This window comes from Erythrolamprus reginae, chromosome 3, assembly GCF_031021105.1.
Source record: "Erythrolamprus reginae isolate rEryReg1 chromosome 3, rEryReg1.hap1, whole genome shotgun sequence".
NCBI lineage: Eukaryota > Metazoa > Chordata > Lepidosauria > Squamata > Dipsadidae > Erythrolamprus > Erythrolamprus reginae.
Window position 1 is genome coordinate 254,157,718 of NC_091952.1, and position 144,179 is coordinate 254,301,896.

Consider the following 144,179-nt stretch of genomic DNA (forward strand, 5'->3'; position numbering starts at 1 on the left):
TTTTCTATTCCATGCATGATTTTATACACTTCAATCAAGTCAGCCCTTAAACGCCATCTTTCAAGGCTGAAGAGACCAAGGTTTCATAAGGGAGGGGCTCCATTCTCTTAATCATACTTGTTGCTCTTTTTTGCACCTTTTCCAGTTCCTTTGGATGGATGGTCGCACTGGCCAATGGTGTCATGTGCAGTGGGTAGAGCTTAGAGAAGAGAGGGCGAGGTCCAGGTCCAAGCAGCCAATGGCAGCCAATGGTGTGGAGCGGTGGGGTCAGACAGCAAGAAAGAAACAAGGGTAGCAGAGGCGCAGGTCGGGGGCACGGAGGTTGGTCTCATGGGCAGCGCCGGGCAAGGGTAGCCTGAGTGAGAGCAGCGGAGGGGGTGGGATGAGAACCCATACAGGGAGGGGGGCGGCATAGGTCTCACGCCCATATGGACCAAATTTTTTAATAAAAAAACTCATCCCTCCCCGGTCAATTATGTCCCGTTTATTATTAAAATCTGGTCACCTTACTGGTGGACTGTTTTTTCACCATCTCAGGCTTCAGCAAGGACAGGGATAGGGGTGGTTGTGCATTTGTGTGTTTGTGTGTGCGCACGCGCATGTGGGGAGGTAATGGGGATGGAATAGGATGCTTGGCTGCATAGCTAGAGGTATAACAAGCAGGAAGAGGGAGATTGTGATCCCGCTGTATAGAGCGCTGGTGAGACCCCATTTGGAATAATACTGTGTCCACTTCTGGAGACCTCACCTACAAAAAGATATTGACAAAATTGAACGGGTCCAAAGACGGGCTACAAGAATGGTGGAAGGTCTTAAGCATAAAACGTATCAGGAAAGACTTCATGAACTCAATCTGTATAGTCTGGAGGACAGAAGGAAAAGGGGGGACATGATCGAAACATTTAAATATGTTAAAGGGTTAAATAGGGTCCAGGAGGGAAGTGTTTTTAATAGGAAAGTGAACACAAGAACAAGGGGACACAATCTGAAGTTAGTTGGGGGAAAGATCAAAAGCAACGTGAGAAAATATTATTTTACTGAAAGAGTAGTAGATGCTTGGAACAAACTTCCAGCAGATGTGGTTGATAAATTCACAGTCACTGAATTTAAACATGCCTGGGATAAACATAGATCCATTTTAAGATAAAATACAGGAAATAGTATAAGGGCAGACTAGATGGACCATGAGGTCTTTTTCTGCCGTCAGACTTCAATGTTTCTATGTTTCTATGGGTGTGGGCACATGAATGCGCATTAAAATGTACACCGGCCCCCTTTTGGCACGCGAACTAAAAAAGTGTTCACGTGCCAAAGGATCTCCTGCTTGAGCAGGGGGCTGGACTAGGAGACCTCTAAGGTCCCTTCCAGTTCTATTCTGATTGACCGAATCCAAATCCCTGTTCTCTTCAATCCTTTATTTAACTTTTTCTGGGTCAGTCTTTTTTCTTCTTCTTCTTTTCATGGCGATACGCCCCATTTTTTTGCTGATTTTCTGGGGCAACGCCGATGCTACGACGGATAACTCCATTCTGAAATTAAACTTCTTCTTTTCTCTATCCAGCTTTCGTTCAGCCTTGACTGCAAAATATTTTTTTTTTTAAAAAAAGGCTCCCGCTACTGGAGGCAAGTAATCCCTTTATGCAATGTTTTATCATGGATCTTCGCGAGACAACTATTAATCTTAAATCATACTTTTATAAAGTGTTTATTTTCACTCCCTCCCAGGTTTCTCCCCCACCCCCGGGCGCTTTGGTGGCTATCAATATCGCGCCTGTCACTCGGAGTTATGAACCGCATCTCAGCGTCGGCTCTGAAGCAAAATTGAGAGAGAGCCAGGTGGAATCCAAAGAAATCAATCCTATTTTTATATAGATATAGATATGCCAGCCCAGGCAAGGAGCTCTCTCAAACAGGCGTGATTGGAGTCCAGTCACACTCTTAAATTCTCATTTAACTTCTCTTTAACTATATGTTGTTTTTTTTCATAAAAGTACTAACTACTGGTATGACAACACAGATAATCTCCAGGTGGCCTCAAGGACCCTCTAAAAGGATGCAAATGACCAGCTCTCTGCAAGGAGAATCAATTCTTTTATTCCCCACCATCCAGACAGAACTGAAACAGCTTCTTAGTGGAGAAAACCAAGAAAGTTCACTTGCTTCTTGGAAAAAGCACTTTTGGGGTAACTACTGGTATGTTTTCAGAGAATTATCCTGTTCTGGACCCATTATGCAAAGATCTCATTTTCTGGAGAAAGCTCCAGTGCTGAGGTAGGTGGGGTGAAAGACAAGAAGAGGACAACAGGAGACAAGATCTCTCTCTCTCTCTCTCTCTCTCTCTCTCTCTCTTGCTATCACTATCGCTATCTATCCATCCATCCATCCATCCATCCTTCCTTCCTTCCTTCCATCCATCCATCCATCCATCCATCCATCCATCCATCCATATCTGTCTGTCTGTCTGTCTGTCTGTCTATCTATCTATCTATCTATCTATCTATCTATCTATCTATCTATCATCTATCTATCTATCTATCTATCTATCTATCTATCTATCTATCTATCTATCTATCTATCTATCTATCTATCTATCTATCTATCTAGATATCTATCTAGATATCTATCTAGATATCTAGCTATTCAGCTATCTAGCTATCTAGCTATCTAGCTATCTATGAAGTGGACAAGGCCATTGGAGTTGTGAGTTCCACCACCTGCTTACTGGATCCGTGTCCTTCTTGGTTGGTTTCGGCCAGCCTAGAGGTGACATGGAGCTGGTCCCAGGAGATTGTCAATGCTTCTTTGGGGAGGGGGTTTTTCCTGGCTCCTTACAAGGAAGCACTTGTGCACCCCCTCCTCAAGAAGCCTTCCCTGAACCCAGTCATGCTTAATAACTAACAGTGGGGAAGGTTGTTGAGAAGGTGGTGGCACTCCAAATGCAGCGGTCCTTGGAAAAAGCCGATTATCTAGGCCCTCAACAGTCAGGATTCAGGCCCGGCTACAGCATGGAAACTGCTCTGGTTGTGCTGATGGATGATCTCTGGCGGGCCCAGGACAGGAGCTTGTCCTCTGTCCTGGTGCTTCTTGACCTCTCAGCGGATTTCAATACAATTGACCATGGTATCCTTCTGCGCCGGCTGGAGGGGTTGGGAGTGGGAGGCACTGTCCTTCAGTGGTTCTCCTCCTACACCTCCGGCTGGTCGCAGTCAGTTTTAGTGGTGGGTCAGAGGTCGACCTCTAGGTCTCTCCCTTGTGGGATGTCTCAGGGGTCGGTCCTCTCCCCCCTGCTATTTAATATCTACATGAAACCACTGGGCGAGATAATCCAGGGGCATGGGGTGAGGTATCATCAGTACGCTGTACATGTTTATTTTTACGTGAAAGGACTGCCCTTTGCTTGCAGTGCCGCTGCGGTGTCCTTTTTCGTAAAAATAACAATGTTTATTTTTATGTGAAGACCTCCCTTTGAAAGAGCTGGGGAATCCCTCCCACTAAGAGATTCCGGGAGCGGAGCTTTGATGTCACCGGCAGGTTGCTCAGGATGCCAAGGTGATCACTTCCTGGATTCCATGGAATCCAAGAAGTGATCACCTTGGTGTCCTTAGCAACCTGCCGGTGACGTCAAAGCTCCGCCCCTGGAATCTCTTCGTGGGAGGGATTCCCCATTCAGGTTCGGTTCGGGTTCGGCCGAATTTTGCGTAAAGTTCATCCGATCTTGCCGAACCCGAACACTGTTGGGTTCGCCTATCACTACCCGTCACTATTGATGAAGGGTTGAAAATCTTCATGCTTACTGGCCAGGTGGAAGAATACCTTCAGAAAACAAGTTTATTAAAATGGAGACCAGTTTCAGCAGACCCTGGACCACCAGGCTGGCCTGGCAAGAGATGCTAGAGACCATTAAACCAGACACCAACGTTCTCCAAATGTTTAATTGCCTCCCCGAATCACTCCGCTCAGCTCTTTCCCAGAGGAATCTTTATTACCTCGACATCCATTACAGGGAAACAGTGCCGGAAGAATAAACAAGTGCAAAAGAAATCATAGTTTAACGATCAAGGCATGACAAAATAGAGAGGAGTATGATTCAAAAACGCCGTCAGGTACTGTATATATGTATTTTCTTCCTCTCTCATTTTGACCCGAGTCCTTTCTGAGCTCTTGATGGATCTGCAATAAAACGGGATGCGTTAATCAAAAGCAATTCATGGGTTTCCCGGCGCAACTTTTGAAGTGTGTACCACATTTTGAAATCTCTGCTCCAGGAATCTTGGTTTGCATCCTTTTTTTATAGTGCCACTCAAGAAAAGAAAACCCTCTCAAGACGCAGGGTGAATCAGGAAGCCATAAAACGGCCATTGTATTAGTGTGACTCTTCGAGAAATTACAGCAAAAGGAAGCACAGGCTGAAAAATAGAGACATGACAGGAGGAGCCATTAATATATAAACAGAGAGCAAAGCCCACTCCCTTCTAGCACTGATGATGTTACCAAGCTGGTAACATCATCAGCAAGAAAATAGCCAGGCCCAGAGGGCATGAAGGATTTCACAGTCCTCCTCCTCCTCCTCCTCATACTTCTCCTTCTCCACCTCCTTCTCTTTCTCCTCCTCCACCTCCTTCTCTTTCTCCTCCTCCTCCTCCTTCCACTTTCTTTTTCTCCTCCTCGTACTTCTCCTTCTCCACCTCCTCCTCTTTCTCCTCCTCCTCTGTCAGGCTTAGCAATCCTGAGTGATACTTCACTGTAGTACCATATAAAGTAAAAGGTAGAATGTAGGCATGCTAATGCTGAGTCATTGGGTGTGAACTGCAACCTGATTGGACCAGGACATTATAAGATGCAAATCAACTTCACAATTTCCTTGTGCTTGTTTGCTATTGATGGTGGTTGTTAGTTGGCTGGCTGAAGCAGTTTGAGCGTGAGTTAGATATTGAGTAGAACTGAGATAGTGATACAAAGAAACCTGGTTTGGTATCTACTAGAAACCTGGATTGGTTTGGTATCTCCTTGTAACCTCGATTGGGTGAATATCAACTTGTAAGTAGGCTGAATATAGCTGATGTAAAGTTCCTGTATATAGAAGACTGAAGGTATTTTTCACTGAAGAGTAAACTACTGTTTTATACAAACGTGTCTTTGTCATTTATCTGGTTCATTAAATTGCCACAGTATATTCTGATATCTTATCTAGCCCTCCTGTGTTACTCTGCATAAATATATATATATATATATATGCAGAGAATATATATATATGTGATACATACAGAATATAGTTATCAACTATGAATAAATTAACTGCCTTCAAATGGCCCTGGGTTGGGCCTAGAAGCAAAAAGAAGCTGTGACGTTCCTTCAATATACCAGGGTAATCCGACATAAAAAACATATAGCCCCTCCCTGGAACAGAGTTGAAGGGATCAGGTCTGCTGGCCTAGAGGTTAATTCTCTGCCCTACAAGGCTGCCTGATCAAATCCCAGTAAGGGTGTGGCTATCTGATGAGGCCAGAACAAGGCCGAAATGGTGCCATCCTAGTCTCCCTTAATTTTAAATTTTCAGCAAAAAACATGTGATATATGTGACATCACATGTTCACATGTGATCACATGTTTATTTGTTTTCGTAGATTTTCACAGGTACAGGTGTGAAGGTCTTGGCATATTCGGGTTTCTTCCCATGTAGGATTTAGAGATTTCTGGCGACGTTTCGATGAGGTCCCATTCGCCATCTTCAGCCCAAGAACAAGGACAGAAGTGGGACCTCGTTGAAACGTCGCCAGAAATCTCTAAATCCTAAATGGGAAGAAACCCGAATATGCCAAGACCTATATATATATCCGGACCTCCTCCTCCTCCCCCTCCTCTTCCTCCTCCTCCTCCTTCTTTGCTCCTCCTCCCCCATTCTGCAAAGTCCTCTCCCTTCTACTAGCATTGTTTAATGTTAACTAGTTCAGCTAGGTATAAACATTCTTTCCTATCAACATCTGCTTCCATTATATATTATAGATTGTTTTACAGACTCCTAAGGGGGAGGGAATGATGATGAAGAGAATTTCTGGGCGAACATAAACATTTTCAGTGGGGGAAAAAAACCCCTGCTTTTTTCCCCCATTCATCTTTCTGTCTCGACAAGAACTGTTACCTCTATTTCATCTATTATTCCTAGCCACTGCCAATCATCCGTTTTATTTACAAGAGTGTAGCAAGCATCAATTCTGGATAAATAAGTTATTTACATTTTTAAGAGGGAGGGAAATCCCCTCGGCCTTCAAGCCTTCACCTTTGCAAAGAGCAAAAGTTTATTTTATTATTTATTACTTAGATTTGTATGCCGCCCCTCTCCGAAGACTCGTGGGCTGTATTGTGGTTTTTTTTAAATTCCTTGAGTGTATTTTTCTCCAAACCTCTCTCTGTGTGAAATGATAGAAGAAGAAGAAGAAAGATTTCTCCAACTCCATTAAGTGCTGCCTGGACATGTTCCCTTTGATCCAGACATATCAAGAGCTTCTGAAAACACCAGAGAGACAAGAATCTAAACAGAGAGATCAATTCTTCAACACTTCTCCCCTTGTCTATTTCTTGTGACTGACTGGGGCATTATTGAACAATGCAACGCAACCACAGGAGTTGGCTTGAAGAAGAAAAATTGAAAAAAATAAAAGAAAAGTAACTCATCTTTTCTTTTCTTTTTTCCTCCCAAAGAACATAAGAACATTTGGGTTTCTTTTTGAAACTTGGCTTTTTCCAGCTTTCTTTTCCACGTGAAAGGGTTTGAAAGAGTAACAGAATTGAGGGGGAAAAAATTTGTGGTTTTTTTATGGTCCTATTTGCCGATGACTCTAAAGTGTGCAATAGGGTTGATGTTCCTGGAGGCGTCTGTAATATGGCAAATGATTTAGCTTTACTAGATAAATGGTCAAAGCAATGGAAACTGCAGCTTAATGTTTCCAAATGTAAAATAATGCACTTGGGCAAAAGGAATCCTCAATCTGAGTATTGTATTGGCAGTTCTGTGCTAGCAAAAACTTCAGAAGAGAAGGATTTAGGGGTAATGATTTCTGACAGTCTCAAAATGGGTGAACAGTGCAGTCAGGCGGTAGGGAAAGCAAGTAGAATGCTTGGCTGCATAGCTAGAAGTATAACAAGCAGGAAGAGGGAGATTGTGAACCCGCTGTATAGAGCGCTGGTGAGACCCCATTTGGAATACTGTGTTCAGTTCTGGAGACCTCATCTACAAAAAGATATTGACAAAATTGAAAGGGTCCAAAGACGGGCTACAAAAATGGTGGAAGGTCTTAAGCATAAAACGTATCAGGAAAGACTTCATGAACTCAATCTGTATAGTCTGGAGGACAGAAGGAAAAGGGGGGACATGATGAAAACATTTAAATATGTTAAAGGGTTAAATAAGGTTCAGGAGAAAAGTGTTTTTAAAAGGAAAGTGAACACAAGAACAAGGAGGCACAATCTCAGGTTAGTTGGGGGAAAGATTAGAAGTAATGTGAGAAAATATTATGTTACTGAAAGAGGAGAAGATGGTAGGAATAAACTTCCAGCAGACGTGGTTGGTAAATCCACAGTAACTGAATTTAAACATGCCTGGGATAAACATATATCCATCCTAAGATAAAATAAAAGAAATAGTATAAGGGCAGACTAGCTGGACAGTGATGTCTATTTCGGCCATCAATCTTCCATGTTTCTATGTCCTTGGGGTGAATCCTGGCACCTACTGACTGTTGGAACAAGTTCCTTTGATTTTATTGGCAATATGTTTAATAGAGGGTAAAACAAACAAAGAACCCATCCTCGAATACAGCTCATCTGTTTGGAACCCATATCGCATCTCAGACATTAACACTCTTAGAAATGTCCAAAGATATTTCACCAGAAGAGCCCTTTACTCCTCCACTTGAAACAGAATACCCGACGAGACTAGACTTTCAATCCTGGGCCTAGAAAGCCTAGAACTAAGATGCCTTAAACATGATGGGGTTTTTTAAATCTTCAAATATTTTAAATTTAGTCGGATTATTTATGATTTGTTCCACTTGTTCTGAGCCGCCCCGAGTCTTCGTAGAGGGGCAGCATACAAATCCAAATAAATAAATAAATAAATGAATGAATGAATGAATGAATGAATGAATGAATGAATGAATAAATAAATAAATAAATAAATAAATAAATAAATGATCTAAGTATTGCCCACAAGATCATATGCTGCAACGTCCTACCTGTCGGCGACTACTTCAGCTTCAACCATAACAACACAAGAGCACACTACAGATTTAAACTTAATATTAACTGCTCCAAACTTGACTGTAAATAATACACTTTACCCTTGGATTATCCACGGTTGACCTATCCAGATTCCTAAGAGGTCAGTAAGGGACGAGTACAAGTACACTAGAGTGCCTTCCGTCCCCTGTCCTATTGCTCTCCTATATCCCCTATACCTTTCTTCTATTCCTATATCTCTTCTTCTATTCTTTCATTGATATGTTCTATTACTATATCTTCTTTTCTATTATTCTTAGATATATTTTACTATGAGTATCTCCTCTATAACCTTCATCATGTATTTTACTATGTGTATACCCACTAAAACCGTCATTGTGTATTGGACAAAATCAATAAACAATAATTTATTTATTTATTAGATTTGTATGCCGCCCCTCTCCATAGACTCACAAACAAACGTCTACAGGCAGTAATGGGCTGCCAAATTTTTTACTGCCATACTGTGGGTGTGGCTTATTTTGTGGGTGTGGCTTGATGGTCATGTGACTGGGTGGGAGTGGCTTACCGATCAAGATAAGTTTTCAAATAGGTGCTTGGGCTCTTTTTCAGTTGATTAAGTCGCATTATTTGAATAGCCACAACGACAAATGATAGACAGCATGATTTGTTGGGGAGCACAGTAATATTTTAAGGTTTGGTACTGAACTCACAAGGTTCAGTATGATAACAGATTAAGCAAGTAGCTCATTTCTTTTGAATTGCTATAAAAGTTCGGTTCTAGACAATGATTAAAATGATTGAAGAGTTTATGGGTAAAAACATACTATTTAATTATTTCCTATTTTAAAAGTAATTAAGGATCATAAGAACATAAGAAGAGCCATGCTGAATCAGGTCAAAGCCCATTGAGTCCAGCATTCTGTGCCCACCAATTGTCCAGGGGGGATCTTGAGCAGAAAGAGAAGGCAAAACCCTCCCTTTCCCCTGACCCCCAACAAATGGGACCCAAGGGAATCCTGCCTGCTTCAACCAACATAGAGGCGGCACTTGGACATCCGTTTCAATAATCACCGATACACTTGGCATCCATGAATCTGACTAATCCTGCCTTGAAGCTATCCAATAAAAAATAACAATAACAATGATAATGATAATGATAATAATAATAATAATAATAATAATAATAATAATAATAATAATGGCTGACAGCTGTCACAACCTCTTCTGGAAGGGAATTCCATAAACCAATGACCCTCTGGGTGAAGGTAATAGAAAAGGGAGGACAATAAATAAACTAATAAGTATTCAATAAATAGTGCATAAACTTTCTAATCCCATTGCGTTCTCCCCTTCCCTATGGGGGCAGCAGCCCATTACTGGTTACAGGAACTGGGCATGGTAAGTCTAGTGAAGAGAAGGACCAGGGGAGATATAATAGCAATTTTCCAATATTTGAGGGGCTGCCACCAAGAGGCACCTGAAGGCCAGACAAGCACCTGAAGGCCAGACAAGGAATAATGGATGGAAACTGAATAAGGAGAGATTCAACCTGGAAACTCTTGTGGTTCAGCCTGAGCCAGATCAAAGACCAGCTGCGTCTCTGCTGGCTCCATGCCCGGGGGAGTCTGAGAGCGGAGGGGAGAGTTCTTTGCAGCCAGACAGTGGAGACAGCAGTCAAGAAAGTGACGATGAAGCAAGGCCTGGGAGCCCTGGGGAAGGGGTATCTCAAGCAAGTACCTTGGATTCCCTGGAGTCCCTGGATGACGAAGCACAAGCTATCATTAGTATGCGACAGAGATGCATAGATCAAAGGAGAACTCAACTGCGTAGATATTATCAGCGCTGAATGAGGAGCACCTGGGGGTTGGGTGTGGTCCTCATTAGCAGGGAAGGGTTTATAAGGCATGTGAACCCTTTCGGCAGCGTGGAGTGTTATCAAAGTGGAGTTGGAGTTATCTGCATTGTCTCTCAGCGTTTTTGATCCTGGCTCATGGCCCAGCAGCCTTGAAGACCGGTGGGAAGTTTGTGTCTGTTAGCTCAACAGCCTCGTTTGGCATCAAGGATCCTGTTTTTCTGTATGAACAATTGCTTTCGTGTTTCTTTGGGAGTTCCAGTGCATTCCTGACCTGTAAGGACATTTTTTGTTGGCTTCTTTTCTCTTTATCATTATAAAACTGTGTTTGGATTCAACCGGTGTGTCTGGCTTATCTTTTTGGGTTGGTCATAGCTTCCGGAGTGACCCAGACAGAACAGAAACAAGGATACATTTTCTGATAGTGAGAAGAGTCAGCCAATGGAGTAGAAGTTGCCTTCAGAAGTTATGGAAGCTTCATCAATGGAGGCTTTCAACAAGAGACTGAAATGCCATGTGTCAGATATGGTGTAGGGCAGGGGTCTCAAAGCCGGGCCACTTTAAGACTTGTGGACCTCAACTCCCAGAATTCCTCAGCCAGCAAAGCTCAACACCTCACCTCAGCAAAGGTGGCTGAGGAATTCTGGGGGTTGAAGTCCACAAGTCTTAAAGTGGCCCGGGTTTGAGACCTCTGGTGTAGGGTCTAGATGATCTACAAAGTCCCTTCCAACTCTGTTATATATACTGCTCCAAAAATAAATAAATAAAGGGAACACTTAAACAACACAATACAACTCCAAGTAAATCAAACTTCTGTGAAATCAAACTGTCCACTTAGGAAGCAACACTGACTGACAATCAATTTCACATGTTGTCAGCACATTCAACTTTGTACAGAGCAAAGTATTCAATGAGAATATTTCATTTATTCAGATCTAGGATGGGTTCTTTGAGGGTTCCCTTTATTTTTTTTTTGAGCAGTGTAGTTATTCATATACAGTGATACCTTGTCTTACAAACTTAATTGGTTCCAGGACGAGGTTCTTAAGGTGAAAAGTTTGTAAGACAAAACAATGTTTTCTATAGGAATCAATGGAAAAGCGATTAATGCGTGCAAGCCCAAAATTCAACCCTTTTGCCAGCTGAAGCGCCCGTTTTTGCGCTGCTGGGATTTCCCTGAGGCTCCCCTCCATGGGAAACCCCACCTCTGGACTTCTGTGTTTTTGCGATGCTGCAGGGGAATCCCAACAGGGGAATCCCAGCATCGCAGAAACGAGTGCTTCGCTGGCAACGGAAGTCCGAAGGTGGGGTTTCCCATGGAGGGGAGCCTCAGGGGAATCCCAGCAGCGCAAAACCGGGTGCCTCGCTGGCAACGGAAGTCCGGAAGTGGGGCATCCCAGTGGCGGTGATGGGTTTGTAAGGTGAAAATAGTTTGTAAGAAGAGGCAAAAAAATCTTAAACCCTGGGTTTGTATCTTGAAAAGTTTGTATGATGAGGCGTTTGTAAGATGAGGTATCACTGTATTTTCATTTAGGTGGGTTGTCAGTGTCCTCTTCCAAGAGTTGAGAAAGAATGATTGGCCCCAAGTCCTTCAAGGACATTCCATTAATGAGGATGGACATAGAATTACAGGGCTTGAAAAGTGCTCAGAGGTCTTTAGTCCAATCTGTTCAAGGCAGAAGTCCTCATACCATCCCAATCAAAGCCTTGTCCAGTCTATTTTTTGGAAAGCTACAGTGATGGAGTATCTGCAACTTGGAGGCAAGCTGTTCTGTTGACTAATGTTCTCACTGTCAGAAAAGTTCCCCTTTTATGCTGAACCTCTATTTGATGAACTTCTACCCATAACACGTCCTACCCTTCTTGGTCTGGCGATCAAGTCAATTCCTCTTCTCTGTAACATCCCTTCAAATTCCAGAAGACACTTATCATCACCCTTCTAATCCGAGTCTTTGATAAACTAGGCATACCTAGTGCCCTCAATCGTTCATCCTACAATTTAACTTCTAGACCATTTATGATCTTTGTTGCCCTTTTGTGAACATTTCTAAGGTTTCAGCATCTTTTTTGTATCAAGGTGAACAGAAATGGGTATAATATTCCAAGTGTGGTACCTTGCTCAACAGTAGTAACTGTGAGAGGGATCTTGGAGTCCTAGTGGACAACCATTTAAACATAAGCCAGCAGTGTTTTATTTTATTTATTTATTTTATTTATTCATTTGTCCAATACATATGGGAGAGAATAGACATAAAGTAATATATATAAAGATAATATGTAAAAATAGAGGAGGAGATATATGAAAGGAAGAAAATATATATGATATATGAGATAAAGGAAAGACAATTGGACAGGGGACGAAAGGCACACCGGTGCACTTATGTATGCCCCTTACTGACCTCTTAGGAACCTGGAGAGGTCAATTGTGGATAGTCTAAGGGAGAAATTTTGGGGGTTAGGAGTTGACACTACTGAGTCCAGTAGTGAGTTCCACGCTTCGACAACTCGATTGTTAAACTCATATTTTTTACAGTCAGGTTTGGAGTGGTTAATATTAAGTTTGAATCTGTTGCGTGCTCTTGTGTTGTTGCAGTTGAAGCTGAAGTAGTCATTGACCGGTAGGACATTGCAGCATATGATCTTGTGGGCAATACATAAATCGTGTTTTAGGCGCCATAGTTCTAAGCTTTCTAGACCCAGGATTGTTAGTCTATTTTCATAGGGGATTCTGTTTCGAGTGGAGGAGTGAAGGGCTCTTCTGGTGAAATATCTTTGGACGTTTTCAAGGGTGTTGATGTCTGAGATGTGGTATGGGTTCCAGACAGATGAGCTGTATTCAAGGATGGGTCTGGCAAAAGTTTTGTAGGCTCTTGTGAGTAGTGTGAGATTGCTGGAGCAGAAGCTACGTAGGATCAGGTTAACAACTCTAGAAGCCTTTTTGGCGATATTGTTGCAGTGGGCTTTAGCACTTAGGTCATTTGATGTTAGTTTGGATTCTTTTTGCCGATGTGGAGGGTAGAGCATTTGTTGGTTGATAGTTGAAGGTGTTTGACCAATCTAAGACAAAGTCGAGGTCTTTTTGGAGAGTAAATGTGTTGTCAGTGGTGTTGAAAAGTTTTCCATTGTCGGCAAAAAGAACACAGTTGCTTGTGATATGATCGCAGAGGTCATTGATGTAGAGAATGAAAAGAGTAGGACCTAGTACGCAGCCCTGGGAACACCACTTTTGTGTGCAGCAATGCCAAAAAAGCCAACACAGTTCTAGGCTGCATCAACAGAGGGATAGAATCAATATCATTCTGTAAAAGACCTTGGAATACTAATATCGAATGACCTAAGTGCTAAAGCCCACTGCAACAATATCGCCAAAAAGTCCTCTAGATTTGTTAACCTGATCCTACGCAGCTTCTGCTCAGGCAATCTCACACTACCCACAAGAGCCTACAAAACTTTTGCCAGACCCATCCTCGACTACTGCTCATCTGTCTGGAACCCATACCACATCTTAGACATCAACACCCTTGAAAATGTCCAAAGATATTTCACCAGAAGAGCCCTTCACTCCTCCACTCGAAACAGAATATCCTACGATAATAGACTAACAATCCTGGGCCTAGAAAGCCTTGAAGTACAGCGCCTAAAACACGATTTGAGTATTGCCCATAAGATCATATGCTGCAATGTCCTACCGGTCAATGACTACTTCAGCTTCAACTGCAATAACACAAGAGCACGCAACAGATTCAAACTTAATACGAACTGCTCCAAACTTGACTGTAAAAAATATGATTTCAACAATCGAGTTGTCGAGGCGTGGAACTCATTGCCGGACTCAATTGTGTCAACCCCTAACCCCCAACACTTCTCCCTTAGACTCTCCACGATTGACCTCTCCAGGTTCCTAAGAGGTCAGTAAGGGGCGTACATAAGTGCACTGGTGTGCCTTTCGTCCCCTGTCCAATTGTCTTTCCTTTCTTTCACCTATCTTATGTATTCTCTTTCTTTCATATATCCTCTCCTCTAAGCTCACTTTCACCCTCTTTTATATTATCATATGTCTATTTTCTTCCTATGTATTTGTGTATTGGACAAATGAATTTTTTTAAAAAAGATAGATAGACAGACAGACAGATAGACAGACAGGCAGGCAGGCAGGCAGGCAGGCAGGCAGACAGACAGACAGACAGACAGACAGACAGACAGACAGACAGACAAATTCATAAAGTCCCATATGCCTTGATCATAAGTTTCCTTTTCTCCAACCAGAAATGGCCCATTCACACCAGAGGAAACTATCTATAGCTCCTTATTATTGCAAAAGGCTGAGATTCACGGAATAGCTTCTCCAGGGGTGTCCTAGAGCCAAATTATTCTGTACCATGTATAGTGAGATTAATGTTTGTAGCAAAGAAGTGGTACAAGACAGAGGGGAATTATTAAGATTAAACACGGGGAGGGGGAATGCGGCTAAGGACAGGTTATCAAATATTATAAAAGTGGTATATGATTAAAGTAAACCGTACATGGAACAAATGGGATGCTTGGTGGATGACATTTCAGGAGATAAGAAAGGGTGAGCAATCATCTCTTGATTTATAGGTAAATATATATGGAATGCTTACAGTGACATTAAGGATATGGTGACTTGGAAAGCGAAGGGGGTTTTGTGTGTGATTTTTGCATGCAGAAGATGCAACATTGTTAGCTAAGGAACAGAATAATTTGCAGTGAATGTTAAAATAGAATGTATGATGCAACCAGGCATAAGGATCTTAAAAAAAATATATGCAACCAAGGTGGTTTAACCGGGAACATAAAAATGGATTGAACAATTTTAAGTTATACATAAATTGCAAAGGTGGGGTGGGGAAAAACAGCAAGTAAATGCATTTGTGGGCTTCAGTAGAGTGTTTAGTAAAGCTGGGGAGAATGGATGGAGGTAGCTTAAAATCTGCCATGGGTAATAATAAAGTAGTAGGTAGAATACAATTGCTGGTGAGAAATTGATGTTTCTGAAAGAAATGGCCATGTACCGAAGCATGCTCCTAACCTCTTTCTATTATACCGAAGTGAAAAACAGTTCTGCCAAAAGAAACATTAAAATACATGGACTATGGTAGGAGTTTGTTACTTAAGAACAGACAGTGTGCAGCATGCAGCCAAAAAGCCAATACAATCCTAAATTGCATTAACAGAGGGTTGCAATCAAGATCAAAGGGAGATACTAATACCACTCCATAAAGCCATAGTAAGACCACATTTAGAGTAGTGCATCCAGTTTTGGTCACCACACTATAAAAATGTATTGAGACTCTAGTAAAAATGCAGAGAACAACAACCAGGATGATTAGGGGACTGGAGGATAAAACATACAATGAATAGTTGCAGGAACTGGGCATAACTAGTCTAGGGAGAAGAAGGACCAGGGGAGACATTTATTTATTTTATTTATTTATTTTGTCCAATACACAATGAGGGTTTACAACAACACGAAGCTTGGAACTTCAGCCTGATGATGGTGAATGTGATTTCACCGAAACGTCGCATAGACTCCCATATATATATATGTGTGTGTGTGTGTGTGTGTGTGTGTGTGTGTATGTGTATGTATTATGTGTGTGTGTGTGTGTGTGATGGTCTTGGTATATTCGGGTTTCTTCCCGTGTAGGATTTAGAAATTTCTGGCGACGTTTCGATGAGGTCCCACACGTCATCTTCAGGCTGGTGTTTCTGTCCTTGTTCTAGGGCGAACACAGCGAGACCTGAGCTGCCTTCCTTGTATAAATACTGGTGGCTGGGTGTGGTTTGATGGCTCAGCAATTGCCTGCTGTGTAGAAACTTCCTGGTGAGTCAGTGGGGTAACACCTGGGGTCGTTGATGTAACTGAGGTATGCTGATTAGTTAATGGTTGTAGATTAGGCGTGATATCCTGAGTAGTTGGAGCTTGCAGGCTACTTGATTGTTTTGCAATGTATGTTCTGAGTCTGGTTTCAGTTTCTATAGCTGGGATACGTTTGAGGGCTGGTTTCCAGATGTCTGGTAGGCGGGAGGTATCATCCCGCTTGTTCATATTTTGGGGATGTTTTTCTATCTCGATGGCTTCCATGATTATTCTTTTGCTGTAGTGTTCTGTTTTGGAAATTAATTTAGTACTGTCAAAATCAATTTCATGTCCTGTAGTTTTGAAGTGTTGGAAAAGGGAGGAGGTTTTTTCTTTTTTCCTTAATGAATTCTTATCTTCTGCAACACGTGCATTTACTCTCGAATTACTAGTTCGAGTAAACCAGTCTAAACCGATAGCATTTTACCCATGTCTTCTCCTCTCTGGACCAGATATTGTGGGGGGGAGATGGGACAAAGCCACCTACAGCATCCTGACAGCCAAAACAAGGTGCGGTGTGGGAGCTCATGCAGATTTTCCATGCCCCATTTTGGCCAGCTGAGTGCTGCAGGAGGCCCTCTAGGCCCCAAATTGGGGCACTTGTGGCTCTCCATTTTGGCTGGCAGAAAGCTGCAAGAAGACATCCAGGCTGAAAATGGGTTGCGGAGGGGGGGTGCCCTGTGTCCCATTTTGGCTTCCAGAGGCACCACAGGTCGGTCCTTTGCTATTTCCAAGCCATTTCCTGCCATTCAAATTAAAGCACACTCCCCAGGCCAGATCCAGCCTACAGGTCTTAATTTTGACACCCCCAGCTGTAGATCAATAAAGTGTGTTGTAAACACTGATGGGCTACCAATTTTTTTACTGCCACACTGTGGGTGTGGCTTATGCATTTTGTTTCAACATCTTTCAGTGCAAATTGGGTGTTCTGGGGTGGAGCTCCATTTTCGCAACCCCACAGCATTCCCTCCTGTCCGGGCAGTAGCCCACCCCTGATTATCTACTATATAAAGTATATGTACACACACGCATGCACAGCTCTTCTAAAATAACACACATTCAACCTCATTTGCTGTGATAGGAAAAACATACCCAGAGCCCAGAAGGGGCAAAAAAGAGGGGGGGGGAATCGAAATTTTGCTACCAGTACTGTGTACCAGACCATACTGTGAAATAGTATAGTAGTAGTGATATAAATGGCTAAGACAAAAAAAATATTTACCAACATTACAAAGCACAAATCAATCTTCATTGAAAGATAAAATATAAACAAATACAAAAATTGGTGACAAATAACTCATAAAACTTACATACAACGTTAAAGACCAGAATCGATGACCCTCAATACAAAACAGAAATAAACTCTTTAAGATAATATCCCAAATACACCATTAAAACAGACGTTGTAACCAAATGACAAGACAGTCTCTCTCATTCCAATCTCCCCCCCTTTCCCTTTAATCCTTTATGCTTTCAATCATCCCTTTTCTCATTCTCTCCTTTTCTATTGCCTACTCTATCTTTCTTCTCTTCTTTCTTTCCATTTTTTTCTTTTCTTTCCCCCCCTCCTTTTTCTTTCTTCAGTAATATCAATATAACTATGATGTTATGTGATATGAACGTTAATCACTATGTACTATTGATTCCCCTTTGTCCTTGTTTTTTGTCTTATTCTTAATAAAACTCAATAAAGCTTTTTCTTTAAAAAAAAAGAAGTCTAATGATGGTGAACCTGTTTTTCCTCAGGTGCCAAACAGTGTAGATGTGCACTATGTGCCCACACCCATAATTCAATACCTGTGGTGTGCGAAAAAAGCTTCTCCCACCCACCAGAGGCCCTCTGGAAGTTGGAAACGGCTTGTTTCCCAACTTCTGGTGGGCCCAGTAGGCTTGTGTTTCACCCTTCAAAGGCTTTGTTTCGCCCTTCAAAGGCTTTGTTTCGCCCTTCAAAGGCTTTGTTTTGCCCTTCAAAGGCTTTGTTTCGCCCTTCAAAGGCTTTGTTTTGCCCTTCAAAGGCTTTGTTTCACCCTTCAAAGGCTTTGTTTCGCCCTTCAAAGGCTTTGTTTCGCCCTTCAAAGGCTTTGTTTCGCCCTTCAAAGGCTTTGTTTCGCCCTTCAAAGGCTTTGTTTCACCCTTCAAAGGCTTTGTTTCGCCCTTCAAAGGCTTTGTTTCGCCCTTCAAAGGCTTTGTTTCGCCCTTCAAAGGCTTTGTTTCGCCCTTCAAAGGCTTTGTTTCGCCCTTCAAAGGCTTTGTTTCACCCTTCAAAGGCTTTGTTTCACCCTTCAAATGCTTCCCTGGAGCCGAGGGAGGGTAAAAACACCCTCCCCCATCCCTCCGGAGGCTCTCTGGAGGCCAAAAAGACCCTCCCAGAGCCTCTGTGTGAGCCAAAAACCAGCTGGCTGGTATACATATGCACATTAGAGCTGAGCTAGGGCAACGGCTTGTGTACCAGCAGATATGGCTCCACGTGCCACCAGTGGCACCCATGCCATAAGTTCACCATCCTTGGTCTAAGTGCTGTTGCTGTAAAAGTTCAATAAATAAACTAGTCCTCTGCAACTCCAAAAGAGTTAATAATACAGATCTTTGTTACGTGGGGATGACAATTAAACTGGCTGCTCAGAACAAGGAGGGGCTCTCCAAACAACTACCAGTGGAGCCATTGTGAGTGATGTGCATCTTTGTGTTTGCCGAATGGCTGCTCTTACGACGGCCAAGGGATGGATTGCGCAAACCAGCCGAGGACTTTCTCCAACCCAAATAGGTCCATTGAGCAATTAGCAGAAGCCTCATCAAGCATTTCTAATTTCTAATGAAGTCGAGTTTTTTCTAATTTGACGGTGGCATGATGGATTGGTTTGCTGGGGCAAAGCAAAGAAGAAATTGAACTGGGTCTGTGCATTAAGGAGGAGAAAACAGGCTGAAGTTCTTCAGGAAAATCGAGACCAGTGGCTCATACGAGGTCTGGAGGAATAACATTGAAATGTAAAGAAACTCTCCATTTTTGTTTAAGGCATGTACCATATTTTTTTGGAGTACAATACACACCGTTTTCCTCCCTAAAAGAGGCTAAAAATTTGGGTGTGTCTTATATTCTGAATGTACTTTTTTAAAGCTTTTTTTCAGCCCTAACTGGGTGCTAATGATCTTCCCAGCTCTTGCCTTGCAAGCTGTTTCATCGTTACTCTCTGCAAAGAATGTTTTCCAATCCCTAAGTTGGTGCAGGCTTTTTTTTCATTGCTTACTGTTGTGGTTAGCTCTGGCCCTGCCCCTGCCCCAAGGACTGTGGATGTGGGGGAGACATCCACATGCTGCAGGCCTGTTTTGCCCCCCAGTGGAATCTGCTGATATAGGCTCCTCTGACCAAGAAGACATGTGTGACAGGGAGGAGGAGAGTGGGGCAGACAGCTCAGAAGGAGATCAATTATCTGTCTCCTCCTTGGATTCGGAACAAGAGTTAATGATCCAGCCACACATGCGGAGAGCGATGCATAGGCAGCAACAACTGAGAGATTATTATCAAAGAAAATGAGGCCACCTGTGGTTGGGTGGGGCTGTGGTCATTAGTGAGGCTGCTATAAAGAGCAGCCTGTGGGTTTGACCATTGTGGAGGATTATCTGATTGTTGTGTTTCGTGCCTGCCTTGCTGACTTTGATCTTTTGTGTGCTGATTTTTCCCCGCTTTGAAACTAAACCAGAGCAAAGTGTGTTTCACTTTGTGAAAGAAGAAGGACTGTGAATTACCTCACAGCTGCAAGCTAAGTATCACAGAACTGATAAGGGACTTGTACAAATTACCAGTTTGTTTTTAGATGAGTGCTCTTTGCTATACCAAAAGAGGGCTTGGTTTAAGTGAATTTTCATTATAAAGAACATTGTTTTGAATTTTCATATGTGTGTGTGTCTGAAATTTGTACCTGTGAATTTTTGGGAGGAGTCTACCAGAGAGCCCGATAGAACACTTACTTGTTCCTAATGTTTCTTTCCAGCCCTAACCAGGTGCTAACGATGTTCCTAGCTCTTACTCACTTGCAGGTTCTTTCATTGTTACTCTCTGCAAATAAGGTTTAGGGGACTGGAGCCTAATCGTATGAAGAAGAAGGACCAGAGGGGACATGATAGCAGTGTTCCAATATCTCAGGGGTTGCCACAAAGAAGAAGGAGTCAACCTATTCTCCAAAGCACCTGAGGGTAGATAAAGAAGCAATAGGTGGAAACTGGTCAAGAAGAGAAGCAACTTAGAACTAAGGAGAAATTTCCTAACAGTGAGAACAATTAATCAGTGGAACAGCTTGACTCCAGAAGTTGTAAATGCTCCAACACTGGAAGTTTTTAAGAAGATGTTGGATAACCATCTGTCTGAAGTGATGTAGGGTTTCCTGCCTAACCAGGGGGATGGACTAGATGACCTCCAAGGTCCCTTCTAACTCTGTTGTTATTATTGATTGATTTGATTGATTGATTGATTGATTGATTGGATTTGTATGCCGCCCCTCTCCGGAGACTCGGGGCGGCTAACAACAATAATAAAACAGTATACAAAATAATCCAATAGTAAAACCGATTAAAAACCCATTAATATAAAAACCAAACATACAGACAGACATACCATGCATAAAATTGTAAAGGCCTAGGGGGGAAGAGCATCTCAATTCCCCCATGCCTGACGGCAGAGGTGGGTTTTAAGTAGCTTATGAAAGGCAAGGAGGGTGGAGGCAATTCTAATCCCTGGGGGGAGTTGGTTCCAGAGGGCCGGGGCCACCACAGAGAAGGCTCTTCCCCTGGGTCCCATCAAGCGGCATTGTTTAGTTGACGGGATCCGGAGAGGACCCACTCTGTGGGACCTGACTGGTCGCTGGGATTCGTGCAGCAGAAGGTGGTCCCTGACATAATCTGGTCTGGTGCCATGCAGGGCTTTATAGGTCATAACCAACACTTTGAATTTTGACTGGAAACTGATCGGCAACCAATGCTGAACTTATTGTAAGTTCTCTTCTACTTGCTTTCCATTTGGCAAAGTAGTGTCAAAACCAACACTTTGTATTCAGGCCAGAAACGGTCCAGACCTCCATGAAGTTCTCTAAGAGTCAAGTCCTCATCAACTGGTTCTATGCATACAACCAACTCAAGTAGAGCGATCAAAGGTTGAGGTGGGGCAGAGGGCCATCTGTGGGCCTCCTGACATTTTAGTTGGCTGCAGAAATAGCTTTGGTGACATTCTGATGGACACCTGGAGGTCGCAGCTTCTCTGCCCCTGATTAAGTTTCCAGAGATAGGACAGCTCTGTCTTTTAACACCTTATATTATCGAGTCCAGCTGTTATTAAGCTCAGCAAGACACCAACCGCCACCTAATTCCATTTCTTTTCATCTGGAACGTGGCCAGGATGTTAAAATCTGGGCTCAGATAGAGCGAACGCTTCACAGTTGACCGGTCTAAAACAAAGATGATGTCGAGGCTGAACTCTTAATAGATTTTTGCTCAGAGCATCGAACAAACCTGTGGCGCCGACGGAGGAAGGGATGAAGAGAATTAAAACGGCCCCTGGAAGAAAGAGAAAAAGACAAGGAGAGACTTCCTTTGAGCAAAGTTGCAAACTTGAAATCAATTTGCAGGAGGCATCCTGCACTAACCAGGACGAAATTGAGTTTTCTCCTCTGGATGCAGGAATTCCATTAGAAAGGTCATCTTCTGTTTGAACAGTGATGGGCTCCTACGGGCAGGCAAATACGCAAAACCTCCTGGGCTCTGGGTATTTTATTTATTTTATTTATTTGTTTATTTTGTCCAATACACAATGAGGGTTTTAGTGGGTAAATATCTATATACACATAGTAAAATGCATGTTGAAGGTTAGAGAGGAGATACTCATAGTAAAATATATATAAGAAAGAATAGAAAAGAAGGTATAGGAATAGAACATATCAATGAAAGAATAGAGGAAGAGATATAGGAATAGGAGAAAGGTATAGGAGATATAGGAGAGCAATAGGACAGGGGATGGAAGGCATTCTAGTGCACTTGTACTCGCCCCTTACTGACCTCTTAGGAATCTAGATAGGTCAACCGTAGATAATCTAAGGGTAAAGTGTTGGGGGTTTGGGGATGACACTATGGAGTCCGGTAATGAGTTCCACGCTTCGACAACTCGGTTACTGAAGTCATATTTTTTACAGTCAATTTTGGAGTGGTTAATATTAAGTTTAAATCTGTTGTGTGCTCTTGTGTTGTTGTGATTGAAGCTGAAGTAGTCACCGACAGGCAGGACATTGCAGCATATGATCTTGTGGGCAATACTTAGATCTTGTTTAAGGCCTCTTAGTTCTAAACTTTCTAGGCCCAGGATTGAAAGTCTAGTCTCGTAGGGTATTCTGTTTCAAGTGGAGGAGTGAAGGGCTCTTCTGGTGAAGTATCTTTGGACATTTTCAAGGGTGTTGATGTCTGAGATGCGATATGGGTTCCAAACAGATGAGCTGTATTCGAGGATGGGTCTGGCGAAAGTTTTGTAAGCTCTGGTAAGTAGTGTGAGATTTTCCTATCGCAGTAAATGAGGTTGAATGTGTATAATTTTAGAAGAGCTGTGCATGTGTGTGTGTGTGTGTGTATACATACAATTTATACAGTAGATAATATATATTTTTGAGTGCCTGTGTGTAGTATGTATGCACACATAGGGCATGTACAGGGAGTGGACAAAGAAATGGAAACACTTGCAGCTCTTCTGTGGAATCCAGATTTGTGAAGCTCCCTTCGAACAGTTTTCGTGGAAACTGGGTTCTGTACATGTCTATTGAGCTCTGCAGTGATTTTAGGAGCTGTGGTCTTGCAATTCGTTCTAACAATTTGCTTTAGAGTCCGATGGTCTCTCTCAGACAACTTCGACTTTTGACCAGACCTGTGCTTGGCTGAGGACGTTTTCCCTTCTCTTTCAAAAGCAGTCATTACTTTTGAGACATGACCTCTTGAAACGCCAAACATTTGGGCACTTTCTGTTACATTAGTGCCTGCCGTTTGAGCACCAACAATTTGGTCTGCAGTTTCTAGAAGGTTATAACCAATTTCCTTTAATTTCTGTTAAAAAAAAAGTAGTTTAAAAAATCATATCAAATGACAGAATTAAAAAACCACCATTAAAATTATTATTATTATTATCCATTAGATTTGTATTCTGCCCCTCTCCATAGACTTGGGGCGGCTATCAAGTTTTGATTGATCTGAAAATGTTCAAATATTATGATGCCAAAAAGTCAATTGTTTCCATTTTTCTGTCCACCCCCTGTATACCTCAAGTTAAATAGTATATTTTGGATGTTCAGTAATAGCAAATAGGGAAATTGTATCTCTTTGAGGCGACGAGAGGCCAGGCACCCTAACCCTACCCTAACCCAAACCCTTGACGTGAATGACGTCAAGTTGGCCACCTTTAAGCCAGTCACATGACCCTCCAGTCACATGATAGTCAAGCCACTCCCACCTGGCCACATGGCTGACAAGCCACACCCACAAAATAAGCCACACCCACAATATTTTCCAGCCCTTCACTGACTTGGAAGCTGCTGGCAGCACCAGTAAGATGAGAACGGTTTTCATGATCAACATCAGACTATGCCCTTGTCACTCATAGCTGTAGCTGAGCCGCCATATTCTATAATTTAGGTCTCAGTTAAAGCGATGAACAGTAATCATCTGTTCACTTAAGCAAGGCTTAAATCAAACTCTTCCACTCCCTGATTATGAGACTGGTTTCTTCAGTTTCAACTGAAGTCTTAGCACTTAGACTTATATACTGCTTCCTAGTGCTTTTACAGCCCTCTCTAAGCAGTTTACAGAGTCAGCATATTTATTTATTTGTTTATTTATTCATTCATTTGTCCAATACACAAATACATAGGAAGAAAAATAGACATGTGTTGATATAAATGAGGGTAAAAGTGAACTTAGAGGAGAGGATATATGAAAGGAAGAGAATATATATAATAGGTGAAAGAAAGGAAAGGCAATTGGACAGGGGACGAAAGGCACACCAGTGCATTTATGTTCGCCCCTTACTGGCCTCTTAGGAACCTGGAGAGGTCAATCATGGATAGTCTAAGGGAGAAATGTTGGGGGTTAGGGGTTGACACAATTGAGTCCGGTAATGAGTTCCAAGCTTCGATAACTCAATTGTTGAAATTATATTTTTTACAGTCAAGTTTGGAGCGGTTCATATTAAGTTTGAATCTGTTGCGTGCTCTTGTGTTGTTGCGGTTGAAGCTGAAGTAGTCATTGACCGGTAGGACGTTGCAGCATATGATCTTGTGGGCAATACTCAAATCGTGTTTTAGGCGCCGTAGTTCTAGGCTTTCTAGGTCCAGGATTGTTAGTCTGTTTTCGTAGGATGTTCTGTTTCGAGTGGAGGAGTGAAGGGCTCTTCTGGTGAAATATCTTTGGACATTTTCAAGGGTGTTGATGTCTGAGATGTGGTATGGGTTCCAGACAGATGAGCAGTAGTCTAGGATGGGTCTGGCAAAAGTTTTGTAGGCTCTTGTGAGTAGTGTGAGATTGCCTGAGCAGAAGCTGCGTAGGATCAGGTTAACAACTCTAGAAGCTTTTTTGGCGATATTGTTGCAGTGGGCTTTAGCACTTAGGTCATTCAATATTAGTATTCCAAGGTCTTTTACTGAGTGTGGGTTAGCAGTGAGAGATTGTTTATTCATTTCGTATGTGCGGTTTGGATTCTTTTTGCCAATGTGGAGGGTAGAGCATTTGTTGGTTGATATTTGAAGTTGCCAGGTGTTAGACCAGTCTTAGGCAAAGTCCAGGTCTTTTTGGAGAGTGAGTGTGTTATCAGTGGTGTTGAAAAGTTTTACATTGACGGCAAAAAGAACACAGTTGCTTTCGATATGGTCACAGAGGTCATTGATGTAGAGGATGAAGAGAGTAGGACCAAGTACGCTTCCCTCAAAAATCTGGGTCCTCATTTGACCCACCTCGGAAGGATGGGAGGCTGAGTCATCCTTGAGCCTGGTGAGATTTGAACTTAGAAATATAGAAACACAGAAGATTGACGGGAGAAAAAGACCTCTCTTGGTTATCGACTCCATTGCTTAGCTGCAATGCTCCTATTGTTATAACGCAGGCAGTTATTGGCATAGACTTTATCATCTTCCAAGGAACATCCTTTCATATGGCTCAATAAATAAATAAAAAATAAATAAAGGGAACGTCTAACTGTAGTTTCTTCCATGACTCCATCAATTCTTCTAATTTGGCTTCCAGCGAAAATTACTCTTTGTGCCTTTGTAAATGTGCGCATGATAGATTCCATTCTGATTTATTCCTCCTTTCTTTCTGCTTCCTTCTTTACTCCCAATGCTGTGAATCACTTCTACTTGAAATGCAACATGTTGGGTTGAAAAGAAAGGAATCTGAGAGCTCTTAGATTTTTATTTTTTTAAAAAAAGTGGGTTCGGGGATAAGCAGCTAGCAGCAAATCTTTTTCAAGGGAACCATCTTATTTTGCTTTCAGATAATTAATTGCTATTAAGGCAATCCATTCAACTTAGCAGAAATCGGTGACTTTATGGACCAATAAATGCCGCATGATTCACGAAGAGCAATCAAGCACTGTCAATTGTTTATGAACTATTCATCTTGGTAATTGCCTGAGCATAAGCAACAACAAGAAAAAAAAATTTTTTCCTGAGATTCCTTGAAAATATCCATCAATACGAGTTAAAAACTTGGGTAGAGATGTGCTCAGAAATCACTCGACGGAGAGTGTTTTTCTCTTTTGTGATAAGAAACTGAAAAGGAAGAAAATAGGTTTCCCAGGATGCTACTTGGAGTAATGCCATGCAATGCATTAGATGAGTAGTTCTTATTCCACTTCCCCTTTGTTCTCTTTCTCCTTCTCCTCTACCTTCTCCCCCTCCCCTTCTCTTTCTCCCCTTTTTACTCCCTCTCCTTCCTTTCACTGTCTCTCCCCCCTCCCTTTCTCATTCCCCTTCTCCTTCTCTTCTACCTTCTCCCCCTTCCCTTTCAACTTTCTTTCTTTCTTTCTTTCTTCCTTCCTTCCCTCCCTCCTTCCTTCCTTCCCACAGTCCCTTTCTTTCTTTCTTTCTTTCTTTCTTTCTTTCTTTCTTTCTTCCTCCCTTTCTTCCTTCCCCACTTCCTTCCTCCCCACAGTCCCTTTCTTTCTTTCTTTCTTTCTTTCTATCTTTCTTTCTATCTTTCCTTCTTTCTTTCTTTCTTTCTTCCTCCCTTCCTTCATTCCCTCCCTCCCTCCTTCCTTCCTTCCCACAGTCCCCTTCTTTCTTTCTTTCTTTCTTTATTTATTTATTTCTCCCTTCCTTCCTTCCTTCCCTTCCTCCCTCCTTCCTTCCCAGTCCCCTTCTTTCTTTCTTTCTTTCTTTCTTTCTCCCTTTCTTCCTTCCTTCCCTCCCTCCCTCCTTCCTTCCTCCCCACAGTCCCTTTCTTTCTTTCTTTCTTTCTTTCTTTCTTTTTTCCTCTTTCTTTCTTTCTCTATTTAATTAATTGGGTGGCATAGATATCTAATTAATTAATTAATTTGATGTCTATGCCACCCAATCATTTCATTTTAGTTTGAGTTTATGTTCATTGTTAAAATTTCATTTGGAATGCTGGATTTTAATTTACACACCTTTATATACATGCATGTTCATTTTATAGTCAAAAAGACTTAACTAATTAACTTAACTAATTTTATATCTGTTGTAAGCCACCCTGAGTCCTTTGGAATCGGGCGGCATATATATCTAATTAATTAATTAATTAATTAATTAATTAATTAATTAGTTTAGTTTAGTTTAGTTTAATCAGATTTGTATGCCGCCCCTCTCCGCAGACTCGGGGCGGCTCACAGCAACAGCAATACAAGACAAATCCAATATTAAATTAATTTTAAGAACACCACAAGTTAAAAACCAATCATACACACTAGCATACCATACACAAATTTTATAAGCCTAGGGGGAAGGAACATGTCAATTCCCCCATGCCTGACGACAGAGGTGGGTTTTAAGGAGCTTACGAAAGGCTAGGAGGGTGGGGGCAACTCTGATATCTGGGGGGAGTTGATTCCAAAGGGTCGGGGCCGCCACAGAGAAGGCTCTTCCCCTGGGTCCCGCCAAACGACATTGTTTAGTTGACGGGACCCGGAGAAGGCCAACTCTGTGGGACCTAACTGGTCGCTGGGATTCGTGCGGCAGAAGGCGGTCCCGGAGATATTCTGGTCCGGTGCCATGAAGGGCTTTATAGGTCATAACCAACACTTTGAATTGTGACCGGAAACTGATCGGCAACCAATGCAGACTGCGGAGTGTTGGTGTGACATGGGCAAATTTAGGAAAGCCCATGATAGCTCTCGCAGCTGCATTCATTAATTTGATGTCTATGCCGCCCAATCCCAAAGGACTCAGGGCGGCTTACCACAACATAAAATTACATATAGAATTACAAAACAATAATAAAGAGGTCAACAAATCTAAAACCTTAGTTAAAACTCCCCGTCCTCCTCCTTTCTATGAGGTCTGTAAGGAGCGTGCATAAGTGCACCATTGTGCCTCCTGTCCCTGTCCTATTGTCTTCTATCGCTTCTTTTTTTCATTACTTATCTAATGTTTTATTTGTACAAATTACCACTCTATAATTGTTTGACAAAATAAATAAATAAAATAACTTCTTCAGTGACTCCATCCAGCCACCTCATTCTCTGTCATCCCCTTCCTAAATGATTCCTATTTATTGATTGATTGATTGATTGATTGATTAATTGATTGATTGATTGATTGATTGATTGATTGTTAGAGTTGAAAGGGACCATGAAGGCCATCGAGTTCAACCCCCTGCCCAAGCAGGAACCCTATAGCACACCAGTCAAGTGGCAGTTCAATCTTCTCTTAAAAATGTCCAGAGTGTTGGAGTTCACAACGTCCACTGGTATGTTGTTCCATTGGTTGATCGCTCTGACTGTCAGGAAGTTCCTCCTTATCTCCATGTTGAATCTCTCCTTGGTCAGCTTCCAGCCGTTGTTCCTCGTCCGGCCCTCTGGTGCCCTGAAGAATAAAGTGATCCCCTCCTCTCTGTAACATATATAACATATAATGGTTGTTGATTGGGCGTGATATCTTGAGTAGTTGGAACTTGCAGGCTACTTGATTCCTATATATTCTATTCCTATATCTTCTTTTCTATTATTTCTTAGATATATTTTACTATGAGTAACTCCTCTATAACCTTCATCATGTATTTTACTATGTGTATATTGATATATACTCACTAAAACCCTCATTGTGTATTGGACAAAATAAATAAATAAATAAAAATAAATAAATAACATCCCCTCGTATACTTGTAGACTGCTATCATGTCCGCTTTCCTTTTGTTTTAAGAGATCCCTCACCAAAGTTCAGGATGGGTTGGGTTGGTCATTTGGTTTTTCAAGTAAGGTGGGCAAACATCTAGGTGCAACTTTTAAATAAAAGAAATTTTCACTTTAGGTTGACATTTGTGTTAATGCGTGATGGCAGGTGAATTAGGCAGAGGAGTTAATTAAAATCCTAGAGTTAATTAATGAGATCCACTCTACATTAAAATCATTACTTCATTCAAATGAGAGTGATTAGGGAGAAGTTTTATTCTCCCGAGTGTTCCCGGTGGCACATCACATAAGTCTTTCAATGTGAAGCAAATAAATGCTGTGGCCCTTCTATTTATTCTGACTTTGCCACAATTGTGTCAACAGAGGAGAGTGGGAGGGAAAACCTTGTGGATGGCTTTCAAGGTACAAGGTGGAAAAAATGGAGTTGTTGAAAGGATCCCTTCGCTCCACAAAATCAGAGCTAAAAATTGGAGAGTACGTCCAATGGCTGGAACCAGTTTTTGGGCAGATGAAATATTAATTCACTATCTTAGGACTCATTCGAGACAATGATGGTGTTCACCCTAGAGCAAGGACAGAAGCACCAGCCTGAAGATGACGAGTGGGACCTCATCGAAACGTCGCCAGAAATTTCTAAATCCTACACGGGAAGAAACCTTTGGAAATTTCTGGCGACGTTTCGATGAGGTCCCACTCGTCATCTTCAGGCTGGTGTTTCTGTCCTTGTTCTAAGGCAAACACTGCGAGACCTAAGCTGCCTTCCTTCTATAAATACTGGTGGCTGGGTGTGGTTTAATTGCTCAGCAATTGCCTGCTGTGTAGAAACTTCCTGGTGAGTCAGTGGGGTAACATCTGGGGTAGCTGAAGTATGCTGATTAGTTAATGGTTGTTGATTGGGCGTGATATCTTCAGTAGTTGGAACTTGCAGGCTACTTGATTGTTTTACAATGTGTGTTCTGAGTCTGGTTTCTATAGCTGGGATACGTTTGAGGGCTGGTTTCCAGATGTCTGGTAAGCGAGAGGTATCATCCCGCTTGTTCATATTTTGGGGATGTTTTTCTATCTCGTTGGCTTCCATGATTATTCTTTTGCTGTAGTGTTCTGTTTTGGAAATTAATTTGGTACTGTCAAAATCAATTTCATGTCCTGTAGTTTTGAAGTGTTGGAAAAGGGAGGAGGTTTTTTCTTTTTTATTTAATGCATTCTTATGTTCTGCAACACGTGCATTTACTCTCCTGTTCGTTTGTCCAATATATGTGGCTGGGTAGATTTTACACGGTATTTGATAAACTCCCTGGTTTTCTAGTTGGATATTGTCTTTTGGGTTTCTTAGGATGTTGGCTATTTTTTTATCTGTACCAAAGGCTGTCTTGATGTTGTGTTTGCGGAGAATTTTACTGATTTTATCTGTGGTGCCTTTGATGTAAGGGAGGAGGGCGATGCCATTGTCCTGTTCTGTGTCTTGGTTCTTGGGGGGTGTCTCTTTTTGGATTATGTTGTTGATTGCCTCTCTTTGGAATCCATTAGAAATTAATACATTTGTGAGACTGTGTAATTCAAGTTCCAGGTGGTCTTTGTCGGCTAGGCGTTTGGTTCTGGAAATGAGGGTCTTGGCTATGGAATTGATCTGTGCGGGGTGGTGGTGGGATTTTGCGTTCAAGTAGCGGTTGGTGTGTGTCTTCTTCTGGTAGACGGTGTGTCCTAGGGAGCCATCGGGTTTTTTGTAGATTAGGACATCCAGGAAGGGAAGTTTGTTGTTGGTTTCTATTTCCATGGTGAATTGTATTTTGGGGTGTAGGCTGTTGAGATGTGTGAGAAAGCTGTCCAGTTTTTCTTTCCCATGTGGCCAAATTACGAAGGTGTCATCTACATATCTAAGCCAGAGTTTGGGTTTGTATTCAGATTTGTCCAAGGCATTGGTTTCAAAATATTCCATGTATAAGTTTGCGATGACGGGTGACAGGGGTGATCCCATGGGGGCTCCTTCTATCTGTTTGTATCTTTGTCCATTGTGGATGAAGTATGTATTCATCAGGCAGTGGTTGGTCAGATCTAAGATGTGCTTCGGGGGGTTGTATTTGTTTTGGATGGCTGTCAGGGCTTCTTTGATAGGCACTTGGGTGAAGAGAGATATGACATTGAAGCTTACGAGAAGGTCACTGGGTTGTAGGTTTTGTTCCTTTATGATTTCTATGAAGTGGAATGAGTTTTGTACATGAGACATGATGGATTCTGCATAGGGCTGGAGTTGTTTGGCGAGAAATTTGGCAAGATTCTGTAGGGGTGAGCCTATGGAGCTGACTATGGGTCTGAGTGGTTTTCCTTCTTTGTGTATCTTGGGGAGGCCATAGAGCTTGGGGCATCTGGATGATTTTTCTCTGGGGATGATTCTCTGGGGTTTCTACAGTCTCTGGTTGATCCTCAGTCCCTACCTCTTCCTCACATGGCAAGAACACTAGCCTGCAATGCCAGTACTCATCCTTCTCCTGGTCCTCGAAATCCATGACCAGCTGAGCCAGACATGGACCACTCACAACAGGTATTATTATTATTATTATTATTATTATTATTATTATTATTATTATTATTATTTAGATTTGTATGATGTCCCTCTCTGTAGACTCGGGGCGGCTCACAACAATAACAAAGACAATATAAGAACAAATCTAATAGGAGGAAGAAGTAAAGGGATCCATGATAGCATGGAGTCAAAATTTCGGCTACACAATAAAGTTACAGGAATGGGAAAAATTATGGACATCCAACTATAAAATAATGCTATCAGTCCCCTACAGAGAAAACATTTACAAAATGTTCTATAGGTGGCATCTGCCTCCAGCACAATTAACAAAGATGTACCCAAAACTTTCCCCAACTTGTTGGAAGTGTCGAAAGAAAACGGGTACTTACTACCACATGTGGTGGACGTGCTCAATGGTTAAAAAAAATTGGAAAAAAATTAAAAACATGATGGAGGAAATTATAGGAGGAAAAATATCTCTGAAACCAGAACTCTTCCTCCTCGGAATAATTAGACAGAAACTTACAAAAAATGATAGACATTTAATATTACACATAACGACAGCAGCAAGAATAATATACGCGCAAGCTTGGAAACAGGAATCCATCCCAACAATGTTTAATCTAATAGCTAAAAAATTATGAAGTCGTAGAAATGACTAAACTCACATATGAATTACAGGACAAGGATATGGAGGACTTTCACAAAACTTGGGACAGATGGTACACCTGGATTGCAAAAACAAATTAAAAGAAAAGAAAAATGGGAAATAAAAAACTAAATTTAGAGAGAAAAATCAAAATGATACTAAGAGGAAATATTATTAATACAAAGCATTTCTATACCATTGAGAAAATGAAAACCAATAAGATGTATATATATGTAACTATTAAAAGGAATATATTCTTTTTTACTATGTATGAGCTGCAAACCAATTACACCATCATTTAGGTGGTGTCGATACTAAGCTATGATACCAAATATTCCATGTATAAAGAAAGATGCTTTATTTTTTTGTTGTATGTTATATGTATATATTGTTGTTTTGTTTTCTCTTTGTTTTCTTTCTGTTTTAATGTACATATTTAATAAAGTATTTTTTTTTAAAAAAAAAAATCTAATAATTTAAAAAACACTAAAAAACCCATTATGGAAATGTTGCTTGCCAAACACCCTTCCCCATCAGCCTGTCCTTATATACTACCAAGGTGTGGCCAAAAGTCCCATAGATCTTGACCTTGTGAAGAATGGTCATAGGTCCATTTTTAGTGGTGTTCGAACCGTCACTAAATGAATGGTTGAAAGTTGAAGACTACTTCGAATTGAATCGAACCAACATCTAATCATAATTTCCTTACTCATTTTTGATATTATGAAAGTTAAACATCCACATCGACTGAGCTAATGTTCTAAGGATCTCCTGCTTGAGCAGGGGGCTGGACTAGAAGACCTCCAGGGTCCCTTCTAGCTCTATTCTGATTGATTCTCAGTTTCTCTTATCCATTTTGCATCTTTATTACATTTCTTGGGATTTTCTAGTACAGTACTGCAAAATTTAATGGGTTGTTTCTTTTCTGTTTTTATCAGGACAAGGATCTATGTTACTACAAACTTTCTAGCCAGTACATTATTAAACAAACTCTGGTTTGTTCAAATGCTTATTTTGCTAAAGTTTATTCCATCTACTTATCGTTTAATTTTCTTTCAAATAGCCATGACACACTATTTTAATTCTTCTGAAATGTTTTTAATCACTTTATGCCAAGATTACATCTTTGCAATAAACTTTCCTTGATCTTTATTATTTTACCATTTCAGTTCCTTGATATTCTTTAGAGATTGCTGATATCGCCTCTTAATTTACTGATCTTTCTTTCCGATGGAATTTTCCATTTGGGTGACTGATTTTGGAGGCTTTTGTTTCTACATCATGGTAATCAAACTCTAATGCTATCAATTTAAAAAATGTGAAGTCTCACAGTAGGTAGAGATATGGAATCACATGGCATGGCCTCATCCTCATTTTCAACTTTTTCAAACAATTTAAAAATATAATTGAAAATAAGATAGTCAACAGTATAGCTGATGGTGTATTTTTCTTTTTCTTTCTCTTTTTTTTTCTTTTTCCCTCTTACCACTTTTCTTTTTTCTCCTTTCTCCTTATCCTCTCATGTTCACCTTTCCTTTTTATGATATTCAATTTTGTTATTGCATCGGATATGGTTTTCATTTCCTCTTCTGTTTTTTCTTGCTTTATTTAAAACCAATAAAGATATTTAATATATCTTTATATAAAAAAATATGTTATACATTTATCACTTTATATATATATATATATATATATATATATATATATATATATATATATATATATATATAAAGATATTTAATACAGTATATCTTTATATATATCCTTATATATAAAAATATGTTATATATTTATCACTTTATATATACAAATATGAAAGCGAGGACAAATAAAGGGGAATATTTCTTCATCTAGAGGGTCCTTGGTTGATATCATCTGTCTGCAACCCATACCACATCTCAGACATCAGCACCCTAGAAAATGTCCAAAGATACTTCACCAGAAGAGCCCTTCACTCCTCCACTCGAAACAGAATGCCCTACGTAAGCAGACTATCAATCCTAGGTCTTGAAAGCTTAGAACTACGATGCCTAAAACACGATCTAAGTATTGCCCACAAGATCATATGCTGCAATGTCCTGCCTGTCAATGACTACTTCAGCTTCAACCGCAACAACACAAGAGCACACAACAGATTTAAACTTAATATTAATTGCTCCAAGCTTGACTGTAAAAAATATGACTTTAGCAATCGAGTTGTTGAAGCGTGGAACTCAATACCAGACTCAATAGTGTCAACCCCTAACCCCCAACATTTCTCCCTTTGACTATCCACGATTGACCTCTCCAGGTTCCTAAGAGGTCAGTAAGGGGCGTACATAAGTGCACCAGTGTGCCTTTCGTCCCCTGTCCAATTGTCTCTCCTTATCTCATATATCATATATCTTTTCTTCCTTTCATATATCTTCTCCTCTACTTTTATATCATAGAAACATAGAAACATAGAAGACTGACGGCAGAAAAAGACCTCTTGGTCCATCTAGTCTGCCCTTTTACTATTTCCTGTATTTTATCTTAGGATGGATATATGTTTATCCCAGGCATGTTTAAATTCAGTTCCTGTGGATTTCCCAACCACGTCTGCTGGAAGTTTGTTCCAAGGATCTACTACTCTTTCAGTAAAATAATATTTTCTCATGTTGCCTTTGATCTTTCCCCCAACTAACTTCAGATTGTGTCCCCTTGTTCTTGTGTTCACTTTCCTGTTAAAAACACTTCCCTCCTGAACCCTATTTAACCCTTTAACATATTTAAATGTTTCGATCATGTCCCCCCTTTTCCTTCTGTCTTCCAGACTATACAGATTGAGTTCATTCAGTCTTTCCTGATACGTTTTATACTTAAGACCTTCCACCATTCTTGTAGCCCGTCTTTGGACCCGTTCAATTTTCTCAATATCTTTTTGTAGGTGAGGTCTCCTTTATATATAATACCTCATGTCTATCCCCTTCAATATTGTGTATTGGACAAAATAAATAAATAAAATAAATAAATAAAATAAAATAAATAAATAAATTCCCTTCCACAAGAGGTCGTGAGAGCTGTCAGCCTGGATAGCTTCAAGGCAGGATTAGACAGATTCACAGTGCTCTTGTGTTGTTGTGGTTGCAGCTGAAGTAGTCATTGACAGGCAGGACATTGCAGCATATGATCTTGTGGGCAATACTTAAATCGTGTTTTAGGCGCCGTAGTTCTAAGCTTTCTAGACGCAAGGATTGTTAGTCTATTTTCGTAGGGTATTCGTAGGGTATTTCATAGGGTATATAAATGTTATTACATAATTGACAAAACAAACGAACAAATAAATAAATTAAAAAGCCCATCAAAAACATTAGAGATTGCAGCGGGAAGTCAACCTAGATAAATTTCTCTCCCTTTTTCCAGAAACACATATAATTTCCCTGAGTGCTTTTTTGTCTCACACATTTCTGCATAAGGGAACATTTTAATGACCACTGGACCTATAGAGAGAGCATCTTTCTTCCTTCGTGTCAACAGAGCCTGCCATTAAAGCGAGTTATAATGGCAGAAATTCGGCATCGCAGGAGCGAACGGCTTTCCCAACCCCAAACTGTGCAAAATATCAGTCAGAGGCCTACAAATGGCGAGGCAGTCATTAGCAATCCTCAGGTGCCATGTTAAGTTGCCCATTTAGCATCAAATTATGTTGATTCTTCTGTTCTGTAGGACATACTCATGCATAGCGGAGGAGCTGTTCAAATGTTTATGCATTATAATGTTTGGAGGAGAACGAGCCAAGCCCTTATTAAAGTTCTCGTGCCGAGTTCCTTATCAAGTCAATTCCTTAAGGGGAAAAGAAAGTAGAAAGAAGAAGGAGGGGCTGGGGGAAAGGAGGAAGATGAAAAGGAAGAGGAAGAGGAGTGGGAGGAGGAGGAGGAGAAAACAAAGAAAAAGAGACAGAGAGAGAGAGAGAGAGAGAAAGAAAGGAAGGAAGGAAGGAAGGAAGGAAAGAAAGAAAGAAAGAAAGAAAGAAAGAAAGAAAGAAAGAAAGAAAGAAAGAAAGAAAGAAAGAAAGAAAGAAAGAAAGAAAGTTGAATGTGCATAACAGCATGTGAAATTGACTGTCAATCAACATTGCTTCCTAAGTGGACAGTTTGATTTTATTTATTTATTTATTTTATTTATTGATTTTGTCCAATACACAATGAGGGTTTTAGTGGGTATACACATAGTAAAATACATGATGAAGTTTATAGAGGAGATACTCATAGTAAAATATATCTAAGAAAGAAGAGAAGAGAATATATAGAAATAAAACATATCAATGAAAGAATAGAAGAAGAGATACAGGAATAGAAGAAAGGTATAGGAGATATAGGAGAGCAATAGGATGGGACGGAAGGCACTCCAGTGCATTTGTACTCACAGAGGTTTGATTGACTTGGAGACCACATTTGGAATACTGTGTTCAGTTCTGGAGACCTCACCTACAAAAAGATATTGACAACATTGAACGGGTCCAAAGACGGGCTACAAGAATGGTGGAAGTTCTTAAGCATAAAACGTATCAGGAAAGACTTCATGAACTCAATCTGTATAGTCTGGAGGACAGAAGAAAAAGGGGGGACATGATCTAAACATTTTAATATGTTAAAGGGTTAAATAAGGTTCAGGAGGGAAGTGTTTTTAATAGGAAAGTGAACACAAGAACAAGGGGACACAATCTGAAGTTAGTTGGGGGAAAGATCAAAAGCAACATGAGAAAATATTATTTTACTGAAAGAGTAGTAGATCCTTGGAACAAACTTCCAGCAGACATGGTAGATAAATCCACACTAACTGAATTTAAACATGCCTGGGATAAACATATATCCATTCTAAGATAAAATACAGAAAATAGTATAAGGGCAGACTAGATGGATCATGAGGTCTTTTTCTGCCGTCAGTCTTCTATGTTTCTATGTTTCTATATTGTGTTGTTTAAGTGTTCCCTTTATTTTTTTGAGCAATGTACAATGAAGTCTGTTACGCGTAGGAAATTAATTACACATCACCAATGTCTCCTTGACTGCAACCATTTGATGAACCAATGCCTCCCCCCCCAAAAGTCCCTTCTCTCAGCAAATTTCACCGGCGACCTTCTCCAAAAGCTCATTCTCAAGGGCCGTAAGTTGACCCAAGCTGGTGTTTCGTTTCGATAGATCTTTTAAAAAAACACAACATGACTTCGTGTTGGAAACTGATACAGGCTTTGTCTGTGATCTCTCCTCCTCTGAAATCAAAGCCCTACCGGTTGCGCTTCGAGAGCAAACCTCCTTAGTTACAAAGGGTTGGTTGCTGCCTGTGCACTTTTGATTAAAGATGAAAGTAACAGAAGGAGCAAACACAAAAAACGCAAGACCAGAGAAGAACGATAGAAGAAACTTCAAGAGGAACAAGGAATGAGACAGCAGGTAAATGCCTCCTTGGCTTCAACACACACACACACACCAGTCCAATTATTATGACTTAGCCAACTAAACTTCCTGACAATGGTATGGACTTTAATCCTAGAAAGAATGAATGGAATTGCACGGATCAGACTCGCTGAATGGCATCGCTTCCCTCTTCCCTCCGAGGAGGAAATAATTGCATAGAGAAAAAAAAATGCTATTCTAAAATCGTTACCCCACTGTGCATTTGGGGCCTAAAGTATTCATTCATTCATTCATTCATTCATTCATTCATTCATTCATTCATTCATTCATTCATAGAATCGTAGAATCGTAGAATCGTAGAATCGTAGAATCGTAGAATCGTAGAATCGTAGAATCGTAGAATCGTAGAATCGTAGAATCGTAGAATCGTAGAATCGTAGAATCGTAGAATCGTAGAATCGTAGAATCGTAGAATCGTAGAATCGTAGAATCGTAGAATCGTAGAATCGTAGAATCGTAGAATCGTAGAATCGTAGAATCGTAGAATCGTAGAATCGTAGAATCGTAAAATCATAGAATCATAGAATCATAGAATCATAGAATCATAGAATCATAGAATCATAGAATCATAGAATCATAGAATCATAGAATCATAGAATCATAGAATCATAGAATCAGAATTGTAGAATCGTAGAATCGTAGAATCGTAGAATCATAGAATCATAGAATCATAGAATCATAGAATCATAGAATCATAGAACTGTTGGACAATATTACTTGGTTTGTTGTGTAGATGGTTGAGTGATTTAGGGTGGGGAATTTGTAGTGGGTGGGACATTTTATTCTATTTTTTTAATTCTATTTTTAATTCTATTTTTAAATTTACCTATTCTAATTTTATGTATGGTGGGACTGGTCTCTGGGTGTCACACGACTTTTGTTGCCAATGGCAATTTGTTGTTTTGACAATGACAATAAATTTATTATTATTATTATTATTATTATTATTATTATTATTATCATCATCATCATCATCATCACAGAATCCTAGAATCCTAGAATCCTAGAATCCTAGAATCCTAGAATCCTAGAATCCTAGAAGCATAGAAGCATAGAAGCATAGAAGCATAGAAGCATAGAAGCATAGAAGCATAGAAGCATAGAAGCATAGAAGCATAGAATTGGAAGGGACCTCCAGGGCCATCGGGTCCAACCCCCTGCTCAATGCAGGATTCACTAAACCACCCCAGAAAGACGACTGTCCAGTCTCTGTTTGAAGACCTCCAATGAAGGTGAGCTCATCACCTCCTATGGCAAACTGTTCCACCAGTTTATCACCCTTATTGTTATAAAGTTTTTTCTGATATTTTTCTGATATTTTCTGATATCTAATTTAAATCTACTCCCTTGCAGTTTCATTCCATTGTTTCTAGTCCTTCCATGTGCTAATGAGAACAATGCTGATCCCTCTGCTCTGTGACAGCCTTTCAGATATTTGTAGACAGCTATCAAGTCTCTTCTCAGTCTTATTTTATTTATTTATTTATTTATTGTTAGAGTTGAAAGGGACCATGCAGGTCATCAAGTCCAACCCCATGCCTGAGCAGGAATCCTAAAGCACCCCAGCCAAGTGGCAGTCCAATCTCCTCTTGAAAGTGTCCAGAGTTGGGGAGTTCACAACCTCTGCAGGCAGGTTGTTCCAATCGTTGATCGCTCTGACCATCAGGAAGTTCTTCCTTACTTCTAGGTTGAATCTTTCGTTGGTCAGCTTCCAGCCATTGTTCCTTGTTCGGCCCTCTGTTGCTCTGGAGAATAGAGTGGCCCCCTCCTCTCTGTGGCAACCCCTCACAAACCTGTATACAGCTATCATGTCCCCTCTGGCCCTCATTTTCTCTAGGCTATCCAGGCCCAGTTCCTGCAGTCTCTCTTCGTAAGTCTTGGTTTCAAGTCCCCTAATCATTTTGGTTGCTCTTTTCTGCACCTTCTCCAGAGTTTCAATGTCTCTTTTGAAGTGTGGTGATCAGAACTGGATGCAATACTCCAGATGTGGTCTGACCAGGGTGTAGTAGAGTGGTATTAATACTTCCCTAGTCTTGGAGTGTATCCCTCTGTTGATGCAGCTTAGGATGGTGTTGGCTTTTTTGGCTGCTGCTGCACATTGCTGGCTCATGTTTAGTTGATTATCCACCAAGACTCCAAGATCTCTTTCGCAGTTACTGCTGCTAAGTGGGGTTTCTCCCAGGCTGTATGCGTGTCTAGGGTTTTTTTTTTTTTACCAAGGTGAAGGACTTTGCTCTTGTCGACGTTGAACATCATGTTGTTAGTTTGGGCCCATAGTGTTAGTCTGTCCAGATCTTTCTGTATTTCTCCTAGATCCTTTAACCGTTCTTCATAGGACATGGTTTCCAGACCACTCACCATCCTTGTAACTCTCCTTTGAACTTGCACTAGTTTATCTATGTCCTTTTTAAATTGGGCCCCCCAGAACTGAACACTGTATTCCAAGTACTGTAGAGAGAAATAATTGTTTCACGTGAGCGAGATTCTGTGCTCCTCTTGATAAATCCCAGGATTGTATTTGCCCTTTTTGCAGCTGCTCCATACTGTTGACTCGTGTTTAACCTGTGATCTACCAATACACCCAGGTTCCTTCTCACCGTTCAATTTTATCCATATCTTTTTGTAGGTGAGGTCTCCACAACTGAACAGAGTACAGTGGTACCTCATGATACGAACTTAATTGGTTCCAGGAGGAGGTTCGTAAGGTGAAAAGTTCGTAAGACGAAACAATGTTTCCCATAGGAATCAATGTAAAAGCAAATAATGAGTGCAAATCCTTCAGGAAAATCCCAAACTTTAGAAGGGAGGCGAACAGAGGACAGGGAGGAGCAGCTAAAGGGGGCGGGTGGAAGAAGCAAGGCTAGGCTAAAGGGTGAGTGGGAAGGAAGAAAGGCAAGGGGGGCACCCCTCCCTTTTCTTTCTTCAAAAGACACCCTTTCAGTGCCTGTGCAAGCACGCTGTTCTCCTACTTTTTAAAATGCAAACTCTTTCCCCCTCCAAGCCGCCCCTCCCTTTTCTTTCTTCAAAAAAGGGGAAAAAAAGAAACCCCTTCATCCCAGCAGCAGCGGCTTGGGTTGGTAAGGTGAAAATAGTTCAGAAGAAGAGGCAAAAAAATCTTAAACACCGGGTTTGTACCTCGAAAAGTTCATTAGAAGAGGCGTTCGTAAGATGAGGTACCACTGTATTCCAATTTTGGACCACCGAAATTTTCTCATGGACTACCAGTGGCCCAGGGACTACCAGTTGGTGACCGCTGGACTAGAAGACCTCCAAGGTCCCTTTCAACTCTGTTATTCTGCTATCTGTCAAGATGAGGTAATGGGCAGGACAACTTCATCTCGAGGCTTCCAATTCTAAGCCATTATTTCATTTTGTTTTCCACCCAAAAAATGACAGAAAATCGTTGTCATGGCTTTATTGTTGGATAATCACCGCAAATCGACAAGCTGCAGAAAATTGCTCGGAGACTCTATGCAGCCTTTAGACGATAGGCTCCCTACACTTAACTTAAAAACACTTCCTGCAGGAATATATTTCAACAACAACCTTATCAATCAATGCCTGCCCAGCTGGTGCGAAAGGAAGGACTCCTGGAGAAAGTATTCTTTCCTTGGGCAATTCATTCAATGTCTAAAAACCACCCACCTCTTTTCAAATCTGCCTTTTAGAGATAGGAGAAAATTGTCCGAACATATTGAGAAACTGAAGATAACACAAATACTAGGAGCTCTTAAAAGGCCATGATTTCTCCTCTTCCTCCTTCTCTCCTCCTCTTCTTCCTCCTCCTCCTCTTTGTTTTTCTCTTCTTTCTTTCACTTCCCTCTCTACTCTCCTTCCTCCCTCTCTTTCTCTTCCTCCTCCCCTCTCCTCCTCTTCACCTTCCTCTTCCTCTTCTACTTTTTCTTCTTCCTTTCTTTTTTCATTCCACTCACCTCCCACCCGCTCCTCTTCCTCCTCCTCTCTCCTCTCTCCTCCTCTTCATCTTCCTCTTCTACTTTTTCTTCTTCTTTTCTTTTTCCATTCCACTCTCCTTCCTCCCTCTCCTTCTCTTCCTCCTCTTCCCTCCTCCTCCTCCTCTTCACTTTCCTTTTCCTCTTCTACTTTTTCTTTTTCCTTTCTTTTTCCATTTCACTCTCCTTCCTCCCTCTCCTTATCCTCCTCCTCCTCTCTCCTCCTCTTCATCTTCCTCTTTCTCTTCTACTTTTTCTTCTTCCTTTCTTTTCCCATTCCACTCTCCTTCCTCCCTCTCCTTCTCTTCGTCTCTCCTCTTCATCTTCCTCTTTTTCTTCTTTCTTTCTCTTCCCATTCCGCTCTCCTTCTATTCCTCCTCCTCTCTCTTCCTTCTTCTCTTCCACCTCTTTATCCCCCTCTCCATCTCTTCCTCCTCCTGCTCTATCTTCTTTCTCTTCTTCTTTTTCTTTCTCTTTCTCCCCTTCTCCTCCTTCCCCTCCTCATCTCCTTGTCTTCCTCCTCCTGGTCTCTCTCCTCCTTCTTCTCTTTTACCTCTTTCTCCCCCTCTCCTCCTTTTCTTCCTCCTGCTGTGTCCTCTTCCTCTTCCTCTCCTTCTCCTCCTTTCCTTCCCCCTCTCCTTCTCTTCCTAATCCTGGTCTTTCTTCTTCTTCATCCTCCTCTTACTCACTTCATCTTCTTTTTTCTATTTATCCCCCTCTCTTCCCCCTCTCCTTCTCTTCCTCCTTTTCCCCCTTCCTTCACTCTCTCCCCTTTCCTCTTCCTTTCCTCTCTCTCTCTTCCTTTACTCCTCCTCCATATTTACTTATTCTTCTCTTTCTCCCCCTCTTCCTTATCTCTTCCTTTCTTTTCCCTTCCCCTTTCTCTTCCCCTTGTTTTTATTTCTACCCCTCCTCTTCCTCCACCTCTACCATTTCTTTCCCTTCCATCCTCCTTCTGTCTCCTCTCTTCTTCTTCTAACTCTTCCATCCATCCACCCATCCATCCATCCATTTATCAATCCATCCATCCATCCGAATAGAACTGGAAGGGACCTTAGAGGTCTTCTAGTCCAGCCCCCTGCTCAAGCAGGAAACCCCTATACCATTTCAGACAAGTGACTGCCCAGCCTCTTCTTGAAAGCCTCCAGTGATGAAGCACCCACAACATCTGGTGGCAAGCTGTTCCACTGGTGAATTGTCCTCGCTGTTAGGAAGTTTCTCCTTAATTCTCTCCTTGATTAATTCCCATCCATTGTTTCTGTCCCCCTGCTCTATGGTCTCCAATCTTGCCTACTTTTGTGCTGCATCCCATTATTATTTTTCAAAACTTCTATTGCATTCTGCATTCGCCACAGCTTGCCGCCACCGAGTTTAATATACAGCCTCTTGCATTTTGTCGCCAAGATATGGGATTTTTTTGCTTTTATCTTCACAGGTTCTCACTTCCTGATGGCAATGTCAATATCTCCAGGCTCGGGTGGATTTATGGGACAAGCTGCAGATAGCAAGATTTTCTTGGCAATTAATACACCTGCCTCCTTCCTTTGACCTCAATTCCCGGAGGCCCAGGCTAATAGTACGTGATGTAGCTGAATTCTTGGGCAGCTTAAGAAGACACTCTGGCGTTTAAGGACTCTTTGTACAAGTTATTAGCCTCTTCCTTTCCTTTCGCAGCCGCTGAAGCTATTTCTGCAGCCCCGAAATATGCAGAGCTTAAACGGAAGGCTGTGGAGTTCTCATCCATATTTATACAAACCACGGTCGTTCAAGGGATGGCAAAACACACAATGACTAAAGGAAATCACAAGCGATGGAATGAAGAATTAACTGGGTAATTGTTTAGAACGTCCGTAACACATTGGAGGTCAGTGAAATAATCAGGAACTTGGGAAAAGATTGCAGGGACACTCCCACAAGAGGGCCTACATGACCCTGAGAGAAGTATGTATCTATGTATGTATGAATGTATGTATGTATGTATCACATGTTTTTGCTGAATTTTTAAAATTAAGGGAGACTAGGATAGCGCTATTTTGGCCTTGTTCTGGCCTCATCAGCTAGCCACATCCTTACTGGGATTTGATCCTGGGGCTTCTGCCTTGTAAGGCAGAGAATTAACCTCTAGGCCACAGGATCTGATCCCTTCAACTTTGCACCAGGGAGGGGCTATATGTTTTTTCTGCTGGACCACCCTGGTTTCTAATACAAGCTGTTCTGTTGGGCTCTCTGGTAGAATCCTCCCAAAAATGCACAGGTACAAATTTCAGACACACACACATTTGAAAATTCAAAACAATGTTCTTTATAATGAAAATTCACTTAAACCAAGCCCTCTTTTGGTATAGCAAAGAGCACTTGTCTCCAAACAAACTGGTAATTGGTACAAGTCCCTTATCAGTTCTCAGATACTTAGCTTGCAGCTGTGAGGCAATTCACAGTCCTTCTTCTTTCACAAAGTGAAACACACTTTGCTCTGGTTTAGTTTCAAAGCGGGGAAAAATCAGCACACAAAAGGTCAAAGTCAGCAAAGCAGGCATGAAACACAAGGATCAGATAATCCTCCACAATGGCCAAACCCACAGGCTGCTATTTATAGCAGTCTCACTAATGACCACAGCCCCACCCAACCACAGGTGGCCTCATTTTCTTTGATAATAATCCCTCAGTTGTTGTTGCCTATGCATCACTCTCCGCATGCGTGGCTGTATCATTAACTCTTGTTCTGAATCCAAGGAGGAGCTAGATAATTGATCTCCTTCTGAGCTGTCTGCCACACTCTCCTCCTCCCTGTCACTCGTGTCTTCTTGGTCAGAGGAGCCTTCATCAGCAGATTCCACCGGGGGCAAAACAGGCCTGCACCATGTGGCTGTCTCCCCCACATCCACAGTCCTTGGGGCAGGAGCTGTGCCAGAGCTAACCACAACACCATACAGTTTATGAAGACTCAAACCCAAACCTACTTCCTGGTCCTTCTTTCCATAGCCTTGGTTCTCAAAATTATTCATTTTTTCCCCCTACCAATCCTGAGTGTGCAATCAGGGAAGGGAGTGTATTTCATCAATCCCAAACAGCCCCAGTGGCATTAAAAATAAATTAGATATAGAGAAGGAACAGCCCCTGAGAGATTAAGCCCAAAACCAAGTTTTGGAGCACAATAATTCATCGCAAAGTACTTTCCTATTGGGAGGGATGTTATCTATGAATAATAAAAGGGGCCGTTTTGGTATTCATTATAAAAATCCTTCATGATTAAACGGTGGTGACTCACAATGTTGTGTGTGTGTGTCTGTATGTGTGTGTATGTGACAAAAAGTGCTGACACTCTAAATCAGAGTCTTCTACCCCTCCCACGTTCTTCCCAAAAAAGGAAGATTAATATTTTGCACCCAGAAAGGAGATTTTTCACCCTAGATGGGACGGGAAAACTCTTTTCTGATAAAATTCTTCTGATTTTACAGATAGCGGAAGAGATGGACTGGCTAAGCAGGAAACAAAATGGGTTAGACTCTTGCAGTCCTTTCTCAGCCATGGGGGCACATGAATCTTATGGTGGGTGCACTTAGAATAGCACTGATTAGAATGGAATCGATTGGACTGGACTGGACTGGAGTGGCATGGAATGGAATGGAATGGAATGGAAAGGACTGGACTGGACTGGACTGGACTGGAGTGAAGTGGAGTGGAGTGGAGTGGAATGGAATGGAGTGGAGTGGAGTGGGGTAAAGCTGGGTATTATCAGCATACTGATGATACCTCACCCCATGCCCTTTGGACTCATGCTGCCATCCGTCCGTCTGTGTCCCCCTCCCCTCACCAGAATGGTGTCCTGCTTTACCGATGTAATAATCTAGTCACTTTACCCTACTACAAAAAAACAGAAGAAGAAGAAGATGCTGAGACTTTGCAAAAGAACCAGAGAAGAGCAATTAAAATGATCAAAAGCCTGGAGACTAAAACATATGAAGAACGGCTGCAGGATTAGTCTAAAGAAAAGAAGAATTAGGGGTGACATGATAGCAGCATTCCAGTATTTCAGGGGCTGGCACAAAGAAGAGGGGGTCAAATTATTCTACAAAGTGTGAGAGGGCAGGATAAGAAACTATTCAAGCAGAGAACTAACCTAGAATTAAGGAGAAACTTCCTAACATTAAAGATAATTAACCAGTGGAACAGCTTTCCTCTAGAAGTTGCGAGATCTCCATCACTGAATGTTTTAAGAAGAGTCTACACAGTCACTTATCTGAAATGTGTTCTGTTGGGCTCTCTGGTAGGAGCCTCCCGAAAATTCAAGGGTACAAATTTCAGACACACACACGTTTGAAAATTCAAAACAATGTCCTTTATCACAAAATTCAAAATAAACTAAGCACTCTTTTTGCATTGCAAAGAGCATTCATCCCAAAACAACCAGGTAGTCTGTACAATTTCCCTTAAGCAGTCATTAAGTACTTAGCTAGCAGCTGTGAAGAAACTTCACACCCCTTCTTCTTCCAATGAGGTGACACACACACACATGTTGCTCTGCTTTGGTTTCAAAGGTGTGAAAAATCAACAAAGTCCAGAAACCAGGATTCCTGACGAATGCGATCAGATACTCTTCCACAACAGCCAAACTCATATGCTGCTATTTATAGCAGCAGTCCTAATTACTGGAGCCCCACCCAGGTGGCCGCTCTTATCTCCTGTAATATGTCCTTACTTGGTCTCTTCTACGCATAATTCTGCGCTTGTGTGGATCCAAAACGTCTTCATCCAAATCAATGGAAGATAAGGGAGATTGACTGCCTGGGCTGTGTGCCAAGCCTCCCTCTGCCGAGTCACTCCCACCTTCTTCTTCGTCTGAGGTGACTGTTGGCAATAAAACAGGCCTGTGACATGTTGAGGTTTACCCTGCATCCACCTCCACATTCCCTGGGGCAGGAGCTGGGCCAGAGCCAACCACAACAGAAATAGTATAGGTTTTCCTGCTTGAGCAGGGGGTTGGACTAGAAGACCTCCAAGGTCCCTTCCAGCTCATTCATTCTATTCTACTTTAAATATACCCAATCTTACAAAGGACGACTTTTATCTAAGAGGATGGATAAATGGCACCTCTTTCATCCAAAAACATCTTCTCTAGAACTTTCAGAAAACATGGCAACTTGACAAAGACATCTACAATTTTTTTTTACATTTCTTTATTGAATTTACAGAAAGCAAAAATAGAAAAGTTGCTTAAAGATAGGTCAGCACTCATTTGATTATAAATCAATACATTAGTTACCTTTACCATTGCATTCTCATAATACAGTGGTACCTCGGTATTCGACCATAATCCGTTCCAAAAGTGTGGTCGAGAACCGATTTGGTCGAGTACCGAATTAATTTATCCCATAGGAAATAATGGAAATGGGTTTAATTGGTTTCCAGCCCCTATTTCCTTTATTTCCTATGGGATAAAGATATGAGGTCTAAGCACTCCAAGCTGTAGTTAGGGTGGGGGCAGTTTCGGGGGGGGGGGGGGGCTCCTTTCCTCAGTGGTTCGTCTTCCCTTTAAGCAGTTACACCAACTTTCTCTTTCCCGAGAGTAGCGATGGCAGCAGAGGCTTTCCTTAGAGCAGCAGCAGCGCCGGGAACGTGAGATGAGAAAGGGAAGCCTCTGACGTTCCCGGCGCTGCTGCTGCTCTAAGGAAAGCCTCTGCTGCCATCGCTACTCTCGGGAAAGAGAAAGTTGGTGTAACTGCTTAAAGGAAAGGAGCCCCCCCGAATCTGCCGGTATTGCAGCCGCCCCCCCACTCCCTACAGCTTGGAGCACGACTGGGAGGCTGTTTAGTGGGCGGCCAGAATGGGCGTGTCGGATTCCGACTCCCATTCCTTCTCCTCATTTCGGATAATAAACAAAATTTTCTGTGGCTGTTCGGTATCCGAATTTTTGTTCAGATACCGAGGCAAATTTTTGCTGAAAATTTTGTTCGGTATCTGAAATGTACGAGAAAGGAAGCGTTCAAGTACCGAGGTACCACTGCATTAGAAAATCTTCAGAACATAGAAAAGAAAAAGAAAAGAAGAAGTGGGAAGAAAGAGAACGGAGGATAAGAGAAATATGGTAGAGAGAAAGTAGAAAAAGAGAGAATAGATATAGAATGGGGAGGAACCAGCAAAAGGCATCTACAATTTTTAAATATTTATTTATTTTATTTTTTATTTATTTATTTTATTTTAGTTATTTATTTTGTCCAATACACAATAAGGGTTTTAGTGGGTATATATCTATATATACATAGTAAAATACATGATGAAGGTTATAGAGGAGATACTCATAGTAAAATATATCTAAGAAACAATAGAAAAGAAGGTATAGTAATAGAACTTATCAATGGAAGAATAGAAGAAGAGATATAGGAATAGAAGAACGGTATAGGAGATATAGGAGAGCAATAGGACAGGGGATGGAAGGCACTCTAGTGTACTCGCCCCTTACTGACCTCTTAGGAATCTGGATAGGTCAACCATGGATAATCTAAGGGTAAAGTGTTGGGGGTTTGGGGGTGACACTATGGAGTCCGGTAATGAGTTCCACGCTTCGACAACTCAGTTACTGAAGTCATATTTTTTACAGTCAAGTTTGGAGCGGTTAATATTGAGTTTAAATCTGTTGTGTGCTCTTGTGTTGTTGTGGTTGAAGCTGAAGTAGTATAATAATATATTGGAAAGCAAGCAAGCACACTTGCAGGACATTTGAATGAACCCACAGACAGCAGACTGATGTCCTCTTGTGGTGCTTTTATTTAGCTGTATTCACAAGTAGTTGGTAATTGTTGCTTTTTTTTCCCTGCAGTGCCAAATAACGAGAAATAGAGAACACGGTTAATGATAGTTGTGTTGAAAAATAGCATGATATGGATTCATCAGCTTTTCATTTATACTGGGGCAGTGTCATCTCCCAATCACTACAACAACAACAACAACAACAACAAAAAGACATTGAGACTTTAGACAAAGTGCACAGGAGAACAACCAGGGTGAAAAGAGGACTGGAAACTTTAACAAATGAAGAGCGGTTGCAGGAACGGTTCCAGTCTGGCAAAATGTACCAGGGGTGGCATGATAGCATGTTCGAATACTTGAGGGGCTGCAACAGAGAGGAGGGGGCCCTGTTGTTTTCCAAGGCACCTGAAGGCCAAACAATGATGGATGGAAGCTGACCAAGGAGAGATTTAACTTGGAAATAAGGAGGAATGTTTTGACAGTGAGAGGCTTCTGGGCATGCACAGAGGGTCATTTGCGCAACATGATGGGTAGTAAATTCTCAGCTCCATCCATAGAAACATAGAAGACTGACGGCAGAAAAAGACCTCATGGTCCATCTTGTCTGCGCATATATTATTTCCTGTATTTTATCTTACAATGGATATATGTTTATCCCAGGCATGTTTAAATTCAGTTACTGTGGATTTACCAACCACGTCTGCTGGAAGTTTGTTCCAAGGATCTACCACTCTTTCAGTAAAATAATATTTTCTCATATTGCTTTTGATCTTTTCCCCAACTAACTTCAGATTGTGTCCCCTTGTTCTTGTGTTCACCCCAATTCTACCCTGAAATTAAGGCCTTACAAGATCATAAAAATGTAGGGTGTTTTATGGTCCCTTACAGCCAACTGTTATTCCTGGTAAATGTTGGAAGAATCTTGTGTTTTCATGCAAATTGGTCTTTTTTGCAAGTTTTCATTATGCTCAGACCATCTGAGAGCCGACAAAACAAGTCCTCGAAACTTTGCTGCTGCATTGTTAAAAGTGTAATGAGAACATGTGGGAAATTTGCATTTAACAACTTAGAACTGGGACTTATGTTCACACATTTAAGAATTGTCTTTTCCATAATAGCTAAATAAACACGGATAATAGGGGGGGGGGGGGTTGTTGTTAAAAAAAAGTGCTTATATTTTGTTTTTGTTTTCATGGCTTAATTGTTTCATATTGTATTTTAATATTTTATTTGCTTTGTGAACTGCCCAAAGAACTTGCCTTATAGGACAGCCAAGCGATATTAACCAGCTATGTAAGCAGCCTAAATAAATGAATAGATGCATAAACAATTTTGCCAAGCCATACTACAAAAAGATGTTGAGATTTTGGAAATAGTGCAGAGAAGAGCAACTAATATGATTAAATGCCTGGAGATTAAAACATATCAAGAACAGTTGGAGGATTTTGGTTTGCCTAGCCTAAAGAACAACTAGACACAAGAATAGATTTTTCCTGAATGCCATCACTCTGCTAAACAAATATTTCCCTCAACACTGTCAAACTGCATTGTCTAACTATGCACCACGATTAATGCAGGGATCTTGGAGTCTTAGTGGACAACCATTTAAATATGACCCAGCAGTGTGCATCAGCTGCCAAAAAAACCAACACAGGTATAGGCTGCATTAACAGAGGGATAGAATCAAGATCACATGGATCTTTAGAGGCTTTAGAAGGCCTTGGTAAGGCCACACTTGGAATACTGCATTCAGTTTTGGCAGCCACAATGCAAAAAGGATGTTGAGACTCTAGAAAAAGTGCAGAGAAGAGCGACAAAGATGATTAGGAGACTGGAGGCTAAAACATATGAAGAACGTTTGCAAGAACTGGGCATGGCTAGTTTAATGAAAAGAAAGACCAGGGGAGACATGATAGCAGCCTTCCAATATCTCAGGGGTTGCCACAAAGAAGAGGGAGTCAACCTATTCTCCAAAGCACTTGAGGGTAGAACAAGAAGCAATGCGTGGAAGCTAAACAAGGATAGAATCAACTTAGAACTAAGGAAAAAATTCCTGACAGTTAGACCTTCAAGGCCCCTTCCAACATTATTATTGTTGTTTTTTTCTGTTGTGTTAATAACAATAACAATAATCTTATCATTCCCGTCACTCACCTCCTTCCACCAGACTATATGACTGTAACTTTGTTGTTTGTATCCTTACAATTTATATTGACTGGTTCCTAATATGATTTGATTGCTTATTTGTACCTGGACTATCATTACGTGTGGTACCTTATGATTCTTGATGAACTTATTTTTTCTTTTATGTACACTGAGAGCATATGCACCAAGACAAATTTCTTGTGTGTCCAATTACACGTGGCCAATGAAAATTCTATTCTATTCTGTCCTGTCCTATCCTAATTCCATTGCATTCCATTCTAATTCTACTCTAATTCTATTCTTACTCTTACTCTTACTCTTATTCTACTCTATTCTATTCTAAATCCATAAATAAAATGGTCTATTGGACAAGCAAAAATAGACCGCTGTGAACCAGAGGTTTTTTCCCCCAAGCCTATAATTGGGTTCCTACAGATGGGTGGGACCAGGGAAAGTGAACTTTAATGTTAACTAAATTAAACGGAGCAAGTTGGGCTGTTTCCCAAGTCTTTGTTGATTTTCCCCACCGGCACAGTGAAAAGAGCAACATTGCCAAGACTTTTTTGAACAACACGGGGCACCCCACTCAAGGGGTATATTAAGAAGAGACGGTGCCAGCATTAAGAGCCAAACTGGGTTCTCCAAGATGTTCTCTAAGTTATGATTCTTGTTGGGCTTTTCTTTTATGTATGTTAAAAGACATGTATGTGATACATTTTCTTTTGTGCATGTTAAAAGAGTGTGCAGAACCCTTAAGTTATCAAGCATAGTGGAAAACATGGGATTCCAGCAGATATCCAGGAGATAGGAGTAATTATTCAGTCATACAATACAGATACAAAATAGTGTTTACTTTAGTAATAGCACAGTCAAGTTAAACAGTCCGGTCATATAAATTCAAATCAGTCAATATCTCTCAATCTATATAATAAAAATGTAAATGTCCGTTTGTTCATGACCTCAAATCTTCGAAGGTTCTTCACTGATTCCTTTGAAATTTTGATGCAGTGTTGCATTCAATTACAGGGCTTTTTATATACCCAAATTATATAAATGTCACACCTGTGACAGGTAAAATCTAGTGGAAAACATAGGAGCCCCATTTTGATTGGTTGGTGAAAATCATGGCAGCCCCATTCTCATTGGATGGTGAAAAAGATAGGAGGCACTGGTGATAATTTGAACCAAAGGGAATGATCTGTTTATATGGAGAAACAGGGAGTTGCTTGGCATGGAGATTGGTGACAAACATAGGAGGTGCATTTTGACTGGCTGCTGAAAAAGATAGCAGCGTTTTCATTGGTTGCTGATAATTTCAAAGAATGAGAATGGTCTGTTTAGGGGAAGATGAAAGAAATTTTGAGTAGTTTGGAGAACTGGTAAACACCACCTATGACTGGCCCTGCCCCATCTATACTCTGCCTCCTGAGTCCCAGCTGATTGGGAGGAAATGTGGATTTTGCAATATCCCTTCCTTACCACGCTCACCAATCCACGCCTGCCAAGCCATACCACGCCCACCAACCCATGTCCACAGTAGTAAAAAAATGTTGAATACCACCACTGTCAACAAAAGTCCAGAAATAATAGCCAGAAATAACAACAGATCTTATTTGAACTTTGATCAAATAAACCAATTTTATATTTCCTCTTTTTACTTTAAGCAATCTTAATCTTTAGGGCATTTAAATATATCTGTAGGGTTTTATTTCTGTTCATTTTTTTCTTTGTCCCATCTTACAGAGTTCTTTAAGGCTTTAACAAGCCTTCTTTTATGAATCCAGAAGAGTAGACCTACTCAGGTCATTCTCCTGCTTTGTTATTTGTATTTCTCTTTTAAATTTCCCAGCCAGTTTCTTTTGTAGATCGGTTGAAACATCCTTTTCTAAATTATTCTCTTGACCTGTCAATTGTAAATCCACTTTGAACATCATCTCCATCTTATCAGATAAAATTTGTTCTACCTTTGACATTTCTTCAATAACATCTTTTGAACATAGTCTATACATAGAAGAAGACCTCATTACTGGCATTATAGATATTATGGCTGCTATTTTACAATTCCATTTCAAATGTTCTCACTACTTTTATTGCTATAATTTTATGACATCTCATAGACCTATATATTTTTTAATCTATTAAAATCTTTAATTTCCTCGACTGACCAGTTTTTGAAATCATAACAATAACAATAACAACAGAGTTGGAAGGTCTTCTAGTCCAACCACCTGCTTAGGCAGGAAACCCTACACTATTTCAGAAAGACAGTTATCCAACAACTTAAAAACTTCCAGTGTTGGAGCATTCAAAACTTCTGGAGGCAAGCTGTTCCACTGATTAATTGTTCTAACTGTCAGGAAATTTCTCCTTAGTTCTAAGTTGCTTTTCTCCTTGTTTAGTTTCCACCCATTGCTTCTTATCCTGCCCTCCAGTATTTTGGAGAATAGGTTGACTCCTTCTTTGTGGCAACACCTGAGATATTGGAACAATGCTGTCATATCTCCCGTGGTCTTTCTTTTCATTAAACTAGGCATACCCAGTTCTTGCAACCCAATTCTTCATGTTTTAGCCTCTAGTCCACTAATCATCTTTGTCGCTCTTCTCACCTACAAAAAGATATTGACAAAATTGAACGGGTCCAAAGACGGGCTACAAGGATGGTGGAAGGTCTTAAGCATAAAACGTATCAGGAAAGACTTCATGAACTCAATCTGTATAGTCTGGAGGACAGAAGGAAAAGGGGGGACACGATCGAAACATTTCAATATGTTAAAGGGTTTAATAAGGTCCAGGAGGGAAGTGTTTTTAATAGGAAAGTGAACACAAGAACAAGGGGACACAATCTGAGGTTAGTTGGGGGAAAGATCAGAAGCAACGTGAGAAAATATTATTTTACTGAAAGAGTAGTAGATCCTTGGAACAAACTTCCAGCAGACGTGGTTGATAAATCCACAGTAACTGAATTTAAACATGCCTGGGATAAACATATATCCATTGTAAGATAAAATATAGGAAATAGTATAAGGGCAGACTAGATGGACCATGAGGTCTTTTTCTGCCATCAGTCTTCTATGTTTCTATGGGGTTTTTTTTCAGCCCTAACCAGGGGATAAATTAATGTGCTGAAGTTGACCAGACTAAAGATGCTAGCCAGGTGAATACCTGGTGGGTTTTTCTCCCATTATTTTCCTCCCCCAAAATTAAGATGTGTCTTATACTCCGGAAAATACAATAGCCTCCGTGTTCTATTTAACATTCCTTTGAAGGAAAAGAGAAATGTAAATATGACAGAAGCGGCCATGGGAACAATGAGAAATTGATGAGGAACTGGTCACACTGAGTCCCAGCGCAAGATTTATGTAGCTTTAAAATAGCAACACAACACCCAGCTCCAAGTCAATTCCTTTCTCTCTCGCAGGGCTGTATTGTCCTGGTTTCCTTTTCTTTCGGAGAAGTGATTCAGGTGAAAGAACAAAAGAGGCATCCATCTTCGTACCCCTGACAAAGCCCCCGTTTGGAAGGGAAGGATGATTTGTAACCGCTTTGCTGTAAAGTATGACCCCCGGCAAACGGAAGAATGGCATAATATTAAACTGTCACAGGCAAAGTTTATGAACTACCTGGCAGGCATTCGAACTGAGGAAAGGATCAGGTGGAGAAAGACACACACACACACCCCGTGGCAAAGCTCGGATTCCTCTCGAGGAATTCCCATTTATTCATGATAAATATTGAGAACTTGCAAGTGATTAAACCATGGGGAGAGCAGGGGAAGGGGAGGGGGTGTCTTTGCCCCTTTATGGAAATGGGTGATTTGGAGTCTGTCATTCTATATACGAATGCATGAATGATTTTGGAAAACTAAATACCTTTCTTTATGCTTTCTCAATTGTTGTGGTTCAGCCTGAGGCTGCTCAGGGACCGGCTGTGTCTCTACTGGCTCCATGCCCAGAGGAGGATGACAGCGAAGAGGAGGGGGCTGAACAGTCGGACGGGGGAGAGGAAAGTCAGGAATGGGACGAAGGAGAACAGCATGAGAGCCCCAGGGGGGGGGGGGCCCTCTCCCCAGCCAGTAACTTGGAGTCATTAGGTGATGAAGCACAAGCCGTCATTGACATGCGACAGAGACGGTCAGATCAAAGAAAGGAGCAATTAAGGAAGTATTATCAGCACTGAATTAGGAACAGCAGGGTTTAAAAGGCAGGCAAGCCCTTGAAGCCATGTGGAGTGTTATCAGTTGGAGTTACAGTGTCCTGCTTTGTTCTCGACGTCTCTGTTCCTTGCTTGTGGCCCAGCAGTTTGGAAGACCCGTGGGAGGTGTAGGTCTGCTATCTACAGCCTTGTCTTGGCAGCAAGAATCCTGTATTGCTGCATGGACTTTTGTCTTCATGGATATATTTGAAGATACAGCGTTTTCCTGTTTGTAAGGACATTTTCTGTTACCTGTGTTTTTATTGAATTTTATAAACTGCCTTTGCCTTTTATCGGTGTGTCTGGCTTCTCTTTTTGGGTTGATATTGGCTCCCGGAGTGACCCAGACAGAACACTCAATATTCTCTCTCTCTGTCTCTCTCTCTCTCTGTCTGTCTCTCTGTCTCTGCCTCTTGCTGTCCCACTCCCCCCGCTGTGTCTGTCTCTGTTTTTTTTCCCCTCTCTCTTTCTGCTACCAACTTCTGGCATGGTCTCTTAGTACAAACTGACAAGGGACAGACCTGCGCTCTTCATTCTCTACATCAATGACCTTTGCAATCTCATTACAAGCAACTGTGTCCTCTTCACCGATGATGTAAAGCTCTTCAACACCACTGATAGCACAACTACTCTCAAAAAAGATCTAGATTCTGTTTCTGATTGGTCTAACACATGGCAACTCCAAATCTCAACCAGCAAATGGACTGTCCTGCACATCGGCAAAAAGAATCAAAACTCTAAATACAAACTGAATAATCCAATTATCACAGATAATCCTCACTCGGTTAAGGACCTCGGAGTACTAATTTCAAAAGACCTAAGTGCCAAAGCCCACTGCAACAATATCGCCAAGAAGGCTTCAAGAGTTGTTAATCTAATCCTACGTAGCTTCTGCTCTGGCAATCTCACACTACTCACCAGAGCGTACAAAACATTTGCCAGACCCATCCCAGAATACAGCTCATCTGTTTGGAACCCATACCGCATCTCAGACGTTAACCGCTGGGTGAGATCATCCAAGGACATGGGGTGAGGTATCATCAATATGCCGATGATACCCAGCTTTACATCTCCACCCCATGTCCAGTCAACGAAGCGGTGGAAGTGATGTGCCGGTGCCTGGAGGCTGTTGGGACCTGGATGGGTGTCAACAGACTCAAACTCAACCCGGATAAGACGGAGTGGCTGTGGGATCTGCCTCCCAAGGACAATCCCATCTGTCCGTCCATCACCCTGGGGGGGGGAATCATTGGCCCCCTCAGAGAGGGTCCGCAACTTGGGCGTCCTCCTCGATCCACAGCTCACATTAGAAAACCATCTCTCAGCTGTGGTGAGGGGGGCGTTTGCCCAGGTTCGCCTGGTGCACCAGTTGCGGCCCTATCTGGACCGGGACTCATTGCTCACAGTCACTCATGCCCTCATCACCTCGAGGTTCGACTACTGTAATGCTCTCTACATGGGGCTACCTCTGAAAAGTGTTCGGAAACTTCAGATCGTGCAGAATGCAGCTGCGAGAGCAGTCATGGGCTTACCTAGGTATGCCCATGTTTCACCATCACTCCGCAGTCTGCATTGGCTGCCGATCAATTTCCGGTCACAATTCAAAATGTTGGTTATGACCTTTAAAGCCCTTCATGGCATCGGACCAGAATACCTCCAAGACCGCCTCCTGCCGCACGAATCCCAGCGACCGATTAGGTCCCACAGAGTGGGCCTTCTCCGGGTCCCGTCAACTAAACAATGTCGGTTGGCGGGCCCCAGGGAGAGAGCCTTCTCTGTGGCGGCACCGGCTCTCTGGAACCAACTCCCCCCGGAGATTAGAACTGCCCCTACTCTACCTGCCTTCCGTAAACCCACCTTTGCCATCAGGCATGGGGGAACTAAGACATCTCCCCCTGGGCATGTTTAAATTGTGTATGGTATGCTTGTGAGTGTGTATGTATTATATGGGGCTTTCTTTTTAAATCTTAAATGTTTTAAATGTATTCAGATTATTTATGATTTGTTTTTCTCTGCTGTGAGCCGCCCCGAGTCTTCGGAGAGGGGCGGCATACAAATCTAAATAATAAATAAATAAATAAATAAATAAACACCCTCAAAAATGTCCAGAGATAATTTATTTTATTTTTATTTATTGATTGATTTTGTCTAATACACAATGAGGGTTTTAGTGGGTATACACATAGTGAAATACATGATGAAGGTTATAGAGGAGATACTCATAGTAAAATGTATCTAAGAAAGAAGAGAAGAGAAGATATAGGAATAAAACATATCAATGAAAGAATAGAAGAAGAGATATATAAAGTCTTCGGAAAGGGGCGGCATACAAATCTAATAAATTATTATTATTATTATTATTATTATTATTATTAATAATAATAGAAGAAAGGTATAGGAGAATAATTCACCAGAAGAGCCCTGCACTCCCTGGTTGTTCTTTTCTGCACTTTCTCTAAAGTTTCAATGCCTTTTTATAGTGTGGTGACCAAAACTGGATGCAATACTCTACGTATGGTCTAATTAAGGCTTCATAGAGTGGTATTAGTACCACCCTAGTCCTAGATTGTATCCCTCTATTCAGCGAAGGTTTTCTCTCTTCAACACTCCCAGTGTGCCCTTCATGGACATCGCAGGCATGCACACCCATTGATGTGAGATTTCGCTTCTGCACATGTGCAGTGAAATCTCATGTGAAGATGCTCATGCGAGTGAGATTTCAGTAACTTTCGCCGATATTTTTGCTTCCACTTATGCGCAGAAGCAAAGATTTGGTGGAAATCACCGAAAGCTTGCTCACACATGAGGTTTCGCTGGCTGAGCATGAGCAGGAGCAAAATCTCACACAGGGGTGTGCGTGCACATGTCGGCGCTGCACAGCATCCTGATAATCGCTACCGGAACGTAGCACCTTACCCTTCTGGTAGCAGGCCATCACTGCCTCTATTAAGAATTAACCAGCGGAACAGCTTGACACCAGAAGTTGTGGGTGTTTCTTCCCTGGAGATTTTCAAGAAGAGACTGGACAGCCACATGCCTGAGATGGTACATAGGATCTCTGGCTTGAGCAGGGGGGTGGACTAGAGGACCTCCGAGGTCCCCTCCAGCTCTATTCGGATTCGGATTCTGAAACTTCCCGGAGTCTCATCTTTGGACCCGTTCAATTTTGTCAATATCGTTTTGTAGGTGAGGTCTCCAGAACTGAACACAGTGTTCCAAATGTGATCTCACCAGCACTCTATATAAGGGGATCACAATCTCCCTCTTCCTGCTTGTTATACCTCTAGTTTTGCAGCCAAGCATCCTACTTGCTTTTCCTACTGCCCGACACTGCTCACCCATTTCTGACAGTCTCAAAATGGGTGAGCAGTGTGGTCGGGCGGTAGGAAAAGCAAGTAGGATGCTTGGCTGCATAGCTAGAGGTATAACAAGCAGGAAGAGGGAGATTGTGATCCCCTTATATAGACCACTGGTGAGACCACATTTGGAGTACTGTGTTCAGTTCTGGAGACCTCACCTACAAAAAGATATTGACAAAATTGAACGGGTCCAAAGATGGGCTACAAGAATGGTGGAAGGTCTTAAGCATAAAACGTATCAGGAAAGACTTCATGAACTCCATCTGTATAGTCTGGAGGACAGAAGGAAAAGGGGTGACATGATCAAAACATTTAAATATCTTAAAGGGTTAAATAAGGTTCAGGAGGGAAGTGTTTTTAATAGGAAAGTGAACACAAGAACAAGGGGACACAATCTGAAGTTAGTTGGGGGAAAGATCAAAAGCAACGTGAGAAAATATTATTTCACTGAAAGAGTAGTAGATCCTTGGAACAAACTTCCAGCAGACGTGGTTGGTAAATCCACAGTAACTGAATTTAAACATGCCTGGGATAAACATAGATCCATCCTAAGATAAAATACAGGAAATAGTATAAGGGCAGACTAGATGGACCATGAGGTCTTTTTCTGCCGTCAGTCTTCTATGTTTCTATGTTTCTATGTCTCCATGAGTGAATTGGCAGCCATATAAATTCTCATAATAAATAAGTGAAAACGATATCCCAGAATAGAAAAATGTACAAATGTATGCTTGATGTTTATGTGCCTGTATGTGTGAGAGTTTACAGATTGGGAACCACATAGAGCCTTGTAATTGTTGTTATTTTACTTATTGATTCAATTTCTATAAATAAAAGTGGGCTCCCAAACATTGCGGTAAACATCTTGATTTTCCAACTATTGTCTCCAAATGATTGATTAGCCTAATTCCTATCCCGATAGGCTGATGTCGTTGTTTGTATTTACAATGCTATTTTTATTTGCAAGCAACTGTGGTGGTATTTGTTTCTTCCTTATGGAGGAAACTCAAAAAGTGGCATTAAAAACTTTCAGTCTTGCTTGCTTTCCAACCCACATTAGTCAGTATAAGTTCAGTCTTTGAGCATCTTAGTTGCAAGATATCCCATTAATTTCCAGGGCCAAACAAATGTTTCTTCCTGAGTGTTTTTAACAAGTGATTTCAAGAGAGGTTGTAGTAATGGGCCATTTAACTGTTACTGCCCTCACTAGTTGAGCTATTAATTCTAGATGTCAATCTTCATGGAAGACTCTAAATTTGGAGAGTCCAGGAGTGATTGCCACACTACGTTTGAAATACTAATTTGGAGATACAAATACAGTGGTACCTCTACCTAAGAATGCCTCTACTTAAGAACTTTTCTAGATAAGAACCAGGTGTTCAAGATTTTTGCCTCTTCTCAAGAACCGTTTTCTACTTACAAACCTGAGCCTCCGAAACTGTAACTGGAAAAGGCAGGGAGAAGCCTCCGTGGGGCCTCTCTAGGAATCTCTTGGGAGGAAATAGGGCCAGAAAAGGCGGGGAGAAGCCTCCATGGGGCCTCTCTAGGAATCTCCTGGGAGGAAACAGAGCCTCCACCCTCCCTGTGGTTTCCCCAATCACACACATTATTTGCTTTTACATTAATTCCTATGGGAAAATTGCTTCTTCCAAACTTTTCTACTTAAGAATGTGGTCACGGAATGAATTAAGTTTGTAAGTAGATGTACCACTGTATTTAGTGTTAAAACACAGCAGATCTTCACAAATATGCCTGTAAATGTGGAGAACGCATCTAGTCGTAAGACGGGGTGGCTGTGGGTTTTGCCTCCCAGGAACAATTCCCTCTGTCCATCCATAACGATGGGGGGGGAATTATTGACCCCCTCAGAGAGGGTCCGCAATTTGGGCGTCCTCCTTGATCCACAGCTCACATTAGAAAACCATCTTTCAGCTGTGGAGAGGGGGAAGTTTGCCCAGGTTTGCCTGGTGCACCAGTTGCGGCCCTATCTGGACTGGAACTCACTGCTTACAGTCACTCATGCCCTCATCACCTCGAGGTTCGACTACTGTAACGCTCTCTACATGGGGCTACCTTTGAAAAGTGTTCGGAAACTTCAGATCCTTAACCACTATGAGTGATGGTTGGGAAGACCAAGGATGGTTGAAATGAGCATCACACTGGGGGATATTGCCCTAGCTTAGATAACAAAGTTATTTCCAGGTGCTGAAAGCAAAGCCAATTTTTAAAAAATAGTGGACAATCATTTGGCTGGAATGGTATAAATTGTTGTCCCTTGAGTAGGTGGTTGAATTAAAAGACTTTGCAGGTGGCTTTCAGCCCGAGGATTCTATATCAGTTCAAACTTGATGTTCACTCCAAAGATTTTTTTTTTAAAAATTATAGCATTTCTTCCAAGTGGGCAGATGAAAATTGGTCAATGTGATGAAAGAAGGAGAGGAAAGAGAAAGAGAAAGGGGAGGGAGACGAGGGAGGGAGACGAGGGGAGGAAAGAGGAAGGGAAGGAAGGAAGGGAGAGAGGGGGAAGAGGGAGGGAGGGAAGGAAGGAAGAAGGAGGAAGGGGAAGGGAGGAAGGAAAGAGAGAGAGAGATAAAGAAGGAAAGAAGGAAAGAAAGACAGAAAGAAAGAAAGAATGAAAGAAAGACAACAGAAGGAAGGAAGGGAGAGAGAGGGAAAGAGGGAGGGAAGGAAGAAGGAAGGAAGAAGGAGGAGGAAGGGGAAGGAAGGAAGGAAAGAAAGAGAGAGAGAGAAGGAAAGAAAGACAGACAGACAAAGGAAGGAAGGAAGGAGGGAAGGAAGGAAGGGAGAGGGAAAGAGGGAGGGAGGGAAGGAGGAAGAGGAAGGAAGGAAAGATGGAGAGAGAGAGAAAGAAGTTAAGAAAGAAAAAAGAAAGAAAGAAAGAAAGAAAGAAGGAAGGAAGGAAATAAAGATGTCCGACCTGGTCAACAATTGGTTGAGACATTTAACAGCAAAACTTCAATCAGAATCATCATGATGTTGGAATTACAGAGTTTTAATTCACTGAGGTCAATGCCATTTCAAAATTACAAATTAGGCTTCCATTTTTCTCCTGCCATCCACTCAATGCCTTCAAGGTGAGACACACCAGTGTGTGAGTGACACACAGGCAAACGCTTGTGTGTCATACCCCCCCCCCCATTTCCCAGGCCCCTCTCTCCCTGGGGTTTGTGCCGCAGTTTGCTTGTAAGCTGCTGCTGGCAGCTTAAACTTTAAACTAATGTAATTGCAAAATTGTTCTTTTAATATCAGATGCCCCAGGGAGAAGTGTCAGCTTTTATTTCAGCTACAAGCAATAATGGTTTTTGATGGTTGGTTCTAAAGGATGCTGGGCTACCGATAAAAGCATTGTTTATTTTTTTTAACTCAGCTTTTACTTCCTTGATGCAAATATTTTCCAAACTAGTACTGCGCCAATGTATGTTGTGTAGCTGGCTATTTTCAGATCATAAACCTGGAAGGTAGCATCCAAAGAACAAATTTCCTTATTTCCTTCCTTCCTTCCTTCCTTCCTTCCTTCCTTCCTTCCTTCCTTCCTTCCTTCCTTCCATCCAACCATCCATCCATCCATCCATCAATCTACAGTACCTTATGACACCAGGCTTGAAATTTTGAGTTTGGACAATTTAGACCAGTGATTTTCAATCTTTTTTGAGCCGCGGCACATTTTTTACATTTACAAAATCCTGGGGCACACCACACAAAATGGCATTCTAACTCAGTACATATGCTCTACCCTCCACATCGGCAAAAAGAATCCAAACCTCATATATAAACTGAATAAACAAAATATCACAGCCAACTCACACTCAGTAAAAGACCTTGGAATACTAATATCAAATGACCTAAGTGCTAAAGCCCATTGCAACAATATCGCCAAAAAGGCTTCTAGAGTTGTTAACCTGATCCTACGCAGCTTCTGCTCAGGCAATCTCACGCTACTCACCAGAGCCTACAAAACTTTTGCCAGACCAATCCTTGAATACAGTTCATCTGTCTGGAACCCATACCACATCTCAGACATCAACACCCTAGAAAATGTCCAAAGATACTTCACCAGAAGAGCCCTTCACTCCTCCACTCGAAACAGAATATACTACGAAAATAGACTATCAATCCTAGGCCTAGAAAGCTTAGAACTACGACGCCTAAAACACGATCTAAGTATTGCCCACAAAATCATATGCTGCAACGTCCTGCCTGTCAATGACTACTTCAGCTTCAACCGCAACAACACAAGAGCACGCAACAGATTCAAACTTAATATTAATCACTCCAAGTTTGACTGTAAAAAATATGACTTTAGCAATCGAGTTATCGAAGCATGGAACTCATTACCTGACTCAATAGTGTCAACCCCTAACCCCCAACATTTCTCCCTTAGACTATCCACAATTGACCTCTCCAGGTTCCTAAGAGGTCAGTAAGGGGCGTACATAAGTGCACCAGTGTGCCTTTCGTCCCCTGTCCAATTGTCTTTCCTTTATCTCATATATCATATATATTTTCTTCCTTTCATATATCTTCTCCTCTACTTTTATATCTTTTCTTTATATATAATACTTCATGTCTATCCTCTTCAATATGTATTGTGTATTGAACAAAATAAATAAATAAATAAATAAGTAAAATATTATACATATAGTTAATAATATAGTTTCTAAATGTATTTATACTCACTTAGTGTGAAACCTGGGCCTGTTTGGATGAACACAAAAGGGCTGGGATGGTAGAAAGACACACACAAAGCTCTTTCTCAACAGTTCTCAGTCTCTCTCTGTTTTTAGATTTTTAATCGCAGTCAAGCTTGAGAAGCTCAGCTCACATAGATATGTGGGTGAAAATGGGAGCAATCTTTGTTGCCCAGAATGGGGAACTCCTTGGCAATAGAGAACCAAGAATTGTCCAGCAAACTTTAGCTTTAAGCCATGATTAGAAATCGGGACCACGGGGAGGAGTAGCAGTTTCAACTTCTCACCACGGCTACACAATGACAAATGCGCAGCAGCCCATCCTGGCTGTGGATGAGAGGCGGCTTGCTATTGGTTCATCGCTATTGGTCGGGATGAATCCTAGAAGATGATTGGTCAGTGAGCGTTCCCTGGGCCTCCACTCTTCCTGTCGCTGATAGCTGGAGGGATGGTGAGGGGAATGTTTATGTTCGGATGGAGGCGGCTGGCGGTGGGCCAGATAAATGGCCTCCGTGGGCCGTATCCGGCACGCGGGCCGTAGTTTGGGGACCCATGTTTAATTTCCCCATGGCACACCTGTCCATGTCTCATGGCAGACTGGTTGCCTAAAACGTGATCTAAGTATTGCCCACAAGATCATATGCTGCAACGTTCTACCTGTCAGTGACTACTTCAGCTTCAACTGCAACAACACAAGAGCATGCAACAGACTCAAACTTAATATTAACCGCTCCAAACTTGACTGTAAAAAATATGACTTCAGCAACCGAGTTGTCGAAGTGTGGAACTCATTACCTGACTCAGTAGTGTCAACCCCTAACCCCCAACATTTTTCCCTTAGACTATCCACGATTGACCTCTCCAGGTTCCTTAGAGGTCAGTAATGGTGCATAAGTGCACCAGTGTGCCTTCCGTCCCCTGTCCAATTGTCTCTCCTTATCTCATTTATCTTTTCTTCCTTTCAAATATCTTCACCTATACTTTTATATCTTTTCTTCTATTCTTTTCTTTATTTATATTATTACATATCTATTCTCTTCAATGTGTATTATGTATTGGACTAAATAAATAAGTAAGTAAGTAAGTAAATAAATAAATAAAAACACTGATCTAAACCACGGATTACGGGTGGCTTACAGCATATAAAAGGAAACAATGAAACACAGTGGCTAAATCCAAATAATTTAAACTAGATAAACTAATCTAAAATCCCCAATTATGCTAAAAAACAATCGTACCCATTCAGACATCACCCATACGTAACATTCGCTGGCCACGGGGCCAAGATCAAATTGCCCCAAGTCTGGCAACATAAATGAGTTTGAAGATTCTTGCGGAAGGTGAGGGGGCAGTGTGAATCTCTGGGGGGGGAGCTGATTCCAGAGGGACGGGGTCCCCACAAAGAAGGCTCTTCCCTTAGGCTCCGCCAAGCGGCATTGTTTAGTTGATGAGACATGGAGAAGGCCAACTCTGTGGGACCCGAACCGGTCGCTGGGACTCATACAGCAGAAGGTGGTCCCATAGATAATCTGAAGAACAGTTGCAGGAACTGTAGTTTAATGAAAAGAAGGACCAGGGAAGACATGATAGCAGTTTTCCAATATCTCAGGGGTTGCCACAAAGAAAAAGGAGTCAACCTATTCTCCAAAGCACCTGAGGGTAGAACAAGAAGCAATGGGTGGAAACTAAACAAGGAGAGAAGTAACTTAGAACTAAAGAGAAATTTCCTGACAGTCAGAACAGTTCATCAGTGGAACAACTTGTATCCAGAAGTTGTGAATGCTCCAATGCTGGAAGTTTTTAAGAAGAGGTTGGATAGTCATCTGTCTGAAGTAGTGTAGGGTGTCCTGCCTAAGCAGGGGGTTGGACTAGAAGACCTCCAAGGTCCCTTCCAACTCTGTTGTTTTTATTGTTGTTGTTAAGGCCATCTGGAGGTTCATCACAACCACCTGACTGGTGTAAATGGGTGTGGAGCCTTCTTGGAACGGTTCCACACCCATTTGTACCACTTAGGTCATCCTGAAGACACAGATCAAACCTCCAAGTGTCCTCAATGACTGGCTAAAAAGAATTCAAATGACCAGCTGTCTGCAAAAAAGTATCAATCTGTCCATTCCCCCACCATCCAACCAGAAATGAAGAAGCTTTTATTATTATTATTATTTATTATTTATTAGATTTGTATGCCGCCCCTCTCCGAAGACTCGGGGCGGCTAACAACAATGAAAAGACAATGAAAACAAATCTAATATTAAAAATAATCTAAAAAACCCCAATTTAAAGAACCACTCATACATACAAGCATACCATGTATAAATTCTATAAGCCTAGGGGGAAGGGAAATTTCAATTCCCCCATGCCTGACGACAGAGGTGGGTTTTAAGGAGTTTGCGAAAGGCAAGGAGGGTGGGGGCAACTCTGATATCTGGGGGGGGGAGCTGGTTCCAGAGGGTCAGGGCCACCACAGAGAAGGCTCTTCTCCTGGGTCCCACCAAACAACATTGCTTAGTCGATGGGACCCGGAGAAGGCCAACTTTGTGGGACCTAACCGGTCGCTGGGATTCGTGTGGCAGAAGGCGGTCCTGGAGATAGTCTGGTCCAATGCCATGAAGGGCTTTATAGGTCATAACCAACACTTTGAATTGTGACCGGAAATTGATCGGCAACCAATGCAGACTGCGGAGTGTTGGTGTAACATGGGCATATCTTGGGAAGCCCATGAATGCTCTCACAGCTGCATTCTGCACGATCTGAAGTTTCCGAACACTCTTCAAAGGTAGCCCCATGTAGAGAGCATTACAGTAGTCGAAACTCGAGGTGATGAGGGCATGAGTGACTGTGAGCAGTGAGTCCCGGTCCGGGTAGGGCCGCAACTGGTGCACCAGGCGAACCTGGGCAAATGCCCCCCTCGCCACAGCTGAAAGATGTTTCTCTAATGTGCCACTCCATCTTATCCGGGTTGAGTTTGAGTCTGTTGACACCCATCCAGACCCCAACAGCCTCCAGGCACCGGCACATCACTTCCTCTGCTTCGTTGACTGGACATGGGGTGGAGATGTATAACTGGGTATCATCTGCATACTGATGATACCTCACCCCATGCTCCTGGATGATCTCACCCACTCTTGGAGGAGAAACATAGAAACATAGAAGTCTGACGGCAGAAAAAGACCTCATGGTCCATCTAGTCTGCCCTTATACTATTTTCTGTATTTTATCTTAGGATGGATATATGTTTATCCCAGGCATGTTTAAATTCAGTTACTGTGGATTTATCTACCACATCTGCTGGAAGTTTGTTCCAAGGATCTACTACTCTTTCAGTAAAATAATATTTTCTCATGTTGCTTTTGATCTTTCCCCCAACTAACTTCAGATTGTGTCCCCTTGTTCTTGTGTTCACTTTCCTATTAAAAACATTTCCCTCCTGGACCTTATTTAACCCTTTAATATATTTAAATGTTTCGATCATGTCCCCCCTTTTCCTTCTGTCCTCCAGACTATACAGATTGAGTTCATTAAGTCTTTCCTGATACGTTTTATGCTTAAGACCTTCCACCATTCTTGTAGCCCGTCTTTGGACCCGTTCAGTTTTGTCAATATCTTTTTGTAGGTGAGGTCTCCAGAACTGAACACAGTATTCCAAATGTGGTCTCACCAGCATTCTATATAGTGGGATCATAATCTCCCTCTTCCTGCTTGTTATACCTCTAGCTATGCAGCCAAGCATCCTACTTGCTTTCCCTACCGCCTGACTGCACTGTTCACCCATTTTGAGACTGTCAGAAATCACTACCCCTAAATCCTTTTCTTTTGAAGTATTTTCCAACACTGAACTGCCAATACAATACTCAGATTGAGGATTCCTTTTCCCCAAGTGCATTATTTTACATTTGGAAACATTAAACTGCAGTTTCCATTGCTTTGACCATTTATCTAGTAAAGCTAAATCATTTACCATATTACAGACGCCTCCAGGAATATCAACCCTATTGCACACTTTAGAGTCATCGGCAAATAGGCAAACCTTCCCTACCAAACCTTCCCCTATGTCACTCACAAATATATTAAAAAGAATAGGACCCAGAACAGATCCTTGTGGCACACCGCTTGTAACCTGACTCTGCTCAGAATACTCGCCATTAACAATAACTCTCTGATGTCTACGCTTCAGCCAGCTGCAAATCCATTGAACTATCCAGGGATTAAGTCCAATCTTCACTAATTTATCTATCAGCTCTTTATGTGGAACCGTATCAAAGGCTTTGCTGAAGTCCAGGTAGGCAATATCCACGGCACCACCTTCATCCAACACCTTTGTGACATAGTCAAAGAAATCAATGAGATTAGTCTGACATGATTTGCCTTCAGTAAAGCCATGCTGATTTGGGTCTAATAAGTTATTGTTTTTTAGGTGCTGATTTATCCTCTTTTTGAGTAGAGTCTCCATCATTTTAACTACAACTGATGTCAAGCTAACTGGCCTGTAGTTACCAGCTTCTTCTCTACTGCCCTTCTTGTGAATAGGCACAACACTGGCCATTCTCCAATCCTCAGGAACTTCTCCTGTTAACAAGGATTGGTTAAACAAATCAGTCAGGGGGGTAGCAATGACAGATCTGAGTTCTTTAAGAACTCTGGGGTGGATGCCATCTGGACCCATTGCCTTATTTATCTTTAATCGTTCAAGTTCTTCTAAGACATCGGCTTCTAAGATCACTGGAGCTGAATCCGTACAGCTGGAAGCAATGCTATATCCCTCTATAGTATTATTTTGTAAGGTGTCTTTTGAGAAAACTGAACAGAAGTAGCTATTGAAATGGTCAGCGATCTCCTTATTCCCATTAATGCATGTATTATTCCCGGTACTAAGCTTCGTGATGCCGCAGTTTTTCTTCTTCTTATCATTAATATATCTGAAGAAGGTTTTATCCCCCTTCTTTACAGATTTGGCAATTTCTTCCTCTTTTGAGGCTTTAGCAGCATATATTATCTGTTTCGCCTCCTTCTGTCTCATTTTATATACCTCCCTATCAGCTATACTTCCAGACTCTTTATACCTCCTATAGGCAGCCTTTTTTTCATTGACTATAGCCCTTACATCATTGCTAAACCATAGCGGTTTCTTCTTCCTTTTACCTTTAGTTATTTGTCTTGCATACAGTCCAGTGGCTTTTAAGATGGCCTTTTTTAATACAGTCCACTGGATGCTCGCTCCTGCCATTTTATCCCTCCCCTTTAATTCATTATCTAAATATTCTCCCATTGCATTAAAATTTGTTTTTCTGAAGTCCAATACTTTGGTTGCATTATAGGATTGCTCACAATGAGTTTTTACATCAAACCACAAACATAGATGGTCACTGCAACCTAAATTTTCTCCCACCTTGACATCTGAAACCCAATTCCCATTCGTAAAAACTAAATCTAGAATATTCTCCCCTCTAGTTGGTGTTTTAACCAGCTGTGCCAGAGCTGCTCCTGTAAAGGCCTCTACTATATTCTTACTTTTGCATGTAAGGGCACTGGGGATATTCCAGTCAACATCAGGCATGTTGAAATCACCCATAACCACAATATCTCCCTTTACTGCCATTTGGGTAATTTCATCCACCATCTTGTTGTCATATTCCTCGGATTGCCCTGGAGGCCTATAGATCACCCCAATTCTAATGACAGAACCTTCTTTATTTTGCATGCAAATCCAGAGAGTCTCTAGATCTTGACATCTTCAAAGGAAAACAAGAAAGTCCAGTTGAAAAAAGCACCTAATCCCATTCCTGTGTCCCAATCTACTGGACTTGTCAAAGAAATAACTGAAGCTCCAATGATTCCACAACTTTCTCTTTCATTCATTTTTACGCCTTGGAATTGGATAATCTGGCAGAGGGACTCGGGCATGGAGAAGAACGTTAGCAAACAAAGGAAATTGAATTGGCAGAGATAGCATCCAATTAAAAATTAAAGTTTTATTAACATTCCAATACCCCCTGCCCCATCCAATCCATCACCCCTGCAGATTTGCTACCTAGAACACTCCGAGCTTTCATAACCCAATATCCACACCGTGAATCAGGGGTCCCGTTGTTCCATTCCCTGCAAAAGGGGATTATTAATGACGCTACATTGGGCGAAACTGAACGCCGGCCTGTTTTACATGGTTGCCGATCATCGGCGAGATGGTAATTATTCTTAGCTACTAATTACGAATGTGGCGGCCACACTGGTGGAAATGGACAGATGTAATTTCCACAGGAGCATAGAACCACTGAAGTGGAAATTCAATTGGAGCTGATAAAAAAAAAGAAAATATACATAAGAAAATATGTTTTTCCCCCAGTCTATCAGTTATTAATTAAAGACTATTGCCTGCTGGAGAAGAAAGAAAGAAGAGGAAGGGAGGGACGGAGAGAGAGAGAGGGAGAAAGGAAGGAAGGAAGAAAGAAAAGAAAGAGAAAGAAAGAAAGAGGTGGGAGGGAAGGAGGGTGAGAGGAAGGGAGAAAGAGAGAAAGAAGAAAGAAAAGAGAAAGAGAAAGAAACAAAAAAGAAAGGAAAGAGAGAGAGAGAGAGAGAGAGAGAGAAAGAAAGAAAGAAAGAAAGAGAAGGGAGAGGGAGAGAAAGAAAGGGAGGAAGGAAGAAGAAAGGGAAGAAAGAGAGAGAGAGAAAGAGAGAAAAATAAAGAAGCCTTTCAAATTATGACAGTAATGGCCAAGCTAGAAGACCTTTTGATGCATCCTGCAGAGAGTTATCTCCTGTTTCCTACAGTTTCCTCCATGTGCTGGTGGCTAAAGCTTAGGATGAAGAGAAGATGTTTTGAAGAAAAGATTAGACAGCCATTTGTCTGAGATGGAAGAAGTCAGGGGTCTCCAAACTTGGCAACTTTAAGAATTGTGTTCTGGGAGTTGGAGTCCACAAGTCTTTAATAATAATAATAATAATAATAATAATAATAATAATAATAATAATAATAATAATAATAATAATAATACCGCCCCGAGTTCGCGGAGAGGGGCGGCATACAAATCTAAATAATAAATAAATAAAATTATTAATAATAATAATAATAATAATAATAATAATAATAATAATAAAATTTATTAGATTTGTATGCCGCCCCTCTCCGAAGACTCGGGGCGGCTCACAACAACGATAAAAACAATATTATACAGGCACAAATCTAATATTAAAAAAACTAAAAACCCCATCATAATTAAAAACCAAACAGCACATACATACCAAACATAAATTATAATAAGCCTGGGGGAAAGTGTCTCAAATCCCCCATGTGTGGCGGTATAGGTGGGTCTTAAGTAGTTTACGGAAAACAAGGAGGGTGGGAGCAGTTCTAATCTCCGGGGGGAGTTGATTCCAGAGGGCCGGGGCCGCCACAGAGAAGGCTCTTCCCCTGAGGCCCGCCAGATGACATTGTTTAGTCGACGGGACCCTGAGAAGGCCAACTCTGTGGGACCTTATCGGCCGCTGGGATTCGTGCGGTAGCAGGCGGTTCCGGAGGTACTCTGGTCCAATGCCATGTAGGGCTTTAAAGGTCATGACCAACACTTAAAGTTGCCACATTTGAAGACCTCTCAAATAAGTTTTCTTGTCTTGGCAGGGGAGTGGACTAGAAGACCTCCAAGGTTCTTTCCAGCCCTAGGACTCTATAAAAAAATCCAAAAGAGGTTCCAGACAAGTTTGGTGCAGACCAGAAGATTGTCCCAAAGGTGCTTTTCCAGGTGGACTTTCTTGGTTTTTTCCTCCTTGAAAACATTTTGCTTTCATCTTGGATGAGAATTGAGACATTTTCAAGGTGGGGGAGAGGGCTAAGAAAGTCCACTTGCCTTTGCAAAAGCACCTTTGATGACCTGGATGATTGAGAACCTCCATGGAGATCAGAGGATTATCTAACACATTTTCCAAAGGTCTAGAAGAACTTAGGCTACCAGAGGATGAGAAGGATCTTGTCAACTTCTTCCAAAACACTTGATGAAGATCAGCCCTTCCGAGTCTTCTCCGTCAACCATACAAGAAATAACTAAAAGGATCTCTGAAGAATGGAATGGAATGGAATAGAATAGAATAGAATAGAACAGAACAGAACAGAATTGGGGATGGGGTAGGACAGGACAGAATAGAACAGAATAGGGGATGGGGTAGGACAGAACAGAGCAGAATAGAATAGAACAGAATAGAACAGAATAGAACAGAATAGATCAGAATAGAACAGAATAGAACAGAATAGAACAGAATAGAACAGAATAGAACAGAATAGAACAGAATAGAACAGAATAGAACAGAATAGAACAGAATTGGGGATGGGGTAGGACAGGACAGAATAGAACAGAATAGGGGATGGGGTAGGACAGAACAGAGCAGAATAGAATAGAACAGAATAGAACAGAATAGAACAGAATAGATCAGAATAGAACAGAATAGAACAGAATAGAACAGAATAGAACAGAATAGAACAGAATAGAATAGAACAGAATAGAACAGAACAGAACAGAATAGAACAGAATAGAACAGATTAGAACAGAACAGAATAGAACAGAATAGAACAGAATAGAACAGAATAGAACAGAATAGAACAGAATAGGGGATGGGGTAGGACAGAACAGAGCAGAATAGAACAGAACAGAACAGAACAGAATAGAATAGAATAGAACAGAATAGAACAGAACAGAACAGAACAGAACAGAATAGGGGATGGGGTGGGACAGAACAGAGCAGAATAGAACAGAACAGAACAGAATAGAACAGAACAGAACAGAATAGGGGATGGGGTAGGACAGACCAGACCAGAACAGAACAGAATAGAATCCTACACCACTTCGGACAAATGGTTGTCCAATCTCTTCCGAAAAATGTCTGATGTTGGAGCATTCACAACTGCTGGAGGCAAGCTGTTCCACTGATTAATTCTTCTAACTGTCAGGAAATTTCTCCTTCATTCTAAGTTGCTTCTCTCCTTGATTAGTTTCCACCCATTGCTTCTTGTTCTACCTTCATGTGCTTTGGAGAAGAGGTTGACTCCTTCTTCTTTGTGGTGGCCCTTGAAATGTCGGAACCGTGTTATCATGTCTCCCCTGGTCCTTCTTTTCATCAAACTAGCCATGCCCAGTTCCTGCAACCATTCTTCCTATGTTTTAGCCTCCAGTCTCCTAATCATCTTTGTTCCTCTTCTCTGCACTCTTTCTAGAATCTCAACCTCCTTTTTACATTGTGGCAACCAAAACTGAATGCAGAATTCCAAGTATGGCCTCACCAAGGCCTTATAAAGTGATATTAACACTTCCCTGATTTTATTTTTTTATTTTTTTATTTTTTTATTTTTTTATTTTTTTATTTATTTATTTGTTTATTTGTTTATTTATTTATTCCAATACACAATGAGGGTTTTAGTGTGTGTGTGTGTGTGTATGTGTATATATATATATATACACACACACACACACATAGTAAAATACATGATGAAGGTTATAGAGGAGATACTCATAGTAAAATATATCTAAGAAAGAATAGAAGATATAGGAATAAAATATATCAATGGAAGAATAGAAGAAGAGATATAGGAATAGAAGAAAGGTATAGGAGATATAGGAGAGCAATAGGATAGGGGACGGAAGGCACTCTAGTGCACTTGTACTCGCCCCTTACTGATCTCTTAGGAATCTGGAGAGGTCAACCGTAGATAATCTAAGGGTAAAGTGTTGGGGGTTTGGGGATGACACTACGGAGTCCGGTAATGAGTTCCACGCTTCGACAACTCGGTTACTGAAGTCATATTTTTTACAGTCAAGTTTGGAGCGGTTAATATTAAGTTTAAATCTGTTGTGTGCTCTTGTGTTGTTGTGGTTGAAGCTGAAGTAGTCACCGGCAGGCAGGACGTTGCAGCCTATGATCTTGTGGGCAATACTTAGATCTTGTTTAAGGCGTCTTAATTCTAAGCTTTCTAGGCCCAGGATTGAAAGTCTAGTCTCGTAGGGGATTCTGTTTCGAGTGGAGGAATGAAGGGCTCTTCTGGTGAAGTATCTTTTTTTGTTTCTCTTGGTGTCCTACGACCTAAGCATTGCTATCCAGAGGCAAACTGCTCTGGAATAGATATCCCTGATAGCATTAGCAGCTCCTGACAGCAAATTTCACCGCCAATTCCAGCTTCATGTCTCAACAATTTAGGCCAAGGCAAACAACTGGGAGTGGGGGGGAACCAGGCCATCTAATGATCGTAATTACATTCTATTGGTGTTATTTGTTGAATCAGGCTCAGCAGCTCCTGCCAATCAAGTTGCTAGGAATGGAGACTCAGTGTTGAATTCCCAATGGGGCTGTTGGGAGGGTGGTGGACAAACCAGGAAGCGTGACCATTCTACCACTTTATTGCCCTGGGAAGAAGTCAGCAGAAGACCCCATAAGCTCCTTCATCTACATTTCAGCAGAAAACAGTTAGTTGCATCTGCATCATATTATAAGGGGGTTTTCAGTGGCTCAGAGGTTAAAGATACATCTCAAAGATGACAGGGGAGGGAGGCAGGAGAATAGGGGAAGGAAGGAATGATAGGAAGGGAGGAAGGAAGGGAGGGATGAGGAATAGGGGAAGGAATTAAGGGAGGGAGGGAGGGAGAGAGGAAGGAAAGGAGGGAGGGAGGGATGAGGATAGGGGAAGGAATTAAGGGAGGGAAGGAGGCAGGGAGAGAGGAAGGAAGGAAAGAAGGAAGGAAAGAAGGAAGGAAGGAAGGAAGGAAGGAAGAATATGGGAAGAAATGAAAAATATGGGAAGGAAGGAATGGAGGGAGGGAGGGAGGATGGGAATAGGAGGAAGAAAGCAAGGATAAAGGAAGGAAGGATATGAGAAGGAAAGGAGGGAGGGAGGGATGAGGATAGGGGAAGGAATTAAGGGAGGGAAGGAGGCAGGGAGAGAGGAAGGAAGGAAAGAAGGAAGGAAAGAAGGAAGGAAGGAAGGAAGGAAGGAAGAATATGGGAAGAAATGAAAAATATGGGAAGGAAGGAATGGAGGGAGGGAGGATGGGAATAGGAGGAAGAAAGCAAGGATAAAGGAAGGAAGGATATGAGAAGGAAGGGAGGGAGGGAGGTTAAGGGAAGATGGAAGAATAAGGGAAGGATCTATCTACCTACCCACCTACCTACCTACTTACCTACCTACTTACCTACCTACTTACCTACTTACCTACCTACTTACCTACTTACCTACCTACTTACCTACTTACCTACTTACCTACTTACCTACTTACCTACTTACCTACTTACCTACTTACCTACTTACCTACTTACCTACTTACCTACTTACCTACTTACCTACTTACCTACTTACCTACTTACCTACTTACCTACTTACCTACTTTCCTACCTACCTACCTACCTACTTACCTACCTACCTACCTACCTATCTATCTATTCATTTGACTTCCGTGCTGCCCTTCTTGAAGGATACCTAGATCTGGCCCGTGGACCCTCCCTGGAAATAGTGACGGTCCGATCCATGGTACCTCTGCCAGCGAAAATGTTGCAGGAAGTTGTCGCAGCCGAAAACAGAGCTCAGGAGCCCATTTTTGCTGGCAGTGCACTCAATCCACAGGCATCCCCTGATGTGTGACATCAACCTGGCCACTCCCATCCTGGCCCCAGCCCCCACGGCCCCTTGAGGTAAAACACAACCCTGATGTGGCCCTCAATGAAATAGAATTTTGGACCCCTGGCTCAAGACCTCCAAGGAATCTTACAGTTCTATCCTGATTAACTAAGTGACCCACTTCCTTTATGCACCATAGACAAATTCCTTGTGTCCAGTCATGCTTGGTCAATAAAGAGTTATATTATATTCCTGTTCTGCTCTGCTCTACTCTACTCCACTCCACTCCACTCCATTCCATTTCCACTCCATTCCATTCTATATTCCATTGCATTCCACTCCATTCCCTTTTATTCTATTCAACTCAACTCAACTCCATTCCATTCCATTCCACTCTATTCACTCCATTCCCTTTTATTCTACTCAACTCAACTCAACTCCATTCCATTCCACTCCATTCACTTTTATTCTACTCAACTCGACTCAACTCAACTCCATTCCATTCCCTTTTATTCTACTCAACTCCATTCCATTCCACTCCATTCCCTTTTATTCTACTCAACTCAACTCCATTCCATTCCATTCCATTCCACTCCATTCCATTCCACTCCGTTCCATTCCATTCCACTCCATTCCATTCCATTGCACTCCATTCCCTTTTATTCTACTCAACTCAACTCAACTCCATTCCATTCCACTCCATTCCCTTTTATTCTACTCAACTCAACTCCATTCCATTCCACTCCATTCCCTTTTATTCTACTCAACTCGACTCAACTCAGCTCAACTCAACTCCATTCCATTCCATTCCATTCCATTCCATTCCCTTTTATTCTACTCAACTGGACTCAACTCAACTCAACTCCATTCCATTCCACTCCATTCCCTTTTATTCTACTCAACTCAACTCCATTCCATTCCACTCCATTCCCTTTTATTCTACTCAACTCAACTCAACTCCATTCCATTCCATTCCATTCTACTCCATTCCCTTTTATTCTACTCAACTCGACTCAACTCAGCTGAACTCAACTCCATTCCATTCCATTCCCTTTTATTCTACTCAACTCGACTCGACTCAACTCAACTCAACTCAACTCCATTCCATTCCTTTCCATTCCATTCCATTCCAATCCAATCCAATCCAATCCAATCCATATTCCATTCTATATTGCATTCTCTGTTCTGTTCCGTTCCGTTCCATTCCATTCCATTCCATTCTTTTGTCGGAAGGGGTGGACAGCATTGTTCGGGAAAGTTTTATTTTTACCCATACAATGTGGTGTATGTGTGTGTGTGTGTTTGTGTGTGTGTGTAGAAAAACAGGTTTGGAGAGAAATAGAGATGTGAACAGCAGCTGAAGCATGTGAGATTTCAGCATGTGGTGTGGTGTGAGAAAAACAGCCCGCAGGAGAAGCTTGGAGAACAATACTTGGGGGGTTGAGATAAAGATTAGCAGATGGTTGAGTTTGTTGTAGGAAATAAAGGCATAGAAACTCGGCGTTGGTACTGTGTGCCACCTAAGGGCCTAAGCTGCGCAAACATTGACGTTTGTCCCTCAGGGTTGTGTGTATATGTTTGTATCTGTGTGTCTGTGTGAAAGTGACTACTGTTCATTCAGTACCAATGCAAGTTCGAAGGAAGTTGGAATGGACCTTGGAAGCTGGAGGCTAAAAGATATGAAGAACGGTTGCAGGAACTGGGTATGTCAAGTTTGATGAAAAGAACTAGGGGAGACATGTTAGCAGTATTCCAATATCTCAGGGATGGCCCCAAAGAAGAGAGAGTCAAGCTACCATATTTTTCAGCATATTTATTTTATTTTATTTATTTATTTTGTCCAATACATAATACACATTGAAGAGAAAGATATGTAATAATATAAGTAAAGAAAAGAATAGAAGAAAAGATATAAAAGTATAGGTGAACATATTTGAAAGGAAGAAAAGATAAATGAGATACCACATCTCAGACATCAACACCCTTGAAAATGTCCAAAGATATTTCACCAGAAGAGCCCTTCACTCCTCCACTCGAAACAGAATATCTTACAAAAATAGACTAACAATCCTGGGCCTAGAAAGCCTAGAACTACGGCGCCTAAAACACGATTTGAGTATTGCCCACAAGATCATAGGCTGCAATGTCCTACCGGTCAATGTCTATTTCAGCTTCAACCGCAGCAACACAAGAGCACGCAACAGATTCAAACTTAATACGAACCGCTCCAAACTTGACTGCAAAAAATATGATTTCAACAATCGAGTTATCGAAGCATGGAACTCATTACCGGACTCAATAGTGTCAACCCCTAACCCCCAACATTTCTCCCTTAGATTTTCCATGATTGACCTCTCCAGGTTCCTAAGAGACCAGTAAGGGGCATACAGAAGTGCACTGGTGTGCCTTTCGTCCCCTGTCCAATTGTCTTTCCTTTCTTTCTCCTATCTCATATATTCTCTTCCTTTCATATATCCTCTCCTCTAAGTTCACTTTCACCCTCATTTATATTATCACATGTCTATTTTTCTTCCTATGTATTTGTGTATTGGACAAATGAATAAAATAAAAAAAATAAGGAGAGACAATTGGACAGGGGACGGAAGGCACACTGGTACATTTATGCACACCCCTTACTGACCTCTAAGGAAACTGGAGAGGTCAATGTCAAGAAGGACATTTTCCTCCCTAAAAGAGGGTGGACATGTTGGCGTGTCTTATACACCGAATACAGCCAGTTTTGTTGACCCAAAGACCTGCCCCCCCACCCATATCCCAGTTTTGCAAAAAATGGACCCATTTTCCACAACAATTGGGTGGACAGAGGGACTGGGAACCTTCAAAGAACTCCTGGGTGCTGGGGGATGGCAAAAATGTCCCCATTATGGGGGGAAAACAGGGGGAAACAGCCCATTTTCCACAAAAACGGGGTGTCGGGTGAACAATTAAGACATCTGAGAAAATAAATGAACTTCCACGTCTTATTTATTTAGCATAGAGTCATATTTATTAACAGAGCCAAATTAGATTCAACATGCTTCATTCCAACTTAAGGTCCCTTAAGATTACATCCAGGTCAAAAGCTCATCTCCCATCCCCACACCCACAAGGACAATCATGTGGACAAATCCAATGCAGGGATTTCTAATTCCTTCCTGTGTTCAGTAGTTTGGATTCTGTGTGAAGGAATATGTGCTACGTGGCATATCTCTCACTCCCCTGTGTGTGAGGTTTTTTCTTTCTTTCTGCCATACTGTGTCAGGCCAGCCTTTGAATTCACATATTAACCTGGGGCCTGACACGGGGCCATTTTTGCCAGAAAATATTTTTTTATGGGTTTTAGTTTTAGATTTTGTTGTGGTTCCGTCTGAGGCCCCTCCGGGAACGGCTGACCTTCTGTCGGTTTCCAGCTCAGAGGGAGAGGCTGAGGAACAGGAGGTGCAGACAGACGAGGAGGAATCCCAGGCTGAAGAAGAGGGAGGACAGCCAGAGTCCCACCAGGGGGAGCTCTCCTCAGCAAGCAGCCTGGATTCCTTAGAGGAAAGTGCACAAGCCATAATTGATCTGCGACAACGAAGAGCTAATCAGAGACGGAGTCAATTGGCTAAATACTTTCAGCATTAAAGTGGCAGCAGCTGGGTTTGGGTGTGGTGCTCTTGGGAAAGGCTAAAAGGCAGACCCACCCTTCCTGGCTTGTGGAGTTTTATCTTTGAGAGTCGTGGGACCTGACTGTGAACTTTGGTGTCTTGGAATCCTGGTTTGTGCCTTTGACTATTGAAACCTTGGGGGGGGGGGGTGCCAGCAAGAAGCTTGCTGTATTGTCTGGACATTAGGACCCTGCTGTACTGTATTATATCCTGTCTGTTGGGAAGAACAGGTTTTCCTCTGTGCTTATTTTTTCCAGTTATAAAATACTTTTGGCTTTTACCAGAGTGTCTGGCTGTTTTTTCCAGTTGGTGTTGAGGTCTGGGGGAACCCAGACAGAACAGTATAAAACTCCACCAACCACCAGACACCTGGTGCTCATTTTGGAGGGGTGGTTTGGTTGTTTTTTTTCTTGCTCTCTGCTGCTGGTTCCTTGTTGGACATCTTTTGCTTGTTGGCTTCCTGTTTTTGCCTGCCACCATGGATGTTTCTGCAGCTGACATGCAGGCTGTCTTTGCAGAGTTGCGAGGGGACATTGCTCAGTTGACCCAGACAGTCCTGTTATTACAACGCCAAGTGGAGGTTTTGTCCCAGGCGGCCCCACCCCAGGCGGCACCTGTGGTACCTCCTCCAGCACCTTTGCCCAGAAGGAAATGTTTTGTGGCGATGCCGGAAAAGTTCTGGGGGGACCGGCGGCTGTTTTCTGCGTTCCAGAGCCAGGTGCAGCTTTTTATCAACGCTCAAATGATGCACTTCCCAGGGGATGACCACAAGGTGGCGTTTCTGTGTAGTTTGTTGGCTGGCCCTGCAGCGTCGTGGGTGGCACCTTACCTGGCCCGGGATGACCCACTACTCCAGAACTACAATGCTTTCTGTGACCTGCTGCGTCACCAATTTGCGGACCCGGTGCAGGAGCAGACGGCCACGCGGGCGCTGAAGCAATTACGCCAGGGTTCGCGCCCCCTGGCAGACTATATGGCTGACTTTCGGTCTCTGGCCGGGCAAGTCCAGTGGAATGAGGCTGCCCTGATCGAGGCCTTTCAGGATGGACTATCAGACACGATGTTGGACGAACTGGTGCATGAGGTGATGCCCGGCACGTTGGACGCTTTGGAGCGGCATTGCTTGGCAATAGAGGCCAGGCTGTTGGCCAGGGAAGTCCGTCGAGCGGGACGGTCCAACCCCCGTGCGTCAGGCGTCCCGCCGACACCTGTTCCACGGCGGGGGTTGTCGACCGTAAGCACCCCGGCTCCGGTCCCTGCGCCCCGACGTTTTTCACCAGCGCTGCCTCCACGCCTGATGGATCGTGTTGCTGCCGGGGAGCCGATGGACGTGAGTTACGCCCGACCCCGACAGACCCCGGAGGAACGAGGGCGTTGGCGGGCAGCTGGCTTGTGCTTCTATTGTGGGGCCCCGGGACATTTTGCTGTCGTTTGTCCCCACAAGAGGCGGAGCACGGTGGCTGCCGTCGTTCCCGTACCCTACAGTTCTCCCGTGCTTCCCATGGCGTCCCCTGTGCAGTTACAGGAGACAACCCCTTGTGTCCCCGTCCCTGCCTTGAACTCTCCGATGGCGGGGCCTTCGTCTGGATGTCCTCCGTCGCCGGAACGATCGGGAAACGAGGGGGGCCCGGCTTGGTGGCAACACTAGGTCGGGCGGGGATCCCACTTTCTTCTGACTCCACGACTCCCGAATTCGGACCATTTCGACACCTGACGCTTGCGGTGACTCTGCATATCGCGCAACGGACTCGGACTTATCCCGCGTTGGCCCTCGTGGATTCGGGGGCGACGACGAACTTCTTGGACGAAGCCTTTGCCCAACGTCATTCCTTGCCCCTTTGTCCTGTTACCCCGCCATTAACTGTGGAGACTATCGATGGGCGGGTTTTGCTGGCTGGTCCCATCCGTTTCCAGACCCTGCCGGTGCGGATGTGCATCGGAACCCATGAGGAGGCCCTACAGTTTTATGTTACCAAGGGGCTTCATTTTCCCCTCGTGTTGGGGTTGTCATGGCTGCGTGCACATGACCCGCATGTGGTGTGGTCCCAGAACCTGGTCACATTCTCCAGTTTGCAGTGCGTGGACCATCACCGACATGTGTGCGCAGCCCACGGCCCAGTAGTTCCCGCGATCCAATTACCCCGTTGCCTCGAGGAATTCGCCGATGTGTTCAATGAGAAGGAGGCGGATCGGCTACCACCGCATCGGACGTATGACTGTGCCATCGACCTGCTCCCTGACGCCAAGCTCCCGGCTGGTCGTTTGTACTCCATGTCCGAGCCGGAGCTTGTGGCCCTCAAGGAGTTTGTGGAGAAGGATTTGGCCAAGGGATTTATTCGGCCATCCAAGTCCCCTTTGTCTGCCCCTGTTTTGTTCGTGAAAAAGAAAACGGGCGATCTTCGCCTCTGCTGTGACTATCGCCGCCTTAACGCCATCACGGTGCGGAATAGGTACCCCTTGCCCTTGATCCCTGAACTCATGGACCGGTTGCGGACGGCAACGGTATTCACCAAAATCGATTTGCGCAGTGCGTACAATTTGGTCCGGATGCGGGCCGGGGATGAGTGGAAGACAGCGTTTGGCACGCGTTACGGCCACTTTGAATATACAGTGATGCCATTTGGCCTCACCAACGCCCCGGCCGTGTTTCAACATCTGATGAACGACGTGTTCCGGGACATGTTGGACCATTTTGTGGTGATTTACCTTGATGACATTTTAGTGTATTCCCCGAACCATGCCTTGCATTTGAACCATTTGCGCCGGGTCCTGCTCCGGTTGCGGGAGCAGCATTTGTATGCCAAGCTGGAGAAGTGCCAATTCTTCCAGACTACCGTCGAATTCCTTGGGCACATTTTGTCTCCAGGTGGCATTTCCATGGACCCGGGCAAAGTGGCCGCACTTCAGTCTTGGCAACCTCCACGACGGGTGAAAGACGTACAACGTCTTTTGGGGTTTGCGAACTACTATCGGGCTTTTGTTCCGGGGTATGCCACGTTAACCACGCCCTTGACTCGGTTGTTACAAAAACAAGTCCCGTTTGGTTGGGGGGAGGCGGAACAGCGGGCTTTTGATGCCCTGAAAGCGGCGTTCATGGCAGAACCGCTTCTGCGCCATCCTGATCCCGCTCGGCCGTTTGTGTTAGAAACAGACGCTTCAGATGTAGCGGTTGGCGCAGTGCTCCTCCAAGCCCATCGTCCCGGTGACATGTTGTTTCCGTGTGCCTACTTCTCCCGGAAATTGTCTCCCTCGGAAAGGAATTATACTATTTGGGAGAAGGAACTCTTAGCAGTGAAGGCTGCCTTTGAGCATTGGCGGCATTACCTGGAGGGGGCCCGTCATCAAATCGAGGTACGGACGGATCACCGGAACCTCGAGTATTTGCAGACGGCTCGGAAGTTAAACCAGAGACAGATCCGCTGGTCCTTCTTTTTCGCGCGGTTCAATTTCCGCATCAGGTACACTCCCAGTGCCCAGAACCCTCGAGCAGATGCCTTGTCGCGCAAGCCGGAGTACACGCACCCGAGGGAGCCGGCTCCTCTGCAGACAGTTTTACCCCCTGCAGCTTTGGCTGCCACTCAGGACCCAGTGGACTTGCGTCGCCGTTTACGGGAGGCGCAGCGGGAGGATGGGTTTGTAGCGCAGAGAGTGCGGGAGTTAACACCCAATTCCCCCTGGACGTTTCAAGACGGTCTGCTTTGGTACCGGGGGCAGCTGTATGTTCCCGCCGGGCCAGTGAGAGGGTTGATTATGACCCAGTCTCATGACTGTCCAGTGGCGGGGCATTTTGGCCTGTTCAAAACATTGGAGCTGGTCTCTCGGACATTCTGGTGGCCACGCATCCAAGATGATGTGCGTTCCTATGTGGCCACCTGTGTCCGGTGTCGTACGGCCAAGGGGGTGACTGGAGCCCACCGGGATTACTGCAACCTTTGCCCACGCCTGAGAGACCCTGGGGTGCCGTGTCCATTGACTTTGTAACTCATTTGCCTTCCTCTGCTCGCTTCACGGTAGTCATGGTGGTGATGGACATGCTCACCAAGATGGTCCATTTTGTACCTTGCACTAGGGTGCCCACTGCCCAACTCACGGCTCAAATGTTTATCAGCCACGTGTTTAGGTTACATGGGCTCCCGGATCGAGTGGTCTCTGATAGGGGAACACAATTCACAGCCCGGTTTTGGCGGGAATTGATGTCGGCCCTGAATGTGTCCGTGTGCCTCGCATCGACGCAGCACCCCCAGACCGATGGAGGCACAGAAAAAGTTATAGGGATACTGGAGCAATACCTGAGGTGTGTCGTGGCGGATCGCCAGACTGATTGGTCCCGGTTCCTCCCTGTAGCGGAGTTCGCTTTTAACAACTCCCGCCACTCATCGACCCGGCTCACGCCCTTTTTCGCAAATTATGGTTTCCACCCTCGCTTCTTTCCCTTGACCCTCCTAGATTCCCCGGTGCCTGCTGCTGAGGACTTTCTCTCGGAGCTGCAGGCGGTCCACGAAATGGTGAAGAGGTACCTGAATAAAGCCAAGGAGGACTACAAGAGGGTGGCTGATCGCTCCAGACGGGATGTGCCCCCCTTGGTGGTGGGGGATCAGGTGTGGCTGTCCACGAAATATGTAGCCTCTGAATTACCCCGACACAAATTAGATCCCCGGTTCCTGGGTCCTTTTCCCGTTGAGCGGGTGATCAATCCGGTGGCCTATCGGCTCACCCTGCCGGCCAACTTGTGGGTTCACCCTGTGTTTCACCGTTCACTGTTAGTCCCTGTTCCTCCCGATTGTCCGCTCCATCCCAATGTTCCCGTGTTTCCTGCCCCGTGTGTTCGTGACCACCTCCCTGAAGCTATGGTACATGACATTGTGGATTCCCGTTGGGTGGACGATTGCTTCCAGTACAAGGTGCAATGGGTGGAGGGGGACCCTGATGATTGCTCCTGGGTGGAAGCGGCGTTGTTGGACGCTCCCGACCTTATTCGGGATTTTCACGCCCAGTTCCCTCAGAGACCGCGTCCTCTCCGCTGGCAGGTGGGGAGGGGCCTTCCGCGGGGGGATGGTGTTGTGGTTCCGTCTGAGGCCCCTCCGGGAACGGCTGACCTTCTGTCGGTTTCCAGCTCAGAGGGAGAGGCTGAGGAACAGGAGGTGCAGACAGACGAGGAGGAATCCCAGGCTGAAGAAGAGGGAGGACAGCCAGAGTCCCACCAGGGGGAGCTCTCCTCAGCAAGCAGCCTGGATTCCTTAGAGGAAAGTGCACGAGCCATAATTGATCTGCGACAACGAAGAGCTAATCAGAGACGGAGTCAATTGGCTAAATACTTTCAGCATTAAAGTGGCAGCAGCTGGGTTTGGGTGTGGTGCTCTTGGGAAAGGCTAAAAGGCAGACCCACCCTTCCTGGCTTGTGGAGTTTTATCTTTGAGAGTCGTGGGACCTGACTGTGAACTTTGGTGTCTTGGAATCCTGGTTTGTGCCTTTGACTATTGAAACCTTGGGGGGGGGGGGGTGCCAGCAAGAAGCTTGCTGTATTGTCTGGACATTAGGACCCTGCTGTACTGTATTATATCCTGTCTGTTGGGAAGAACAGGTTTTCCTCTGTGCTTATTTTTTCCAATTATAAAATACTTTTGGCTTTTACCAGAGTGTCTGGCTGTTTTTTCCAGTTGGTGTTGAGGTCTGGGGGAACCCAGACAGAACAGATTTTATGCTTAATTAATTGGCACCGAAATATTATGTATTGTTTTATTATATGTTGTGAGCCTCCCCGAGTCCTCAGAGAGGGGCGGCATAAAAGTCCAATAGAAACATAGAAAATTGACGGCAGAAAAAGACCTCATGGTCCATCTAGTCTGCCCTTATACTATTTCCTGTATTTTTATCTTAAGATGGATATATGTTTATCCCAGGCATGTTTAAATTCAGTTACTGTGGATTTATCTACCACGTCTGCTGGAAGTTTGTCCCAAGGATCTACTACTCTTTCAGTAAAATAATATTTTCTCATGTTGCTTTTGATCTTTCCCCCAAGTAACTTCGGATTGTGTCCCCTTGTTCTTGTGTTCACTTTCCTATTAAAAACACTTCCCTCCTGGACCTTATTTAACCCTTTGACATATTTAAATGTTTCAATCATGTTCCCCCTTTTCCTTCTGTCCTCCAGACTATACAGATTGAGTTCATTGAGTCTTTCCTGATACGTTTTATGCTTGAGACCTTCCACCATTCCACCAATAAACAAACACAAACAAACAAACAAATCCCCCAGCACCCAGGAGTTCTCTGCAGGCTTCCCAGATCCTTTGCCCACCTCATTTTTACGGAAAAACAGCCATTTTCTTCCAAAAATTGGGCTATTTTTGACTTCTAATTACCCCATCTAGCATGTCTAGGAGGAGGAATTCTGGGTTGAAGTCCATTAGTCTTAAAGCTGTCAAGTTTGAAGTTTGTAAAAAGTGTACATGGTTTTCAAATGTATACATGTTCTTACAGTATACAGTATTCTGCTACACTGGTATTTTATTAAATAATATATTGCTATACCATTTAGTTCAGAATACTCTTTCCCTTGTTTTCCGCCTCTAAAATCTAAATGCGTCATATGCTCTGATGCGTCAAGAAACAATTTTTGAGGTCCACTTCCCCTTTCAAGTGTGGCTTTCAATCTTGGGCAACTAGAGATGGTAACTCTGTAGTATCATCCCCTAACCCCCAACACTTTACCCTGAGACTATCCACGGTTGACCTCACCAAGTTCCTAAGAGGTCAGTAAGGGGCGTACATAAGTGCACCAGAGTGCCTACCATCCCCTGTCCCATTGTCTCTCCTATATCTCCTATATCTTCTCTTCTGTCCCTATATCTTTTTCTGCTATTTTCTCATAGTTACATTTCACTTCTTTATTTTCTCCTCTATTCCCCCTTTAATACATTCTACCTGATTGTATCCTCTATAACCCTCATTGTGTATCATTGTGTATTGGACAAAACAAACCAATAAAAATAAAATAAATAATCAACTGTGGCCAAGAAGGCCTTTGTGCAGCTTTATCTGGTCTGCCGGGTGCATCTCTTCTGAAAAGACTCTCACACTCTCACTCCTCCTGGGTGGATGACTGCAATAAACCATGTGGGGCGGCCCTTGATGACTGCTCCCCAAAAAGATTTACTTGGAGCAGAATGCAAGAGTGTGAACAGTGGTCGGCCTGCTCTGTCTCTCTCTCTGTCTCTCTCTCTTTCTGTGCATGTATATGCATATGTATCCTTCCCATCTTTCCTCTTTTCCCTCCTTCTTTCCTCCCTCCCTCCTTTCCTTCCTTTCTCCCGCCTCCCTTCCTTGTCATCCCCTCCCTTTTCCATCTTTGTCCTATGTCCTTCCCTCCCTCTGTCCCTCCCTCCCTCCTTTCCTTCCTTCCTTCCTTCCTATTTTTCTCTCCCCTCCTTTCCTTATCATCATCATCCCACTTTCTTTCTCAGCTTTCTCCTCCCTCCCTCCTTCCCTCCCTTCCTTTCTCTCCCCTCTTTTATTTCTCATCTTTCCCCTTCTTTCCCACCTTTGTCCTATGTCCCTCCCTCCCTCTGTCCCTCCCTTTCTTTCCTTTTCTTTCTTTCCCCTCTCTTCTTCCCCTCTCTCCTTCCTATCTTTTTCTCCCTCCCTCCTCCCTCCTTCCTTCTTTCTTTCCTATTTGTCTCTCCTCTCCCTTTCTTCTCATCTTTCCCCCTTTCCCATCTTTTGCCTCTCTCCCTCTTTCCCTCTCACCTTCCTTCCTTCTTATCTTTCCTCCTTTCCCATTTTTCTCCTACGTCCCTCTCCTCCCTCTGTCCCTTCCTTCCTTTCTTCTTTCCTTCCTTCCCTTCCCTTCTCCCTCCTCCCTCCCTCCCTCCTTCCTTCCTTCCTCCCTCCCTCCTTCCTTCCTCCCTCCCTCCCTTCCCCCCTCCCTCCCTCCTTCCTTCCTTCCTTCATCAGTTATTGGCAGATTCTAGACATGAAAGGTGCCGTGAGAACCCTGCTTACAGCCACCTTATCTTTTTGTAGCAGCTGACATGGACAATAATTGACTGAGGTGACGTGGAGTCCTGACAAGTCCTTTGATTAACAAGGTAAATTTTGGGTCTCTTTGTCTCTTCCCGGAATGCGTAATGAGAACGGCTGCGGTGCTGATTGAAGAGTTTTGAAAACATAAATTAAACGGAAGAGTTGACCCAGCTTCTCTGGTGATCTCTAATTAGAAAGAGCTCCGTAAATATTGCAGGAATCCCACCCCCCCACCCCTCACCTCTATTTCCCCGTCCTTTATGTTCTTTCTGGGCATCTGTACTTCCCCAGCTATTTAAAAAAAAGAATAAGGGAAAAGGTTGATTTACAAAGTGTAGGAGAATCTGCTTTTTTTTCCAAAGCGGAGTTCACGATCCCATCAAACTTAACCACTTTTATGATCTATTAATCGGAATGGGAGGGACATAAACACATTCATCCGGGTTTCCAAGGCTCAAAGCATTGCACCGCTTTAAAATGCTGGCGGTTTAGCTTTCACCAATAAAAGGAGGAAGGGTTAGTGCCGCTTCCAGTGAAATTAAACATTTGCATAGAAATAGAGGCATGAATAGGCTCATTATATAGATGGAGGGAAAGGTTTTACGGAGAAAAGGAAACAAACACCCCAAAAAGAACGAAATATGGAAGAATTGTACTGTAGATATGAAATTGAAAAGGGGGAAAAAAGATGAAAAGCATTTGACTGAAGGCATAGAACTTTTAGGTCCTCTAAAAGTAGATGAGGTATATAGATGAGCTGTGGTGGCCCAGTGGTTAGAGTGCAGTACTGCAGGCTACTTCTGCTGATTACCGGCTGCCCGCAGTTTGGTAGATCGAATCTCAGTAGGCTCAAGGTTGAGGAAGGAAGGAAGGAAGGAAGGAAGGAAGAAGGGAGGGAGGGAGGGAGGAAAGAAGGGAGGGAGGGAGACAGGAAGGAAGGAAGGATGGAAAGAAGAGAGGGAGGGAGGATGAAAAGGAGGGAAGGAAGAAGGAAAGAAGGAGGGAAGGGAGGGAGGGAGAAAGGAAGGATGGAAAGAAGGAAGGGAGGGAGGGAGAGAGGGAGGGAGGAAGGGAGAAAAGAAGGAGGGAAGGAAGAAGGAAGGGAGGGAGGAAGGATGGAAAGAAGGAGGGAAGGAAGAAGGGAAGGAAGGGAGGGAGGAAGGACAGAAGGATGGATGGAAAGAAGGGAGGAAGGAAGGAAGGAAGGAAAACAAGAAGAAGGAAGCCATGGTGGCACAGTGCTTAGAATGTAGAATTGCAAATTGATTCTACCAGCTGCCAGGAGTTTAATCCTGACCAAAGCTCAAGATTGACTCAGCCTTCCAACCTTCCAAGATGGGTCAAAAGAGGATCCAGATTGCTGGGGGCTGTAAACCACTTAGAGGGGGCTGTAAAACCACTGTGAAGCAGCATATAAGTCTAAGTGCTAGAAAGAAGGACCGACGGAAGGAAGGAAAGACAGAAGAAAGGAAGGAAGGAAGGAAAGAAAAAAAGAAAGAAAGAAGAAGGAAGCCATTTATTATTTAGATTTGTATGCCGCCCCGAGTTCACGGAGAGGGGCGGCATACAAATCTAAATAAATAAATAAATAAACAAACAAACAAACAAACAAACAAATAAATAAATGGTGGCACATTGCTTAGAATGTAGCATTGCAAGCTGACTCTACCTACTGCCAGGAATTCGATTGTGACCAGTTCAAGGTTGACTCAGTCTTCCATCCTTCTGAGGTCATTTAAATGAGCCTAAACTATACGATGATAGATTGAGAGGGCCAGTTAGTCTAGTCTAAGAAAGAGAAGGACGAGAGGTGACATGATAGCAGTGTTCCAATATTTGAGGGGCTTCCACAAGAAGAGGGGGTCCACTGCAATGAGATTAACATATGCCCAAAATTGGAAAAACCAAGACACCCCATCAGAAAAGCAAATAATAGAGAAAATATACAAGTGTGCGGAGATGGACCAAATGACAAGAGACATTAGGGGCACAAATGTTGATGAAACTTACAAACCATGGGAATAAATGGTACGACTGGATGCAGAATAGAATAATCCAAAGAAAACTTAGATAACAACAAAATAATATTTACGTTTAGTAAGATAGTAGTTATCTATTTTTCTATATATCTTTTCAATGCCAAATCTAACCAATTAGAAATTGAACATTTGCATACTGAAATAGAAACGGGCAATGATCTGCATGTATATAATGAGATTCCTTTTTTTAATTGTATTTGAAAAACTAAATAAACCTTAAAAAGAAGAAGAAGAAGAGGGGGTCCAATGCACCAGAGGGCGGGACAAGAAAAATGGATGGAAAGTAATCGACAAACAACCTGGAATTACGGAGGTTATTGAAACGGATGTCCAAGTGCCGCCTCTATGTTAGTTGAGGCAGGCAGGGTTCATTCATTCATTCATTCATTCATTCATTCATTCATTCATTCATTTATTTATTTATTATTTAGATTTGTATGCCACCCCTCTCCACGGACTCGGGGCGGCTCACAACAAAACACAACAAATCGTAACAAATCCAAATAAATTTAAATATTTAAAAAAGTTTTAAAAGAACCCCAATATACTAACAAGCACACACACAAACATACCATGCATAAATTGTGCATGCCCGGGGGAGGTGTTTCAAAGGTGGGTTTTAAGGAGTTTACGGAAGGCAGGGAGAGTAGGGGCAGTTCTAATCTCTGGGGGGAGTTGGTTCCAGAGAGTCGGGGCCGTCACAGAGAAGGCTGTTCCCCTGGGGCCCGCCAACCAACATTGTTTAGTTGACGGGACCCGGAGAAGGCCCACTCTGTGGGACCTAATCGGTCGCTGGGATTCGTGCGGCAGAAGGCGGTCTCGGAGATATTCTGGTCCGATGCCATGAAGGGCTTTAAAGGTCATAACCAACACTTTGAATTGTGACCGGAAATTGATCGGCAGCCAATGCAGACTGCGGAGTGATGGTGAAACATGGGCATACCTAGGTAAGCCCATGACTGCTCTCGCAGCTGCATTCTGCACGATCTGAAGTTTCCGAACACTTTTCAAAGGTAGCCCCATGTAGAGAGCATTACAGTAGTCGAACCTCGAGGTGATGAGGGCATGAGTGACTGTGAGCAATGAGTCCCGGTCCAGATAGGGCTGCAACTGGTGCACCAGGCGAACCTGGGCAAACGCCCCCCTCGCCACAGCTGAAAGATGGTTCTCTAATGTGAGCTGTGGATCAAGGAGGATGCCCAAGTTGCGGACCCTATCTGAGGGGGTCAAAAATCCCCCCCCCAGGGTAATGGACGGACAGATGGGATTGTCCTTGGGAGGCAAAACCCACAGCTACTCCGTCATATCCGGGTTGAGTTTGAGTCTGTTGACACCCACCCAGGCCCCAACAGCCTCCAGACACCCGGCACATCACTTCCGCTGCTTTGTTGACTGGACATGGGGTGGAGATGTAAAGCTGGGTATCATCAGCATACTGATGATACCTCACCCCATGCCCTTGGATGATCTCACCCAGCGGTTTCATGTAGATATTAAATAGCAGGGGGGAGAGGACCGACCCCTGAGGCACCCCACAAGGGAGAGACCTCGGAGTCGACCTCTGACCCCCACTAACACCGACTGCGACTGACCGGAGAGGTAGGAGGAGAACCACTGAAGAACAGTGCCTCCCACTCCCAACCCCTCCAGCCGGTGCAGAAGGATACCATGGTCGATGGTATCGAAAGCCGCTGAGAGGTCAAGGAGCACCAGGACAGAGGAGAACAGTGCCTCCCACCCCCAACCCCTCCAGCCGGTGCAGAAGGATACCATGATTGATGGTATCAAAAGCCGCTGAGAAGTCAAGAAGCACCAGGACAGAGGATAAACCCCTGTCCCAGGCCCGCCAGAGATCATCCATCAACGCGACCAAAGCAGTTTCCGTGCTGTAACCGGGCCTGAAACCCGACTGCTGGAGACCTAGATAATCGGCTTCTTCCAAGGACCGTTGGAGCTGGAGTGCCACCACCTTCTCAACAACCTTCCCCATAAAGGGGAGGTTGGAGACTGGGCAATAGTTATTAAGTACCGCTGGGTCCAGGGAAGACTTCTTGAGGAGGGGGAGCACGAGCGCCTCTTTATAGAGTGTTGGAAAAACTCCCCTCCCCAAGGAGGCGTTGGTAATCTCCTGGACCCAGCTCCGTGTCACCTTCCTGCTGGCCGAGACCAACCAGGAGGGACACGGATCCAGTAAACAGGTGGCGGAACTCACAGATCCAATGGCCTTGTCTACTTCATCAGGTGTCACCAGATCAAACTCTTCCTAGACAGGTGGACAAGTACGTGCCCCAGTCACCTCGACTGACTCGTTGTCAGTCGACTCTGTTTTCCAATTGGAGTCGAGATCGGCCCAGATCTGAGCGATTTTATCAGCGAAAAACGTGTTAAAATCCTCGGCACTGCTCTGCAAGGGCTCCCCAACTCCCCCCTGATTAAGAAGGGAACGGGTCACCCTAAACAGAGCAGCCGGGCGGGATTCCGCTGATGCAATCAAGGCGGCATGGTACGCGCATCTTGCCGCCTTGAGCGCCACTTTGTAAGTCTTAATAAAAGCTCTTACAAGTGTTCGATCAGATTCAGACCTACTCTTCCTCCATCGCTTCTCTAGACGTCTCTTCTGGCGTTTCAACTCCCGGAGCTCCTCGTTGAACCATGGAGCTCTATGGGGTCTAGCGCCACGGAGAGGTCACAAAGGCGCAATCCGGTCAAGGGCCTCCGCTGCAGCCTTGTTCCAGGCTTCCACAAGAGACTCCGCTGAACTGTGGACGAGTGCCTCTGGAATAACCCCAAGCGCCGTCTGAAAGCCCTCTGGGTCCATCAGGCGTCTGGGGCGGAACATCTTAATTGGTTCTGCCTCCCTGCGGGGAAGGATTAGAGCCAGGAAGTCAAGCCGTAGTAGAAAATGGTCTGACCAGGACAAAGGCAATGCTTCTAAGCCCCTTAGTTCCTTGGGTCCCATTTGTTGGGGGTCAAGGGAAAGAGAGGGTCTTGCCTTCTCTTTCTGCTCAAGATCCCCAGGGACAATTGGTGGGCCACTGTGGGACACAGAATGCTGGACTCAATGGGCTTTGGCCTGATTCACTATGGCTCTTCTTATGTTCTTAAGGAGAAATTTCCTAACAGTGAGGACAATTAATCAGTGGAACATTTATTTGTTTGTTTGTTTGTTTGTTTGTTTGTTTGTTTACTTACTTACTTACTTACTTACTTACTTACTTACTTACTTACTTACTTACTTACTTACTTATTAGATTTGTATAGTAAAATACATGATGAAGGTTATAGAGGAGATACTCATAGTAAAATATATCTAAGAAAGAAGAGAAGAGAAGATATAGGAATAGAAGAAGAGATATAGGAATAGAAGAAAGGTATAGGAGATATAGGAGAGCAATAGGACAGGGGACGGAAGGCACTCTAGTGCACTTGTACTCGCCCCTTACTGACCTCTTAGGAATCTGGATAGGTGAACCGTAGATAATCTAAGGGTAAAGTGTTGGGGGTTTGGGGATGACACTATGGAGTCCGGTAATGAGTTCCCTGCTTCAACAACTCGGTTACTGAAGTCGTATTTTTTACAGTCAAGTTTGGAGCAGTTAATATTAAGTTTAAATCTGTTGTGTTTGCTTGCCCTCAGAAGTTGTAAGTGCTCATTACTGGAGACTTTTAAGAAAAGATTGGAGTCATATAAGGTCTCCTGCTTCAATAGGGGTTGGACTAGATGATCTCCAAGGTCCTTTCCCAATCTGTTACTCTGTTGTGCCTGTGAAATTGCAGTGGGTTCCGTTGCACCATTCTGGATACCCATGAAGTTTCCGTAATTTTCTTAGCTCTCCTTTATTTCCAGGAAGCGAAGACCTAAATCAGAGAGTCAGGCAGATGAATACTCAAAATTAATGTAATTTTCATTTATAGGTCTCTTTCCACATTTATTTTTCATCCCCACTGTAATTACAGGAGGGAAAGAAGGAAGCTAATTCTATAGTATGAACAATAAAGTAAAGTGTGTTTAATAGCTCCAAAGACCCAAATGGTTGGCTCTTAGCCTAGATTCTAAAAATGTTTGTGCTTATATTTTATTTTTGTGATACTTTGAGAACTTTATCGTGGTATAATAAATACTTGTCATTAATGATGCATAAAAGGATTCTATACTGTGGGAGGCCTGAATCAAAATGAAACCAGATATTTAAATGTGTGGGAAAGGAAGAGGAGGAGGAGGAAGGGGGGTGGAGGAGAAGAAGGGAAGGTGGAAGAGAAGGAGGAGAAGGAGACAGGGTTGAGCTGCTAGGGGTTTGCAGGGGTTCGGGAGATGTTGAGACTCTAGAAAAAGTGCAGAGAAGAGCAACCAGGATGATTAGGGGACTGGAGGCTAAAACATATGAAGAATGGTTGCAAGAACTGGCCAGGGCTAATTTAGCTTTTGTGGTTAGCTTTGGCTCAGCTCCTGCCCCAAGGAATGTGCAGGTGGATGTGGGGGAAACATCCACATGCTGCAGGCCTGTTTTGCTCCCGATGGAATCGGACGACGAAGCCTCCTCTGACCAAGGAAGCACGAGTGAGAGGGAAGAGGGGAGTTTGGCAGACAGCCCAGGGGGAGATCAATCATCTGTATCATCCCTGGATTCTGAACAAGAATTAATGACACATCCACGCATGCATAGAGTGATGCATAGGAGACAACTGAAGGATTATTACAAGAGAAAATGAGGCCACCTGTGGTTGGGTGGGGCTGCTGTAATTAGTGCTACAGATAAAAGCTCAACCTGGTGTTTTAGCCTCATGGCAGTTTATCTGATTCATTGTTTCATCAAGATCGTGGTTTTTGTGCTGTTAAAGATTGTATGTGGACTCTCTGGACTTTAGAATTGGACTCAATTTCCCAGTTATTGGGTGAGCAATTGGATTGCATTTAACCTGTGCCTTGTGTGTACCAGAAAATCCCTTTGACATTTAAAAAGGGAGCTGTTTCTGTTTTTCTGTTTATAAAAACTTTTGGGTTTTCCTTTTATCGTGTGGTGTGTGTCTTCCTGGACTAATTACCCTGTAATTACGGGCGGTTGAAATATGCCGGCATAACATTAGCAAAGAGAAGGACCAGGGGAGATGTGATAGCAGTCTTCCAATATTTGAGGGCCTGCCACAAAGAGGAGGGGATCAAGTTATTTTCCGAAGCACCTAAAGGCCTGACAAGGAATAATGTAATGGATGGAAACTGTTGTGATTCCGTCTGAGGCCCCTCAGGGAACGGCTGATCCTCTGCCGGCTTCCTGCTCAGAGGGGGAGGATGAGGAACAGGAGGTTCAGGCAGACGGGGAGGAGGAATCTCAGGCTGAGGGAGAGGGAGGACAGCCAGAGTCCCCCGAGAGGGAGCTCTCCCCAGCAAGCAGCCTGGATTCCTTAGATGAAAATGCACAAGCAATAATCGATCTCCGGCAGAGAAGAGCAACACAACGAAGGGGACAATTAGCCAGGTACTTTCAGCACTAAAGAGGCAACAGCTGGGTTTGGGTGTGGTGCTCTCTGGAAAGGCTGAAAAGGCAGACCCACCCTTCCTGGCTTGTGGAGTATTATCTTTGGGAGTCCTGGGACCTGGCTGTGATCTTTGGCGTCTTGGAATTCTGGTTTGTGACTTTGAATACTGAAACCTTGGGGGGAAAAGGTGTGGGTCTTATTCTCTACAGTGGTGGGTGTGCCAGCAAGAAGTCTGCTGTATTGTCTGGCCATCACGACTCTGCTGTGAAGTCTCATAGCCTGCCTGTTGGGAAGAACAGGTTTTTCTCTGTGTTTATTTTTCAAACTATAAAGTGCTTTTGCTTTTACCAGCGTGTCTGGCTGCTTTTTCCAGTTGGTGTTGAAGTCTGGGGGCACCCAGACAGAACAGAAACTGAATAAGGAGAGATTCCACCTGGAAATTAGGAGGAACTTTCTGACTGTGAGAGCAATCAACCTGTGGAACAGAAGTTGCCTTCAGAAGTTGTGGGAGCTTCATCCCTGGAAGCTTTCAAGAAGAGACTAATGTGGGCTCTCCTGCTTGAGTAGGAGGTTGGACTAGCTGACCTACAAGGTCCCTTCGAACTTTGTTATTCTATTCTAAGAAGGAGCAAGATAAAGAAGGAGAAAGAGAAGAGGAGGAAGAGGAGAAGAGAAGGAGGAGAGAAGGAGAATAGAAAGAGAAGGAGAAAGAGGAGAGGATGAGGAGAGAAGGAGGAGGAGAATAGAAAGAGAAGGAGAAGGAGAATAGAAAGAGGAGGAGGAGGAGGAGAGAAGGAGAATAGAAAGAGAAGGAGAAGAGGAGGAGAAGGAGGAGAAGGAGAAGAGAAGGAGAAGATGAGGAGAAGGAGCAGGAGGAGAAAGAGAAGAGAAGGAGAAGAGAAGGAGATGGAGGAGAAGGAGAAGGAGAAGGAGAATAGAAAGAAAAGGAGAAGGAGAAGAAGAAGAGGAGAAGGAGGAAGAGAAGCAGAAGAGAAGGAGGAGAGAAGGAGAAGAGGAGATGGAGGAGAAGGAGAAGGAGAAGAGAAGGAGAAGGAGAATAGAAAGAAAAGGAGAAGAAGAGGAGAAGGAGGAAGAGAAGCAGAAGAGGAGGAGGAGAGAAGGAGAAGAGAAGAGAAGAGAAGGTGAAGGAGACGAGAAGGAGAAGGAAGAGGAGAAGGAGACGAGAAGAGAAGGAGGAGAAGAAGGAGAAAAAGAAGAGGAGAGGAGAGGAGGAGAGGAGAAGGAGATATAATGCTTTAGTATCAAGTCTTAACTATGCAAGATATCACAGTAAACATGGTTCATAATTGATAGGAACATCAAATGGTTTCTCTCTGACAAGTAGGAAAACCACAGTTCCCCAAATAAGTGCAGTGAAAAAAGCTGTCTGAATGTGAATTTTTTTATGCAGTTCCTGCCTTGAAGGCAGCATGATTATTGGTACAAATCTCTATGTGCATCCCTGTTTACATTCACCCCTACTTGACCAAACACCTCCCATTAACCCCCATTAATGATTTCTATAGCCCCAGGAAGGACCATTTTCCTTTAGATCACATCCATTAAGAATATTACACAATTTCTCTGGGATTTCATATCTGATTCTTCTGTTACCAGCGTTTGCCCCAGCATGCAGCTTGCAACAGCAACCGAAGCTTGGATTACAACTATCAGATGCACCCACAAACACTGAATTGACACTTCCTGAGTCAGTGTCTGTCCTACATGCCCATCCTTTCCTTTGTAATCCCCATTCCTCTGTCTATACTCATCAACTCTTGCTAGCTCTTCATCAATGGAAGGCAGGTTGGCAGCAATTGTTTTGTCTGCAGTTCTGATTATCAGAGGAGAATCAGAATTGGAGAAAAAACAATTGCTGCCAACCTGCCTTCCATTGAGGACTTGTAGACTGCACGAGTCAAAAAGAGGGGGGGGATATTTACTGACCCCCCTCGCATCCAGGACACAAACTGTTTCAACTCCAACCCTCAAAACATCACTACAGAGCACTGCACACCAAGACAACTAGACACAAGGACAGGTTTTTTCCCGAACGCCATCACTCTGCTGAAGAAATAATTCCCTCAACACTGTCAGACTTTTTACTAAATCTGTACTTCTATTTCTACTAGTTTTTTTCTCATCATTCCTATCATCCTTTTCCTCCCACTTAGGATTGTATGACTGTAACTTGTTGCTTGTATCCTAAGATTTTTATTAATATTGATTGTTTCTTCATTGCTTATTTGACTCCTACGACAACCATGAAGTGTCGTACCACATGATTCTTGACAAATGTCTCTTTTTCTTTTATGTACTCTGAGAGCATATGCACCAAGACAAATTCCTTGTGTGTCCAATCACACTTGGCCAATAAAATTCTATTCTATTCTATTCTATTCTATTCTATTCTATTCTATTCTATTCTAGTCTAGTCTATTCTAGTCTATTCTAGTCTATTCTAGTCTATTCTAGTCTATTCTAGTCTATTCTAGTCTATTCTAGTCTAGTCTATTCTAGTCTATTCTATTCTCACAACGTTCACCATGGCAGAAAAGGCATTTGAAAAGGCATTGTTACACAGAGGCCAACTTTATGTGACCATCATAACTTATTCCCAAACTCAACCGTGATCCTACAGGAAGAACTTCCTGAACATTTCGATGGCCCTTCGTGTCATTTTCTTTCCTCCCCCCCCCCTCTAAAAATAAAATAAAATACAAGCACAATGTCAGGGTGGCCTGTTGTGATGAACGCAAATGACACTCGAAGATGACTCCCACTCTATGTGTCTTGCAGGGCAGGCTGGTAATAAATTGATGCAATTAAAACCTTCCATGAAACAATATAAGGAGACAGCATTGTCAGGTGGCAACGCGCCTCTCTAACAAATAGCTCAGAATATTTCTCTCTCTCCTGGCCTAAATGAATAAAAATTTCATACAGGATTGGAGTATTTTTTTTTAAGTTGAAATGAAATTCAGAATGATTTATGAGGGCCCAGCATATGAAAACACTTGATTAGGAATGAAGCTATTGAATCTCAGAGACGCTGCCTCTCTCTCTCTCTCTCCATCCCTGCTTGCTAATTTCTCTTCTAATGATTTGTTTCTACGGTGGTAGGCCTAATCAACACCAGCAGAACGGGTATTTTTCAAGTCAGACCTCACCTGGAGTACCACATTCAGTTCTGGTCACCACACTTCAAAAGAGACATAGAAACTCTGGAAAAGATACATAAGAACCTAAGAAGAGCCATGCTGAATCAGGCCAAAGCCCATCGAGTCCAGCATTCTGTGCCCCCAGTGGCCCACCAATTGTACATGGGATCTTGAGCAGAAAGAGAAGGCAAGACCCTCCCTTTCCCTGGACCCCCAAAAAATGGGACTCAAGGGAATCCAACCAACGTAGAGGCGGCACATGGACATCCGTTTCAATAACCACCTACAATACACTTGGCATCCATGAATCTGTCTAATCCTGCCTTGAAGCTATCAAGGCTGACAGCTGTCACAACCTCTTCTGGAAGTGGATCCTATAAATGAATGACCCTCTGGGTGAAGAAATATTTCCCTTTGTTTGTCCTCACTTTCTTTCCTATGAGCTTTAGGGAGTTCCCCCTTGTCCTAGTATTGTGTGATAGAGAAAGAATTTTTCTCTACCCACTTTTTCTATCCCAAAGAGCAGGAAAGAGCAACCAAAATGATAAGGGACTAGAAACCAAGACATACGAAGAGAGGTTGCAGGACTTGTGCATGGATAGTCTAGTGAAAAGAAGAACCAGGGGGACATGATAGCAGTATACAGGTACTTAAGGAACTCTTAACCCTAATTATATCTCTAGTGATTACTTAGCTGGATCAATTAGCCTTCCATGATCCTGCATGTTCTACTAATTGCATTATTGCAATTAGTAGAACATGTAAGGTGTAATATTAAAAGGGGATTGACTTGCTCTCTTTCAGTGTGCCATGGGTGTCATGCTCACAATTCCACCATGGCTTTCATGTTCTTTGTTCCCTATATTTCAAGAGGAATTTAACTCTGACTAGTTACACTGTGAAAGAGATCTTGGGGTCTTGGTGGATAACCAACTAAATATGAGCCAGCAATGTGCAACGGTACCCAAAAAAGCCAACATAATCTTAAGATGCATCAACAGAGGTGTTCTGTCTGGGTCACTCCGGAAGCTATAACCAACCCAAAAAGATAAGCCAGACACACTGGTAAAATTCAAATACAGTTTTATAATGTTCAAGGAAAATGAAGCTATCAGAAAATGTCCTTACAAAGCAGGAAAACACTGGAACTCCAAATATATACACGAAGGTAATTGTCCATGCATCAATATAGGATTCTTGCTGCCAAGACGAGGCTGTAGATAACAGACATACACCTCCCACGGTTCTGCAAGACTGCTGGGCCACAAGCCAGGAACAGAGACGCCGAGAAACAATGCAGGTTACAGCAACTCCAGACTGATAACACTCCACATGGCTTCAATAGCTTGCCTGCCTTACAAACCCTTCCCTGCTAATGAGGACCACACCCAAGCCCTGGTGTTCCTTATTCAATGCTGATAATATCTCCTCAATTGATCCTTCCTTTCATCTAAACGTCTCTGTCGCATGTCAATGACAGCTTGTGCCTCATCACCTAATGACTCCAAGCTACTGGCTGGGGAGAGCCCCTCCCCGGGGCTCCCATGCTGTTCTTCCTCGTCACATTCCTGACTGGACCTTCCCCCGTCTGACTGCTCAGCCCCCTCCTCTTCGCTGTCAGCCTCCTCCGGGCATGGAGCCAGCAGAGACACAGCTGGCCTTTGATCTGCCTCAGGCTGAACCACAACAAGAGGGATACAGTCCAAGACCAGAGAGGTACTAATACCACTTTATAATATTCTAGTCACACCATACCTGGAGTAATGCATTCAATTCTGGTCACCGCACTACAAAAGGGCCATAGAAACTCTGGAAAAGGTACAGAAAAGAGCACCCCAAATGATAAGGAGACTAGAAACCAAGACATACGAAGAGAAGTTGCAGGAGCTGGGCATGAATAGTTTAGTGAAAAGAAGGATCAGGGGGGACATGATAGCAGTATACAGGTACTTGAGGGGTTGCCACAAAGAGGAGGGAGTCACACTATTTTCCAGGGCACCAGAGGGCCAGACAAGGAACAACAGATGGAAGGTGACCAAGGAGAGATTCAACCTAGAAATAAGGAAGAACTTCCTGATGGTCAGAGCGATCAACCAATGGAACGGCCTGCCAGCGGAGGTTGTGAATGCCCCAACTCTCAACACATTCAAGAGGAGATTGGACTGCCATCTGGCTGGGGGGGTTTAGGATTTCCTGCTTGGGCAGGGGGTATTCTATTCTATTCTATTCTATTCTATTCTACTCTACTCTACTCTACTCTACTCTACTCTACTCTACTCTATTCTATTCTATTCTATTCTATTGATCAAAGATATCCAAGGCCCCTTCCAACCCTATGTTTTCCTGTCCTATCTTGCAATTCGATCACCTTGTGGTTTGGAGCTTACTTGGTTATGCAAAACATGTCCTTTAATTTAATTTTATTTTTTTTTGCCTCCTCTTGCCTACTGTTTATCGAAAGCCTCAAGGATATAACTTAGTAGGTGTTGTGGCGAGCTTTGTAAATTTTGTAGCTGAAGCACCACATAAGACGGGAGTGTAAAAATCTGAATTATTTAGGCAGCCAAAACCAACATGCGGCATTTAAGCTGTCCTGCAAGACAACCCACAGGCAAATGAAGAAACCTTATTTCTCCTTGCCAGAATAAACATACCAAGCTTGATTTAGCTCCTGGCAAACCACTTTATGTAGCTTATGTGGGCTCTGTGGAGATGGGTGAATCACCTGTTTTATGGCCTCGATCCAGGTTTGTTCAGTCTTAAGCTCTTCTTCTTTAATTACAATTCTGGGGAAAAATCTTCCTCTTTCAAGACCAAGCCATACCCGCAAATACACGCGGCGCATCACCACCAATTCTTTGAGGAAAGTACATGAAACATTCACAGATAATATATTTCCTTCCAGCAGGAATTGCTAGTAATTATCTTGAGTTGTCGGTGGCTGTGTTTGTGCCCCTCCTTGTGAAATACTGTTTTCATTAAGTTATCGCCCACATTAGACTGCAGAGGTGACCCCAGGACACCAAAATATACCCCCTACCCCTCAAGGAAATAGGCAAGACAAATTTTAAAAACCCCAGGAATTTGTCAAGAAATGTTGGCCAAGGTTTTATTTTAAAAGAATTGTGAATGTTTGGGTGTTAGGCTTTGGAGTTTTGTTTGTCTTTTTCTGTATTGTTTGCCAGAGTTGGGCACTGTCAAATGAGGTCTTTCTCCGTAGGCCTATCACAGACTCAAACTCAACCCTGATAAGACGGAGTGGCTGGGGGTTTTGCCTCCCAAGGACAATTCCATCCGTCCGTCCATCACTCTGGGGGGGGGGGAATCATTGACCCCCCTCAGAGAGGGTCCACAACTTGGTCGTCCTCCTCGATCCACAGCTCACATTACAGAACCATCTTTCGGCTGTGGCGAGGGGGGCGTTTGCCCAGGTTCACCTGGTGCACCAGTTGCAGCCCTACCTGGACCGGGAGTCACTGCTCACAGTCACTCATGCCCTCATCACCTCGAGGCTCGACTACTGTAATGCTCTCTACATGGGGCTACCTTTGAAAAGTGTTCGGAAACTTCAGGTCATGCAGAATGCAGCTGCGAGAGCAATCATGGGCTTCCCTAAATATGCCCATGTTACACCAACACTCCGCAGTCTGCATTGGTTGCCGATCAGTTTCCAGTCACAATTCAAAGTGTTGGTTATGACCTATAAAGCCCTTCATGGCACCGGACCAGATTATCTCAGGGACCGCCTTCTGCTGCACGAATCCCAGCGACCAGTTAGGTCCCACAGAGTGGGCCTTCTCTGGGTCCCGTCAACTAAACAATGCCACTTGATGGGACCCAGGGGAAGAGCCTTCTCTGTGGCGGCCCCGGCCCTCTGGAACCAACTCCCCCCAGAGATTAGAATTGCCCCCACCCTCCTTGCCTTTCGTAAGCTTTTTAAAACCCTCCTCTGCCGCCAGGCATGGGGGAACTGAGATATTCTTTCCCCCTAGGCCTTTATAATTTTATGCATGGTATGTCTGTAGGTATGTTTGGTTTTATAATAAGGGTTTTTAACTGTTTTAATATTGGATTGTTATAGGCTGTTTTTATTACTGTTGTTAGCCGCCCCGAGTCTATGGAGAGGGGTGGCATACAAATCCAATAAATGAATGAATGAATGAATGAATGAATGAATGAATGAATGAATGAATGAATGAATGAATAAATAAATAAATGTGACAAATTTATTTTCCTGGAACTTGCATTTATTTTTAAAAATATGGTAGGGTTTCCATTCCTAGCCTTGGTGCCATTAACTCCTGCTTGTATCCTTACTATTTACATTAATATTGATTCTTTCCTGATTGCTTATTTGTAGCCTAAGATAATCATGCTTGTAGCTCATGATTCTTGACAAATGTATCTTTTATGTACAATGAGAGCATATGCACCAGAGACAAATTCCTTGTGTGACCAATCACACTTGGCCAAATTTAAATTTAAATTGCCGACTGAGAGAGGGGGGAAGTGGGATGCAACCCACAGGGGACTAAACCCAAGAACGTATAGAATTCTTTATTGTCCAAGTATGATTGCACTCACAAGGAATTTGTCTTTATTATTATTATTACTATTTATTGGATTTGTATGCCGCCCCTCTCTGTAGACTCGGGGCGGCTAACAACAGTGATAAAAAAACAGCATGTAACAATCCAATATTAAAACAGTTAAAAACCCTTATTATAAAACCAAACATACATACAAACATACCATGCATAAATTATAAAAGCCTAGGGGGAAAGAGTATCTCAGTTCCCCCATGCCTGATGGCAAAGGTGGGTTTTAAGAAGCTTACAAAAGGCGAGGAGGGTGGGGGCAATTCTAATCTCTGGGGGGAGTTGGTTCCAGAGGGCCGGGGCCACCGCAGAGAAGGCCCTTCCCCTGGGTCCCGCCAAACGACATTGTTTAGTACAGTGTTTCCCAACCTTAGCAACTTGAAGATATTTGGACTTCAACTCCCAGAATTCCTAAGCCAGCAAATGCTGGCTGGGGAATTCTGGGAGTTGAAGTCCAGATATCTTCAAGTTGCCAAAGTTGGGAAACACTGGTTTAGTATATATGCTCTCAGTGTACATAAAAGAAAAAGACACATTTGTCAAGAATCATAAGGGTCAAATAAGCAATGAGGAAACAATCAATATTAATAAAAATCTTAAGGATACAAGCAACGTTACAGTCATACAGTCATAAGTTGGAGGAAATGGGTGATAGGAATGATGTGAAAAAAAACTAGTAGTAATAGTAGTACAGACTTAGTAAATAGTTTGACAGTATTGAGGGAATTATTTGTTTAGCAGAGTGATGTCATTCAGGAAAAAACTGTCCTTGTGTCTAGTTGTCTTGGTGTGCAGTGCTCTGTAGTGACGTTTTGAGGGTAGGAGTTGAAACAGTTTGTGTCCAGGATGCGAGGGGCATAGTTCCCTCTAAGCTGAGCAGTGAGCAATCGCTCACTTAAAAATCATCATCAACTCAGAGTTTTCCAAACCTGCCCAGAAGCCGAGAGGGAAAGAGTGAGAGGGAAGGAGAGAGAGAGGAAGAGAGAGAAACAGATAGAAAAAAGAGAGGAAGGAAGAGAGAAAGAAAATCAAAATCTAGTTTGAAACTAGCTCAACTATTTAAGTGGCATTTTGATATTGATAGAGTTGCCCTATTATGAGCTCACTGTTATAGACACACAGTACAGTATTTTATTTTGAAATTCTCTGATGCAAAACAGGGTGGGGTTTTTATTTGTTTGTTTGTTTGTTTGTTTATTTATTTTTTCTGTGCCGCCCAGTCCCGAAGGGACTGCCGCTCAGACACTATACTTTTCCGCCCACCCCCCAAAACAATTAGAGGGAACACTGGCGAGGGGTCAGTAAATATTTTCCCCGCCCTCTTTTTGACTCGTGCAGTCTACAGGTCCTCAATGGAAGGCAGGTTGGCAGCAATTGTTTTTTCTGAAGTTCTGATTCTCCTTGACGTCTGTGTCAGTCTTGTTGGGTTGCAGCACCAAACTAGACAGTGATAGAGGTGCAGATGACAGACTCAATGATTCCTCTGTAGAACTGGATCAGCAGCTCCTTGGGCAGTTTGAGCTTTCTGAGTTGGTGCAAAAAGAGCATTCTTTGTTGTGCTTTTTTGATGATGTTTTTGATGTTAGGTGATCATTTTAGGTCTTGAGATATGATTAAAGTGACCAGATTATAACCTCAGTAAAGTGGGACACCATTGGCGGGGAGTGGAGGGACACGGACGAATTTTGTGTGCGTGTGTGTAAAAATACCTCGTCTGAGTAAAAAAAGTTAGCTGTCCAGGATGGAGATGGCCAGTGCTTCACTGCAGAAGGCTTGCCGCCTGCTTGTGGTCTTCTGTGCCCTCCACCTCTGGGCCTGGAGCTGCCTCCTCGCAGCCGAACCTTTGGCCGTTGGGTGTTGGAGGTGCTGCTCCTCTAGGGCAACATCTCCAAGTCCAAGCCCGTCACGGAGTGCCTCGACCCTTCCCCTTTGCTGTGGAACTGTAGTAGCTCCACAGGCTCGACCCAGGATGCCTTCCTCCCCTGCACTTCTCTCCCACTCCGGATTTATTTATTTATTTATTTATTTATTTAGTTAGTCAGTTAGTTAGTTAGTTAGTTAGTTAGTTAGTTAGTTAGTCCAATACACAATAATGCACAATGAAGGTAATAGAGGACACCTTTGAGGAAATAGAATTAGAGAAAGAATAGAAGAGAGAGTATAGGATAAAATAATCAACGAGAGAATAGAAGAAAGGTATAGGGATAGAAGAGAAGATATATGGGATATAGGAGAGACTATAGGACAGGGGTCGGAAGGCACTCTAGTACACTTATGCACGCCCCTTACTGACCTCTTAGGAATCTGGAGAGGTCAAGCGTGCACAGTAAAACGTTGGGAGTTAGGGGATGATTTATTTATTATTTGGATTTATTTATTTATTATTTGGATTTGTATGCCGCCCCTCTCCGAAGACTCGGGGCGGCTCACAACAAGTGAAAAAAACAATCCAATACATAATCAATTAATTAAAATATTAAAAGTTTAAAAAAAACCCTATACTAACATACACACACACAAGCATACCATGTATAAATTCAGCAGGCCCAGGGGGAGATGTTTAGTTTCCCCATACCTGACGGCAAAGGTGGGTTTTGAGAAGTTTACGGAAGGCAGGAAGAGTAGGGGCGGTTCTGATCTCCGGGGGGAGTTGGTTCCAGAGAGTCGGTGCCGCCACAGAGAAGGCTCTCTCCCTGGGGCCCGCCAACCGACATTGTTTAGTTGACGGGACCCGGAGGAGGCCCACTCTGTGGGACCTAATCGGTCGCTGGGATTCGTGCGGCAGAAGGCGGTCTCGGAGATATTCTGGTCCGATGCCATGAAGGGCTTTAAAGGTCATAACCAACACTTTGAATTGTGACCGGAAACTGATCGGCAGCCAATGCAGACTGCGGAGTGATGGTGAAACATGGGCATACCTGGGTAAGCCCATGACTGCTCTGGCAGCTGCATTCTGCACGATCTGAAGTTTCTGAACACTTTTCAAAGGTAGCCCCATGTAGAGAGCATTACAGTAGTCGAACCTCGAGGTGATGAGGGCATGAGTGACTGTGAGCAATGAGTCCCGGTCCAGATAGGGCCGCAATTGGTGCACCAGGCAAACCTGGGCAAATGCCCCCCTCGCCACAGCTGAGAGATGGTTTTCTAATGTGAGCTGTGCATCAAGGAGGACGCCCAAGTTGCGGACCCTCTCTGAGGGGGTCAATAATTCCCCCCCCAGGGTAATGGACGGACAGATGGAATTGTCCTTGGGAGGCAAAACCCACAGCCACTCCGTCTTATCCGGGTTGAGCTTGAGTCTGTTGACACCCATCCAGGCCCCAACAGCCTCCAGGCACCGGCACATCACTTCCACCGCTTCGTTGACTGGGCATGGGGTGGAGATGTAAAGCTGGGTATCATACGCATATTGATGATACCTCACCCCATGTCCTTGGATGATCTCTCCCAGCGGTTTCATGTAGATGTTGAATAGCAGGGGGGAGAGGACCGACCCCTGAGGCACCCCACAAGGGAGAAACCTAGGAGCTGACCTCTGACCCCCCACTAACACCGACTGCGACCGGCCAGAGAGGTAGGAGGAGAACCACTGGAGAACAGTGCCTCCCACCCCCAACCCCTCCAGCCGGTGCAGAAGGATACCATGGTCGATGGTATAGAAAGCCGCTGAGAGGTCAAGGAGCACCAGGGCAGAGGATAAACCTCTGTCCCGGGTCTGCCAGAGATCATCCATCAATGCAACCAAAGCATTGATGGTGCTGTAACCGGGCCTGAAACCCGACTGTTGGGGACCTAGATAATCGGCTTCTTCCAAGGACCGCTGGAGCTGGAGTGCCACCACCTTCTCAACAACCTTCCCCATAAAGGGAAGGTTGGAGACTGGACGATAGTTATTAAGTACGGCTGGGTCCAGGGAGGGCTTCTTGAGGAGGGGGTGCACGAGCGCTTCTTTATAGAGTGATGGAAAAACTCCCCTCCCCAAGGAAGCGTTGGTAATCTCCTGGGCCCAGCTCCGTGTCACCTCCCTGCTGGCCGAAACCAACCAGGAGGGACACGGATCCAGTAAACAGGTGGCGGAACTCACAGCTCCAATGGCCTTGTCCACTTCATCAGGTGTCACCAGATCAAACTCTTCCCAGACAGGTGGACAAGTACGTGCCCCAGTCACCTCGACTGACTCGTTGTCAGTCGACTCTGTCTTACAATTGGAGTCGAGGTTGGCCCGGATCTGAGCGACTTTATCAGCGAAAAACGTGTTAAAATCCTCGGCACTACTCTGCAAGGGATCCCCAACTCCCCCCTGGTTAAGAAGGGAGCGGGTCACCCTAAACAGAGCGGCCGGGCGGGATTCCGCTGATGCAATCAAGGCGGCATGGTACGCACATCTTGCCGCCTTGAGCGCCACTTTGTAAGTCTTAATAAAAGCTCTTACAAGTGTTCGATCGGATTCAGACCTACTCTTCCTCCATCGCTTCTCTAGACGTCTCTTTTGGCGTTTCAACTCCCGGAGCTCCTCGTTGAACCATGGGGCTCTACGGGGTCTAGCGCCGCGGAGAGGTCGCAAAGGCGCAATCCGGTCGAGAGCCTCCGCAGCAGCCGTATTCCAGGCCTCCGCAAGAGACTCCGCCGAACTGTGGACGAGTGCCTCTGGAATAACCGCAAGCGCCGTCTGAAAGCCCTCTGGGTCCATCAGGCGTCTGGGGCGGAACATCTTCATTGGTTCCGCCTCCCTGCGGGGAAGGATTGGAGCCAGGAAGTCAAGCCGTAGTAGGAAATGGTCTGACCATGACAAAGGCAATGTTTCTAAGCCCCTTAGTCTCAGACCATTACTCAATTGCTCAGAAAGGAATACCATGTCAGGTGCGTGCCCTCCCTTGTGAGTCGGACCCTGTACTACTTGAGTCAGGTCCATGGCTGTCATGGTGGCCATGAACTCCTGTGCCAACCCAGAGGTTTCGCTGAGTGATGGCAAGTTGAAGTCCCCCAGGACAATAAGTCCGGGGAACTCCACCGCCAACCCGGCTACCTCCTCGAGTAGCACAGGCAGGGCTTTTGACACGCAGCTGGGAGGCAGGTACGTGAGAAATAAGCCCACCTGAACCCCTAAGTCCAACTATGGAGTCCAGTAATGAGTTCCACGCTTCAACAACTCGATTGCTAAAGTCATATTTTTTACAGTCAAGTTTGGAGTGGTTAATATTGAGCTTGAATCTGTTATGTGCTCTTGTGTTGTTGTGGTTGAAGCTGAAGTAGTCGTTGATAGGCAGGATGTTGCAGCATATAATCTTGTGGGCAATAGTTAGATCTTGTTTAAGGCATCTTAGTTCTAAGTTTTCTAGGCACAGGATTGTAAGTCTAGTTTCGTATGGTATTCTGTTACGGGAGGAGGAATGCAGGGCTCTTTTGGTGAAGTATCTCTGGATATTTCCGAGGGTGCTAATGTCTGAGATGTGGTATGGGTTCCAAACAGATGAGCTTTATTCTAGGATGGGTCTGGCCTCCTTTTAACCCCTTTGCCCCAGCGTGCCTTGTTGCTACAAGTCTCCACTTTTATTTATTTATTTGTTTGTTTGTTTGTTTGTTTTTGTTTGTTTGTTTGTTTATTTATTCATTCATTCATTTATTATCTATCTATCTATCTATCTATCTATCTATCTATCTATCTATCTATCTATCTATCTATTAGATTAGTATGCCGCCCTTCTCTCTAGACTCTGGGCGGCTCAGAATAATAAACAATATATAACAAATCTAATAATTTAAGAGAAACACTAAAAACCCCATTATTAAAAAGCAAACATACACAAACATACCATACATAAACTGTATAGGCCTGGGAGAGATGTTTGGATTTTAAGGAGTTTACAAAAGGCGAGGAGGGTAGGGGCAGTTCTAATCTCTGGGGGGAGCTGGTTCCAGAGGATCGGGGCCACCACAGAGAAGGCTTTGTCCCTGGATGGCAGAATCCACAGCCACTCCGTCTTTCTGTGCATGAAGCCCCCACTGCCACACACTTGTGGAGAAGAAGACAAAACAATGATGCCAAGGTTCCAAGTAACATCCAAATTTAAATCAGAGTCCAAGTCAAGGTATTCCTCAAAGTTCCAATTTATTTCCGGAGCCATCCTGGCCCCTACCCTGGGAAACCTGGATCTGAGCTTCCCACCCAGTTGAAAGTCCACTTGCCTTGCCCCCCATCCACAAACTTGTCACATTCCCCACTCAGGTGGTGCCAGCATGGCAAGTCCTCCTTCCGCTTCCACCCAGGTGGTGGACATATGATGGCCTTGAACTTCTCAAAAGAACGCTTTGTGGCTTGTTCTGTCTGGGTCACTCCGGAAGCTAGGACCAACCCAAAAAGATAAGCCAGACACACCGGTTGAATCCAAACACAGTTTTATAATGGTAAAGAGAAAAGAAGCCAACAGAAAATGTCTTTACAGATCAGGAATACACTGGAACTCCAAATAGATACCCGAAGGCAATTGTTCATACAGAAACACAGGATCCTTAATGCCAGACGAGGCTTTTGAGCTAACAGACATACACCTCCCACCAGTCTTCAAGGCTGCTGGGCCACGAGACAGGAACAAAAACGCTGAGAGAAAATGCAGATAACACCAACTCCCCTTTGATAACACTCCATGCTGCCGGAATGGTTCTCATGCCTTATAAACCCTTCCCTGCTAATGAGGACCACACCCAACCCCCAGGTGCTTCTCATTCAATGCTGATAATATCTATGCAGTTGATCTCTCCTTTGAGCTATGCATCTCTGCCGCATACTAATGATAGCTTGTACATCATCATCCAGGGACTCCAGAGACTCACAGCTACTTGCTTGAGATAGCCCTTCCCCAGGGCTCCCAGGCCTTGCATCACCTTCACTTTCGTGACTGCTGTCTGCACTGTCTGACTGCAAAGAACTCTCCTCTCCGCTCTCAGCCTCCCCCGGGCATGGAGCCAGCAGAGACGCAGCTGGTCTTTGAACTGAACCACAACAGTGGCTGCACCTGCTTTCTTATGAAAATCACCCCTCCCAAGTTTCCATAAACATCAGGCCTTCTACAGACAGTGTGGCAAGCCGCTGATTTATCACCAACTTCTGCCCCGGCTTAACCGGTGGTTTCTAAGGTTACATGCGATGAATCGGGCAATGCTTTCCCCTGAAAGCCTGCACACTTTTTGCAAGTTATCAGTAGTGTTCTATTTTCACCTTCATTTCACAACACACTCAAGAAAGCCAAGCTTAAAAATAACAGCCCAACCCTGTTACACACGAGCACCAAGTTGTCTGCTGCACAACGAGGGGTAAGTAGACACTGCAGGGAATTTGCAAAAGAGAGAGCAAGAGAGGGGAAAAACAAATTAAACAGGGGAAAAACCTTGATAATATCCCCATTATTATATTTTATGATATAATTAGACCTCCCCCCACTGCCCCGCCGTGTAGACGGAATTGTCTCCGATCTTTTAGCCGCTGAGACGTACCAAGGTTTTATTATTTGCTGATTCAATTATCTTGTGTTGTATTTACCCTGACACTGTTATTAAGAGATGATAGAAAGCTGACGGGGATTGTCAATTACCTTGCAACCCAGGAGTACGTATTTTTTTTTAAAAAAATCTGCAACATAGAAAAGGCAAGGGGGGATTTGTCAGGTCGTACGACGGGGCGGGCTAATTAAAGCCGTTGCCTTCACCTTTTCGGTTCACCTCTGCTTGTAAATTGCATGTTGCTTCGCAAAAAGGTCACCTTTGGACCCACCACAATTAGCAGCGATGCCCAGAAGGTAGCCAATAAGACCATAATCTACATGCTCGAGTGCTTGCATGCATGGTAAAAATGCGTGGCGCATCGGTTTTCAGGTTTGGTTCCCGAAGGACTTTTCGTGGGGAGAAAAGCAAGGTTTTTAAACCACCTGGGCAGGAAAAACCATAGGTACAGATTGAATGAAACCTGGCTCAAAACTATAGAGCCTCGGTGGCGCAGTGGTTAGAGTGCAGGACTGCAAGATACTTCTGCTGATCACCAGCTGCCAGCAGTTTGGCAGATCGAATCTACGTAGGCTCCAGGTTGACTCAGCCTTTCATCCTTCTGAGGTCGGTAAAATGAGGACATAGGTTTATTTTATTTATTGATTGATTACACTTGAAAGGGACCTTGCAGGTCATCAAGTCCAAGCCCCTGCCTGAGCAGGAAATCCTACAGCACTCCAGCCAAATGACAGTCCAATCTCCTCTTTAAAATGTCCAAAGTTGGGGAGTTCACAACCTCTATTGGCAGGCCGTTCCACTGGTTGATCGCTCTGACCGTCAGGAAGTTCTTCCTTATTTCTAGGTTGAATCTCTCCTTGGTCAGCTTCCAACTGTTGTTCCTTGTCTGGCCCTCTGGTGCCCTGGAAAACAGTGTGACCCCCTCCCCCTCTCTGGCAACCCCTCAAGTACCTGTAGAGTGCTATCATGTCCCCCCTGGCCCTTCTTTTCTCTAGGCTATCCATGCCCAGTTCCTTCAACCTCTCTTGTTTGTTTGTGTTTGTTTATTTGTTTGTTTGTTTGTTTGTTTGTTTGTTTATTATGTCCAATACACAAAGAGGGTTTAGTGGGTATATATCTATATACACATAGTAAAATACATGATGAAGGTTATAGAGGAGATATTCATAGTAAAATATATCTAAGAAATAGTAGAAAAGAAGGTATAGTAATAGAACATATCAATGAAAGAATAGAAGAAGAGATATAGGAATAGAAAAAAGGTATAGGAGATATAGGACAGCAATAGGACAGGGGACGGAAGGCACTCTAGTGCACTTGTACTCGCCCCCTACTGACCTCTTAGGAATCTGGATAGGTCAACCGTAGATAATCTAAGGGTAAAGTGTTGGGGGTTTGGGGATGGCACTATGGAGTCCGGTAATGAGTTCCACGCTTCGACAACTCAGTTACTGAAGTCATATTTTTTACAGTCAAGTTTGGAGCGGTTAATATTAAGTTTAAATCTGTTGTGTGCTCTTGTGTTGTTGTGGTTGAAGCTGAAGTAGTCGCCGACAGGCAGGACGTTGAAGCATATGATCTTGTGGGCAATACTTAGATCTTGTTTAAAGTGTCTTAGTTCTAAACTTTCTAGGCCCAGGATTGAAAGTCTAGTCTCGTAGGGTATTCTGTTTCGAGTGGAGGAGTGAAGGACTCTTCTGGTGAAGTATCTTTGGACATTTTCAAGGGTGTTAATGTCTGAGATGCGATATGGGTTCCAAACAGATGAGCTGTATTCGAGGATGGGTCTGGCAAAAGTTTTGTAAGCTCTGGTAAGTAGTGTGAGATTGCCAGAGCAAAAGCTACGTAGGATTAGGTTTACAACTCTTCAAATGTCTTGGTTTCTAGTCCCCTAATCATTTTGGTTGCTCTTTTCTGCACCTTATCCAGAGTTTCTATGTCTCTTTTGAAGTGTAGTGACCAGAACTGAATGCAGATTGTTGGGGACAACATGCTTACTCTCTGTAAACCTCTTAGAGAGGGCAGTAAAACACTGTGAAGCGGTATATAAGTCTAAATGCTAATGCTATTGCTAAAACAATACCTGTAAGAGGGATCTTGGAGTCCTAGTGGATGATCACTGGAATATGAGACAGGCATGTGCAGCTTCTGCCCAAAAAATCTAGTGCAATCCAACCACACATGAGCACACAACACATACAAACTTAATATAAACTGCTCCAAACTCGACTGCAGGAAATACGACTTTAGTAACCGAGTAGTTGATGCATGGAATTTACTGCCTGACTCTGTAGTATCATCACCAAATCCCCAAAGCTTTACCCTTAGACTATCCACTGTTGACCTCTCCCGATTCCTAAGAGGTCAGTAAGGGGTATGCATAAGTGCACCATTGTGCCTTCCGTCCCCTGTCCTAATGTTTCTCTTTTACTAATATCATGTATATAAACATTGTTATATCTTTGTATACTACCAATATCTACTTGACAAAACAAATAAATAATAATAATGATAATGATACTAATAATAATAATGATACTAATAATAATAATAATAATAATAATAATAATAATAATAATAATAATAATGATCACACAGTCCTAGGTGCTTGGGAAGCGCCCGACTGGTAATGAAATACGAAATCCAGCATAGTGATCTCGTTTGCTGAGTTGTATTGACATAATAATAATAATAATAATAATAATAATAATAATAATAATAATAATAATAATAATAATTTATTAGACTTGTATGCCACCCCTCTCCGAGGACTCACAACAGGACAATACAACAGGAAAATAAAATAAATAAAAATAAAATAGAGTCTCAACATCTTTTTTTTACAGTGTGGCGATCAGTGTGGCTTTGTTGAGTGGTATTAGTACCTCCATTAATCTTGTTTGTATCCTTCTGCAGTTTGGGATTGTGTTAGCTTTTTTGGCTGCTGCCGTACAAAGAATATTGTTTCTTGTCTGGCGTTCGGGGGGTTTGGAGAATAGTTTGACTCCCTCTTTGTGGCATTGGAAGATATTGGAAGACTGCTATCATGTCTCCCCTGGTCCTTCTTTTCATTCAACTAGACATGCCCAGTTCCTGCAACTATTCTTTGCATGTTTTAGCCTCCAGTCCCCTCATCATCTTGGTTGCTCTTCTCTGCACTCTTTCCAGAGTCTCAACATCGTTTTGACAGTGTGGTGACCAAAACTGGATGCAATATTCCAGGTGTGGACCACTGTACTACACCCTGGTCAGACCACATCTGGAGTACTGCATCCAGTTCTGGTCACCACACTTCAAAAGAGACATTGAAACTCTGGAGAAGGTGCAGAAAAGAGCAACCAAAATGATTAGGGGGACTGGAAACTAAGACTTACAAAGAGAGATTGCGGGAACTGGGCATGGATAGCCTAGAGAAAATGAGGGCCAGGGGGGACATGATAGCTGTATACAGGTACTTGAGAGGTTGCCACAGAGAGGAGGGGGTCACTCTAGTTTCCAGGGCACCAGAGGGCTGGATGAGGAACAATGGCTGGAAGCTGACCAAGGAGAGATTCAACCTAGAAGTAAGGAAGAACTTCCTGACGGTCAGAGCGATCAACCAGTGGAACAAGCTGCCTGCGGAGGTTGTGAACTCCCCAACTCTGGACACTTTCAAGGGGAGATTGGACTGCCACTTGGCTGGGGTGCTTTAGGATTCCTGCTCAGGCAGGGGGTTGGACTTGATGACCTGCATGGTCCCTTTCAACTCTAACAATAAATAAGTAAGTAAGTAAGTAAGTAAGTAAGTAAGTAAGTAAGTAAGTACCGCAAGTAAGTTAATAAATAAATAAATAAACAAACAAACAAACAAACAAACAAATAAATAAATAATAAAGGCTTTATAGAGTGGTATTAGTACCTCCCTTAATCTTTATTTCTTTGAGGTCGTTGCCCTGTGGCCTGCCATTTTCCAAATGGATTGATTGACCTGACTTACATGGCTAGTTGGCTCTCAAAGCTATGTTTAAATGGTTTCCAATTTGCAACAGGGTCTGCCCTAAATTCAGTTCCCAGAAACATAGAAACCCTAGAAGATTGACGGCAGAAAAAGACCTCATGGTCCATCTAGTCTGCCCTTATATATCCATCCATTTTAGGATGGATATATGTTTATCCCAGGCATGTTTAAATTCAGTTATTGTGGATTTACCAACCACGTCTTCTGGAAGTTTGTTCCAAGCTCTTGCAGTGAAATAATATTTTCTCATGCTGCTTCTGATCTTTCCCCCAACTAAGCTCAGATCGTGCCCCCTTGTTCTTGGGCTCACTTTCCTATTAAAAACACTTCCCTCCTGAACCTTATTTAACCCTTTAACATGTTTAAATGTTTCGATCATGTCCCCCCCCCCCCTCTTCCTTCTGTCCTCCAGACTATACAGGTTGAGTTCATTAAGTCTTTCCTGGTAAGTTTTATGCTTAAGACCTTCCACCATTTTTGTAGCATTTTCGTTCCTATATTTTGTATGGATACGACATCAGATCTTTCTCACAATCCCATGCAGGTTTTCTTTCAAATTTCCATATACGCCCGTCCACCGATGGATAGTACACATTTCCATACTTCAGGAAATCTTAATTGGACATCCATCAAAGATTCCAGCTGATATTTCATCTAAGCCATCTCCCCTGTCCGACTTACCGGAAAAAAAAATTTATTTTTTCTCTAGGTCAGCTATTCCACCCATCATATCGCCTTTCAAAAATCTCTTCTTCCATGACAAACAAAGGCTGGAATTAAAATGGACGTCAACTTCTGAGCGTATTTCATGCACCGTGCTTTATCTGCAGAAAATAAATTCAATTTTATGAACGTGCATTGTTTTGGGTTTTTTTTTCCATCGGGGAGATAGAAAATAGAATAATTGCATTTGTTCATCTTTGGCTATGCAGAACGTAGGTTTAAGCCCCCTGAGAAGGCAAAGCAAAAATAAAATAAAACAACCACCACCAAACCCTGAATAATTTGCTTTTTTATACGCAAACACAATGCCGATACCCCTCCCCCACTCAATACTGCAGCTAACCCTGTTCAGCAATCCAATCTATCTCATTTACAAGCCAATATATCAGCCAATTTATAACCAATCTGTCATGTCAGTGAATCAATACACATCATGAAAACACACATACATTAGGCCTAGTGCATAATTGAATCTTCTGTTCTCCCCGCAATTCCCCCAACCGGGGTTCTTGCAAACGGTGCCACAGGCAAATTGAAAAAGGCATATTTCCCCTTGGCCCTAATGGAGATAATGCTATGTCAGACACTTCAGTCCACATTAGTATTGAAAAGGCAATAATAATAAACAATGCATGAGATTAAGGGAGAGCCAGAACCTTGATAAGTTTCAATTGCTCTCATCAAAATAATAATGAAAAGAGGAGAAGGAGAAAGAAGGAGGAGGACAAGTAGCAGGAGGAGGTGAGAAGAAGAAGGAATAAGGAGAAGAGAAGGAGAAAGGAAAGAAGGAATGAGAAAGAGAAAACAAAAAAACAAAGACAAAGAAACAGAAAGTCAGGGAGGAAGAGAAGGAGGGAGGAGGACAAGGAGAGAAGGTGAAGAAATAATAAGGAATGGAGAAGGAGAAAGAAAGAAAGAAAGAAAGAAGCAAAGAAAGACAGAGAAAGTCAAGGAGAAGGAGGAGGAAGAGGAGGAAGAGAAGAAGAGGAAGGGAGAGAAAGAAGAGGAGGAAGAAAAGAAGGAAGAAGAGGAGTGAAGGAGAAGAAAGAATAAGGAAAGGAGGAGAAATAAAGAAAAAGAAAAGCAAAAAAAGGCAGAAAGTCAAAGAAAGGGAAGGGAGGGGAGAAGGAGAAGAAGAAGAGGAAGGAAGAGGAAGGAAGGGGAGAAGCGAAGGAGAAGAAAGAATAAAGAAAGGAGAAGGAGAAAGAAAGAAAAAGAACAGCAAAAAAAGACATAAGAAAGAAATAAAAGCTCAGAATTTGGGTGGGAGGAGAAGGAAGAAGAAGAGGAGGAGGACAGTCGCTGCCCAGAGTGAAGGGAGCATTTTTTTCTCTGGGCTCTGGCAGAGGTTTATTCTCTCTCCAAGCGCCCAGAGAAAGGAAAATGCTTTGTTCGCTCTGGACTGCCAAAGCCTTCTTAAGCGCCACCGAAAGGCTCCTCTGGCAGCCCAGAAAAGCCCGAGATAGCCTCAATTAATAAAGGGGAAATGGCAGAGAATTGGCCGGGCCTTCGGGCCGCTCTCAAATTTCCTGGGAAATTTTTCCGGGCTCGGGTTCTGAAGTAGAAAATGGTTCTTAAGAAGAGGCAAAGAAATCTTGAATACAGTGGTGCCTCTAGATACGAGCTGCTCCACATGCGAGTATTCCAAGTTACGAGCCGCGACGCGAGCAAATTTTTTGTTCGACACCCGAGCTCAAATTCGGGATACGAGCCGAGCTTCCGTTAGTTGGCGCAAGAATCTCCTTGCTTCCGGTTATCTCGGCACAAAAAACAAAGTCTAAAGGCATTCATTCGAGATGCGAGTTGATCGACTTACGAGCTCGGGTCTGGAACGAATTAAGCTCGTATGTCGAGTTACCACTGTACCAGGTTCTTATCTAGAAAAGTTCTTAAGTAGAGGCATTCTTAAGAAGAAGTACCACTGTATATCTACCCTAAGATAAAATACAGGAAATAGTATAAGGGCAGACTAGATGGACCATGAGGTCTTTTTCTGCCATCAATCTTCTATATTTCTATGTTATTCTCCTTTTTTCTTTCTCCTTCTCATGGGGTATTTCTTAAACTGGATCTGGAGGCAAAGATAGTGAGAAAGATTAACCAAGAACCATCTTTTGCTCTTTAACATCAGAATGGATTTCAACTTAGATGCTTTCTGCCATAACTTTACATTTTGTTGAAAGGAATCATTCTCCTCCCCTCTTAAAATGGACTACCAACCAAAACATACTTTAAATATTTCAGCAGTTCAAACAATGTAAAAAAAAAAGGGAGACATGCCCTAAAACAACAGCAGGGAAAAAAAATATCATCTGTAAATTAATCATCTCGACCATTCTATTTATTTGGTTTAAATATTTATATACTGCCTGTCATGTTATGGGCTGTCAGGCAATTGAAAATCTCCTGGAGCACAAGTAAATAATAGAATCTTCAGCATGCAAATACATCACAACGGTGCATGTTTAATTTCACTCGGGAGAGGAATGAAGATAATAATGATTTTTTAAAAAGAAACCATTTTTTATCCTCAATGGAAAAGTCCTTCCCGCTGGATCGTGTCCAGGGAATGACCAGAGAAGGAGTCATGTCATATCTCCCTGTGAGATTGAGTCCATTCAAAGTCTAGATAACTTGATGTCTTGTGGTTGGAAGCCTGCTGGGTTAATAACAAAACTTTGTATAGGAGCCCGTGGATAGAGGCTCAATTATTTTTACTCTACTCTACTCTACTCTACTCTACTCTAATCATCTCTACTCTAATCATCTCTACTCTACTTCATTTTAATTTTCATTTCCTCTCCTCTCCTACTCTATCCTACTTTACCCTACTCTACTCTACATATTGATATTGATATTCATATTCAGTAGCCTGCATTTTCTTTTCCTTGTATTTTCTTTCCATCTTTTGTGGGGAATCTCTGCCTCCTTACATATTCAGCTGCCTTTTTATTGTAGCCTTGCAGGGCCCTACATTTGTCCTTGGGCTGTATCATTTCATCCCTGCCAATTTCCACTGCTTATGTTGGGAAGCGGTACCCTGATTGCCTCTCTTTGCTTTTCCTCCAGGAACACCCGAGCTCAAGCAACAGTAGGCAACCTGTCCTCATTCATTTAAATGACGCCCGATTTAGTCACCGGAGTTAAAGCAAAAAGAAAAAAAGAGAAGAAACCCTGTGTGCTCATTCATCAGCGTTGGCTAGGTGGGAGAGTCCAAGTTCATTAAAACACGGCTGATGAGCTGACTCCGAAGTTTCCGTCTCAGCGATAAATTCATTTTCATTTAGCTTCTTAATCCCTTCTCAGCACGGAGTAGACCGACATGAACATTGGCAATGACTATCAAGCGGAAGAAGACTCGAAATCCTTCAGATAGTAGCAGAAGCAAAGGCTGACCTTGAAAGACAAGGAACCAGAGGTATTCTTCTCAGGTGCTGAAGGAATCTAGGTCCACTTAGAAACATAGAAACATAGAAGACTGACGGCAGAAAAAGACCTCATGGTCCATCTAGTCTGCCCTTATACTATTTCCTGTATTTTATCTTAGGATGGATATATGTTTATCCCAGGCATGTTTAAATTCAGTGACTGTGGATTTACCAACCACGTCTGCTGGAAGTTTGTTCCAAGGATCTACTATTCTTTCAGTGAAATAATATTTTCTCACATTGCTTTTGATCTTTCCCCCAACTAACTTCAGATTATGTCCCCTTGTTCTTGGGTTCACTTTCCTATTAAATCACTTCCCTCCTGGACCTTATTTAACCCTTTAACATATTTAAATGTTTCGATCCTGCCCCCCCCCCTTTTTCCTTCTGTCCTCCAGACTATACAGATTGAGTTCATTAAGTCTTTCCTGATACATTTTATACTTAAGACCTTCCACCATTCTTGTAGCCCGTCTTTGGACCCGTTCAATTTTGTCAATATCTTTTTGTAGGTGAGGTCTCCAGAACTGGACACAGTATTATTCCAAATGGGGTCTCACCAGCACTCTATATAGCGGGATCACAATCTCCCTCTTCCTGCTTGTTATACCTCTAGCTATGCAGCCATTTATTTTTGGAGGGGCAGCCACCAACTCGTTTCCCCCAACCCCTTGTGTTGAAATATGATTCAGAAATCTACAGCAGAAGCATCTGTGGATCTGCAAGAGGCAACATTACAATTGCTCAGTTCTCAGATGGATTATATAGCAATAGCATTTAGACTTATATACCACTTCACAGTGCTTTTGCAACTCTTTCTAAGTGGTTCACAGAGAGTCAGCCTATTGCCCCCAACAATCTGGGTCCTCATTTTACCGACCTTGGAATGCTCCAACACTGGAAGTTTTTAAGAAGAAATGATGCAACCATTTGTTTAAAATGGTACAGGGTTTCCTGTCTGAGCAGGGGGTTGGACTAGAAGACCTCCAAGGCCCTTTCAACTCTAAGGAGGACTGTGAGTTCCTTAGTGCTCTCTGACCTTCGTTCTTGTAGATGTTTGTTTGTTTGTTTGTTTGTTTGTTTGTTTGTTTGTTTGTTTGTCTGTCTGTCTGTCTGTCTGTCTATCTATCTATCTATCTATCTATCTATTTATTTATTTATTGTTCGTTTGTTCGTTTATTTAGATTTGTATGCCGCCCCTCTCCGAAGACTCGGGGCGGCTCACAACAACAATAAAAAGCAGTATAAACAATGGAACAAATCTAATAATAAGAATTATATTAAAAAACCCAACTGTTAAAAAACCATACAACACATACATACCAAAACATAAAATATAAGGAAGCCTGAGGGAGATGTCTTAGTTCCCCCATGCCTGGCGATATAGGTGGGTCTTGAGTAACTTGTGAAAGACAAGGAGGGTGGGGGGCATTCTAATCTCCGGGGGCAGTTGATTCCAGAGGGCCGGGGCCGCCACAGAGAAGGCTCTTCCCCTGGGGCCCGCCAAATGACATTGTTTGGTTGACGGGACCCAGAGAAGGCCAACTCTGTGGGACCTTATCGGCCGCTGGGATTCGTGCAGTAGAAGGTGGTTCTGGAGGTATTCTGGTCCAATACCATGAAGGGCTTTAAAGGTCATTACCAACACTATGAATTGTGACCGGAAACCGATCGGCAGCCAGTGCAGGCCATGGAGTGTTGTAGAAACGTGGGCGAATCTAGGAAGCCCCACGATAGCTCTCGTGGCCGCATTCTGCACAATCTGAAGTTTCCAAACACTTTTCAAAGGTAGCCCCATGTAGAGAGCGTTGCAGTAATCGAACCTCGAGGTGATAAGGGCATGAGTGACTGTGAGCAATGACTCCCTGTCCAAATAGGGCCGCAACTGGTGCACCAGGTGAACCTGGGCAAGCGCCCTGCTCGCCACAGCTGAAAGATGATGTTCCAGTGTTAGCTGTGGATTGAGGAGGACGCCCAAGTTGCGAACCCTCTCTGAGGGGGTCAGTAATTCCACCCCCAAGGTAATGGACGGACAGATGGAATTGCCTTTAATTTAATTACCACGATAGGGAACATCATCAGTGCTAGAAGGGAGTGGGGTTTGCAGAATGGGAGGATGAGGAAGTGGAGGAGGGAAAACAGAAGTCAATTTTTCGGGAAAAGGAAATGAGAAATTGCAAGGCAGATTCTGGGAAGGCATAATTACATACTTCATTTTGAAATACAGAAAGATACAGAATACAGAAAGATCTAGCCAGATTAACACTATGGGCCCACACTAACAACATGATGTTCAACATCGACAAGAGCAAAGTCCTTCACCTTAGTAAAAAAAAAAACCTGGACACACATACAGCCTGGGAGAAACCCCACTTAGCAGTAGTAACTGCGAAAGAGATCTTGGAGGTTGTGAACTCCCCAACTCTGGACACTTTCAAGAGGAGATTGGACTGCCACTTGGCTGGGGTGCTTTAGAATTCCTGCTCAGGCGGGGGGTTGGACTTGATGACCTCCATGGTCCCTTTCAACTCTAACAATAAATAAATAAATAAATAAATGAATGAATGAATGAATGAATGAATGAACGAACGAACGAACGAAGGAACGAAGGAACGAAGGAACGAAGGAACGAAGGAACAAACAAACAAACAAACAAACAAATAAATGAAAGGGTCTTTTTTAAAAAATATAAACTTTCCCAAACACACAGACAGACAGAAAAGCATACGCAATGTGGCTCGCATTCTTAAGAGAACCACTTTATGGTAATTTTGTTATTTAGTTGGAAACTCTTGCTCGCCTAGATTTCCATATTTGAAAAATGCGGTTTTGGCTTTCCCCAACGTTTGCCCAACGGTGACTCTTACCCGAAATACCTTGAATTCAAATGACTTTTTTTTAATGTATTTATTTGTAAAACAAGGGCGAGAGAGGGTCGGGAGATGGAAGAGGGAAAAAATTTCCCCTGAAAGAGATGGATGAGTTTCTTCCTGGAGATAAATGATTCATGGGCTTTGCATCACCATCCTGCACCGCATGGAGCTGAATATTTATTAAAGTAGTTGTTAAAATGGCACAACCAGCCCTCCCACCCAATCTCTCCCAAAACTCAAAGAATTCTCACCATCACTTTTCTCCTGCGGCTCGACTACTGTAACGCTCTCTACATGGGACTATCTTTGAAAAGTGTCCGGAAACTTCAGATTGTGCAGAATGCAGCTGCGAGAGCAATTATGGGCTTCCCTAAATATGCCCATGTTACACCAACACTCCGCAGTCTGCATTGGTTGCCAATCAGTTTCCGGTCACAATTCAAAGTGTTGGTTATGACCTATAAAGCCCTTCATGGCACCGGACCAGATTATCTCCGGGACCGCCTTCTGCTGCACGAATCCCAGTGATCAGAGTGGGTCTTCTCTGGGTCCCGTCAACTAAACAATTTTGGTTGGCGGGACCCAGGGGAAGAGCCTTCTCTGTGGTGGCCCTGGCCCTCTGGAACCAACTCCCCCCAGAGATTAGAATTCCCCCACCCTCCTTGCCTTTCGTAAGTTTCTTAAAACCCACCTCTGCCGCCAGGCATGGGGGAACTGAGATACTTTTCCCCCCTAGGCCTTTACAATTTTATGCATGGTATGTCTGTATGTATGTTTCATTTTATAATAAGGGTTTTTAACTGTTTTAATATTGGATTGTTATATGCTGTTTTTATTACTGTTGTTAGCCACCCCGAGTCTACGGAGAGGGGCGGTATACAAATCCAATAAATAAATAAATAAAATAAACACTGACAGCTGTCACGACCTCTTCTGGAAGGGAATTCCATCAACCAACGACCAGCTAGGTGAAGAAATGTTTCCCTTGATTTGTCCTCACTTTCTTACCTATGAGTTTTAGGGAGTGTCCCCTCATCCTAGTATTGTGGATAGAGAAAAGAATTTTTCTCTATCCACCTTTTCTATCCCATGCATGCGATTGTCTTCCTTGATGTTATTGTGAGTGGTCCACAACTGGGTCAGTTAGTTACAGATTCTGAAGAGGATGAACCAGGTCCTCCTTGGTACCCTAGACCAGCGTTCTTGACTACTGAGTCAGATAGTGAGAGTAAGGGAGAGTTGGAACCTGAGGGACCTCCGGAGACTGTAAAAACTCCAATGATGGTAATGTCTGAGTCAGAGCAGGAGGGAGGCATTGGAGAGGAGTCCCTATTAGATGCCCGAGTCAGAAGGTCAAGAAGCAGATAAGAATATCTTTATGGGAAAAGGTTCAGAAAACGAATCTATGAAAGAAAGTCTAGACAGTCATATCTCTAGCAAACAGTTGACCACACCCAGGCAGTATATAAGTGAGGATTTATGGGTAACGGAGTGTGGTGTTCCAACATTCATAATGGTGGCAATCCGAGATTTGAGGTTCCAGAAATGCCTCGCTGGCAACCTGCTATTCTTCTTCTAAATTCATCGGGCAGAGATGCAGCTGTGTAAGCAAAATCTGGAGAGTCGTGAGTGTGTAAGAAACTTTATCTGACTGAGGAAGATGTTAAATAGCTTTGACTCTCGGCGGCTGCCTGGTCTTTTATCTCTTAGCCAATTTAACAGGGAAAGCTGCCAAGATGGACTGAAATGCCTGACTCTGCTTGTATAAATTCCTGCTTTTCATATAAAAGTGTTTGATTTGAAATCTCAATGCGTGGATTCGCCCTTTGTTCCAATCTGTGTACGACAGAGCAGAACAGACTCTCTCTCTCTCTTTCTCTTTCTCTTTCTCTCTCTCTCTCTCTCTCACACACAAACACACACACAAACACAGAGGAAGGGAGAGAGAGAGAGAAGTTGTGAAGTTCAGACTGAGTGAGGAAGATAAGCCATCCTTCTGCCACAAAAATGTTTGTTTGTTTGTTTGTTTGTTTGTTTGTTTATTTATTTATTTGTATGCCGCCCCTCTCCGCAAACTCGGGGCAGCTAACAACAGCAATAAAACAGTATATAACAAAATCCAATACTAAAAACAGTTAAAAACCCATTATATAAAAACCAAACATACATACAGATATACCATGCATAAAATTGTAGAAGGCCTAGGGGGAAAGTGTATCTCAATTCCCCCATGCCTGGCGGCAGAGGTGGGTTTTAAGCAGCTTAGGAAAGGCAAGGAGGCTGGGGGCAATTCTAATCTCTGGGGGGAGTTGGTTCCAGAGGGCCGGGGCCGCCACAGAGAAGGCTCTTCCTCTGGGTCCCGCCTAGTGACATTGTTCGGTTGACTCTGTGGGACCTAATTGGTCGCTGGGATTCGTGCGGCAGAAGGCGGTCCCGGTGATACCCTGGCCCGGTGCCATGAAGGGCTTTATAGGGCATAACCAACACTTTGAATTGTGACCGGAAACTGATCAGCAACCAATGCAGACTGCGGAGTGTTGGTGTAACATGGGCATACCCGGGGAAGCCCATGACTGCTCTCGCAGCTGCATTCTGCACGATCTGAAGTTTCCGAACACTTTTCAAAGGTCGCCCCATGTAGAGAGCGTTACAGTAAAAATATGCTAGTTCCACTAGTGTTTCCCAAGAAAGCATCCCGGCTGTGAAATCATAGGGGAAGCCTTAGGTTCGGAACAATGAATGTGTTCTACAGCTGAATTTTAAAAAAGGAGGGGAGAGAATTGATTTCCTTCCATCATCCCAATACACTTTGGATACTATTTTGGAATTTCTAAAAGAGAGAAGACATCTCCTTCTTCTGAGGAGCAACAAGTAATGAGGAAGATCTGTTGCACGCTCCGATTGGACCAAAAGAGCTTTCAATCTACTGTGCCTTCTTCTTCTCCTTCTCCTCCTCTTCCTCCCATTCAGCAAACCCCACTTCCTTCTAGCAATAAGAATGTTACCTAGTTGGGCCACGAAATTTCTTTTAAAAACCATAGTCCTCCTCCTCCTGTAATTCCTTCTTCCCTCCCTCTCCTTCCTTCCTTCCTTGCTCCCTCCCACCCTCTTTCCTTCCCCCTCTCTTTTCTCTCTCCCTCTTCCTTTTTCCTTCCCTTCTTCCCTCCCTCCTCTTCCTCCCTCCCTCCCTTCCTCTTTCCTTCCCCCTCTCTCTTCTCTTTCCCTCTTCCTCCTTCCTTTCGTTCTTCCCTCATCTTCCTTCCCTCCCTCCTTCCTCCCTCCCTCTCTCCCTCCCTCCCTCCCTTCCTCCTTCCCTCTTTCCTTCCTCCCTTTCTCTTTACTCTCTCACACCTTCCTCCTTCCTTCCCTTCTTCCCTCCCCTCCCTCTCCTTCCTTTATTTTTATTTTATTTATTTATTTATTTTTCCAATACACAAAACATATTGAGGGGAATGGGCATGAAGTATTACATATAAGGAAAAGATATGAAAATGGAGGAGAAGATATATGAAAGGGAGGAAAGATATATGATATATGAGATAAGGGGAGACAAATTGGACAGGGGATGAAAGGCACACTAGTGCACTTATGTATGCCCCTTACTGGCCTCTTAGGAACCTGGAGAGGTCAATCGTGGATAGTCTAAGGGAGAAATGTTGGGGGTTAGGGGTTGACACTACTGAGTCCAGTAATGAGTTCCACGCTTCGACAACTCGATTGCTAAAGTCATATTTTTTACAGTCGAGCTTGGAGAGGTTAATATTGAGTTTGAATTTGTTGCATGCTCTTGTGTTGTTGCGGTTGAAGTTGAAGTTCCTTCTAAACTCATATTTCATGTTTCTTTTTCTCCCTCTCCTTTTTCTCCCTTTTAATCCTCGAATCTTCCTCTCATTCTAAAGAGCATTTTGGAACTCCAGAGAGCAATTTAGCCCCTATCTAGCTTGTATGAATCTCTGTATCTGAAACCTCTTCCTCGCAACAAGGAGCCTGAATGTTTTCTTCTACCTTCATATGGGAAAAATATTTAATGTTTTGGGTGGTCTTTTTTTAAAGTACAAATCTTTTTCCTGTTCTTCTTTACCATTGATAGCTGCGCTGTGCACACTTCTTAATGTGAATCGCTTCTCAAATCCACTGAGTTACCCCACCTTTCTTTGAATGTAATGTTTTCTTTTTTCCTCTTGCTGAATTACACATAATTAATTTCTCCTAGATTATTGGAGATTTTTCTTAATTAAGTACAGCAAACAAAAGAAAAATCAAAAGCGTAGAGAAGGGAAAGAAATACATGTACTTATGGGGAAGGTTGTCGAGAAGGTGGTGGCGCTCCAGCTCCAACGATCCTTGGAAGAAGCCGATTATCTAGGTCCCCAGCAGTCGGGTTTCAGGCCCGGTTACAGCACGGAAACCGCTTTGGTCACGTTGATGGATGATCTCTGGCGGGCCCGGGACAGGGGTTTATCCTCTGTCCTGGTGCTTCTTGACCTCTCAGCGGCTTTCGATACCATCGACCATGGTATCCTTCTGCACCGGCTGGAGGGGTTGGGGGTGGGAGGCACTGTTCTCCAGTGGTTCTCCTCCTACCTCTCTGGTCGGTCGCAGTCGGTGTTAGTGGGGGGCCAGAGGTCAGCTCCGAGGTCTCTCCCTTGTGGGGTGCCTCAGGGGTCGGTCCTCTCCCCCCTGCTATTTAATATCTACATGAAACCGCTGGGTGAGATCATCCAAGGGCATGGGGTGAGGTATCATCAATACGCTGATGATACCCAGCTTTACATCTCCCCCCAATGTCCAGTCAACGAAGCGGTGGAAGTGATGTGCCAGTGCCTGGAGGCTGTTGGGGCCTGGATGGGTGTCAACAGACTCAAACTCAACCCGGATAAGACGGAGTGGCTGTGGGTTTTGCCTCCCAAGGACAATCCCATCTGTCCGTCCATTACCCTGGGGGGGGATTATTGACCCCCTCAGAGAGGGTCCACAACTTGGGCGTCCTCCTCGATCCACAGCTCACATTAGAAAACCATATTTCAGCTGTGGCGAGGGGGGTGTTTGCCCAGGTTCGCCTGGTGCACCAGTTGCGGCCCTATCTGGACCGGGACTCATTGCTCACAGTCACTCATGCCCTCATCACCTCGAGGTTCGACTACTGTAATGCTCTCTACATGGGGCTACCTTTGAAAAGTGTTCGGAAACTTCAGATCGTGCAGAATGCAGCTGCGAGAGCAGTCATGGGCCTACCTAGGTATGCCCATGTTTCACCATCACTCCGCAGCCTGCATTGGCTGCCGATCAATTTCCGGTCACAATTCAAAGTGTTGGTTATGACCTTTAAAGCCCTTCATGGCACTGGACCAGAATATCTCCGAGACCGCCTGCTGCCGCATGAATCCCAGCAACCGATTAGGTCCCACAGAGTGGGCCTTCTCCGGGTCCCGTCAACTAAACAATGTTGGTTGGCGGGCCCCAGGGGAAGAGCCTTCTCTGTGGCGGCACCGACTCTCTGGAACCAACTCCCCCCAGAGATTAGAACTGCCCCTACTCTTCCTGCCTTCCGTAAACTCCTTAAAACCTACCTTTGCCGTCAGGCATGGGGGAATTGAAACACCTCCCCCGGGCATGTTCAATTTATACATGGTATGCTTGTGTGTGTGTCTGTTAGTATATGGGTTTTTTTAAAAAATTTTTAAATATTTTAATGTTATTTGGATTATTTATGATTTGTTCTATCTTGTTGTGAGCCGCCCCGAGTCTTCGGAGAGGGGCGGCATATAAATCTAAATAATAAATAAATAAATAAATAAATAAATAAATAAATAAATAAATAAATAAATAAATAAATAAATAAATAAATAAATAAATAAATAAATAAATAAATAAATAAAATAAGATTCACACTAGAGTGAAACTTGAAATGAACCATTAAACTATTTTGAAAAGACAAAGCAAAAACAAACAGAAACATACAAAGAGGCATTTTAATATCTCTTTCCCCCTTCCTTCCTTCCTTCCTTCCTTCCTCCCATCCTCCCTTCCTTCCTTCCTCCCTCCCTCCTTCCCCCCCTCCATCCGCTTTTTCTCACCTTCCTTCCTGCCTCTCCATCATCTTTTTCTTTCCTTCCTTCCTTCCTTTTATTTTCTCTCTCTCTTTCTTTCTTCCTTTCTTTCCTTCCTTCCTTTTTTCTTACTTTCTTTCTTTCTTCCCTCCTTCCTTTCCTCTTCCTTCCTCCCCTATCCTTCCTTCCTTCCTTTCCTCTTCATTCCTCCCCTATCCTTCCTTCTTTCTTTCCTTTCTTCCTTCCATAAGGAGGAGAAAAGGAGGAAGAAGAGCAGGAAGGAGGCGGTGGAGGATGAGGAGGAGAAAGAGAAGGAGAAAAGAAAGAGAAAGAGGAGAAGGAGAAAGCGAAGGAAGGAGAAGAAAGAGAAGGAGGGAAAAGAGGAGAAGGAGAAGAAGTTTGTCATGTCTTGTGTCTATTCCTCATTCTTAATATTTCTCTTTTTTTTCTGCCTTCTTCCACAACACTTCAAAGTGATTTTCAAAAGATCCTATAGAAGCATCTCCAACTTTTGCAGAGGGGTACATTCATCCTGCCAGCGATGGTAAGACCCCACATTATCTTTAAAATGATAAACCTCTCTATCCCCCCCCCCGCCCCCCAGGTTTCAAAGCCCACCAAAGCAGGAGAAATTTTCCTTATTCTACAAAAGAGACACAGGTGTAAGGAAGAACGTGAAGCTAAGATTTCACATATCCCAATCCAAGCCATGCCCTTGTCCCTCCATTGACTTCATTGACCGAAGGCCTTGTGGATCTTATTCCGTAGCCATCTCAGAAAGCCATTTATAAGCATTAATTTTTGAACAGGACCGTTATTGATTCAAGGATCATGTTCTTCCACTGAAGTCAAACCTACTGCAGAAAAATCCCCCCCCCCCCCGGGAGTTAATGTGGTATTTTCTTTCTCACAAAGTAAGGCCTAGATCACCTCAGAAAGAAAGGAAAGAGTTAGATAAAAAGAGTAGAAATTAGAAGATGATGTTTATACATAAACTGATATGTATAAATAAATGATGTAAGAATTTTATTTTATATAAGATGCTGCCATTTATTATTATTGTTGTTGTTATTTATTTATATTTATTTATTTAATTATTATTGTTGCTGCTGCTATTTTTATTATTATAATAATTATTATTTATTTATTTATTTATTTATTTACTTATTTACTTACTTACTTACTTACTTACTTACTTACTTACTTACTTACTTACTTACTTACTTACTTACTTACTTACTTATTTAGTTATTTACTTATTTACTTATTTACTTATTTATTAAATTTGTATGCCGCCCCTCTCCGCAGACTCGGGGCGGCTCACAACAGCAACAGAAAACAATATATAATACAAATTCAATAATTAGAAAGCTAAAAACCCATAATTTAAAAAACATGCACACAACATACATACATAAACAGTATAGGCCTGGGGAAGATATTTCAGTTCCCCCATCCCTGATGGCAGAGGTGGGTTTTAAGGAGTTTGCGAAAGGCAAGGAGGGTGGGGGCAGTTCTAATCTCAGGGGGGAGCTAGTTCCAAAGTGTCGGGGCCACCACAGAGAAGGCTCTTCCCCTGGGACCCGCCAAATGACATTGTTTCGTCAACGGGACCCGGAGAAGACCCATTCTGTGGGACCTAATTGGCCGCTGGGATTCGTGTGGCAGAAGGCGGTGCCGGAGATATTCTGGTCCGGTGCCATGAAGGGCTTTATGGGTCATAACCAACACTTTGAATTGTGACCGGAAACTGATCGGCAACCAATGCAGACTGCGGAGTGTTGGTCTAACATGGGCATACCTTGCTACACCAACAAGGTATGCCCATTATTATTATTATTATTATTATTATTATTATTATTATTATTATTATTATTATTGCTGCTGCTGTTGTTTATTTGTTTATTTATTATTAATATTTCCACAAAAACCAGTAATACAAAGCCAATGAGATTGATATGCTGGATTTTGATTCACAATATCACAAGTCGAACACTTCCCAGGTGTCTAGGACTGTGTGAAGTATTTTTGTATGATGCACACAAATCCAAGTACGGAGGCTTTTTGCATCTGACAGATCATGATTTTGTCAATGTTTATTGTTTTCAAATCCTGGCTGAGGACTTTTGGCACAGCACCCGGTGTGCCGATTACTATTGGGACCACTTGTACTGGTTTATGCCAGAGCCGTCGTAGTTCGATTTTATGATCCTGATATTGGCTAAGTTTTACTTGTTGTTTTTCATTAATTTGACTGTCGCCTGGTGTTGTGGTTGTGATGGTGAGGTCCAGTGTATTGTGTTTCAAAACCTGGTCAGTTTGAATTCAAAAGTCCCAAAGTATTTTGGCATGGTTTCTTTCAATATTATTATTTGTTTTCAACTATTTATTTATTTGTTTGTAAAATATATGTGCCACCCAACTCCAGTACAACACATCAAATGAGATCACTATGCTGGATTTTGTATTTCATCACCAGTCGGGCGCTTCCCAAGCACTGCGTGATGTAGCGGCGAATTATGTTTGTCGATCCCAGTAAAGCGGCCTTTTGCAATTGACAGATGGGGATTTTGTCAATTCCGATGGTTTTCAAATGTCCGCTGAGATCCTTTGGCCCTGCGCCCAGCGTGCCAAGTACCACTGGGACCACTTTCACTGGCTTATGCCAGAGTCGTTGCAGCTCGACTTTTAGATCTTCGTATTTCACTAATTTCTCTAGCTGCTTCTCCTCAATTCTGCTGTCTCCTGGGATTGCGATGTCGATGATCCATACTTTCTTTTTCTCCACAATCACAATGTCTGGTGTGTTATGCTTCAGAATTCAATCAGCATAACACATTATTATTATTATTATTATTATTATTATTATTATTATTATTATTATTATTGTTGTTGTTGTTGTTATTATTATTATTATTATCTACTACTACTAGCATGTTATTATTATTGTATATAAGCAAACTGATAATATGCTGCTTAATAAGAATGGATGCATTTTAAAAAAAAGGTATAAATAAAATTCAAAAAGGGAGGGAGGGAGGGAGGGAGGAAGGAAGGAAAGAAAAGAAAGAGTAGTCTCATTCAGAAGACAAATATGCCCAGTACAGAAATCTCTACAAAACAATGAGCTTCCCAACTTATCAAACCTGACAGGTTTGGCATAAGTAGACAATCTTGAAAATGACAACGGATTGAAACAACTGATTAGTCCCCTGAATAGACCGAACGTTTTACCAGAATCAGCAGTTTGATTGATTTATTTCTTCAAGTCATATTGCAACCCATCTCAATCAAGTGATTTCTGGGTAGCGAACAAACTCTGGGTTGTGAAAAAAAGATGGATAGCAAACACACCATCCTGGTCTCTTGTGAATTGCAGTTGGTTCTGGTTATGATGTGTATTGTTAGGTATTGTATATTTTTGGGGTACTGTTTCTTCATTAGCCCCAGCAAGAAGAATTTGGGAGTTGATTCCATTACTTTTTCCATGATTTCTTGCAACCATTTATGAACATTTTTTCCAGTAACCCTTCGCTTTTTTTTTACATTTCCAACAAGTTGAATTAGTGTTTGAGTATATTTTAGCCAATTTTGATGGAGCTAAATGGCATCTATAAAACATTTTAGAATAGTTTTCTTTATATGCTAGGGATTTTGTTATTTTACAGTTTAATATTGTAGTACTGCAGGCAACTGAAGGTGACTGTAGATCTGCAGGTCAGCGGTTCAAATCTCATCACTGGCTCAAGGTTGACCCCAGCCTTCCATCCTTTCGAGGTGGGTAAAATGAGGACCTGGATTATGGGGGCAATATGCTGGCTCTGTTAAAAACCGCTATTGCTAACCAGTGTTGTGCGAACCCAACAAAATTCGGGTTCGGCACCCAAATTTTTTTGAAACCCAAACTTTTGCCGAATTTTTGAGTTCAGCGCTCGGGAAAGCGCCAGGAAGTGCCGCTGCCCAGCTGTCACCTTCCGGAACAGTTGGGGCGCTTCCCGGTGCTCTCCTGAACCCGAACTTTTGCCGAACTTCCAGGTTCGGCGTTCGGGAGACCGCCGAGAAGTGCCCCAACTGTTTCTGAAGGTGACAGTTGGGTGGCGGCGCTTCCCAGAACAGCCGGGGAAATGTCGGCCGGCTGGGAGGCGCAAAAGGAGGTGGGGAATCCCACGAGGGGATTCCAGGGGCAGAGTTTGATGTCACTGAGATGTCCTTCCTGGAGTCCCCGCTTTAGCCGGCCAGGAAGGACGTCTCAGTGATGTCAAAGCTCCGCCCCTGGAATCTCCTCGTGGGATTCCCCACCTCCTTTTTCGCCTCCCGACTGGCCGACAGCTCCCCGGCTGTTTGGGAAGGTGTCAGCTGGGTGGTGGTGCTTCCTGGCGCTCTCCCGAACCCGAACTTTTGCCAAACCTTTGCAAAAATTCGGGTTCGGGTTCAGTATACTGAACTGCGCAAAGTTCAGTACGAACCCGAACTTTGCAGGTTCAGTTCGCCCAACACTATTGCTAACATGTTGTAAGCTGCCCTGAGTCTAAGGGGAAGGGTGGCATAAAAGAATCGAATAAATAAATAAAATTAAAAATAATATAGTCTATTTCACTTTTATATTTTCTTAAAATATATGCTACATTGTAAACTAATGCAATTGTTAGATCAAAGTCACAATCTAGAATCTTGAATCTTTCCAAATTGAATGTCTAAGCAATAGAAATTTTGGGTTCCCATCGTGGTTGTCAGTCAAGGGCAACCCCTATTTAAACAGAATTAAAAACTCCTTTTGTTTATTCCTCGCTTATTATCCATCTTGCCCTTTCATTAACAGAGAAAGGAGACAGACGAGGTCTGCTTTGGAGACAATTCCCCCTCCTCTCATTTGTCTCCCACCTTTTCGACTTGTGGCATGAAAACTCTTTTGCTTGGAGGTGAGCGAAAGGACATATTCTCCTTTGTCCTCTGCCATGAATAAACTAGCAAAGAGGAATAAATAAAACATGGAAACACTAACCATTGGAGACAGCTTGGCCTTTTATCTGCTCTGTAATGAAATCCTGAACCATGGAAAGGCTACAATATCTGGGAGAATGACCTCTGGCAAGTTGCAAAGTATCTCCGGATCTCTTTCCCCGTCACAAGGATGATTTTGTGCCACAAAGACACAAAACCTCTGAATACACCAGTAGTGGCGACCTGGTGGCCCGCCCACCTGCCCATCCACCCACCTAGGAACAATCCTATCCTATATCGCTATGTTTGGTTCTGCAACCCAACAAGACCAACACAATTTCAGCGGATAATCAGACTGCACCTGGAGTATTGCATCCAGTTCTGGTCCCCACACTTCAAAAGAGATATAGAGACTCTAGAGAGGGTGCAGAAAAGAGCAACTAAAATGATAAGGGGACTAGAGACCAGGCCATACGAGGAAAGGTTGCTGGAACTGGGCATGGATAGTCTAGTAAAAAGAAGGGCTGGGGGGGGGGACATGATAGCTGTATACAGGTACTTGGGGTTGCCACAGAGAGGAGGGGGACACACTGTTTTCCAGGGCACCAGAGGGCCGGACGAGGAACAACGGTTGGAAACTGACCAAGGAAAGATTCAACCTGGAGATAAGAAAGAATTTCCTGACAGTGAGAGCGATCAACCAGTGGAACAGCCTGACAGCGGAGGTTGTGGACTCCCCAACTTTGGACATTGTCAAGAGGAGATTGGACTGCCATTTGGCTGGAGTGCTGTAGGATCCTGTTCAGCCAGGGGGTTGAACTTGATGACCTGTAAGGTCCCTTTCAACTCAAACAAACAAACAAACAAATAAATAAAACTGGCAGATCAGAACAATTGCTGCCAACCTGCCTTCCATTGAGGACCTATATATTGCATGAGTCAAAAAGAGGGCGGGGAAAATAGTTACTGACGCCCTCGCATCCTGGACATAAACTGTTTCAACTCCTACCCTCAAAATGTCACTACAGAGCACTGCACACCAAGACAACTGGACACAAGAACAGTTATTTTCCCCGAATGCCATCACTCTGCTAAACCAATTATTCCCTCAACACTGTCAAACTATTTATTAAGTCTACACTACTATTACTACTAATTTTTTCTCATCATTCCTATCACCCATCTCCTCCCACTTGTGACTGCATGGCTGTAACTTGCTGTGTGTATCCTTACGATTTTTATTAATATTGATTAGAACTAAGAACTTAAGTAGAGCCATGCTGAATCAGGCCAAAGCCCATCGAGTTCAGCATTCTGTGTCGCCTAGTACAGAGGTCCCCAACCGCCGGTCCGCGGACCGGCACCGGGCCGTTGGGGGTTTTCAGCCGGTCCGCGGCGCCAGGGCCCCCTCGGCCTTTCCGCACCACCAGCGGCGCTCCCCCCGCCAGCCAGCCAAGCCCCGCGCCCGCCGGAACCGGCTCCTCGCTCTCCCCCCGCCGCCCGCCGCGTTTGCAGGAGGTGGGGAGGGTCGGGCAGCCCGCCAAGGCCAGGAGGGACGCCGCTGCCCCCCCTTCCCTCTCTCCGCCCGCCGCTGCGCCTCCTTGACGCCGAGAGGAAATGCCGGCAAAGGCTTTTCTCAGCGGAGGTCTTCAATGTCGGGGGCGCACGGGCGGTTGCACACGCTCCCTATCTCCCTGCTAGCCCACTCGGAGTATTCAAAATAAGAAAAACCTTTGCCGGCGAAGGCTTTTCTTATTTTGAATATTCCGAGTGGGCTAGCAGGGAGATAGGGAGCGCGTGCAACCGCCTGTGCGCCCCCGACATTGAATATCACCTTCGCCGGCCCCACCTCTCCTGCAAACCCCCTTGCTGAGAGTCCGGGGCGAAAGTGCTCTCGCAAAGGTGAGGCGGGCAGGGCGTGCACGCGTCACCGCTGAGAAGAACGGAGAACGAGAGTGAGTGAGAGCAACAGACAGCAAGATAGAGAGAAAGTGAGAAAGAGAGAGTGAGAGAAAGGGGGGGAGAAAGAGATAGCAAGAGAGAGAACAAGAGAGAGAAAGAGCGTGAGAAAGAAAACAAGAAAGAGTGAGAGAGAGAGAAAGCAAAAGAGACAGAAAGAAAACAAGAGAGAGAAAGTGAGAAGAAGAGAGAGAAAGAGGGGGAGAGAGAGAGAAAGAGAGGGAGAGGGAGAAAGAGAGAGGGAGAGGGGGGAGAGATAGCAAGAGAGGGAGAGAGAGAAAGAGAGAGGGAAAGGGGGGGAGATAGCAAGAGAGGGAGAGAGAGAAAGAGAGAGGGAAAGGGGAGAGAGGGGGGAGAGAAAGAGAGAGGGAGAGAGAGAGGAGATAAAGGAAGAGGAGAGAGAGAAAGGAAGAGAAAGGAAGAAAGAGGGATAGAAAGAGAGAGAGAGTGAGAGATGCTCAGTGAGCCTTTCTTTGAAGTTGCCTTTCTTTCTTTCTTTCTTTCTTTCTTTCTCTTTCTTGCTTTCTTTCTTGCTCTTTTTCTTTCTCTCTTTTACCTTCCCTTCCTCTATTTCTTCTTTTCTTTCTCCTTCCTACCTTCTTCCCTTACTCTCCCCTTTCATAAGTTTCCTTGCTTCCTTCCTCTGTTCCTGTCCCTTCCCCCCTTCTTTCTTTCTTTCTTTCTTTCCTTCCTTCCTTTCCTCCCTCCATTTCTTTCTTTCCTTTTCCTTCCTCCCTTCTTTCCTCCCTCATTCCCTTCTTTCACTCCTTCCTCTCTTACTCTCCCCTTTCACACCTTTCCTTGCTTCCTTTGCACCCTTCTTCTGTTCCTGTCCCTTCCCTCTTTCCTTCCTTCCTTCCCACCCTCCGTCCATTCATTCACCCATTCCTCTCTTGATCGCCCCTTTTATGGCGCCGCTGACAGCTAGCTTCCCCCCCCCCCCCACCGGGCCATGGAAAACTGGTCTAGCTTAAAGCCGGTCCCTGGTGCAAAAAACCTCTGGCCTAGTAGCCTACCAATTGTCCATGGGGATCTCGAGCAGAAAGAGAAGGCAAAACCTTCCCTTTCCCCTGACCCCCAACTAATGAGGCCCAAGGGAACCCTGCCTGCCTCCACCAACATAGAGGCGGCACATGGACATCCGTTCAATAACCACCAATACACACACTTACTTATTTACTTACTTACTTACTTACTTACTTACTTACTTACTTACTTACTTACTTACTTACTTACTTACTTACTTAATTACTTACTTACTTGTTTGTTTTTTGTTTTTTTGTTTTTTAATATTCATTCATTTATTTATTTATTTATTAGATTTGTATGCCGCCCCTCTCTGTAGACTTGGGGCGGCTTGAATCTGTCTAATCCATGAATCTGTATAATCCATGAATCTGTCTAATCCTGCCTTGAAGCTATCAAGTCTGACAGCTGTCACAACCTCTTCTAGAAGTGAATTCCATAAACCAAAGACCTTCTGGGTGAAGAAATATTTCCCTTTATTTGTCCTCACTTTCTTACCTATGAGTTTTAGGGAGGGCCCCCTTGTCCTAGTATTGTCCCACCCCCCCAGTCCTACTGCCCCGTTAGTCACCCACATAGCTGGCCTTCCTCTTTGGAGTGAAGGAAGAGCAGCCAGCAGAGCCTGACCAGCCCTTAAGCTCCTCCCAGGTCATGGCAAAAATTCCCGTCTGCCATTCCCTCTTCCACAGTGAACATTGTTGAAAGATGTCAAACTGCTTCTAGTCTATTGACACTTATCTCACCGTCATTGCTTGTGCCACGAGGCAAGCGACTCCACCTGCCCGTCAGAAGACTAACAGGCAGGTGGCAATGCCCCACACTCAAGGAAATGACATATTCCACCTTGGTAGCAAGAAAGCTTATTGAGTAGCAAGGGGCAGCTGGATCAGGGAGCCGTATCCTTTGGAGGTGATCTAACTATGTTGTTCAGTGAGAAAATTGGATTTGATGCCTTGTGAAGTCCAGGCAGAATACAGAGGCTGCTGGTGACAGTGGAGAACACTTAACTTTGAAATAGATGGCTTTGCCTCTCAGCTGCGATCAAGGTAAGCCCAAGAGGACACTCAAGCCGAGCCTCAGGTGCAACAACGGGGTAAAATAACAGCTAGTTATCACTGCCATTTGAGTGTGTAATTATCGTACAGCAAGTCCCTTGGACGGTTTGTTGCATCGTTTTTTATATTTATAGTTTTTATTTATTTTGTTTTGTCAAGTACGTATTGGTGGCATTAACAATAACAATGACAATGACAATGACAATGACAATAACAATAACAAAAAGATATTGACAAAATTGAAGGGGTCCAAAGACGGGCTACAAGAATGGTGGAAGGTCTTAAGCATAAAACGTATCAGGAAAGACTTCATGAAGTCCATCTGTAGAGTCTGGAGGACAGAAGGAAAAGGGGGGACATGATCGAAACATTTAAATATGTTAAAGGGTTAAATAAGGTCCAGGAGGGAAGTGTTTTTAATAGAAAAGTGAACACAAGAACAAGGGGACACAATCTGAAGTTAGTTGGGGGAAAGATCAAAAGCAACATGAGAAAATATTATTTTGCTGAAAGTGTAGTAGATCCTTGGAACAAACTTCCAGCAGATGTGGTAGATAAATCCACAGGAACTGAATTTAAACATGCCTGGGATAAACATATATCCATCCTAAGATAAAATACAGAAAATAGTATAAGGGCAGACTAGATGGACCATGAGGTCTTTTTCTGCTGTCAGACTTCTATGTTTCTAATAACAGTAACAATAATTTATTAAATTTGTATGCCGCCCCTCTCTGGAGCCTCGGGGCGGCTCACAACAATAATAATAACAATGTGACAATAAAGAGATATAACAAGATAGATAGATAGATAGATAGATAGATAAATGATAGATAGATAGATAGATAGATAGATAAATGATAGTTAGATAGATAGATGATAGATGATAGATAGATAGATAGATAGATAGATAGATAGATAGATAGATAGATAGATAGATAGATAGATAGATGATAGATAGGTAAATGATAGTTAGATAGATAGATGATAGATAGATAGATAGATAGATAGATAGATAGATAGATAGATAGATAGATAGATAGATAGATAGATAAGAAGCTTTCTTCAACTCTGGCTCGATTGGTGGGGAATGGGATTAATCCAGTCAGAGATGAAGAAGTTTCTTGGATGAGGAGCGAAAGGTCTTCAAAATAAAAAAAGGAAGTCCAATTGCCTCTTGAAAAAGCACCTTTGGGACCACCCTGTCCTGGATGATGGAAAACCTCCATAGACTCTTCTTCTGTTTATCGTGTTTGGCAGTCTATAATATGTTTGTTGACTCTTCCGAGAGATGCTAATATTTAAAATAAATCTCCGTCGATTGTTTCATTATTGGCTCCTTACCTTCTCCCACTGTTGCCACATCCAGCCTGGCACATGAAATCTCATAAATCCCGAGGTCGTTAAGAGAAGGAAGCAACCAATTAAATTCACTCTTTACATTTTGCAAAGCTGCCCCAGTCTAATTATACCCATTTTTCTTGAGGGGTCTAATTAGGTTCAAGTCAAGCCTGCTGTATTGAAAAGCTTAATGAATGGACACGCGAGCAGTTGAGTTCAAACTTCAGCAGCTTAGAGGGAGAACATTAATATGCTGCTGGCAGCTGTCTGGAGCAAAGCTGGACTCAATTTTGTGAGTTAAGACACATATTATAAGATAGGGATTAATTGCAACCAGAGTTAGTGTTTCTCAGTCCTTTCCTTCCCCCTGCAAACTTCACGGCCAAATGAACGGTGTGTTCAGAAGCCGCGAGCTTTGGCTATTTGGTAGCTGAGATAGCAGAACTTTTTTCCAAAGCTGACTGTAGACCTGCATTCTTCATTGCTTATTTGGCCTATTCTATTCTATGGACAGGGAGTCATTGCTCTCAGTCGCTCATGCCCTCATCACCTCGAGGTTCGATTACTGCAACGCTCTCTACATGGGGCTACCCTTGAAAAGTGTTCGGAAAATTCAGATTGTGCAGAACGCAGCCGCGAAAGCCATTGTGGGGCTTCCAAGATTCGCCCACGTTTCCACAACACTCCGTGGCCTGCATTGGCTGCCGATCAGTTTCCGTTCACAATTCAAAGTGTTGGTCATGACCTTTAAAGCCGTAAATGGCAATGGACCAGATTACCGTGGGAATCGCCTGCTACTGCACGAATCCCAGTGACCGATAAGGTCCCACAGAGTTGGCCTTCTCTGGGTCCCGTCGACTAAACAATGTCATTTGGCGGGCCCCAGGGGAAGAGCCTTCTCTGTGGCGGCCCCGGCCCTCTGGAACCAACTCCTCCCAGAGATTAGAACTGCCCCCACCCTCCCTGTCTTTCGTAAACTACTCAAGACTCATTTATACCGCCAGGCATGGGGAGTTGAGATAGCTCTTCCCCCTAGGCCATTACAAGTTATACATGGTATGTTTGTGTGTATGTTTGGTTTCATAATAGGGGTTTTTAGTTGTTTTTTAGTATTGGATTGTACATGTTGTGTTTATTATTGTTGTTAGCCGCCCCAAGTCTGCGGAGAGGGGCGGCATACAAATCCAATAAATAATAATAATAATAATAATAATAATTATTATTATTATTATTATTATTATTATTATTATTATTATTATTATTATTCTATTCTATTGATTGTTTCTTCATTGCTTATTTGACCCCTATGACAATCATTAAGTGTTGTACCACATGATTCTTGTCAAATGTATCATTTTCTTTTATGTACGTTGAGAGCATCTGCACTAAGACAAATTCCTTGTGTGTCCAATCACACTTGGCCAATAAAAATTCTATTCTATTCTGTTCTGTTCTATTCTGGGTGGGCATTCCTAATGGGAAGTATATTTTGGTTGCAGGTGCATTCAAATGAGCCTCTTCCTTCCCTCTATTTCTCAGACTCACTCACCCTCTCTCTCTCTCTCTCTGTGAGTGTGTGTGTGTGTTGAAAAGGCAATATTCTGCCATGCACTTCACAAAAAACCCCAGCCTTCTCTGTCCAGCTGCGGAAGAGAAGATAACCTTTATGTAGGACTCCGTGAAACATACAATTATCCAACTAAGGAATATGAGCAGTCAATAATAGGAACTCGCTGTGTCGACTTGTCAGTCAATCCAGAGACAAAAAGGGCTGAGCTTTCATTCAGTTCTCTGCTGATTTAGGAATTCTAGGCATGTGGCTTTTCTATAGATAGATGCATATTCGGCTTTGATGGTTCCGTAACTTGATTATGTGTTCAAGGCCTAGATGACTGGGCTAGAAGAGGTATCATAAAGACTTAAGTTGGACCATGTTGGAGCAGACAAAAAACTTTTAGTCCACCCTATTTTCCATAGTAGCTTGGAAGATTGATTGATTGATTGATTTAGTTATTTATCCAATACACAATACATATTGAAGAGAATAGACATGTAGTAATATATAAAAAGAAAAGGATAGAAGAAAAGATATAAAAATAGAGGAGAAGATATATGAAAGGAAGAAAAGATATATGAGATAATGGAGAGACAATTGGACAGGGGACGAAAGACACACTGGTGCACTTATGCACGCCCCTTACTGACCTCTTAGGAACCTGGAGAGGTCAACCGTGGATAGTCTAAGGGAGAAATGTTGGGGGTTAGGGGGTTGACACTACTGAGTCCGGTAATGAGTTCCACGCTTCGACAACTCGATTGCTAAAGTCATATTTTTTACAGTCAAGTTTGGAGCGGTTAATATTAAGTTTGAATCTGTTGCGTGCTCTTGTGTTGTTGCGGTTGAAGCTGAAGTAGTCAGAAAGGGAACTACGACACACGTCTACAAAAAAATAAATGTTGTAATCATCGCAGTTGACCTTGTACTTTTTTGAATCATTTTTTTTTCATTCCTATTTTTAAAAAAGTATATACTTTTTTCTGTAGCAGATATAGTTTTCACCGTGCCGCATCATTATTATAAGGTATAAGAAATATACTGGCGACATTAAGAAAACAGTAATTATCACAAACATTGAAAGTGCAGAAATAACATAATAACAAAAATGCTTCTATGTCAGAAACTTTATGTGATAAATCAAAACTAAGCATTTCTTTTGGGAATCAGCACATCAAACTCCATAAAACAGACATATTACCTTTATTGATAATTTTTTTGTGTTGACCAGTGTTATTATTCCCTATGTTATCTTAGTTTATTAGATGTATTTATATCAGATTCTGGTTTTTGCTTTGTCTTAGCCAACTATACCACCTATGACCTGTGTTCCTATTAGCCTGAGTTCACCTCCAAATCTTCTCTGTGGGCGAAAGGATTTTCATGTCGTTGTCAGCTGACAAACTGAAGCAGAGTTATTTTCAGCGAGGAATAGCACTGCCAACATTGTGTGTGTGTGTGTGTGTGTGTATTTGCATATTCAAACATGAATTCAAGCATCAGAGCTCTACAAGATAAACAGGGGTCTAATAGTCCACCACTGCCAAACTAATTTGTCAGACCAATTAGGGGAAACCAGCCCATCCTTGTCATGTGCAAATCAATATCTGAACAATAACAGCGCTAATGTAGCCGTGTCAAGCAAGTCGTTAAATTATGGTTTAGATCTTGTCATGCTGTCGCTCGTGTGGCTCCAGGTGTTTAGATGAGAAGCCAACTTCTGTCCGTGGATGTCCAAGCATGACGTGACAGCTGCATCGAGCAGTTCCTGGTAATAGGGAAAAATCCAGCTGGTGTCTTCAAGACCGTCTCCGCCCAAGGCTGATTAATCCACCCTGTTTATTCTTCTCCTTTGACTTGCCTCGAGTCGGGGTGAAGAGGTTAGATTAGAGAACCATCTTTCAGCTGTGGCGAGGGGGGATTTGCCCAGGTTCGCCTGGTGCACCAGTTGTGGCCCTATTTGGACAGGGAGTCATTGCTCACAGTCACTCATGCCCTCATCACCTCTAAGTTCGACTACTGCAATGCTCTCTCCATTGGGCTACCTTTGAAAAGTGTTTGGAAACTTCAGATCGTGCAGAATGCAGCTGCGAGAGCAATCATGGGCTTCCCTAAGTATGCCCCATGTCACACCAATACTCCGCAGTCTGCATTGGCTGCCGATCAATTTCCGGTCACAATTCAAAGTGTTGGTTATGACCTATAAAGCCCTTCATGGCACCAGGCCAGATTATCTCAGGGAACGCCTTCTGCTACACGAATCCCAGCGACCAGTTAGGTCCCACAGAGTGGGCCTTCTCCGGGTCCCATCAACTAAACAATGTCGGTTGGCGGGGCCCAGGGGAAGAGCCTTCTCTGTGGCAGCCCCGGCCCTCTGGAACCAACTCCCCCCAGAGATTAGAATAGCCACCACCCTCCTTGCCTTTCGTAAGCTCCTCAAAACCCACCTCTGCCGTCAGGCATGGGGGAACTGAGATAATCGTTCCCCCTAGGCTTCTACAATTTATGCATGGTATGTTTGTATGTATGATTGGTTTTATAACAAGGTTTTTTAGCTGTTTTAGTATTGGATTTTTCACTCTGTTTTTATCACTGTTGTTAGCCGCCCCAAGTCCACGGAGAGGGGCGGCATACAAATCCAATAAATAATAAATAAATAAATAAATAAATAACCTTGAGGTTTGACTACTGTAATGCTCTCTATATGGGGTTACCTCTGAAGAGTGTTCAGAAACTCCAGATCATGCAAAACGCAGCCGCGAGAGCTATTGTCGGGCTTCCTAAATTCACACACATCTTATCAATACTCCGCAGTCTGCATTGGCTGCCAATTAGTTTCTGGTCACAATACAAAGTGTTGGTAATGACCTATAAAGCCCTACATGACATTTGATCAGAATATCTTCGGGACCATCTTCTGCCGCACGAATCCCAGCGGCCGATAAGTTACCACAGAGTTGGCCTAAACAATGCCATCTGGTGGGCCCCAGGGGAAGAGCCTTCTCTGTGGCGGTCCCGGCCCTCTGGAATCAACTCCCCCCAAAGATTGGAACCGCTCCCACCTTCCTTGCCTTTAATAAGTTATTGAAGACCCATCTATGTCGCCAGGCATGGGGTAATTGAGAGATCCCCAGGCTATTATGGTTTATGAATGGTATGACTGAGTTGTATGGTTTTTAATGATATGGGGTTTAGATGTTTAAGTATTGAATTTGTACATTGTTTATTACTGTTGTGAGCTGCTCCGAGTCTTTGGAGAGGGGCAGCATACAAATCTAATATATTATCATTATCATTATCATTATCATTATCATTATCATTATCATTATCATTATCATTATCATTATCATTATCATTATCATTATCATTATCATTATCATTATCATTATCATTATCATTATCATTATCATTATCATCATCATCATCATCATTATCATCATCATCATTATCATTATCATTATTATTATTATGTCAGTACAACACAGCAAACGAGATCACTATGCTGGATTTCGTATTTCACCACCAGTCGGGCGCTTCCCAAGCACCTAGGACTGCGTGATGTAGCGGCAAATTATGTTTGCCAATCCCAGTAAAGCGGCCTTTTGCAATTGACAGATGGAGATTTTGACAATTCCGATGGTTTTCAAATGTCCGCTGAGATACTTTGGCCCTGCGCCCAGCATGCCAAGTACCACTGGGACCACTTTCACGGGCTTATGCCAGAGTCGTTGCAGCTCGATTTTTAGATCTTCGTATTTCACTAATTTCTCTAGCTGCTTCTCCTCAATTCTGTTGTCTCCTGGGATTGCGATGTCGATGATCCATACTTTCTTTTTAATAATAATATTATTATATTAATTTCTCCTTTCTCCTGCACTGTAGAGAAATTGGCTGGGGTTCCTTTTTCAAGTGTTCCAAAGCAGCAATATGAATTGTGGGAGTGTGACCAGACTGTCGAATGGTGGGGCTGGAGATGACTTCCTGGTTTTTCTCAGAAGAAGTTTCGCTTCTTATCTGAGAAGCTTCTTTGGTTCTGACAGGATGGTGGGGAATGGAAGGATTGATAGTGTTGTGGTTGGATCGCAGTCAGGCCCCTAGCAATGGACTTTGAGCCTGATGAACTGGAGCCATCTGGGCATGGTCAGCTGGTGTGGCTGTTGGGGGAGTCAGACATTGAGCCGGAAGAGGAGGGAGAGTCTGGATGTGAGGAGCCTACAGAGGCTATAGAACCCCCAACTGGGGATTCGCAGGCTCCAACTGGGGCTTTGCCAGGGTCTGGGGAGGAGGAAGAGGAGATAAGGGACCCGATCCTGAATGTACGAGTGAGAAGGATGCAGGGGTGGCAGGAGCAGTTAAGGAAGCTGAGAAAGAAGAAGTGAGCTCAGCTGATTCTATGATTCTATGATTCTATGATTCTATGATTCTACTGTGTTTTCCCAAAAATAAGACACTGTCTTATATTAATTTTTGCTCCAAAAGTTGTGCTATGTCTTATTTTCGGGGGGTGCCTTATATTTCTCAAATAAGACAAATTCACAGGCAGAAAAGCTGACACCCACAAAGAAAGTGTACTGTACGGTACACTGATTACTGTATGATACCTGTCAGTATGGCACCCACCCACACAAACGATGGCACTTATATGGTACAACAGTATACTCCCACTATTGCAGCTTCTGGCCACCAGAGGAACTACAGTCTACACACTGTAGTGGAGACTACAATGGCAGTGAGACAGCAGAAGACTGTGTCTGCTGTACTGGACGGTACAAAGGAATGGAAGGGGCCAGCAGGGGACGCCACATTATTATGGTACCGCTATGAACAGCTTTGAATGGTACCGTATGTTTTTCCACCGTACTGTATGTAAACTTGACTGCGCCTTATTTTCGGGGGATGCCTTATATTAGCAAATTCTGCAAAACCTCTGACATGCCTTACTTTCGGGGTACGTCTTATTTTTGGGGAAACAAGGTATGATACTATGATTCTATGATTCTATGATTCTATGATTCTATGATTCTATGATTCTATGATTCTATGATTCTATGATTCTATGATTCTATGATTCTATGATTCTATGATTCTATGATTCTATGATTCTATGATTCTATGATTCTATGATTCTATGATTCTACAATTATGATTCTATGATTCTACGATTCTACGATTCCACGATTCCACAATTCCACGATTCTATGATTCAATGACATTGTTCATTTCTGCAATATATGTATATGTATATTAGATTTAATTAATTATAATTCTATGTTACCCTTCCTCCTGAGACTCAGGACGGCTATGTGGAAATCCCAAAATCTGAGGCCCAGTTGACGCCTCTCAACCTTAGCAACTTGGAACTATGTGAACTTCAATTCCCAGAATTCCCCAGTAAGCAAGCTCAAAGTTGACTTTGAACTCTTGCCTAGCTGGGTAACTCTGGGAGTTGAAGTCTGCACAGCTCCAAGTTGCCAAGAGACACTAACCTAGGTGAAGCCCCTCCATTTCTCTTGAGGGTGGGGGGTGGCTGCTCTTCTCTGCATTCTAGTTGCAGCTACGGAAGGGTGAGGTCGCAAAGTCCTCAGCGAGGTCCACCACGGGATTATGTTATGCAATTCGTAATCATCAAAGGTGGTGACCCAACCTTTAGAATGAATCTCCATTTGATATTAGCTGTAAATGTAATCACAGTGCTGCACCTTAAGGCCACTTCAATTTTAGCAGTAATTTATTTCTCCTCTGTTATATAAGGACATTTCTTTCTTCTTTGGTTTCTGAAATGATGATGGGAAGGTGAAGAGGTCTTCTCCCTTGTGTGGCTCAGACTCCAACAGATTAAGATTAGATTTATTAAATTTGTATGCCGCCCCTCTCCGAAGACTCGGCGCGGCTCACAACAACAACAATACACAGAGAACAAATCCAATATAAGTTATAAGCTCTGTTTTCTTCCATCCCCTGTGTCCCACACAGGGAGCTACTTTATCTGAGTTGTAAAATTCTGGCTGATTGACAGCTGCTTCAGCTTCAGGATCTGTCCTTCCAGAGATGAGTCAGGGTTGATTTTCTTCAGGCTCAACTGATTTCACTGCAGTCCAAGGAACTCTCAAGAGTCTTCCTCAAACCATAATTTGAAAGCATCAATTCTTCATCACTCAGCCTTCCTTATGATCCAACTCTCAAAGCCATAACTACTACTATTGGGAAACCTTAAGTTTGACTATGCAGACCTTTTCAGCTTCTCCTCCTCCTCTTCTTCTTCTCTTTCCTCCTCTTCCTCCCCCTCTTCTTCTTCCTCCTCCTCCTCTTCTTCTTCTTCCCCTCTTCCTTCTCCTCCCCCTCCTCCTCTCCTCCTCGCTTCTCCTTCTTCTTCTCCTCCTCTTCTTCTCTCCTCCTCCTCCTCCTCCTCTTCTTCTTCTCCTCCTTCATCTTCTACTTCCTCCTCCTCCTCGCTTCTCCTTATCTTCCTCCTCCTCCTCTTCCTCTTCTTCTCTTTCTCCTTCCCCTTCTTCTTCTCCTCCTCTTCCTCTCTTCTTCTTCCTCCGCCTTCTCCTTTTTCTCCTCTCCACAAACCCCATTCCCTTCTAGCACTTTGTGGGGTCATGAAACTTCTCCAAGAAAATAACCAAGCCCAGGGAGCACCAACTTCCCCTTCTTCTCCATTCCACAAACCCAACTCCCTTCCAGCATGGATGATGCTAGCTAGTCAGGTAAAGAAAGGTCTGCATGAAAACCACCAAGGTCAGAGAGCACCAACAATTCCATTAACACACTCATCAGAGGAAGAAAGTGGAAGAACACAATTCCACAACTCCTGTGAATCAGGGGTGAAATGCTACTGGTCTGGCCTGGTTCAGGCACACCGGTAGTGGTGGGTGTCAGTGGTTCAGAGAATAGCAATAGCGCATAGACTTATATACCACTTCACACTGATTTACAGTCCTATCTAAGTGGTTTACAGAGTCATCATATCGCACCCAACAATCTGGCTCCTCATTTGACCCACCTTGGAAGGATGGAAGGCTGAGTCAACCTTGAGCCGGTGGTGAGATTTGAACCGCTGGCCTGCAATATTATTTGACTGAAAGAGTAGTAGATGCTTGGAGCAAACTTCCAGCAGACATGGTTGGTAAGTCCACAGTC